This window comes from Anopheles bellator, chromosome 2 (assembly GCF_943735745.2).
Source record: "Anopheles bellator chromosome 2, idAnoBellAS_SP24_06.2, whole genome shotgun sequence".
In the NCBI taxonomy this organism is placed as follows: Eukaryota; Metazoa; Arthropoda; class Insecta; order Diptera; family Culicidae; genus Anopheles; species Anopheles bellator.
In genome coordinates this window covers 48,325,504-48,439,739 of record NC_071286.1, presented here as the reverse complement: position 1 = coordinate 48,439,739, position 114,236 = coordinate 48,325,504, and the positions used below count along the sequence as shown (strand labels likewise).

At 39.7% G+C, this 114,236-nt stretch overlaps 1 protein-coding gene across 1 annotated transcript; it reads left to right on the top strand.

Annotated features, from left to right (window-relative positions):
• The first annotated feature begins 34,966 nt into the window (after positions 1-34,966).
• LOC131209067 (homeotic protein ultrabithorax-like) lies at positions 34,967-95,995 on the top strand. The gene is made up of 3 exons (XM_058202044.1): positions 34,967-35,609; positions 52,019-52,069; positions 95,063-95,995. Exons 1-3 carry the CDS (start codon positions 34,967-34,969, stop codon positions 95,353-95,355), a joined length of 987 nt encoding a protein of 328 aa, XP_058058027.1. The 3' UTR covers positions 95,356-95,995.
• The last annotated feature ends 18,241 nt before the right edge of the window (positions 95,996-114,236 follow it).

The window sequence follows — 114,236 nt, the reverse complement described above, 5'->3', positions numbered from 1 at the left end:
GCTATTCAAATAGTTTTACAGAAATGTACAAATTTGAACAAAAGTAATCAACAGAACAGAGAATAAATTTAAAAAATAAGTGAAACGAAACAAAAACAAAAGAATTTTGCATCAGTTGCAATATTTTAAGAGTAGTTAACCCATCAACATAACTACCACACTATTCGTCAAGCGATTTTTAAATCTTTGAATAAACCTTTGACTTTGAATAAAAATATTTATTTTTGATTGTGTTCTTTCAATTTGGATCATTTCGCTCAGAGTGTTCGTGAGGTCGCTTACAAAAATACAACATGTTCCACTATAGTGTACAGAAGAAAATACCCTGAATATAGTAAAATCTGAGCTTCCGCAATGTGACAACATCTAAAATGGTCCTCAAGAATAGGAATTGAAAATTACAATAAAAAAATGTACGTTTACACAAAATGTTCAATTCTACTTTGTTTATTTGAAATAAAAACGTTTTGAGTTGTATTTAAACCGTTGTTCCTTTCAATATTTGATCTTTTCAATTTAATTTTGGACAAAATGGTTGGGTCTCGCATTAACCCTCTTCAAACATTCACTCACAAGCAATACATACACAATTATTTCAAGAAAAGATCACCCTATATAACACATTACGCATGACTTTGACAAAGGTCGATGAATGTTCCATATTTTACCATATAAGTTCCTCTTGAATATTACTCTCAAATAATTTCGTTACTAGTTATCTTTCGTTTATAAACTGATAAGAAAATAAATAACTTGGTTACCAGTCATGTGAAAACGTTTTTCGTTTTATACTCACTATGATTGTTCTGAAGTTGTTAAAATACTAAGTTCTGCAGTTTTCGGATACCACGAAATCGTCCATATAACTAACTATAACGACGCACCTTCGTGGCAAGCCGTCAGATTGTGTTGAAAGACATTCGGAGCATCTGCGCAGAAACATTGCATCTGTTGCTTGGGCATCTTTGAAACGTCGAAGCTCTCGTTTGCGTTATCTACTTCTTTCTCCGTGCGACGTGGCATAGGTAGAAACCAATTTAATTTTGTTCAATTAAGTATATAATTAGAAAGATAGCTTCCCTGGAGCTTCAAAAGAGAGGGAAATGGTTGACGAGATGAAAGAGCTCCAAAACAGCAACTATGCCTTAGCGAAATCGTCCAAAACTCCGTGTAGAAAGGGGCTGCGACCGCCACTCGCTAGGGAAAAGCGAAAATTTTCAATTTTCCTTCTACAGCAGCAAAGCACGTTGCGGGAATAAACTTGCGCAAAAATTCTTTCTTTTCTCATAGGTAGACTGGTGGGAGGAAAGTTGATAACATTTGCAGTTACTCCCAAACCCGGCCCAAACATGGTGGAGGCTACTACTGCCGTTCCATAAACGCAAACGTTTCAAAGTCCTAGCCCTAGCGTTAGCGTCGTTAGCCTTATTGATCGCCGAGCGCGTTTTTTGCACCACGCTTTGTGCTTGCGGTGGTGTGCGTTTTCGAAAAGTTTTCCTCCCATCTCTAGGGTCCTACAGGCGTGGAAGCGGGTGGTACGAGGATCTTTTCCCATTAAAATGTTTCTTTTTCTTATAAACATAAAAAAGAGATATAGCGGGCCATTATGCCGATAAATTCCCTTCTCTTTGTACCATCGGTTACCGTCTTTCCTTCATTTTAGTCTTATAAACATAGATTTTGGACTGTCTCCTTGAAGCGCACAACCTTTGCTCGATGGCGTGGAAAGCTATCCACTCGATATCGCGTGTTCCGTAGAGAAGGAAGGGCGTCGAGAAAGTGCGAGTTGGAAGAAAAACATTAAACGCTCTCCTCGTTGGAAAAGATAGTGACAAAAGATGGAAATTCTACGCCAGTACACAAAGAATCTAGTTTTTTGATTCGCTATCTTTGTTCTGAGTTGAGCCATTTCACACATACATCGGCACAGTTGCGGAATAGAATTGTCGCAGCGCGAAACAGGAAAGTGAGCCTAACACACGCAATCAAATGCTTCGCAATCTATTGTCAATAGTCATGAAACAAAACCAAAAAGTGTAATGCTAGAAACCGTTAGAGACCATGCGAAACATTCCATACAACATCTATTAATACCAATAGTTTTCAAAATAGAAACCATTGGGAAAAGAGATTGGAAGTTACCCAATGAAAACGAAAAAGTGTTTGATCATGAACTTATGTTTGTATTTTCTCGACTAAAACAAAACTGTGTATGATATTTAAGTCTCGCAACCCCGCTTATCTTTGCTCTGCATATTGTTTGAAGCCACTACGCAAACGCCACTACTGCGCAAACGATGTGTAACTTGAGCTCCGAGTTTGCTTCATTGCGATTTACAGAAACATCGAAGCACGTGGTCGACGTACATCTTAATAATGTGCACATTTTTTTGCTTCCATCTCACTTTGGCCCAGGCTTCCGGGTACCACCTGCGTCATTCTGCCTTTGTATGCCGTTTCGCTGTAGAACTTTTCACCGAGTTTGCTACCGCTCAGTTTTAGTGACTTGCGATATCTTTTCTGACTGCTCCCCTGAGTGTACCACGGTCTCATTGGCATCGAATTGGAGCTACGACTAAAAAAAAAATTTGGAGTCATAGTTTACTACAATTGCTTTGTGAGAGGCATAAGAAGCTCAAGCCATGAGCTACAGTTGGAAGATTTATTACTTTAATGGTCCCCCAAGGTCTGAGCCACCGACCGCTGAATCCTGCGGATGAGAATAAAATAAAATTTTCATAAATTTCCTCTACAACTTCTTTTACGGCAAGAATCTTCGCATATCCGATACGAACACAAGGGACTTTGCACGAGGAGCTGAGATGGCCATGTTCTATATAAGTGGTGCGATGGCTTCATTTTGGTGAAGTCGTTAGGCTTCATTCAGGACGTAGGCCACTTTGGCCGATTCTCTTAACGATCGCCATATTTTGATTGCTTCTCGCTCGACTTTCCGCCAACGATTCGTTGTTGTTTCGCGCCATCTCTTTCTTTTTATTTACAACGCTTGCTGTGGTCCTCGTGTCCTGGCTCCTGGCATCGGGGGTGTTTGGAAGACGACACGGCGATTCGTGATCGGTGCAAGAAGGCCGATGAAGCGTAGATTCGAGCAAAGAACCTTCCGGTACCACGTTTTTTATCTGCGAGTTTTCGTCGCTGGGTTAGATTTACGACTCCCAGAATTATCTTCTCAATAGAACTTTTACATCCCCGTTTATAAAGGCCGTTGTCGCTGCCATGTGCATACTTAATTTTTATCTCTTTTTCCTGGCAACCGACTTGTTTATTCGTCCGAATGCATGCCAATCGAACGAGTCTCTCGTTTGTACTGGTGTTCTTGTTTGATCCTTTCGTATTAATACAACCCTAGCCAGTACCTGGTTCCTTTATAATGTTTTTACTGTTCTTTTTTCGCGAATGCAACGTTTGCTGATTAAACTATGCAGCGGCGAGACACGACGCACTCACAACATGGCCTATCTGTGATCTTTCATGGCGGCCGCACGCCTTGCTAGTCAATGGTCGTTGCGCTACTGTACCGTTGCACTGGCAAGAAGTTAATTAACCAATGTTTCTTGTTCGTTCGCCCGCCTGCATCTCTGCATATGAAGGGAAAAGGTCAGCAAATAACTTTAAATTAAGTTGAAGCTTGGATGATATGTTAAAATGGCTGACATTTTTACGCTTACCACTGGTGCCGGTCGGTGCCATGCTTCTTTATATTTTATTACCAAGCTTTCGATTCCGGTCCCTATTAAGTAGCAAAACGATGCATTTGAGGGTGGAAGGTATATATTATGTTGAAGAAATCAATTAATTCTTTTCACGGCATTACTGTGTAATGATTGCGAAGTTTTAAAGCACATCAAGGAATCAAAAGCATATGAATACATGTATTACTATTTGATTATCATTCATTTGCGCAATCAAAGTTGTGTAAAGTTGTTCAAATGTCGCTTGTGCTGATAATAGCAACGAGAACTGCAGCTAACTTATTTCTGATTTATTCTATACAGTATAGCTGCAATGCATATGCTATAGGTTATGCAGAAAATAAATGTTGTATGATTTATTTTCAATTTCTTCGAAATGTTTGATCTCTATTCAATGTTCGTTTGTTATAGCCGTGTCCGACGTGCAAAATCAAACCGTACATCTGTATCCTGTCGTAGATCTTACCGTACACCTGTACCTTACGAGGCCCCTTTAAAACACTGTCTCACAAAGCATGCAAGGACACATCATTGAAATTTTATGGTGTATGGTGAACACTCATATTTCGTACAAGGTCACAAAAAATTTGTATCTAGACTAATATTTTTTTCAATGAGAAGACTCTGTTTCCAACTATGGTTTCCGAAATAGATGAGTATCATTAAAAAACTGAACCTTACCTGTAATTCGTCATAAATACACAAAAAATGTAAAACGCGTTTTTAACAGTTAGCTCATTGCTTCAATGACCTCGCCACGCAAAGTGCACATTCGGCTATCCGGCAGTGTCTCCAAAAAAGCATACAAAAAGGTAAAGTAGCTTGTAGACCGAAACATTGGTCGTCCTTAAAAAGTACCAATTTTTATGGGATACCGGACGGACAAAAATATACCGGTGTCCTTCGAGAATACACACAAACAATTATGTGCTGCAAGTGCAATCGAATGATCTCGAGGTTAGTAAAACTTTTACGGGAAGCTAACAAATATATTGATGGCGCAATACACAATCGATGTTAAGTATTTGTATGTTGTAATATCGAATGTAATGAAAATATGCCAGCCTGTTTCTAATCGATGATAGACTGGACTTATCCTTGAATTCGCTCTTCATTTGTTAAACATAATTTTAAGACCCTTACTTTAAATACTGCCATTCTTTGGAATGCTATTATTCACAGGGGTGACTGAATTGAGACTCTGATCGTTGTTGAAAACAATAGTGGATTTCGATTTCCGATGGCGACTCATTCGGCAAAGGATGGCAAAGCATAAAAACCACAAACTAAATGATTTCCATAGTAAGCGTGGTCTACATCGCATGGTTAGATTTATTTTTATTTATATGGCTCCATTAGGGTAGTTAATTCCGTTCCACCACTTGCTGTCTGGTCGATGTCCCAGTACCTTTCGTTTCTTTGGTCAGTCAGCATCCAACCCTGAAGAAGACAGAAAATCTGTTCGTTCCCTTGTGCTTCACGGTTTTTTATTCTTTGTACCTTCTCACATTAAGAGCGCGAGCCGATAGTTTCGAATGTTGGATCGATTCAGTCAACTGACTAGAAGAGTCGAAGCAGCGTACGGCTTCGTCCTCAAGCTGGAAGGGAGATAGATTGTTTATTTATAGCTTCATTAATGGTTTCGTTTTCTTCACAATTTCATAAATAAAAGATTAAATCCTATAAATTCATGGCAAGATAGGTTAATTGTGCTCATAATTTTATTTCATTCAATATGCCGTTTTTTCTCCGCCCACCAAACGGACCGAAGCTTTGCCACATCTTTAAAAGGAAGTGGACGGTGCAGGAAGAAAACCCAAGAAACGATTGGAGAAACACGTAAAAAGAATAACGAACGAAGAGTATCCGTATGTTAACCAGACTGGAAAATTGGTAAGATCGTATGCACGCAGAAACGTAAAGGACAAAATGAAGCACTAAGCTAATTAGGCACCGTCTTCGAACATCTTCCAACCAGACACAGCAAAGACTACATGAAAAATTGTTGTTGTTGTTGATGTTTTGGATATGTTGAACTTTTTACTCGAAGAAATAGATTTCATTTTCGTATTAAATATATGTTGTAATACTTTGGGTTGCACTTTATCAATATTGAAAACTGAATACATACACAACGTGACCATACACTCCCCTTACAAAGCACATACATTTCACATACACTTACAAACCAATAGAAAGGGATCCCCAGAAATAGAGCTAGAAGTAGAGAAAGAAACACTGAAGGGTGAAAGAGAGAAAGAAAAGAAAGCTCGTCAAAGACAATGAAGCCTGCACCTAATGGACCGCAAAGTCTGCCTTGTTTCCGGTTGGTTGCTTTAACTTTACCGTACCCTTACCTTCGGAATTTTCCTAATATGTAGAAATATAGTTCGCGCCAGAAACTTGAGGTGATGAAGGAGAGAAACGGGGCTGCGATAATAAAGGTTCAAGCGTACACGTTTCATGGTATGGTCACAGATGGCGACAAGCACGATTGAACATCATAACTCACCAGTGTCACGCAATCCAAGGCAGTGGCACTGAAGTTATTCGGACGTCCTTACTGACGAACTAGGCCCCTCTCACACTCGATACATGTGTTGAAAATTTCCTTTCACGGTTCAATTACACCTCAAAATTCTTCTAACGAAACGCTTCTCACTTCGTCAAGAACGTGCTACTAAATAAGCACACGGATGGCGATGATCTAGAAGCAAGCTATTTCCTGATCCGTTGTCAGCACGTCATTATTATAATCGATTTCGCCTGCTTCCACAAAATCGATAGGACACATGCAGTGAACTTTTCTGGCAAACGATTCTAATTTGGCGACCCGAAAATTACTGCCCTGAAAAACGATACGTACTGCAGATAGAATTGCCTAGTAGCAAAAGGTAAAGAACAACAACCTTTCCAAAACTAGAAACTAAACAATCTCTAGTTTTTAGAAAAATACTTTATAGTTTTTAGAAAATTTAGAATAATAAATCAAGTTAAGATAAAATCGAACGCAAATGACCAAACGAGTTTGAAAAGGTATTGAAGGAATAGAAATATGAAGTTCAAAGAAGAATCACTATTATTTAGGTATTCGGAATCGAATAGTTGCAACATGTTCTATACAGAACAAAAAACCCATGTTTATGTACAATTTTTACTATGATTTTAATAGGTTGAATTGTCAAGCGTCAATTGTAGAGCGCCAATTTCAGTATACACAATTACAAAAAATTTCAATTTCCAATGAAAGCTCAATTGCCAAACATAAGAAGTTACAGCAAGATCTTTTCATGCCAAAGATGTTTAGCAGTAGGTTAAATACCAAATTAGTATAAATGCTATGCCTTCACTGCGAAAATTAACAAAAAGATGTTATTAAAATGTTTTATAATGTTTTGTTCAGTATGTTGAATTTTAAATAAGTATATAAATGTTTGCACTAGGATTATTGGCGACTTGAAATAGCTCTAGCAACACAACCAAGTCAGCAGCAAAGGAGAATAAAAAAATATCGTATTTAATTGGCCATTTCAAAAGTAGCCACGATTCTTCTTTGTCGAATGTTTGAACTTCTTCATGCTTTGCTCGATAGCGCCTTCTAAAATATCTCACTAGTCGCCCGTAGATGGCACTACGGATGCTTAATCTCGTGGAAATAACGGTAATGGATTTTTATATAGCACAAAAAGGAGCACTAATGGATTTTGGATGTATTTATGACACTGTGGATGTATATCCCATCCACCTATGAAATATCCTTGCCTATCTTCCTGAGGGCAATCAGAATTCGCCAAACTTTCGGCGGATCATGTGAAAAAGAACGATTTTTTCTGCTATTTGATACTATACTATCATGAGGGGCTCAATACTGACGTTCTTATGAAGAGCTCGTACGATCGTATGTGTATCGTGTATGTATGAAATTTTAAAACCCAACTGCGTATGTTTAAAAAACATATATTATGGAAATAATGGTTAATTGTTCATTGCTGGAAACAAATGTATTTAAATAAAACAATGGCTGTAAGTAAAAACGCAAATAGGTTCATGCTCGTAATGTTGAATATTTAAAAAAGTCGTCGGCGGCCGCACGTATTTCGAACATTCCGTAGTAACCAACAGAACTTGAATAACAATTCAACTGAACTCGGTTCAAACGGTTGAAAAAATATTACTAATACAGTGATGGATAATGTGAACGGGTTAAGAATCCCACGATAGTAAGAAGATAGTATTCTTCCTTTTAATTGATTTACCTTTAATATATTTAATAATCGATGCAGATTTTGTCGATTTTCGGATTTGTCGAACGGGCTTGTGTCATCGTATATCATAAGAGTCTAGTAACTTCGCCAAATGAAGCAAAAATATTGATTCTAATGAACGTTTACTTTATTAGCAAAATTAAACTTATGCGGAGTCAGCGTTAACACATGAAAAAACATGTTACGTTAACACATGAAAGTATCATCATCATCATATCATCGAAAATAGTATCATCATAATATTCGTCTTACTTTTTCTCTAAGCTAAGCTTAGCTCTAATCACCGTCGGCAAAGCAAACTATCCGAGTAAAACCTTACATTTCACTAAGGCGGTGTGTCAAGTTTTATTGTTTATCTATCGATATGTATTACGTATTTTATATGAAACTAAACACACCTACTGTAGTTCATTTATACAATATTTACAATGATTTATAAACCACGGATATGTATTTCTTCCTTTTTTATTTAACATCTTAAATATTACTTTCTTAACTGGAGTATTGTTCATATTTTTGTAGCTTTTTGAAAAATTTGTAAGCAGTGTGTAACACTGAAAACTAGCTAGTATGCAAGTCCGTATCTGCCTAACTAGATTATTTTGACTGTTTTTGTTTTTGTTAGACACAATTTTGATTGATGTCACTGTTAATATAAAACATAGTAAATGCAATATTTCTTAAATGTTTTTATTGACACATAAAATGCCAACGCCATTCTGTGCTCAAAATAAGCTATCTATAGCCAAAACTGAAAAATCAAAATGAATCAATGGCCACCTAAACATGAAAAACACGATACATATGTGTATTATTTGCTGTACAATGGCCGAATGAGCCATCAACGATTGTTATTGCTGGCAAAACACTTATTCAACAGTAATGTGGTTAATCCTTATGCAGAAAGTGAATAAAGCGGACTACCGCAATTCCGAAATACCACAAAATCTCAAAATCATACACGCCCATGTTCTGCCGTCCTGTTCAATAGTAACAGGAGTTCGAAAAAAACATATCAACGTACATATCTATTGTAGCATTAATTCAATATTTATTACTGTTTGTTTATGCTCAATTCACGTGAACAATATATTGACGCAAATGAATGATTGAGTTCTATAAATGCAAATGCTCAGTACGTTATTGTTGCTCGTTTGCTCATCGAAAAGGTTGGTCAATATTTTGACGCTGAACACCACTTCTATCTCAATACGAAGGCACTTTAGGAGAAGTGTACAGAACTACCCGGCTCATACAGTTCTTAAAGTACTTTAACTGAAATATGACCTAGCTTGGCACTGTGAGTTTCCCCCCACAAAACTTCTGTTAAAGGAAACATTATTATCTATCGAACTACGAGCAGCAGAGAGTGTACTCAGCGGGGAATGAATTAAAATCCGCATTGCTGTTTGTTGCTCGTAAATATAGATAAGGCGTAATACATGGTTATTATCATTTTCCATCCCACAGTCATTTTTTCAACCGCTTTTACCAACCATGGCAGGCGGTTCATCCGCGCATGTTTCAATACATTTATAGGAAAAGCCGTACGAAAGGCTCGGTAGCAAGGCGCGTGGGATGAAAGGTTGTTTTGTTTAATTTTAATTCTCCTGCCCGGCAGACTCTACCGAACATCAACGAGGATTTATGATTATTATAATACGGAGCCAAGCTAGCGGAACCTATCCAAAACATTCGCGGTACATTTCGTGCGTCTAGCCTAAGAAATACCATCAGCTCTGCTTGAGCACTTTGTCTGATATCGGTGTCAAATTTTATCAGAGCCCTTTTGTTTCTCGGTTGACATTAATGTTGCCAAATAGTCCAAGTAATGTGAAATTGTCGTCTTAAATTATGTGTGGGACAAATACAACATGGTCAGTGCTGCAATGCGCTAATTAAACAGATTTGAATACTATGGACACATCAAATGAAACTAATCTTCCAACATACTCCAGAGCCAGATTTTGCTCTCTTCTGACAATGAAAAACTCTAGTTCACTATAGAAAACTCATAGGTAGAAAACTAACGCTTCCATATAACTAAAATCTTGCACGAAGTTCATTCCATCCGTTTGGCAGAAATATTTGCATTTTTCGCTTAGTACATTTTTGCCTAAAGGGCTGTATCGTAAATCAAGGGCACGTTTCTATGTGTAGGTCGTTAAAATGTCTCATTATCAGTGCATTATTTTCTCACTTGCTACTGCTTCCGGCAACCTGCGCCTTCCAGCTCGATTACATTGGCAAAGCCTATCTCAAGTACGTACAAATCCTGCCACAAGACAATGCGTGAGCACGGCCGTGTGTGAGTAAATTTCGTATCTCCCTGATCCTGCCGGCTAGCTATGGTCCGGTAGTCCGGCATCCAGCTCGTTGTTCGTTCCGAAAAACACCTCTAAATGGTGTCCTGTGTGTCGTTCCGCCTGGCAGACAATTTAGCGTGCATTCAATTGTGTCCCCTCGATGGGGATTCTGTGGTGTGGTGCAAATTTACGAACGGGTTTAATGAAAAGTTATACAAACATATTAAAGTTCGTCCCATTAAAAGCGGTAGATCATCAGCATAGATCAAAGCTGCCCATCCGTGGATTAAAATGGCTCATCGGTTTTTCGCATATCGCTCGCCTATCTCCGAGCACTGAGTTCGACCCCCTAAATCCCAACGCATATCCGCAATGGCTCCAAGCGGGATAGGGAATGAGAAAATTTCCTTTGATACGGCCAGCCTTTGCCACCAGGCTTAAGGGTAGTGCAATTGCGGTAGCAGGTTTCACGCAGACCAATGGATGGACGGTTATTTGAAAGGGTCATTCGAAAGTACCACCCCAAAGGGCTTATTCAGAAGCCATCATGTCCATCCTGTCGTTACACGGTTAGACATATTCAAACTGAAGCAACCAAGCACTACCATTGTATAGTAGCATGCACTTTATGATTGTAAATAGATTTTGCTTAAGAGAACAAAAAGACATTTCCATCGGCATTCGAGATCTGTGTGCCTGTGAATAAAATTATATTAGCTCAACTGAGGCACATCGGGTTCCAGTAAGTGTAAAAACATGATTTTTTTCTACAAATATCAAAAAGATGATTTTCAATAGTACACTGCGTGCACAACTGCGTAAATATCAATAACAAATAGAAATGAATATACAATTTGTGTAAATATATCTTTTCTCACCGTTATAGGCTATATCGTCAATGTTTAAACCATATAAACTTGGATCCTGTGACGTGTTTTGTCTCTCGTCTTGATCATGGGTTTATATTGATCTATGCGTTTGATGGGGCACTTCATTTATAGAGAAGTTAAACAAATCATTTCAACTCCAACATATGCAACACAAGAGAGCACGCATAATGCTCGACTATGTGTATTGTGTGCCAGAAAACTGGTCGCATTTCGTGTTTTTTTAAACATTTTATTATTCTATCTACATCACTAGGATATGCAAACATTTATTACTATATGCCCAAGTTGTTCATAAACTAACACAGTGAAATTGAACAGCCTCGGTTTATGTGCTTTGTTAGATTTTATTAATGAAATTTCGTCGTGATGCTCGGCATTTTTGTGCAGAATCAGTTTCATATCTTTCATTCATACTTCCTGTCGTTACAAACATTTATTTCAATAGGTGCATTACACCATTTCTTTTGTTTGAGAGTTTTTGATAGTGTGTAAAACGGATGATAGCGTGCAAAACTGATGGATCGTAAGATAGTTCTTTCTCTTCAAGTGTTCCATAGTATTTTACAATTAAATGTTGATACATTAACCATTTTCAATATTCTATTGCATATTTTAGTTTTAGCTATGATAAGTTTGTAGGTAAATGTAAATGTTAATGGACGGAAGTTTAAATCGTAGTCTCTCTCTTTGGATTTTTTTCAGGAATATTTCAGCAAAAAATCATAAATTTGGATTACCGTTCACCAGAAATGATTTCTGCAAAGCAACTTCTTGCGATGGCTTCAAAATAGTAAGTAATGAAACTTTAGTGAAGTGAAATAATGTTCCTTTTGCTCTTGTTTGTTCCTCATTTTCTTTGTAAATAAGTGGCTGACTATTAATTCATGGTTTAGTTGAAAAGCACTATGTATAACAAAACAAGACGATCGCGATAAGGATTTACATCACAAATTAAAACAAAAATAATAATAAAATAAAATAAAATATCAAACCTGCAACTAATAATTTAGACAAACACGATATTTTGTGGTAACAATTAACGATAGTAAAAGTCATTTAGTACTTTCAAAATATTCTTCCAATGATGGTACATTCACGCTCTTGAGGAAGCTCGTTATAATAATGGTTTTCAATGTTCCGAAAACAAGGTTGAAAGAGCAGAAGGAAGAACACTTTGTCGAATCTAACGACCAATTTGAGTTTTCGCAACTCACGCCACTTAGCTACAATTATTATTAAGCATGCACGTCTGCAGATCTAAATAATATAAACATGTTCATTTTTCCAATTACGGTCCTTTGACCGTCGGAAATCCTCCGTAATTTAAACAATTCTGCCGCTCTAAACGGTTTCAACTGATAGGTAAGCATCTATTGTCATACAAAGAATAATTCGAACGAAGAACCATTGAATCATAAAGCAGGAAAAACATGTTCGTCAACACTCGAACATGTTCTTACACTCTTTACGAAAACCATTCTAAATTTCAACATATCGTTAGTTTACCATATCCATTTTATTCAAGTGTTCGTTATATGAATTTGTTATCATTCCTATTTTTACCCGTTTGTCGATCAGATTTTTTAATGTTATAAATTGTTCTGACTTGAATAATTTCGTTCGCAGTTTTTGTAAAAGCTTTTTGTCGGTCTTGTAATAATAAAATCGTAAGATTTGAAAGATGCCTTTTAATGTTTCATTTTTATATCAATCAAACTGTAGTCTTAAAAACAGCCCCGGGGGTTCAAATTATACGCTCTTATAATAACAAAAACTTATCCGTTCTCAGAGTTGCAAAAAGTCATTTCGCTTCCAATTTAAAATCCTTGACCTGTTGGACGCATGGGTTGGGTTGTGCGTCTTACGTCATATTTGTCTCCACATGAGGTATGGAAGTGGCAGAGAATTTGAACATTACAATTCAAGGACGATAGCCTGCGTCGTTTTTTAATATTTTGAAACAGCAGGACTGAGAAGAAGGGGTTTTTACCTTGTGCAGGTTCTCTAGCAGATATCACCCATGCATACTTTTTTAATATTCATGTCCCTGCATTGGCTTTGTTCATCTGTTCTGCGTTTCCTCGTGCATTTTTTACTTGCCTTTCATGCTCTAAGTGCCATGGCAGCAACCATAATATGTCCTTGTAGTTACGTCTGTGGTAGCTTCTTAAGGTATTTGACAAATTTTGGCAACACAAGCACGATGCGTAAAAAATACCATCAAACAAGCGTATATGTACGTCAACAGATTCCAGCATATTGGTAAAGATTTACAACCGACCAATCAACACGGTATACCATACGAAGGACAAACCATGGGACAAAAAAGTAGGAAATGACCCTACCGCGGGGTAGTTCTACGTGCAGAGATACAGTAAATCTTGCGAAGGGTTAGCAGACTTCAAACCATGCCGTCTTTCTTTTGGCAGGCCCGATGGTCTATCGGTTCAGTTTTGTATTTTTTAACCCTGACTTTTACGGGTCTCTATATAACCTCAGCTCAGGGTGGTCCTAGTAATTATATCTAGAAATGGCAAAATATTTTTCCAATATTCCATTGTATCTGTGTTGAAGAAATTGAAGGTTCGAAAAGTAAGCAGCTCAAGCTGCCAACATGTTCTATTAAGCCAGTTGGGGACGAATCCCTGCAACAGAAGGAACACGGCTCGTGTGTCTCTGGCTGCATTAAACCGTGATCATGGTATTCTTATAATGGTAGTGGGAAGTGGACTTTAGCTATACTATTCGTTTCGTCCATATTTGTTCGTTGAAAAACTGAGCTGAAGTTGTGCGAATAAGGTGAGTATGTTCTTTGAAGTCGAATGTCTTGTGTGATGTTTCGTAGAGTGTATGCAATAAACTTTTATCAGTGCTATCTTGCTGATAGGGGTATTTAGATGTGATCACATAAAGTTTTGCATTAAAGAAAGAGCGAAGACTGTGAAGAGCGAAGATGACGCAGATAATCGTTGAAAACGATAAGAGCTAACCGATAAACGCTATTGAATGCTTTTTGATTCCAACGTGAAACTGGTGCATCTTGATATCAATTTCTGAAAAATTACACAATTATTTGCAATTTTGTTGTAACGATAAACTCAAATCGATTAGCAAACCCGATCGTAAGCGTCGGTTGATGGCAATGTCGTCCAAAGTAACGATGTTCGGTAACCGATTACAAACCATAATATGGGACCAACAAAGCAAAGTACTTACCTGTTCAATTTTTCCGAAATCCAATATCTCATGAAGTATATCTACCCTATAATTTAACGTATATTCTCTAAACGTTTGAAAATTTCTGGTTGTGTCTTGAGGATTTTATTACCGATGTCGAGAATATTCTGCCATAATAAAGAACACAATTACTTTACACGCTCTTATCAACGCTGCAACGGAAGTACTGTATTTATTTCTGCGTGTAAACCGTGTAACGATTTTGGTGAACCAAACCTGTTTCTATAAATCATTTCTGTTATAATTGAAGTAAAAAACGTAGCAAACATTTCTCAGATACAGAAAGCTACGGAGTTGCCTAGAACAGAAACTGACACAAATGAGAAAAGTAGAAAAAGCGCAACATATTGCGTAACATATCAAGAAGAATCTCATTTTTTTAAATTATTCGCCATAAAGGAACTATGAAAAACAGTAATCATAAAACCTGTGATGCTTGTAGGTCGTTGGGTGACGTAATAACTGCTTTGAAATATCATAATTACAATGCCACCATTAAAAGAACTTTTTTTCATTTTTAATAATACGTCAATTAGCAAGAGAAGTAATTTTTGTTTCGACAACGGTAATTCAGTGCAAAAATGACCGTCTTTATGGACCTAATGTGTTGAATTTTCGATCGTGGGCTAGGAAAGATTTTGAATATTGAAGAAGCTTTTTACGCCGACGTGTTTACAGTTAGCTAAACTGCATAAATATTATTCCGTCATTTTTCTATGTTTACTGTCGTTCTGTTGCCAGCAAACTTTTGTGTGTTATTCGTTTACTTCAATAGTAGTTCAAAGAACAATAAACCATTTGACTGGGAAACTCTTGAATGTAATATCAAGTTGAATCTGAGAACAACTCTTCCTAGTGCATTCGGGAGTGCTGTGTTATTATTTCGTTTCACAATTTTATTTCCATTTCCATTTGATGCCTTTGAACGAGGCGAACAAACCGCGCATTCCATCACTGGTACAGAACAAAGAGCGTCTCCACGCTTATCGCACTCTCCCCTCGGCCCCTCGGTCTGCTAGAATGATGTTTCTCTAGAAGAACTCACCGATACAAGCAACATGGCGACATTCCTGCAAAGCTATGTGGCATTCATTTTGTGCACGCTTGCCCAAATGCCATTGGTGCGAAGGGGACGCTGAGGTTTTTTCACCCTTTCTTGTGCGAACTAAGCGACAGACAATTCCCTTTCGTATTTCGTTGACTTTTTATGTTAATTTTAAGGTCAATAAAAGTCAATATAATTGATAATAATATACAATTTTCCGACTGTTTTACTGCGCTGAATTTGTTTTATTTTTATGAAGGCTCGCTGCTGTTGCTTTTATTTACCTGGTCATCAAATGTGGCCACGAGGTTGCTAGTGTTTTTTACTGAACCTACTTAACGACGATTCTTTTGATTTGATATTCAATGATTTGCTTCGTGCGACGCTGTTGTGTAATTCAAGGAATTTTCTAGTTTAACCACCTAGGCGTCACTAATTTTTCGTGATGGTGGGCCGTTTTATGACTTACCATTTTAATTACAGCTCATTGAAGTTGAATTTTGATTTTCGGACCTTCCCATCTTGGATTCAATATGGCATAAATAACGATGGTTATGGAATTATTTTAACACTAAAGTGGGTGCTGAGTGTTATGTCAGAAGGTGTTAAATTATTTAATTTTTATTACCATCTCATGTTGACGACTGGTTGCTACTAATCCTTTATCATCAAAATAAAAACTGCAATTAATTTCTCACTGTCCAGTCATCGGTGAAGTCCTAAACCATATGAGAGGACGTCAGCAGAAACATTGATCTAAGTTTATTATATTGTACTGTACGCGGAAATAATCATAATATTTCTTGCCGTTATAGTATTGTTGAAGACATTCTTTTATTGTGATATTACTGAAGATATTGTGGAGTATCATTGTTGTTTAGGCGGAAAAAATAAGCGGCATTAAGCTTAATGTTGTAATCCGAAATGAACAACGAAAAAACGGTTCTGATGTTCGATTTATGGAAAAGTATTTCCTACTTTTCGTCATTAAGCTTTTTTTAGGGTATACCAGCAAACCGCTTTACTTTTGTGAGGTTCCATAAACGAAAAAGAAGTCAAACAAAAAAGGAAAATCTCTTGAGGTTTTTATATGGTAAAAAGGGAACAATTTTAGTTTGGTTTTCCGATTGGTTTTGGTAGCTTGTTAAGACATTTGTGTTAGGATGATAAAAGACAGTTAATGTTAAGATGAAAAGAGAATCCTCATTTTAGCATAACTTTCATACTTTTGACTCTTCTTTGATCTGAGACAACCTACCGAAACCATGATTCCACGATTACGTTTTCACGTTTCTGGACACCTTCAGCAGCAGTTTACATATTTTATATATTACACCAAACATAACTAGTTATTATAAGATTTATTTCCTTTAATTTTTTAATATAAAACATGTTCCATATTTAACTGGACATCCTCCTCTCATGCATTTGGCTCAGTTCCTTAAAATGGTAGACGAGTAATTTTGCTAACAGATTTAATATGATTTCCAACTTCTGATCCCAACAACTGATTTCCATTTGAGTCACCAATACCGTTTAGTTTCAATTGCATATTATTTATTTGTGGCGTAGCAATGTAATCTAATATTTAATTTATTTCTTGAGTTTCTGGCAAACTAGGCGGTTTGAGACAAATTGGGGGTAAATTTTGTTTACTTGCTGATAAAGAAGACATTCATTACACAAGGTGCCATATTGACTTCCACAACTGGAATCGACACAGGGCATCACCGAAAGGTATATTAGACTATTAGTTAAACGCGATTTTAAATCTATTGCTAACGTCTGACGTGAGCTGATGTTAGATTTTAAAAGATGATCTGCTGTTTATCGATGTACGATTGTATTGAGCACAAACTAGTGCAGGAAGTACTTTTAACTCAAAAACAATGTTTGAAGCACTGTTCCTTACTGTGAATCATTGCAGTGCTTATTGTTGTATGACCTTTATCTTAAACATATTTTTTGCTGCCTGTGTTGAGCATTATCCATTAGCAATTGATGATTCGTTAACTGCCGTTCAAAACCGTCCAAATGCTTCTTCTGCAGGTTCAAAAATCGCCATGCAAATACAAATACAAATGTTTGATCTGTCACAAAGGTGCGTGCCGTCATAACGCTATGCTGGGGAGAACCACAAGAAGATGGAAGTACATTCCGCAACTCCTTATTCGTCACGTTCGTTTGGAATTGTAGGCTTTTTCGAATGGATTCTTCACCATGGGGTGTAGATAAAAAAATCGTTTATCATTAAATTATTGCTCGTAAACCACTTACATCTGATTTGTTATAGCATCTTCGGTATACTAACACCGATAAGTGAGTTGGTACGAGAATATAGTCCTCTTTACTGAACGGTTAGGCCCAAGAACCAACGTCAAGTTAAACTTAAAGTAATGCAATATTAAAACGCACCGAACTCTCTTCAGAACCGATTTCTGTTCAGAAAATGGAGCATTCCAGTGTCTCGTGCTCGACCAACTTTAGGCAGCCGGATGGTGGGTCTTTCGTAGTTGAATAACAATGGGTACCCCGGAAACTAACGCCCCAAATCGTTAAATGGTGCCACTGTGTAATCAAGCAAAATTTGCTCCCCGCACGTTCCACAATGTCGTTACGAGGTATGATTTATTATGTACGCAGGGCGGCCACTCGAGTTTTACTTGGGTCAATGTAGCCCAGGCATAACGAAAAGCGAACCACTAGGACAACGCAGAAACCAATTACACAGATTTAAGGCAACCATAAACCGTACCATCACGCGTTTTATAGCGTTTTCAACACGTTTCGCTTTTCGTGGCTTCCGTCGGTGTAGAGAGCGGGAGCTTATGAAAATCATGCACAATTTGTTACTTCTCTTTCTTACAAGCGATCAACAGTACCAAAATTCAATGAAACAAAGTCCAGCAGCTATTTATTCATACTTCGCGAACCACCAAACGCTTACGTTCCTTTATTGGACTTCTGTGCAAGGTTAAAATTGAGAAAAATTAGCTACTAATTAGATACAAGCTTCGATTGAATGCCTAATTTTTATAAGCATATTTACAAGCAGAAAAATGCACATTAAAGCATTTTTATGCGTTAAGGAAACCCCAGGCTTGTTTTCCGTTGCTGTTTCGTTCGGTCTTAGTTCTAGATTAGAATTATGTGTGGTCAGTGTCAGACGATAGGAACTGTTAATATTCTATATCTTGGTCAATTGTATTATTTCTTTACGTATTATCTTTACGTGACGTTATTTTAATTCGGTTTACTTTAATTATTTTCTAATGTTCTTACATTTAATGTGTTGTTCACCTACTATCCCAAGTATGGCATTCCAACTATTAGTAGGTAAAAATTTGCTATATGAAAAGCAATTAAGGCGTTCAAGGCGTTCAGCAGCAGTACTTCATTTCAATTACTGCACCCTGACTGTATATTACGCATTAAAATAATTTACTTTCCAATATTTCACTACTTAGAATTTGCAATAGGAGCCACTACAATATTGCGATGCTATTGTCACGTTGTTTCACGTAAGTGGACTTACAGTGGTGCATAAGTGGACTTACAAAAATATTTAATGAAACAATGCATAAATAATTAACAAGATCAACTTTAATTGAAGATTTACAACAGACGCCAAACTAACCCACAGCTGGGCACAAACATTTGATACCATTTGAACAATGAGTGTCGACAGCCTCAACGAAAACCAAAAAATGATCGTTCTCTCCATTCTCTATGGGTTTCATGTTAAATGTATCATCCTGAGATCTTTATTTTTGATTGTTATTTTATTATAAGTATCATGCAATGTTCATATGCAAGTACATTAAGTTTTTCGCTTCTTCTAGATGAAAATGGCAGTTCATAATCGGTTTATTTGTTGATTTTGTAACATATTACATGAGGAAGAGAGGAATCTAAGCGAACAATCTGTAAACCGCCCACGTGTCAAAGCCTTGAATTCAATGAATGGATGAACTTGTTTCTGCAGTCTGTATAATGTTACTTATTTCTTAAAAAAAATCAATATAAGAGATTACTTGCGTGAACCGTAGGAACTTTCCATGTTTTGTACTTATTATAACCGCATGTGTGAAGCTTCACGGCAAGTGTGGATAAAGGCATTTGGATAAGATACCGTTGCAATTCTTAGCCTCGGCAATCGATGAAAAAGTCGGAGGCCGAAACTTATGATCAAATTGAACTATAAAATCAAACTCTGGGGGGTAAATGACGACAAGAACTGATACGACACGACGATCTCGAATTAACGAGAAATCGAGCATCCAAAAACTTTGTCTTAAGAAAAGTAAGGTAACCGACCATTGACATTGAAAGCTTCTAATAATCCGCCGCCGTATATTTTGTGCCCGTTTCACCCTCAGTATAAGTAGGGTATATAATAAAATGTCCGGACCTTCGAATGGTCGTTGATATAAATCAAGAAAATGTATCTGGTTTCTTTCTGGTTTACTTTTAATTCCCACTCGCCTATGCTAATCTGCCCGCGCCCAGAAAGCTGCCTTCGGCATGAGTTTGGAAAAAAAAATAAATCCTCTGCCCCCTTCCTGGGGCTTGCCGTAACGCGACAGCATGCGGTGGATGTTTTATGTTTTCTTTTGAGAAGAGGCAAAAGCGTGGCTTTATAATCAAGTCTCTTCAAATCAGTCACCATATGAGCTAGAATAAAAATGCCCGGCGGCAGCTTGTTGCGATGTCACGCTTGGACCATGATGTGGCTGCTACCACCATTGGCTCGTAAATAACACTACAATCCATTACTAGGCAGCAGTTTGGCTATCACGATAGGACTGGTCGTAACTTACTTCGCTTCCCGTAAATCTTGTCTTGCACGCAAGGGTAACATAGCCGTGGTGTTGAACCGTTTCAATACCCCTCTGTGTTTCTCTGATAAACCCCAAAGCAGGATATGCTTGTTTTATGTTAAATTATATACAAAAACTGATACAAATTATTAACATACTTCGCGGTCGCCTGCGATATTTTGTGTAACAAAACGAAGATAGGAAAATAAGTCCTTTAAAAATAGACCAATTTAATATAAAATGTATAAAGTAAAACGTGCACAGTTTGATTGTTGACCAAACAAATCAAACAAAATTCAGGTTTGATAACTTCCTCCAATGCCGAACTTCCAACGATTATCTTTTAATATGATTCTCCAATAAAGTGTATCCATCATATTCGATGACCGCCGCATAGTCGAACGTTTATTTGTCTCAATGAAAAAGTATAGAAGCGAGAATAGAGTAGAGTGTCTAATATATTTGGCTATTTTGCATTCATTGGAATCCCAGGAAGTGTGGTCAGCGATTTGCATTTAAAGCGACTTTTTAGTGCCTCTACAAAGGTTCATCTGTTGAACTACGCGTTCCTCCTTGCCCTTGTGCCTTGCATTGTTCGTTGATTGTCATTTACAGTAGAGTGAAAAGTTGGACTTCGTTTGGAAGCACAAGCGTTCGTAAAAAACAGACGACAAGCGTACAATGGCATATTATTATTCATAATTGTTCCTTGCTGAGCATCTTACATAACAAAGAAATGATGTCTGCATTATCGGACAACAGTAATGGTCCAGCGACTGCACTGTCACTATTTGAAGCCTTCGCTATACCTTCGAAATTTTCAAACACCGCTGCTATCATTTTCTACCCATCTGCCTTTGCTACAGAATCTTGTTTGCATCTTTGCTAAAGAAAATTTCCTTCACCCGCAGATGCACCGCACACCTCTTTATCTCCGTCTATTGTCTATCTCTTTCTCATGCCAACATTGCTCGCGCGATAGAAGTGTGCGTGCAGGCAATGGGGAATCGGCGAATGGCCCGCCCATTTTCTGTTCCCGTTATAGACGGCCATGATTGTAATAATTTATTCGCCGCTCAAGTGTGAGCGGAACCGATACAGAGCCTGAAGAGAGAACAGGATAGCTAGATTCGTGGAATGCGCCATGGCGGGCAGAGCAGCGAGTTTGCGCGCGTAAAAGTGTCTATTTATAGCAATAATCTTGTTAAAGAAATTATATAGACTACATCCTGAGTACCCATCCGAGAAAGTAGATAAAACGAGATCAAGAGATTTCAATCGCTACCAAAGAATGAAAAGAGTGAACAAGCCGCCGTGCACTCCTCGCTCGCTGTAAGACTTTGATCCTCCGACCTGCCGCCTTCCAGAACTGCTCGATTTCCGAAGCAGATCGTAGCCAGTGTTTCGTTGCACATATTGAGAACGAAAGAGATAGCGCGGAACCGAACGAAAGCTCACAGTTTGAATGCCTTTTATAGCTCCATTTATGTAAGCATAAATGAGATGGTTATGGGTTTTGTGTTTTGGTTCACTTTCGGTTGTGTTTCAAAAGGCTGCCAGTCGGGCTTGTGTTTGTTTTTGCCGGTATCCAACGCCGATACCCGTAGAAGTAGTAGTAAAACGGGACCCATGAAATCGTTTTTCTCACTCATAGCGCTGACACCAAGTTTTACGACAGTTTTATGGGAGTTAGAATGGGACATAAAATCACGGGAAGTTTTCATTCGCCTGCGCGATTCCAAGGTAGAAGCTTCCTCCGTTTTCAAAAGTTGTCCTTGCGTTGCACGGGTGAATGAAAGGAACATACTCAACAAATGCATGGTGCGATAGAGATAAAGAGAACGCACAGCTGCTTATGCGCAATAGGAACGCTATCTTCCATCACACACGGCGAACGTATACAAACACACAGTTCGTTATACGACCCATCGAAGTCTGCGCTACCGTTAACGAATGCTGCCCAGCCACGATTACTGGAGGGTGTCTGTTTTATTGAGTGTGAAAGAGTCGAGAATTGCCCATTTCGGCGATAAAAATGATGATCACACCGGCGTAAACTGACTTGACTGTGTGGAAGCCCGAAAGAAGACGCTTACCTTCGGTGCCTACCTTACGTCCAGTGTTTCGGGTTGTTGCGGAATCGAGACAACTTGTTTAGAAAGGAGGTAAAATCATTCTCCGTCGGTTATTGAAGCTGAACCGTGTGACTAGGTTGTGGTTTCTTTTGGTGAATTTTCAAGATCTTATCCATAAAATCCAATAAAACCAATCAAGTACTTTGAGATAAATTGTATTTCAGGCATTTCCCATGTACATTTTCTTATGCAATAATAACAGTTTCATTATTTACATTTTTTATGGTGACGCAAAATTAAATAATACTTGCTATATTATTATTAACAGTGATTGATAATGAATTAATTGTTTGAAGTATAAATAGAACAAACATTTAAAAAATTTAAAGCAAATAAAAATCATATCTGTGATGTAGTCATATCAGTGGGCAATGCGAAGTAAAAATCATTATGTTTAAATAGTCACTGATTGTACTTTGTTTTTTTCACGTTTACTAACTATTGGAACCTCACTTCTCGTCTATCGATATGATAAAACACTAGGGAGTTATTTTTACTTCAAACATATTTTTAATGTTAACCTTATACTTCATAAAGTTAGTATGTTTCCTCGAGAAGTTCTGAAATATTTATGCACACACATATGCATATACAAAAAATGAATATTCTCAGCTGGTCCGTGAACTCTTTCTGGAAAAAGATTCTACCACTTTTAATTCATTAAAAGCATTCGTATAATTTTGTCATCATTATTGCCGTAATCGAATGTATTAAATCCTATTACGAAACAATTTTAGTTCGACATTGATGCAAAAATGGAAATGAATTTATTGAGGACTTTAATTTTTTTATTTCTACCAATTTCATAAACTAAACCTAAAACTAAACACCTGCCGATCAAACATCTCCCAATCTATGAAAATCCGGAAAGAACGGTAAAATGTCACCTAAATATTTCGATTTTATACCATACTGTATAAGTTTTGAGCGTTATCAAATAAAATATCAATTTTTAGCAAGTACGCAATAGCGGTACTTTACATTTTAATATAAGATCATTTTTGGAAAACTTTTTTTATCGGTTTACCATTGTTACACGATTCACAGTACGGCGTCTTTTCATATTCACCAAGTTCTTCTAATAATCATATTTTATCTTAATGTACTATGCAAAAAGTAACTTATCTTTAAATGTAGAGATTTCATTCGATATTCTCAGCCAGAACAAACATACATACAATTCAAATAACACCGTGAACGCTCCCTGCACTCGAAGCAAATGCGTCGCAGAGTTGAAAGTCTTTTCATTCCATCGTTTGCGAAATGAAATGAAACATTTGCATGCGTGCCAAAATGCTGCTCAACTCTGCTTGGATGTAAACATTATTTATTGCCGATGATATCATGCATTATTTAAGCGCGAGAAAGTCCTCGACTGAAGATACGCAGCCATAACCGGGTCGCCACCGATTTCCCAGTGACCGTAGTGCCTGACTTTGTGCATATTTCATCCGCCAGTCTTTGCAGCGTACAATAAATTTAGTCCAGACGAGTGCCATAAGGTAGATGCACTCCATTGTGTATTGCACGACGAACGAACGATGTATCAAGGTTATTGGTAACTGGTGGAGTCGACCAATTCTGTCCTCTCTGCTCGTGTTTGATACGGGGTCACCTAAATACTGGTGAGTTCAGTTCGTTGGCATCCTCCACATCCGAGTCTTCGGACGCTCTACATTTAGTTGGAAGATTGAGTCATATTGAGGGCCAACAATTATATCCAACACAGGCTTCTAACTAATCAATGCAATGAAGAAAGCGGTCACTAGGACAACTGTTTTTTGGCTCTGGTACGAAGCGAATTCCTGTACGAAAATGAATCATCATTCAGCGAATATAACACTAACACGGCACATGAAAGACAAGACAAAGCTAATGGCGATATACGTTAGCTATTGAAATATATATTAAAATACAATAAACATTACCGCCAAAATAGTGTCTAAACTTGTTCCAATATGCGAGTCTTTGCAATGATAATACAAAAATAGACAACTCGGAAAGTACGCGATCGATAATTTGCCCCTCTAATATTGATTCTGAAGTGTTTGAGGATATATTGGGCATGAGATGTTCATTATGCTGTCGTATTCGTGTTTTGTTTAGGTCAAGATTGATTTCAGATTGAATCTTGTGAAATCAAATCCTCCAGAATGATAATGGTACATCTGGCATAAAACATCCAACGACACATACAGTATGACGCTCCAATGTGCGGCCGAGTTTGTGAGAGTTCTACAGTGTCAACTAATTTATTTGGCTAATTTAACGTCACCAATATTTCCATATTCATTTTATCTGTTCTATCACCAATGATCTATGACGTTGTTTTATTATATCAGCTGCAGGTTTTTTAATTTAATTTATTCTTTCTACTATATTTTTATATTATTCTTTAGTTCCATAAACTTTTTCTATTTCGTTTTCCGTCAGCAATATGACATTGGTGTTGATGTTGCTCGAGAACAAACACTTCAAAGAAAATACAAACTAAAAAATATCGTAACGCTTTATAAATACAGAAATGTTTTTGACAGTTTGATGCTGAAGTGACTAAAACTGTTTGATGCTTTGATACTAAAAGCTTCTATATAGATTAAACAAAGTAAACACTTTGTTACTACAAACAACGGATCTCACAGCTCTTGTTTCTTCATATATAAAATTTCATATCATAATTTACTTTACTTACATTAAACGAGTTTGAACAAAAGAATGCTTATATTTTCTTTGCTCTGAATTTGCCGATTAAAACTGTTCAAACAAAGAACAAACCGTGTTTGGCCAAACTATTGTAACCTGTTCATAATTCTTTCCATTTGCATCCCAGTGAAAAGGTTTTAGTAACGATCCGTTGCTGCCAAGGGAGTGGTTTGTTGGGAGTAACGAGCGTAAAATCTCATTAGATCGTAATTTTGATAGTTGAACGTTTTGTTTGAGTGCAAATAAAAATACTGTTTGCCCTTGGCAGTAGCCAACGACCTAAGCTCTTTCACATTTGCATAAGCGAATGAGCAACTGAAACGATTTTTTGATGAAATGCCTAATAATTCCGTTTATATTAATCACTGGAGCGCGTGCGGGTCAGAGTGTATCAGAGACAAAACATTATTTTCTTTTGAGAATAACGACAATGAGAACCTGTAAAGTTTGATCTGCTTAGATTCAAACAATAAATTGGAAAATGATTGTTCAAATAAACGTTGAGTATTGATCAAAACCGCCGAAAATAATTGATTGGTCTGGCTCTTGAACCAATGCATTTCTATATCATTCATATTTCAAACACTCTCAACTTAAGGATAGTGAGACTACTAGTCAGATTATAGTCAGATAAACTCTTAAAGATAGTCGTAAGGAAATGTATGTTTTATTTGAAATAGCCTTGTAAGTATATCATGTAAATAATTTTGCTGTATTCTCTTAAATCGTCAATACTTCCTCTTTCAATTTATGGCATAACTACACTTTAAATGTTTACACATCAAATATCGTATAATTCAGAAAAGATGGCTAGGTATTCGATAAAGTAAGATTAGATAGCTGTTTGGAAAACATACGAGAGATGAAAATATTTCATATTTAATAATTTTTTTATGTAATCACATTATTATTTACTATGGTTAAAGTAATATGGCTACCACAAAACGTATTATTGTTGGTTATTGTATCAATTATTTCAAATATATCAAGATGGCCTTACATTTTCAAACATTGCAAGGTCTAGTGCAAGAAAAACATAACGGTCTCGGAAAAGTAAACAGGAATAAAATGGCGATTATCAGTATGTTACGGGTCTTTCAAAGGAAGTACTCGAAGGAGTACTTTCCCCTAACCAGTCTTCCTTTCCCAGCTAATGTCTCAATTGTTGATCTGAGAGTCAAAATCAACAAAGGATTCTATTGCACACCTTTCACAGAGCAGAACGCAATGGTAGAAGGAATTAACACTGCATACGTTCGTGTGGAATGAACTTGCTGGGAACGGACAGACTGAAAGATAAATGATCGGCACGAACGCAAAAGAAGGGAGCAATGAAACAAAACGCAACCCACAACGGAAACCAGAATGCTTGTGACCCTTCGACCCTTTGCTTTTGGTGCTTCTTTTGCGAGGGGTTGATAAATCATGCCAGTTCGAGACGAATTTGAGGGTCGGCCATGTTGACTCATTTCAGGGCCAGCAGCTCCGAATCTTCCACCATCTTCTCTCAAAGACATCACAAAAGTACGTACACTCTTTCAGATTCTCAGGATGAAAGGGTCTAGGAGGTTCCAGGAACCATGGCCTCTGTGGCCTTATCTCCGTTTACCAAAAGGCACGGAAAAGTACAAAGAAACCAAACCACTACCATTTTTACGTAGCTTATAGAAATTTATGGGTTACGCCTGAAAGAAAGACATTTAGTTGATTTATTCGCCATTATCGAAAAAAGTGGTTGCACGAGGAAATGTTTTCCTAGGCGAAACTGCCGCTTCGAAATCCAGGTACAGGTAACTATCAGATGCTTATTACGTGTTTTGTTCTTTTCGATTCAGTTGGAACGATCAAAACGACAATGTTCGATTTCTACCGTCTTGCTTACGAAATAAACCTTGTACGCATACAAACATAAAGGATAAATGGAGTATTTACTAAAGAGCTTCCAATAAAAATATTCATATGATTATCTCCTAACTTCGTGTTTCATATACAAAAAACGCCATAATAACATATACATAGTAGCATCGTTTGTACTACAGAGAGCTTTGTATTTCATAGTGAGAATAATTATAGAACCTCAGTTGGGCAAGAAATAACCGAGTTTTTATTATTTTTATGATTTAATGATTGATTTAAATAGTATAACATGTAGAAAACATAACAGTAAAAAACAAATACAATTATTGACGACCTAATGCGTAGTGCGTACTCTGCTTTGGACCGTAGAAGCATTGATATTTTTTCATTTCATTTCAATATAGCTTCTAGTAACGGCGGTAGAATTATTATTCTGAAATAGTCCTGGATATTAGCATAAATTTGAAGTTGAGTTGTGCCTTCAATTTTAAATTCCCAGTTGATACACAGTTCGGTTTTGTGTTTTTGTTATTCAAATCAGTTAAAACTATGGGATCGCGGAGGCGATATTCCTCATACGTACATCCTTTTTCATGGGTCATAGCTGGGTGTATTTTACTGTTTTTACAGAACTTTTATACTTCTACCGTAAGCGTCTCAAATACTTAATGATAGAAACAATGCCTGTCGCCACCAGATGATCATTGGCTGTAACCGTATTTTTAGATATACTCTCCATGTTTAAACATGGCACCCTGGCGATCAAATCGGTTTTACGCCTCCGATGCCATATCCATTTTAAATTCGAAATCGTCTGACTATGAGATTTCCGAAACATTTGTAAACTCGTTAAATTCAATTGGAATGAAACAAATACGCATCAAATTTATTAACGCCATATTCCAAAATATGGAATAATAATATTATGTATATGACTGAAGCATATATGGACAATTTTATAATATTATTCTTAAAATATTATTCTAACTTAAATATTGTTTTTAAATATTATTCTTAAAATATTATTCTTATTATTTGACAACGTAGCAAAGATAATTTCCTCGAAACCTGAGAGCATATTTTTATGGCATTAGTTCGAGCCCTGAAACATAGATGTCTCTCTCAGCATGAAACGGCGACTTCCGTTTGAATCTTTCATAAATAATAGATATGCAGTTCAAATGTTCAAATATCCGTATCTACTGCCGCCGCGAACAAACCATCAACCACCAACCAACAAATACCAAATTCGAAGTGTTTTCATTTCGCTTCATTCTTACGCACGCACACCAACACACCAAAGGTTTGTGTCAACACTGTGATATCTTTTATGGCACAATTAAAAAGCCATAAAACGTCGTAAAACTTGACCGTACTTTGCAGGATCAATTCCATTTCCGTTGGTTTTCCGTCTGCCGCTATTGCCTGTCTCTGTGGTTTACTTGGTTGCGCGTGTTTCTTCTTTAGCTTTGGTAGAGTTGTTAAATCTGACAGAAGATCGTTACTCACTGTAAATGATCTGTCGGTCGAATGACTGATACAGAGCAAAACGAGTGTCAGTGAAGTGTGTTTGCTTATGTTTACTGCTTGCTCTTATTTATACGAGCCTCTAACGAAAACAAATAATTAAATTATATGGTCTTGGCTCTCGTAAAACGCTGTTGTAAACTATAATTTGACGCCTTTAAGACAACAATAAAAATAAAAGCTGGCGCTTAGCCCTACAGCATAACGGTGGCATATTTTCAATGCGTTTGATAAATTCACAGTTTGGGAGAACTTGGAAAACTTTCAAACAGTAAGCATATATTGATAGATAACGTTTACTTTTCCAAAAGAAACCCCAACCTATTGCATACTACACATGCAGATTACAACAAAGTAATCAAAATATGCCTAAGCTAAACCAAACAATCTGTTAAGAGAAAGATGTGAAAATAATCCCCGTCGATCGGGGAATCCAAACCAGAAAATTAAGAGACCGTTAAACTCGAAGCAACCATTAAAGTGCCGTAAAAATGAAATAAAACACAAACATGACACAAACAAAGTCATCACTCGGTGACCGATGGGCGTTACTAGAGCATCACTTTAACACGTATACGTATTTAATGATTGACTAAGATCGTTAATATTTCACTGTACAAATGCATGGATACATTTATGAAATTTGATTGGTTTTGTCGCAACGATTCACAGATAAGCATGTGAATAGTAGCTATTTTGTGAACATTGGAAATTTATGTGTTTATGTTAAAATAGGTATTTTTAATGTCCGTTGAAGCAAATGTTAATATGTTTCAGGCTTAACCCGTAAGTCACGTTTGAAAAGTGCCGTTAATAGGTCCGTAAATCACACTCATTCGCAATACGTAAAATCATTGTTAAGGATGCTACGGTAGCGATTAGACGCAAGCTTCAAATTGGGTCGTAAAACGACACTAAAACAGCCTGTGAGAATCATGGGACCTGTTGATGATTTTTTTGCTTGACGTCTTTCGGTCGACAAATTTTATGACTTTTTGACAGCTCCCCTTTCAGTGGCAAGTCCGAAATTGTAACGATTGTGACTATTTTACGGGTCGTTTAAGCGTGACAATTATACTTTGCAGCATTTAAGCAAACACCTTAGCCTTTACCAGCATGAACGCAAGTAGAGGTTGATTTCAAATGCATTTTTACTCTTATTTAATATACGTGTAACGAGCATGTGTGCACTTGTACTTTGATAAATGATCGTCGACCGCTGTAATGATGGTTGGCAAACGAGATTGACTTAAAAGATTACAGCCCATCTTTGATATTTTAATTGACTACATCTTGCATTTAAGAAGTCGGTCAAGTGGATCGCTTCTTGCCTGTCCATTTGTATGGTAGAGCAACAAATCGTCTGGGACGTTGTCGGCTTTAGCATGGCTGAAATGTTTTACACTTTCTGCTTCATTGTCTGGATTTTTTGGATTCGATGGTATTGAAGTTGCACTTTGAAATTGCTATACCAACCACGTTTGCCAACCATCATTACAGCGGTCGACGATCATTTATCAAAGTACAAGTGCACACATGCTCGTTACACGTATATTAAATAAGAGTAAAAATGCATTTTAAGACGGAAAATATATCATATTTCTTTTACATGAAAGTTTTTTACGATCGCTCAACCTAGCAGCCAAGTTGGAACGGCTCAACCTGAAAAAGATTTTCAAGAGACTTTTAAATAAGTACCGTATTTTTCCGTGTATAACGCGCACCCGTGTATAACGCGCACCCATATTTTACGAGAACAAAATTGGAAAACAAATTTTTTACTTTACATTTTTCAGATATGTGATATCCAACAAATATCAAATGATAATAATGTATTACTCTAAATACTCTATAAATATTCTAAAGTAGACTAAAGATAAAATGCGTATACATTGCAAAAGACATACTAGTATTTTATATTTCGGAATAATCTTCAAACTCAGATTCACTGCTGTCTGACAAATTGATATTCTCCTATTGCTGTTCAATGTACTCCTCATTGTCACTCTCTGAAGAGTCCTCATAAATTGCGACATCTTCAGATCCATGCTGATGCCACATTTTTTAAATGATTTCACAACAACTTCTGTTTTAACTCCCTGCCATGACTTAAAAACGATATTGTATGGATAATTATATTCCTAACAAGTGTTTCATTTTATAATTTATTCAATAATACTATAGAATATGTACCTAAAAGGGCACATTTGTATGCTTGGAGGAGACAAAATGTTTACTACCCTTGTATAACGCGCACCCAGATTTTAGAGCTAAAAAAATTGGGGAAAAAGTGCGCGTTATACACGGAAAAATACGGTACGTTGAAAATCACTATAGGTGATAATTTACACTTGTTGATATTGTCGTACCAGTGTCCGTGTGCATCGTAATCAATTAGGAATAGAAGTTAGAAAACTACTTTTCACGAGGTTTCTTATTGTAAAACAAAATTGTTATAAATAAACACGAGGTAGCGATCTTGAATTAATTTGAACTTTCAATATTCCATAGTACATTTGTACATCCTCCACTAGCAAACAAGGAATCATGAATAACCAGTTTTTAAGGGTAATAGCCCTACAGAAAAGCAACACACTTATGTGAAGTGAGGTTATAATTGTTATATTATTGTTATTACGGTGACCATTGCAATTATTACGTGTCATAAAATTATTATCGTATCGTTCATTTGCCCTTCCTATTCCATGCACACGGGTGCCCGACTCTAAAATGTTGGGGTTACTAGAGAAATTTACATAAAATACTCATACATAGAGAATGGGCTTCAGTACCAATTCCATGCTGAATAACAGTCCTGTCGGACGGCACACAGGCACGATGGCACCCCTTCAACTGAGTCGAGGATGTCTTTCAACGCATCCTGGCGAAAACGACCTGCCAGTTCCTGCATATAACGTCGCGAAAAGACATCACACGGGGTTCATATTTGTGCTCTTATAAGTTCGTGTGCACGTTTTGAAATCAGAGTTAATTGCTTTATTATCATCGTAACTGTGTGAAGTCGTCATAACTTCCCTTTCGTGCGTATATATTTTTCGTTCGGTTGTGCTTTATCCACACCAAGTCTTTCAGTAAATTAGGGATAACTAGCGTGGCGTCATGGTTTTTGTAATAAATTTTGTATTTGATACTATGTATTATATTGATACTGACGAAACACTACGTGTTTGATAATTTGTATTTAATACTGAATCATTGATGGTACCTTTATGTATTTCTACAATACGGCAAACTTACTAAATTTTTTTATAAATCATTTGTCGGAAACTACACAATTTGTCATCAGTTAGGTTTTAAAATGGTGCAGTACGTCGTGAATGATTTTCAATTTATTGAGAATCTTGCATCAAATGAACAACCTCTTTTAAACTGTGTGAGCCGCTAGGCTTGAAGCAGTTAGGGTCTACTGCGTTAGGGTCAGTATAGTGTTATTGGTTCGCTTTGTTTTAGCTTGGTAAATATTATTTTCCATAGAAAAATACATTATACCGTTTCATTTTGCTTGAAGCAAACGATAATTAATTATTGATTGTTTTGACAGACCGAGTGAATTGCCCGACAATAAAAACTAAGTCAGGCGCCGGTACAAAACCATAAATATTTCGTAATATCATCTCAAGAAATGAGTCAAAACAAAACGCCTCTGGTGCAACATCGAAGAAAGCAACAAAAGGAATGCGTACTGCAGAGCTTGTAAAGCAGTGTCGAAAAATGGTTCAAAAGTAATTCATAAATCATATTTCGATTTCTCACCTCATAAGTCTAGGTGTTTCGGGGTTTCCTTAGGTCGGTATCCTTGTCACTCGCGATGATGAAAATGGAAAAGTAAAAAGTTCACGGCGCATGTAGAGGTAAAACGGTCACGGCTTTTGCGAGTGGCAATAAATCAAAATTACCAGTGTTTCATACCATCGCTAGGAAAAGCAACGAGGAGTTCGGAGCATAGCATGCGATGCGGTATAACTCAGACAAGAACACATCGTTCGACAGCATCCCGGATTGTCTCGGGAGTTTTGTCACATCAGATGAGCCCACCAAACAGCCTTGACTGGCTTTTTTGAACTTGCAATAGACTTTCCCTCTACAAAAGAGAAAGTTTCGCTCTTCAGAGGTCGCTGAGTAATACACATACACAAACAGGATTACGGCTTTTACACAATACATAAAATTGTAGTTGCACATCGGTTTCCATCTCTAGTGAGGAAAAGGTGTTAAAGGGTTTAAGGGGTCCTAGTTTGCAGAGCAAGGCAAGTATCCTGTTGGTAATGTTTTACTTTTCCACGATTAGAACGTGTGGTGTCTGCCTTTACCGACTGGCCGAGGATAATGAGCGATTGCGACGCTGTACTCAAACGATGTCGTTTAAGTTGCCCCGGCTGCATTAGAACATCCCTGTGAACTGTGCGATAAACATTGGTTTCAAACATGTTGACAATTCAAACCCTTATCCATCTCAGAAGTCACTTTCCAGAGTGGCACTAGTTACGACGAGAGAATTCTAAAAAACTTTATCGCAGGGAACCGTTCTTCTGTTCGTTTCCTATCTCGCGACGAGTCGGGATGATGCCTTCATGGAAATCATAAAGAAAGGACAGAAGCTCGCATCGAAACACACGCCGAGAGTGTTGGAGTTTAAATGATGATCCTTGCGGAAAATCAGAAACCCTAACGACTGGTTTCCACGGTGCAGTTTTTAATTTGGCCAGCTTCAATGACGATGACGACGGGAACGAGAGAGCGAGAAAGCGACACCAAACTCGTGTGAAACAACGCTATATTGCGCAAAGTTGCTCCTCGTTCTCGTTTTGTCACAGTTCGGAGCAGCGGACGAGCGAGAGAGAATATATTTCAATTTAATGTGTTTTATATGCTCATTAATAATGATGTATTGGTAGCAAAGCTTCGGGTGTGCGTGGACTGCAACTCGACTTTCGTCGAGCAACTCGTCTTTCGAGCACCGTAGGCCTTCTCTTTCTTCCACTGCTGGTATTTCGTTCTGCCTCTCGCTCGCTCATCCGAAGTGCTCGCTCGCGCAGCGTTCTCTTTCGGCTTCGGCGTCGCTTCTCTCGCTTCATCACACATCCATTCCGACACACACACCATTAAAGCCGCGGCCGAAGAAGATCATTGCACACACGCGAAACAAACGACGAACGAACGATGGCCAGGCGCGAAGCGAGAGATATTGATAGTTTCGGTTCTGTCGTATCAAAATAAAGTGAACATTCGTCTGAAGACAACCGTTTAGGCAAGGCGCGTTTTTATTTTTATTGTTATTAATATTATTATTGCGCCACTCGTTGGTGTGACGACTCTGGCGAGCCTTCCATTCGCTGCTGGCGAAATAATAGTAGGAAGTCGCGGAACACACAAGCGGATCGGTCTGTTGTTAACGGTGTGTCGTCGTGCTGTGTGTTAATGCACGTGAGCGAAAAGTAGCTAACGACAATTGTTTTCGTCCAGCAACAGGAGAAGAAATAAAATTAATATCCGGACTTCCGTGTTCCGAGTGAACGTGATTGTCTCGAGGTCCCAGGTCGAGGTTCTGCTCCAAATTGATGGAATGCTTCCACCATAGCGCGCCGTGTAGTGTGGTTTGGTACTGTGAAACATTTTGACACAAAACGGTTCGGCTGGTATGATCGCCACACAAGATCGCCGATCACATTTCTCGAGGTGATCGCCTGTTACGGTGCCAGAAGGCTCTGTTCCAAAGCCGTGTGTGGCTCTTATGCAAAGTGCAATGGACTATGTGCTGTAGACGCAGCGAAGAGAATAAAACAATACCATCGATTTCTGGTTCGATTCCGAGTAAAGCGGAAGACGCCAGCCGCAACAGTGCATAGGGCGCAATGTTCCAGAGAAAGCATCGGTGGCTGATTGATGATCGGCTGATTTTCGTTGTTGACGTTTGACGTGCTCTGGAGTTGGGGAAACGGCGGTGGCTTTGTGTGCGGTCAAAAAATAGCCGCAAATTGAATAGTACTTCCGGCTACATAACACTGCTGCCGGAGCATTCTGTCGGTCTAGCTCGGAAGCAAATAATGGTGTATTGTGCCAAACGCGCGTGATAACAGCGACGTGCATATCCACGCGGTAACGGTCGGTGTGTGTGTGTGTGTTGTGTGTGTGTTGCGGTCACGAAAGCCTGCCGGTCGGTCGATCGAGTTCCACAGAAAGTCGAAATGAAGTATCGGCGTCGAAAAATCCCTCATTCCCAGTTCTGCGTTAAACAATGAGCTTGGAATCGAATGATCCGTTCGCGTCAATGTGGTTCGACACACGATCTTTCTTCGTCCTGCAATAGACTAGCAAGTAACGAACGTTGGGAGACTTTCTAAATTTACGCACCCAAAGAGTAAGTGCGAGCGTGTCTGTGTCCGCAGACTTTGCATTTGGTGGGTGGTGTGTGCTGTGTTACCCGCGACGAAACCATACGGCCTCGAGATGAATTCGTACTTTGAGCAAACCGGGTTCTACGGACATCCGCACCAGGCGGCTGCCGGGATGATGACGGCCACCGGTACGCACCATGATCAGACGACAGCCGCGGCCGCAGCGGCGTACAGAGGATTCCCGCTGTCGCTCGGTATGTCACCTTACACCAACCATCACCTGCATCAGACACGCACGGCTCAGGAGTCGCCCTATGACGCTAGCATACAGGCCGCTTGCAAACAAATCTATGAGGGCTCCTACAGCACGAAGGACTGCGGCACGAAGGGAGCCACTGGCAACAGTGGTGCGGACGCCACCAACGGATACAAGGACGTGTGGAACGCGAACAGTGGTGCAAACAACGGAACGGCTACCGCGGCCGGCGCTGCCGGTGGCAATGTACCTGCCCAGCAAAACAGCTCGGTTCCCGTGCGGCCCTCAGCTTGCACGCCCGATTCCCGCGTCGGAGGCTACATCGATGCCTCCGGTGGTAGTCCGGTCAGCCGGACTGGATCGGCCGCGGCCGCTGGAGTGACCGGATCGTGGAACTCCAACCAATGTTCACTAACCGGTTCCACCGGAGGCCAACCTGCTCCCACCACCGGACTGCACCAGTCCAACCACACCTTTTACCCCTGGATGGCTATTGCAGGTAAGCCCCCGGAGTGTAAACGGCATCGATTCTTATCGATAAGAACAAATTTGAATATCCGCCACTTTTTTGACATCGCTAAGGACGGTGTCCTCATCCTGTGGGTTTTAAAATGTTCTAACGCGATTATTTCACAACCCAAATGAGAAAATGTCCTTTTATTCTCACCCAACATCCAATCAACCTGAGACACCGGATGATGTCACAATAAATGTGTTTGAATAAAACTATATAAAATACTTGCCATTCAATTTTGTGCTATGTCGTGAACCACCCACGCCTCTGCACATGCTTAAGTTGAAGGACTAGTTCTGTTACACTGTCCTGGTCGATTCTCATTCCTCATTCATTCGCATAGGAAAGTAAGGGAAAACATAATTCGGAACCGAGAAGGAAGGCCACCTAACATTAGCCCATTGTGATCATAACCTGCTTTCGGGCGGATCGGTTTGATGATGATCCGTTATTAGTTGCAATCAACAGTCTCTGAGCAAGGATTACAGCGTGGTATTCGTGAGTGTGTGTTTGTATTTTGAAAGGGCAAGTGACCGGGTTTCTTAAGAATCCACAGAAAACGAACTTGTGATGTTGATCTCGTTATCGGAATGGAATTGAGGAGCCTCGTTGTTTTGTGATAGAAAGAGATCGTGGGATGTACCATCAGTTTCAGGGTAGAGGATCGTTCGATCGTTTACAAGCAATGTTTTTTATTCCCCAAAGTAAGTGGCCCACCCTGCAAGTCCTGCAAAGTTGGAACGCCATAATTTAAATGAAAATTGATGACCTTTTCTCGTGCTCGTCGATCCGGCTTTCATTGTTTACCGGATTAGTTGATTTGTTTGTACATACTTGATTCGTATGCTTGCTATTTATTCGAACATATTGGACATAACAACTCATGATAGGAAAAGCTCTGCCAAAACAGTTATCACATGTTGTGTTGTTCGGAATATAAAGTCTAACAACTCGCTTTACTATGTATATCTTACCCACATCGCGATTGTATTTTTTAAATCTCGTTCTGTACTGTATATTCTCGAGGCAGCGAGTAGCAGCTGTTGCCTGAGAGCAGCGAAGAATGCAATATTTCTTCCTGTTCTCGTGGATTCTTTGTCAGTGTCGACGCGTTATGGCACACGCGGGCCAATATTATCGAGCGGAAATCCAAGCGCGACAGCAAGGCAGGCACAAAAGGCGAATACCAGCATGCAGTTTGATCGTGTTCCACGTAAAGGAACAACGAAAAGATGTTTTTACGTCTTAGGGACAGGATGCGCTGGGTGGGTATCCAGACTCTCTGGGTACTCTTGTGTTTGTCAGAAAGACTCAAAATAATTGATTTTCATTCCTTGGCCTACCAAGCTCAATTTGAAGTCGCCGTAGCCGTCAATCTCCCTTTGCGAAATTCTCTTCTGTAAATGATACAGTGTAGATTGCTTTGAGCAGCAAGAAAAGAGAAGCAAAGGTTATGAAAATCGTGTGAGTTTACGTTGGCGTGATTTTCTCTCTCAGTCAGTTCCTCGTTCGTGTTTGGCTGTCACAGCGAACAAACGCCTCAACAACTTCCACTGGGAAGTTACGTGGCCAATTTGTGTACACCGCTTCGCTCGGTTTGCTTCGAAATATGAATTATATGCGAAAATTATTAGGAAAAAATCGCCCTTTTCGTCACGGCAGCGTGTGAGAACCGCAGGCGGAATACTTAAAAACCAGTTACTATAAGGCACTGAGTGATGCACCAAAAAGATGTGACTGAGAAATACACGATTCTTTCGCAGTAGCACAACATCCATCCACTGTCTTGCGGTCACGGCCAAGAAGCACTCTTCGGTTGCTTGATTGACTGCTGCGGCCAGCAACGAGCAGTTTTGCCAGCATCGATTTTCTCCTATGCTCTATTAGAGAAGGAAAAGGACACACTGTCATGTAAGCGCACCAAAAGGAAACAGCTCGTCCAAGAAATTTCGCCTCGACGCGAAATATAAGAAGAAATAACAAGTTGTACGAAGCGGAGGTGGCACAGTACTTTCGTTGGACGACGAGGTGATTTTTTCTTCCCGCGGCTCATGAGACCCAACAGCGTCTGTCCACAGTGAACGTTATCTGACGTCGCCGCCCTGTACGAAGGACAGTGAAGAGATTTCTTTCTCGCACTTCTCCGCAGAACTCACTACGGTCAAGGATAGGTAAAGGAGGACCCTCGGTTGTGAGCATCAACTGCACAACTTTTTAATAAACTCGCTGCCTGAACAAAACACGTTTAATCTCTGCAAAGAAGTTGAGGTTTCCTGATATTGGAGAAAGAGTTGTGTGCTTAAATGACTGACCATTTGTTGGCGTCTTCATCTTCAAGGATGAGGTGATTGTAATTGACGTAGTTTAATCGCTTAAAGACGTGATTAAATTTCATTAATTTTGAAACGGGGAGCGACGAGTCTATCGAGCGGTGCCTGCGAGTGGTGTCTTTCGGTATAAACAGAACGTTGAGTGCATTCATTCTGTGTCCAGTGCAGGAAGAATATAGAGCTGTTCTGGGGTTTAAACGATTAACAAAAGCAATCGCAGACTGGTCAAGTTTCTTCTTGAATACATTAACGGTTTTTTCAATGTCTTTCGCTTTCATTATTCCACCATTCTGTGTTGCTTCAAATATAGTAAAACACCAGTACGTCATCTAAGGTTTATTCTTTTAAAATGGAAGGTGAAGCAAGACAAGTTTTGAAATATACTTTGTCACTTTCAATATCTTCTTTCTATCCTTTTTTCTCTCTCGCTTTGCTCCATTTCTCCGACACACGCTGCTGGAGATCGTATTTTGGGACACTCTTGTTGTATGGCTTGTGATTCGTCGTTGTGCTATACAAGTATAGAAGCATTCATTTACCACCGTCATCAGATACTCGTTGTGCGTCATTTTCGGTGCTCTATATACCTCTACGGATGCGATTCAGTTGTGCTTTCTTTTGACGCATGTCCTTCGTTTGCTATTAGCCGTAGGCTTTCCCTATTGCCTTTACTCCAACTTCGAAGGATAGCGCACTAAGGCTGTGTGGGTTATGTTCCGAATCCATATAAACAACATATAAACGAAGAAAGGAAAAATCTTGTAAGAAAATGTGCTTTCCCTTCGTCCAATGTCCTGGGCAGGGTAATTCTTGGAATCAACTGTTCGCTTTGAAAGGAGAATTTCTTATGTTTCCGCTCCTAGTAAGTGTTACCGTTAGGTCAGAAAGCGACAAACATGAACTCAAAACATCCATAGAAAGATGGTTTTAATATTTGACTAGAATAACACTATAGGTAAAAAAATATTTAAAATATTGAACAAAAATACAAAAAACCAAAATTATGCATGTTCTGTTTTATTGTCATATTTGTTTCTTGTATTATAGCATTTGGGAAAGCATCTCGATCTTCGATTACATCATTCCGAAATTTTTAATAATTTTTCATCAATATCAGATGGCAGCAAACCGTTTTCGGAAAATTGCATACAATTCTTATTACATAATTATCCTCTCATTGGTTGAAAGTTCATGAATAATTCTTATAAGAAACCCATTAGCACCAAGTAGAGAAGAAATAATGCACGCCGGATGAAATCCAAGTAAAAGAAGAATAATAAGAAAATTAACAAGTTGAAAAAGCACTGTGAAAATCAGAAATTGAAATGTACTTAAAATTTCAATTTCATACCCGTACGGAATGTGACACAAGCGTTTCGCGTCTACTGAAGGATATTATCTCTGGAAAAGAATTTTATTGTGGCAATTAGATCGATTTTTCAAATATCGCTTTATTTATAGTTATGCAAAATTAAAATCATTTTCCCTGGCATGTATGTTTCACTAAAGCTGATGAGCGAGAGACTAGCTTTTGGTGCTATGATGCAATGCCTTATGCTCTTATTTCTTCTTGTTTTCTTTGTTAGTTTGCCGCTTCCCACTTTCTTTCTTAAATGTAATCTGCTGAGTTTTTGTTTTTCTGTACTGTGTTTTTCGGCCAATTGTACTATGAAAAAAAAAATGTCGAATGCTAGAGATGCAAATGAATTTTAAGTTGTATTTTATAATGGGTTTAACTTTTTTCATTGTTGGACTGATGAGCTGCAAGGAGTAGTAGTGAGATTCCTATCAGTGAGATATTTAATTATTCCATGATTAATTCAACGTCGTAGTTTGAACTTCATTTAACAAAAGAATTGGCACATCTTCAATAATGCTCCAAAAATTAACCAGTACTGGCTGTGAAGTTTTTATACACCTTAGGTGTAGTTCATATTTTATGCTTTATATACGAAACCTGGAATCTTAAATATTCAATCGATATAGTGGTTTAACAAGTTTTAGTTTATTATATTGGTTGACTCCAATAGATGTCATTGGAACGAAAATAAATGAGGACAATATTATATTTTTCTTATATGTTTTGTATCAAATTTTCATAACGTGCAATTTATAATAAATTTTTGTAAGAAGGCACTACGCTTGGGACCCGATCAGTTTGTCCAACATTACTCGCCACCGGTTGTGGCGAGCATGATCATTACAGCTACAGAGATCAGTGGGAATCAGTGATGACATGTTGAGTTCGGGAATGGAGCGCGGTCATTCCACTCTAATTTCAGTTCTTAAGTCACAACACCATGCTCGTAATGATCACATTCCCCTTAGAGGTGTACCGTTTAGGGACTATTTAGAGTGGTATTTGAAGGTGTGCCATTTAGAGACCATCGATGAGCCACCCTGCACTTCAATACTGTTGTATTGAAAGAGGCATCAAGTGTTGCTCCTGAGGTGCTGCTGTTTAGCCTTCGCGCGCGCGCTGCTCAGCGGAAAATCGACTTCGAATTAATTGCCCTAATGAATCCACGGGGGGCCCAGCGCGCGGTACACGCTGCCTGCAGAGCGTGCCGTCGCTGTTGGGAATGCTTTGGTGTTCTGACCTCCCGAACGAGACACTTTCCTAACACACACACGCACACAGACACACACAGGCACACAACAGCATACATCGCAGCATAGAAGGTGCTCCACAAGGTATAAGAATATCGTGCAACGGTGGCCGAACCGCAGAGCCAAGGTAAACCGAGAGAGGAAGAACGAAAATCCAAGAGAGATAGATGGTTGCCAAAATGGAGCAATAAATCATTTCTCAAAAAAGCCAATGCCATTATTACTTCCCCAACATCCGACGGCATGGGTCGGTAATAGTTTCTCGACACATTCAAAGGGTTTACGGAATGTTTGGAAATTTGCCTCTCGCTTATCGCGGGCAATGTCTAATACTAAAGCTACGAAGCTACGAACGCGGTGCCCCCTTCATTCGCTCAGGTCCGGGTCCGGTCAGTTGTTTAGTCAGTCAGTCGGTAGGTCGGTCAGACCGCCATTGACCGCGTTTTTTACTAGGAACGGAAAACTGCATGGTTGGTGTGCTTCCCATCGGTTGCTCCATTGAACTACATACAGCGACTTCCGTAGTTCTGCTTCTCGACAAAAGTTCGAAAAGGTAAACCGAAACCCTGGCGTTATCGCGTCATCCGTTCCTCCTACGTATCCGGAGCCTATAAGATTGTGCCGATTTGGCATTAGAAGTTGCCATCACCTCAACTTTTACATGTTTTTCGTTAATAATGACGGACACGGATGTCGGATGAAGGAGGAATTGTTTGTACGTGAAAAGCGACACATAAAAACGAAAAGTGACCAAAACCTGTCAAGATAAAATAAGTTCCCAAAGTTGCAATTTACATGCAAAAAACTTGGTGTGGTACACTTTGCATGGATCATTATTAGAACACAGATGCGCTAACAAACCGAGTTCACATATGATCATGTTTTGTCGTAACATTTTTGTTACGTTACACTGAAGCGGGTCGGATATTTTCTTATGTTTTATTGTGATCGTTCTTCCTCCCCAAGCTGTTCACCTGTCCATTGATAAGTGTATTGAAGTGCGTAATATTTGCATTATTTATGTTAAACGCGTGTTTCTTGATCGTCAAGGCGTGTGTGGTCAGTTTATTTTTGCATCACTGTGGAATGTTCATAGATGCTGCATATCAGGAGCATTAGGATGGTTTTGCTTTATTCAGATAATCTTTCGCATTATAAAGATACTGAGGACTGTATGGAGAAGAAGAAGGAAACCCAAAACAACAAAAGATCGTGATCAAGAAATCATCGTACGTTTGTCCCGTTGTGCTTTTCTACGATCAGTGGGGATGGTTTTTTGAACCATTATAATAATGATTGGTCTTAGCCGAGTAATGCCAAGGGAACCGACTTGGTTTCGTCAGAGCATTATGAACAATTCGACACGCGATTGATCACATAGGTACCTGGAACTCTTTTCGGTTCACGGCGCGTTTGTCCATTTCTATCGCGAAAGGCTATTATAGAGCTCAGCCTGTTCTGCATGAGATACACCTAGTCTAATCGGTTTTAACTATGCTCACAAGTGTAGTATCGTGAATGCCAACACGCGTTAAAACATTGAGAACTCACTTTTACCTTTTACCAGTGCGGGCTTGCTTCATCGATGGCTTTCGAAACGGGCGTCATTTACTGCAACTTATGTTTCAATAACAATAATTTCGCACATAATATGCTCCTACGGCCCACTTCAAGTACCATCGCCGCACATCGAGTGACCGAGTCGTGTGCCCCGAACGGATGCATGCGAAAATGTGTCCCTCCTTGTACACCAGCCGTCGCAACATCGCGACGTGAAGGAGGAAGGCTCGTGTTTTGCTTTCAGTTCCTTTATCTATCCGTTGGCATCTTCGTTACATCGGTATGCTGTTGTTTTCGCTTCACATTATCGGGCGTTGGTTTTGTATTGCTATTGACAACATTATTACCATTGATGCGTGAAAACTGAACAATCTTTGTTGCATCTGCGGCCAGAGCAGAGCGCGATCAGCAATTCCGCTTTGAAAATGTGACATATTTTTGATACTCCTTCCCATTCATCAGACTTGTTTGGCAGGTGGCTTGAAATTGCACATTTGGACGATTCGTCACTTTTGCAAAAAATTGAACCCTGAAATGCTATGTATATTTTGTGTGTGCTATTCTTTTCTGGCATTTCGGCTTTGCCGTTTCGCAACAGGAGGGTAACCAGCCGTCAGCGAAATAGTTTGAACGAGTATTTATTGCATCTTGCAAACATGGACAGTGGGCGGCGGCAGGAAAGCGCTCCCAGTGAAGCGCAGCGTGTCCGTCGCGTCGTACGATCATACGTTTTATTCGCGATCGAGATTGTAATCTATGTTACACTTGCAGGCCCCGTTCATGCTTGCGCTGTAGGAATGTGTGCCAGACTTAAACTGATAAAAAGGATATTGCATTTTCTCACATTGATAAAACTGCGTTCCAATAAACTTCCGCCTTAATCTATTTAGGTGCAGCGCGATTGAAGCATCCGAAAAACACGGCAAGATAGCAAGACCAAAAATACCGGACAAAAAAGCAAGAGGTCTAGAGCAAGAATAGCAGTAGCAGCATTGGCATCGGTGTACAGGTTGTACATCATACTGGGGTTATAAGCATAATCGTAACACCCAGTAGAGAACTTGATAAAAGCCATCACTCATCAACTGATGTTAAAGTAAGAACACGGATTTGGGAGTTGATATGGCAAAGACCGATATTGACAGCAAGTTTCTTCATTCGATTATGTTGCTTTGTATTCCTCAGTGGGCGATACTCATCAAAACTAACTATTAATTAATCAAACAGTATAATAAAATGTGTTCATTGCCAAAATATAATAGTACAATAAATAGTTACAAGCGAAAATCTTATTAGGTGTGTGTATTATTCATGTACCTTAGAAAAATGGCCTAGATTTCTAGATTTACAAACGAAAACGTTCTTGCTTCAGTAACATTAGCATATTAGATGAAATTAGAAAAGCTGTTCTTAATGTCAAGGAAAACTTTTCTATATTCCAAAGAGCAGTTATCATACGATCATAGAATACATGCTTCAACTAGTGTTATCATCAGTTAGCGCACGTTTTTCACCTTTCTTAACCTGTTTTTTCGTAGACTATTCCGTGACTGCAATTTGTACTAAGGAGGCGATGAACTCATGGAGCTGAACGAGTTGAATCTCCCAAACCCCGTGTTCATGTTTTGGTTTTCCAACTAATTTTATCTTTACGTTCATTTTTTTAATTTTTTTGAATATGTTTCATTTGTTGCTCTCGTGGCTTTTTGCGATGCTGACATTGTGGTCGAAACCGAAACATATAATAGCACAGTGCTAAATCCTACATCCAACGACCAGTCTGAGTTTGGTAAAGCAAAGTGGAAAAGGAACGCGAAAATAAATCAAGAAATACCCATTTGCAAACCAATTCATCCTCTTCACTTTGGGCTCGGCGTTTTTTTGGTTCTCTCATGTTTTTCGTTGAGCTCTTGTTCCTCTTTTGCGTCGCTGTTGGGAAGTGGTATCTTTAGGCATTACACCAGCTGCCGCTATCTCCAGCCCCGAGAGGCTCAAATCAGTCAGCCAGCTAAACAGCTTCGATCCACACGATCGAATGATTAGGATAAAAAAACTATCGTAACGTAGAGGATCGTCTCGGTCGAATCTGGCTCTCAATATAACCAAAATCCGACGAGTCGTATTGATAACTTCCAATCCGTAGAAACAACATCCAACGCTGGGATTTAACACAACCTTACAGGAACAACAGGAAAACTGGAAAGATCTTTCATACATGTTCGGAAAGTATGACGATGATGAAGGGGTTCAAGGAGAAGAGAGACGGTCAAAAAACTGGGTGTGTGAGCTTGCGCATGTATGCGTTGCTGAGGGAAAATAATAGCCCACCGAGTGAACAAAACTGTAATTGCTAGTTTACGATTATGGTAACGATGGCAGCAGCGGAACAGTGTTGCCAGTCAGTAGCACTTTATCCGTTAATATGATCATCGTCTAATAGAAATCGGGTTGAAATTTGGGCGCAATGGAAATAACTTGGGTTGATCGAAGGAAACAGAGTTTAGAAAAAGAACTCAGAATAATCATGATTATTTGCAAAAAAATTATCGCTTCGAACTTTTCTGGGAGGCTTTGGAGGTCCTTCGGAGGTGATACACATTAGAATGCAAAAGTATTTTAGCAGTTTCCTGTCCTGGCGAGTTCGCGATATCATTTTCCTATAAAGGTGTTGTTTCATGTTGCGCCCGTTCGCTACTCTCTTTCGCTTGTCCATTCTCTTTCGCACTTACCGCGCTTTTGTCATAACCGTTGTCTTCATGTTAGTGTGTTTTGACGCAGAACCGGTGTATTTATCACTTGTGTGGTATTATTTATTATTCAGCAATGATGTGTTATGTTGATTCTGGCCCAGCTCTATCTTCTTCACTCTTTTCGCAAACAAAGGAGCATGGCTGCAGGAAAAGTTTCGAAAAAGAAGATTTTAAAATTTATGATTCATTTTGTGACAGCTATACAGCTACGATTGCTTTGACAGTAATGGTGGCTTCATGTGAGAAATCGGATCTGGCCAATTTGATGCTTTTCCTCTCGTTTGGCCTAAGAACGGATATAATTTTTAGGTTTTTTAAAGTTTGATAGTAATTGAATAAATAAAATTGTACAAAAACTATAATGAATGATCATTATGTGGTCAAAAAAATTGTATCACTAAGAGCAAACGCGCATTTTAATTTATTTATGTGTATATTAAAAAGTAAAATTATCTCTACTTCCGATGCGACGAGACATTTTTCTCCCCTTAAAAATAAATCTGATGAACCATAACCGCTAGATGCAATGTAAAAAAGAAATAGACCAAAAAAGATGAGAAAACGGTATGACAAAAACAATGCCTGTTGAACCTCCCGTTGTCTGGGTCTAGGTGAAAATCAATCATACTTATATTTTATGGCATATTTCCTGGAAACAGCTTCAGAAAAGGTATTCTTGACGGAACGATTGCTGAATTTCATGGTTCTGTTACGTGACGACACAATTAGGTGCTTCTTATGTTTTTTATGCCTTACTTTACTGTGGTCTTTTGTGCGACTTTGGGAATAAGCGAATACATTTGCCCCTACTTTACTTCAATTGCTTTTTAAGTCATCACAGACCAGGTATCATCGTAAAACGATTCTGCTCAAGGCCAAAGATATCTTTCCTGACATGCCGAATATTTGGTGTTACGTAACCTTGAGACTTGTCGATAGTCTTGGGTACTGACACTTTTGGATTCGGACGTGTTGTAATAAATAGAAATTGAAATTACCATCGACAGTGTTTATTGGATGGAACGGAGAAATTATTTATGAGATTGGTCGGCATTCGTGTTCTAGAGTAAATGATATTGAATATTTCTTAAATATTGCATTTCGTTCATTTGAAAATTTTCTTTATTTTATTCACAATTTGTTGTGGTAAGTAACCAGTAAGTAAGTAACCATGGCTGAATCACTTCCCCCTGGCGAATTTAATTGCGTTCAAAGCCTTACGTCAGATCGAACTCTAAAACAACAAAGATATAACTTGTTGATAGTGTTGCATCTTTTACCGTTCTTAAACTATATTTGTTTATCGTCTGTGTAATAATTCTTGCACGGATTGACACATCGGCATTGTTCGAATATTTGCCAATTGGTCTACACTAATTACCACGGTACCCGACCAACTGGGTTTACATCACCTACGTTTACGGCTCGCGACATTCGCGAAGGTCAGAAGGGCGAGTAAATTAGAGACATCATTCATTATCGATAATGCGTCGTAATAAACACTTCAATTTGGGTTACATTCTCTCCGAGCGTCTGAATAACCCCGAAACAGTGGTTGGAGGACTTCATGGCATTTTTGTGATAGAGGATTTGCATTTTCTGCCCGCACTTTTGCTCAAAACATCCATCATCTTTCTCGCTGGGTCTGTCGACTGCACTGCAACATCTTTTCCCCAGTCGTGAGGATAAAGTTAGTGATCAAACGAAGCCAGCACACCATCTCCCAAACATTTTATGTGGTCAAGCAGATACGCCTTGTGATGTGTTGGCTGAATCTGGTGGTCGAGTGACCGTCGACGATGAGCGTTAATCCGATAAAGCTTATTTATGAATAATTACAACGAAGCGGATGGGCAATTGCTGTTGTAATCGTTTCTCTTTCCTCTAGTACCCAGTTTGCCGTCGGCATATTTGTATATGTGGGGAATGTTTTTTGTCCATGTTATTATCCCTGCCCGGCCTATTATCAACACAGTCTTCACTATATTACGTACACTTTTTTGTTTTGGTCAAACAAACGGACAGTAGGGAGGATTTAATCGACACTTTATCTCCTGCAAGCCTCTTTGTTGCTGTTCAATTGTTGCGAATGAAGCGGCACCTATTGTACACTGTTACTGTTTGGCGCAGCACTGAACATCCTTCAACAATCGTTCGTTTTGTTTGAACAGTGGCGACTGTGTGATGATTACCGAAGGAATCGAATGTTTTCAAAAAGTTTGTGCACGATTAGCGCGCGACCACTGATGACGCGAGGAGGTCCGACTCTGACAAAGGTATTGATAAAATGGACGTTCTCTTTTAACGTGTTATACTCGGATACTCGGAACGATTGAGTTGCTTCTCTCAGTGTCGTAGATAGAAAGAGTAAGCAAAAAGAAAACTCTGTCTCACTTTTTGCAGAGGTGAGCTCCTTGTCTTCTCACGCTGCGTTTCGTTTGTGTTGTTAGTCGCTCTGCCAATAAAACGACTCTGTTTTTTTTAAGTTTATCGCACCTCGTCATTTCTCTCTTTCTGTTGCGCTCAAATTCGACGTGTTAGGTCTCTCGTTCAACACGCAAGAATCTGCGGCAGGTAGGTTGTGAGTGCATTATGGGTGCCTGGTGAAAAAGGCGTGAAAAGAGATGAGCATTTATGACAGCCTGTGACCGTGACGTGTGACGTGTCACGTTATTGGTTAGCTGAGTGCTGCAACATTGGGCTCTTTTCGACTGCAGCACGCAACACACAATTTCTCCTCCGCCGTCTGCCAATTTCATGAGGCATTTTCAATTTCATTTTCGCACTCAAAACGCCTTTTGACGTTTGATAAACCGCATAAGCCGCACGTAGAAAGTGTGATGTAAGATACCACAATGAGCAATTCGGCGCAAAAGTCGTTCATTCTGCCACACATTTGCCGGTGGACAAACAATTGTCTGTTGACGCGGACGAGGGGTTAAAAAGATATTGTATTGACTGACAGGAAACAAAGCAGAAATGCTTGTGTAAGTCATTTTACATTTGGATAGAAATCTGTCTTAGGATTTCAAACTTGAAATCCGTGAGATTTCGATCGTCTTTCTTCTCTTCTATTGATAAAACTCCGGCCACACCTCCGGTGGTCGCATAGCAAGCAAAAAGTAATAACAATTTCAACCAGGAGTGATTAGGTTTCGTAATCCGAAGTAATTTTATAATTGCTCATTTTGTCATTTTAACTTAACAGGTTTTGATATAAGCATTTTTCGCAACTTACAACCACGAAGCTTGCGTGTTGAGTGCTCGTATTTATTGGAGTACTGATTGTACCAAACGTGCTGCAGGCACACCATCACCACCTCTCGTCTATCGTCATGAATGTAAGCGTCTAAGCATTCTACCACATGTAACCCTGCGACTCGAAGGTAAAAGCTTTGTGGAAGCTGTGAGCGTTCAGAAGTACTGAGTTAAATTAAAAACTAACATCATCGTGCCATGGTCCATTCGCGTTGGTCGCATTCATCATTCCGCATATCCGCATCCTCGTCTTTGAAGCATTTTGTTTCGGTGGCTGCCCAGTGTTCTGTTTTCGGTTATACTGTTTTTTTGCAATATTGTGTGTACTAAGATAATAAATGCCTTTTGTCTAGTATAATAACTTCACACAATTTCACAGCTACCGGGCTCTAACAGAAAAGTGAAAGAAAGGAAAAATTATGTGAGCGAACAAGCAAGCAGACAGCAACAGCAACACCATCACCAAGTACCATCACCCGCAGCAGCACCCGCATCAGACGAGTGCAGTTTTTATGAGTCGGAAGTAGCGAATGCTAACACCATTAAACAACAGCAAATGATTTAATAACCATGATAGAACACGTGTATAATTTTCTCACACCGTTTGCAATTTGGCGCCGCCGGTCTGAGTGAAAAGAAAGAACCTGTGAAGTGGTCGTGGTCGCGGTGAGCCTGAGATGAATAGTTTCTCGTACCTCGCTGATACATTCGGCAAACATTCCTTTTTTCGACTGAACGTGTAAACGATGTGTATCCTTCATTGTCGCATCTTTGGGAGACGGTTCTTAATATTACCCTAGTGATATTCTACGGTTGGGCCATAAACAAAAGCATTCAAATGCAGGAGAAGACACTGGGTTTGATTTCTTTAATTACAAAGCTTATCAGGATTTAAGCATAACGAACATTTGAATTCACTATTAAGATTGTATGTAAACACATTTATTTTAATTTTTACTAACATAATTTTTAAATTTGTTTTATATTTAAATGTTAAAATATATTAGCTTCTACGACTGGTAGTACTTTGTTTTGCGGTTTGATCTCTGGTTTGCAAGATAAAATTATGCAATGCTTTAAATTAGGCACTGGTAATTGATGTGCCACGCCTGTTGGTCCTCCGTAACTATGGTTCGTTTTAAACCTCCCTATAAATGAATATTATGTGTGCAGGTTAGTTTTGTGAATTTGTTTGCTGTAGTTATGGAGTTTTTGTAACTCCTGGACGTACCAGATAGCGTGTGCTGGTATGTAATGAAAAGCTTGCATAGGAATGCTCACACTTGGTTAACAGTCATTCTTGATTCGTAACATTATGCCGAGCGTTTTTGATCATTGAAGTTCATGTTCTTATGAGTATGATGTATTTATATTTTATTAAATGGCACCTTTGCTTATGCTTATGCATTATTGCCAAATAGAAGATATGATAAATGCTAAACAATGAAAATGAAATCCCTTAAATAAAATTCTACCCATGATTTAAAATAGACCCGTAGTGATGTGCATTATAACTAAATTGGCTGGCATTGATTTTCGGGTTTAATAGAGTGACTGTGGCGTAGCGGAAGAGTAAGCTGCAGCTCAGGTTACCCCATTTCATTGCTTAACCGGAACTGTAGTTCCGATAACATAGACTAACGCTCGTCTCGTCGTGGCACGTGTTTTAAGACGGCGCCTAGGCAGTTCCGTCGGCGCGGTCAATTACGATGTAGCGTTGAAAACATTTTCCGTGTGGGAGTTTTTCAAATATTTTTCACTGCATTCGCCCAGTTTGGAGTTTCGAGCGTACGTGTATTGCTCTATGTGTGTTTGTGGATCTGTGTTAAGCAAAACAATTTTTTCCTCGGCTCTGTGATGACGGCTTGGGTTAGGCATAGAGAACAAACACACGGTACGCGGCGCCCTCCATCTAAACGATGCACCTTATATGCATCTGTTGCCTGAAACACATTGAGTAACACTGGTGGCGCCAGAGTCGATGTTACCGCAAAAAGCACGGCACTGAAGGGGCAAACAATAAACGTACGCACTAAACACGTTTTTCTGAAACCCAAGCGGGAATGGACTCTACACACCACTTGGGCTGCTTACTGCTCAGCATGATGTTGTTGTTAGTATCGGCCACTACGCGAGAACGGTTGGTAATTTTTAAATGTCCAGCTGAGTGTAGAGCCAAAGTCGTTGCTATTGAACTGTTTAAATGTATATCAGGTCCGGTTAAAACACCACTTAAAAATGTTTTGTTTAATGATCTGCAATAGAATAGAAAATCACGAATTTGCAGGAGAAAGTGGAATGACAAACACGTCGTGGAATTATTTCCGAAACACTTTAGGAGAAAACAGGAGAGGAGAATATATCAATAAAAATCACTCACCTCACTTTATTATCGTAGACGGGCCAGACGCTCACTGGTCTGGTCAAACAACTGAACGACGAAGCAGTCATTGCTTTGCAACACACTGACATAATTTCAAGAGATTTGCTCTCTGCCGCGTGTTCATCTCTAAGCACGAGGACGACACGCGTAAACATTAATATGTTGTGTCCCTCGCGTCATCGAGTTTGAGGACACTCGGGAACGTGTTAAACACACACTGAACCACACGTAACGAATAAAACCATCATTCCTCTCCCCTGAAGCGACCATCACCAGGTGAAGTTTCGTCTCGGACTATTAGAATCATCATCACTATAATCATTAAGTATCTTTCCGGACGCTGCGAGCCACTGGGTGCCGTTTGTTTTTTTGTGACGAAGATACGCTTCGAACAGCAAGTGAAATGTGACCAGACGGAAAAGTGAGCATAGCTTTCGATGGTGAGAAGCTACTTTTTCATCTCACTTACCGTGTAGAAAACCAGTTTGCAGAACAGTTTTGTGCTGCGCGACACTCACTGTCCAACAGCTGATCTTGTGTACTGAGTGCCACGCTGAGTGCTGAGCACGCAAGGCATTCCGTTCTTTTATGGAAAGCGTTTAAAAAGTTTGTGAAATTTACTGTGTTTCATTTGCCTAAAATACAGGAGTAGCAGTGAAAACTTTTTGCACTGTTTTTGAACAATGGGGAACCATCAGCAAAAAAGTGTGTGGTCTGTAATATTGATAATTAGTGTAATATTTCAAACTTGCCACCTCTAGCTATTTTTCAAAAAATCTGTCTAATTACATTTGATTGAAAAGTCCAAAAATACGATTAACGATCAAGAAAAAAAAATCATTTTAATGCAAATAACACTAAGACGAAACTAGACGACCGAAGCCGGTAAACGAAATGACGTTAGACGAAGGAGCAAGAGGTGTACAGGTTAAAATATTCGATTGGAAAGAGTGAAATCTGATGACGATTCGAGGGAGAATGGCGATAAATCTTACTTACATGACACTTTTCACGAAAAATATCCTTGTGGTTGATAACGAAATAGTCGAGCAACCAATTCAAATCTGTCGGTGGTCTGCTGTTGAAGAATCTCTTGAATTTCTTGAAAATGTGTGCGTGGGATTCGATTATTCACAACGTGCGATCTAAATCTGGCTTCAGAGACTTTCGTTTTTCTTTTACTTAACCCACTAACTTATCTAATCCGGCATTCTGATATACAGTGCAGGATTTAAAATGCGCGTGCTATCGAGCATTCTATAACCAGCAATTGTTCAAAAAATTTACATTTTACATTCTAAGTGCTGCTTGTAAGTGCTTCTTTTCTAACATCTTTGTTGCTTCTTTCCATGAAGTATGGATTTAAATTGAATGAAATGAGAAATAAGACATTCACAAACATATATATCATATCATACGCACCATGTTTGTGATATGTCTCTGCGAATCGTGGTATGGTATTTTTAACTAATACGTTACTTCTTTTTGTCTCTTCTTTTTCAGGTAAGAGATACTCAGAATCTCTTGCGGGCACACTTCTACCAGACTGGATAGGTAAGTCGCTTTTTATTTTATGTTATCTTATTTTATGACAGTATGATCTTAAGTTAGTTTTAAGTTGTAACATATATGTTTTGCATAGTATAGTTTCGTCTCATACTTTGTTATGCTAACCGAATAATTTGACATTGAATTGAATATGTTTCATTTGATCCACTTACACCCATCCTGTCACCAACCAACCTTTTCCATCAATTCTTTGAGAATGAATTGTTTTGTTTATTAAGTGTAAGATTTAGTTTGGTTTTCGTTTTTTACGTTTGTCAATTAATTTCTATATGATTGGCGAAAACTCAACATCCCTCAAAATCCTTACCTTTACACCATCCATTTGGTAAAAGTGTGTACTTCGTCACGTTCTTGCATAAAGATTTGCAAAACAAAGCGTAAAGATTGTATGTTTTACGAAAATGGAACGATATCGCCTACGGTAAGCAAAAAGGGTGCATGAACATAATGTATGCTTAATTGTTACTCTTCCTACGATTTACGAAAATATACTTCAGAGGTTATCGTACATATTTGTTAAATAATTATAATCTGTCATATTTGAGAAAATCTACGCGCATGTGCTGATTCTATGGTTACACTGTCGACTCTATGTTTAACTGCTCGCTCACAGCAATCGCTCTTATGACGTTTTCGTAGACATCGAAAATAGATTGTGCGTGCAGATCAAAATGCCCCATCCGCCTTCGACGCCGTCCTTCCATCGGCCGCGACGCGATGGTTATTTTCTGTTTCATGCACTACGTCGATTGATGGAAAAAGCAAACGATCGGTGCTTCAATCAGCTACCAAAACTCAAGTTTCCTAGACAATCGGCTGGCTATTAAAGGCAAATTGCCAAGTATAGCAGACGCGCCGCAACGACTACAAAGTAAACCATTTGTTTGTTTACGTTTAAAAAAATATCCACTGTACCCACTTCCAGTTCCCGTTGCCCGCGCTCATTGCGGTAAAGGCGCCACTTAGAATGCCCTGTTTGTCGCGAGATGTAAACAAATAAACCTGAACATCGGGTGTTATATAACGCACTCGATTCTGTTTACTGAATGGATCACGCGTACCGCTGTCTATTGTATGCATCTAAGCGGTTTGTTAGAGAAAAGCCACCGCCTGGCAGAATTGTTTACTGAATACTAAAGTGCTTTATCATTGAAAAGTCTGTCTTTTGCGTCTCGCGTGGCCGCCCATTTATCGTATTTCTAGTTTGGACCATGGCTAGTTCTTTCACTAGTTCTAGTAGTTTAGTTCTTTCACTCTATCAAATTTAACCAAACCACTTCATTGAATTTCAGACCATATTCCTCCATTTCGGTAGCACGAATGAAATCAAACGCCTAAATCACTCATTCTTATATTATCCCATATTACAGTGTAATCTAGTCACTAGTCAATACAAATATTGATTGCAAACTATGCTGATTATAGTCGTAATGTCGAATTTGACCTGCCTCAACAGGCTGTCGATGATTGTCAATACAGTTTTGGTGAGTCTACAATTATGATAAAAGATAAAAAAATATGATTAAGATAAAAAAATCACTTACAGGTAAAATTGATCGTTAGAGTAAAAGAACAGTTTTTTTTCTAAATCAGTTTTTTTAAATCTTCGTGTTTTCCTAATTCGTTTTATTTTACATACCAAACCCATTATATTTTTGAGGAATATAGAAATCTATAACAAAAATGACTTAGTTCGAATGACTTAATTTACAAAACTGACGTATGGTAATTTTTAATAAGCATATATGTAACGTGCATGATCCATAAAGATAGAGGAATGAACTGATGAAGACTAAAACTTGTTTACTTTGTGGTATTCTCGAGAATAGACATACAAATTGAAATTGGTAGTATGTCGTTATAAAAGCTATTAAGGCTTTCATATTTCATAGGGCTCTATGACGGAAAGAAGAGTATACAAGATAAAACACACAAAAGTTTCATTATTTAAGTGGTTATTCATTCTACATTTTTCATGAAATGCATTATTTTAAAGCATGATGCCTACGAGGAGCTCATAATTCAACGTGATAAGTTTTGTGAATTTGTTAATTCATTATCTTTGTTTCTGGGTTTGTAGTACAATTATTTCATGCTGAAGCCTTTTTATCCAAATGGTCCGTTAATTTCGGCTGAGAGATCTTTAGCTTTATAGTGATGTATTATATGTAGAAATTTAATAATGGCAATAGGTTTTCAAAAATCATTAAATTGCACTTTTATACGCGATTGTTCAAGATATAAATGTAACCCCAACTCTCTACATTTTGCCATAGTTAAAAAATCAAACGCCGTGTAATGTCTTCAAACTTCTTCTATTAAACGTATTCTTCAAACGACCAGTGCTTCTATTTTTGTTCTCTAGTATGGTTGTGGGAATTCAGTGATTGTTATGCTTCTGAAACCTGTACAGCGGATTTCGAATAAAATCAGCCAACCGGAAACAAGGAAGTGAGAAAATAATAATTATTGTAATGATCGTTCCCGTACCATAAGTTCATGAATATGTACAGAGGGCCTTCATAAATTCTACATTGTTTTGGATCAGCCAATCCAAAAGTAGGAAATGTGACACGAAGAGCAGGCTTGCTGTAATTTTTACGAATTAAGAACTAGTAAGCTGCGTCGATAAGCCGGTAGCTTAATGGCTTGTTTTTGTTGTGCGTTTACATTCAAGTGTTTAGCCGAACCGAGGTGGATCTATCGAATTGGCTGCTTTTTGGTCGATCCTGAAATTAGGTAACATTTTTATGCCGTGCTGCTTTATACTGTGCCGTTTCATAGAATGATTGATGGCTGTATTTTTTGCAATAAAACATGAATTACAATCAGTAAGCGATTTGCCGAGCAGCAGCTTAACTACACCGAGTAAGCTTAACTAAACAATTCAAATATTTTCTATTCTGTAATGTGCTATTCCGGTATTTTGCATAAAAAATCGACTCATATTCTTGTCGCTGCATTGACGTTAATTGTACTGTAAGGCGTCAGTATAATGATCACAAAATTTGGAACATGTAAATGTGTGTGGCTGCTTGTTTTATTTGACATAGGTGTTCGATTATTATAAGCATCTTACATTAAACATTGTATTGTTAATCTGTGTTTTGTATTGCAATACTCTGAGCCTTATCTGAGCCAATTTCAAATTCCAGTACCTCTGAACGATTATCGATTTTCTACGTTAAACGGAAGATCAAGCAAATCGAATGGTTACAAAAATAGAAGTCCACATAATCAGTTTCTAGAGATGTCTGCAGTTTTGGAGATCACTCAGGGCTTCTGGAAAGTCGGCTTTTGTCAGCACACAATCGGAAATCAATCAGTCACAGTTACTGTTGTTTTATTGCTTCTAGCAGAGCATGTGCCGCCACCGAGTGCTCTTTGAATTACGCCTCGAATAAACATCGAATCAAGTTGGGTTGAATGAAAAGAACCTGTACTCGGCCGTCGGTACCATTTCGTACGGCTGGGAATACAAATAACAGCAACATCAAAAATAATGGCATTAACCACGCCCTAATGTATAGTTTATTTCCTAACACGCTCCCTCCCTTCCTCGCAGTTTATGACCGATTTTTTCTCTCACTCGTCGTACGCCGCTCTCGTTGTACCTGTGGAGATGACTGCGATGGAGTACGGTTTCTTACTTTTTATGACCCGTCGCACGCCGGTTGCGGGAGAATTACGCTGGGTATCAATACTTTAGCCACAGGGAAACACTACTAATACATCTTCGTCTTCGACCTACTTCGTTCAGGACCGACCAACTCACTCACACAACTCACTCTTCACGCCAAAGTGTCTTTTCGTAAAGGGTGGCTAAAGCACTGAAGGGGCTTCCGAAAATGCCGATGCTGAACGCGGTTCCGCACGTTAAAGCGATGTGTGTGTGTAGCGCAAGTTGAAATGGTTGCGAAGGTGAGAAAGAGAGTGAACTATAGGTTCGGTGATTTATTGCAATGAACGAAAAAGATTCGAGCAGTTGGTGGCTGCTCTGCTCGGTTCAATCGATGCTCATTCATACTTCGGCCGCTGCCAGAACGGAGCTGATAACTGCGTTGCGGGAGACGGAGATAAAATAAAGGAAATGGTGACGACGCTGAAGGGGATGCACGTGTGGGTTGGAAGGGACGGCGCAAATGCCACCGGTCGTTTTACCAAAAAATCTAGCACGCAAAGATGCCATTGCACTAGAAAAGGGGATCACATTTTCACTGCATCTGGAACCGGTGACAGAAACGGGTCCCTCGGAATGGCCTGCTTGTTGGCTGAAACAGTTGGGATGATTTATGTGTTGACATACTTTATCCTTCACAGCTTTTCCATTGGTGTTTGTGGAGCAAAGAGCAGCTCAACTAAACTACCACACTAAGCGTTATCCCTTTTTACGCTGCATAGGTGTAGGTTTTGTAGCGATTGCCGAGGATGAGCAGTAGCCGTTGCTGTGTTACATTGCTTAAAACAGTACTCGCTTGTTGTGAAGTCATACATGAAACATCCCCATTCAATGTCTAATTCGGTCGATGAGCCGAGTAAAATGGGACTATACCATCCGTTTCGTTATAGCAGTGTTTCGTAATATTTACCCCATGTGTAGATATTAGCGTTGTTGGGTAAAAAGGCAGAAATAGGAAGTTCACTAAGGTTCTTGACGTCAAAATCTGAAGAACAGAGGTCAGTCAATACTTAGAGAACCTAAAGAAAGCGTACGTTTCAAGCTGTTTGAAAATATTCGTTCGAAGACAGTAGCAAAGAAGTCCGTGCAGCAGCAATATGCATGTCCTTTAAATAAACCGTTACTGTGGGGCTACATCAAGCGTAACGTAATGATTTTGACATTAACGATTAATGCCAAACTGCTGCGGCGCTGTCAAAACGTTTACGGCTCGCGCGAGGCGTAAACCCGAGCGTAATTATTTTTTTCATACGCTTTGCTTACAAACAGAGAATAATTTATGTTTTTATTTGCTGGTATAGCAACAAAATCGGAAAAAAACAGATAAAAAATTCCGAAATCAATTAATTTCTCTTCTATTTCTATTTTCTTGGACCAAAAACACGAACGTAAACACGTTTCACGTTTCGTTTTTATATTTTTGCTGCCACACGAAGCGTAAACGTTTTGACATTACAAATTAATTTTACGCTAGTTTTCACGCTTCGTGTAGCCCCCTAGTTACACTTTACATTTTGCAAGAATAAATAGAGTCAAATAGTCAGTTTTTACCCAGATTAAAGTTTGTTAGTTCAGTCTACAAGAGGATAGCATTTTTCTCTTTCACTAAAATGTACTCTAATATTATTTTGGTGAAATGGGTGGCCTGGCCTGCTCGTAATTTTGTTGGATCTAAATAATGTTGCACATACGTACAAATCATCTGTCGGTTGTTTATGGTTTTTTTAAACTTTTTTTCTCATTGGTTTTAAAGGAACGTATTTTTTAAAGTGTCTATTGGAAACAATCAATAACAATGTTTTTTAGTTTTAAATTTCTGTTCATATTTCAATAGGCACGTCTTAAGTGACGTGAACATGAATTCGTGAGCCAAAAACTTTAAAACACTACTGACAAACCACTGTTTCTTTTTGTGAATGCTTTATGCATTGCTTTACTGTTGGGACGTCGCTGACATAAGTCAACGTTCGTTGATTAACCAAAAATACATTCCATACATACATAGTATCCATCAGATGTAATTTATGCACCTTTAGTATAATCGATATATTAAATTAGAAAACTGCTTTGGTTTTATGATTTAATACAGTTTTTTACAGGCGAACTTGCCACCCGGTAAGACTTATGATAACCAAACACACAAACCCACATACACATTATATATGCTTTAATCTATCCTTCCAATGCTTCCTTGACTATTTTGTCGGCAACCATGGATTGTATCACTTAATTCATCACGCACACATTTAACACACTGGATCTACTTACTAAGCGACGTATTGGTGTACGTGATACTCGAATAGTTATGGCGTCGTTGCGTTGATAAAGTTTTACCCGTGATGTAATAGGGACGCGAAAAAGGATTTCAAGCTAATGTTTTCGTATAATCGATGCCTCGCACTGACCAGAAGTTTTGAATACCCTTTAACTGTACACCGAAGCTTAAAAACAATCAAATCGGCCGGTAGAACGCTAGCCATACACGAGTAAACCGGGAAATCGAAAATGAAAAGTCAGCTGCAAGTAAAAGCCGCTGCAAGTACAGAAATCAAGCATTAAGAGTGTTTCGAATTCAGAATATTCTTCAGCCTTCGCCAAGTGTAAGCAAGCAAACAATATCTTCTGTCGGCCCATCGGGGTGTGAAAGAGAGAGAACCACACCTTCTCTCTCGCTCTCTCAACGATTTTGCCAGCTCGTGGAGAGAGCGAGAGAGTCAGAGTAGAAGGAAAAGCGGGATGGCTCGTTGCTTGCTTCACGAGATAATGCAATATGGCAGCTTAGTTTCGTTAAGTTATTGGCCAAAACGTGCGCTACGACACACACACACATGCATGATTCAAACGGGTTTCGTTAAGTTTTACGATCTCGAGAGAGCCGCTCTAAACGTTTCGCTGATGGGAAAATCTTTCCCACTCCAGCAACGAAAAGTTGTGCAGAGTTGTGCGGGGGTTCTCTCTGCTGGACATTTAACCGACTATAAACGATTCTCGCTGTTGCTCAATGTTATCAGGCACAGAGCTTATTATCGAGGATAATCTAGGAGGCCATGATAAAACATCGTCGGAAGGGTAATTGTATTAAGCAAAGGAAATTACCACCTGGGCGGTTGTGAAGTTTTTTTTTCATAATTTGCGATTTCACGGTGCACTACGGGCCTTCATCGAAACCTTGAATTGCGAATCAAAGCTCAATCTGCGCATTATAGCTGAAAACATGATATTGTGAAGCGATTACGTAGTTTCGATCCGTAATCTATGCTATCGATACAATCGACGCCGAACGATCACCACCGTCATGATTCGACGATGAACTGAAAAATTGGTTTGTATCGAAAGTAATGTGTTGCTCTTTTCGCTAGCGCAAGGCTGAAACTTAAAGCGAAACGAGCCAAAGAGAAGAACGACTTTGGATTCATGATTCTAAGAATTTGTTTCCGATTATCTTGAACCATTAACGGCCGATTCTCCGATGGATTGGAACAGTCGATTGATCGGTCCATTGTGAAGCCGGTGCTGCACCAGGCAACGGTTTTTTGGGGAATTTTTTGCTTGAAATTTTACGCTATGCAGAAGAGGATAACGTTACCGTTGAGAATATTTTTTCTTCTTCGATTCGGTGTTTACTGTCCTGTCGCAAGCTATTATTTGAAGGGAAATTTCGAACTACAAAGGAAAGAGGTTATACAACATGCTTTGGTTTACCTCGATCGACTCGCAACTGTGTGGCCAGTGTAAGACGATAATATGGAATCCATGAATCCTTGCTTTTGCTTCTTCACTCTTTTACATGTCTTGGGAGGTGCTTTATGTTTAGCAATCTGCACCCCTTCCGAGGCAGGGCTTATGAATTGGTGCCTGTTGACTGTATTAGAATCGTTTTAGGGAATCTTTGGCTTCAGCCAGTTGAATAAGGTTCAGTTTTTGTCTGAGGTTTCCTCGATACGGTTGGTCGCTACGGGTTGCCAGTATGTCGATACTGGCATTGAAAATTTACGCGTTAAAAACCGTCGATATATTCTTCGCTTATAAATGCAAACGCATTCACTCGGGAATGTTATAAAAGTGTCCAAATATTTTGTTTCGAAAGCGCGCTGTGTCTTAGGGCAATATAACCTTTTGTATTCCTGTTTTTGTGTGCGTCACGGGTGGTTCTGGTTTGATTGGAATATTAGAAAGTAGAAAGTTTTTTGCACCTCCATGGCATGGTTTGTTCTACAGTCTTGAACAGGGAATACGGTGAGGTTATGATGGATAGGCAATAAAAATAACAGTACGCAGGACGGTACAGGAAGCAGCAGGTAGGTGCAATAACATCCGAAACAGAGGCAAATTGTGTTAGGTGCGCATTATAAAATATCCCAAACGCGTTTCGAAATGAGGCCAGAGCATAACAAAACAAAAAGAAATGTTCTAGGTGAAAGTTACGTAATATGTACCAAACCGGGCCATAAAACTTTAGTTCCGTTTTTTTATGTGTAACAGGTACTTTGTCTTTGTCGTTACAAAGCTGCCCTCGCCGCCCTCGCAGTACTTGTAACTTTGGATTATTTTGTGTGTGTTTTTAAGGGTGATATCCTTTATGATTAGGTTAGAATTGACGAATGAAGTTTAAAACACATCGTAAATATTAAGTTTTTCATCATTTCCTCAATAGTTTCAATGAAAATGTTGACACACGAAGAATCGAAGAAGTTGTAGTTTGTTTATGCTTAAAAGATTTTAAATTAGTTTACAATTTTTGGTAACTTTGTTCAGGGTTATTCGTTAGGTTCGTAATTGAAATTAGATGTCTTCATAAATTTGTCTTCACATACGGTGTGCACTCATGTAATTGGGGTTCAGCAAGAAATGAGCTGAGAAATGAGCCAATAGTTTTTATCGTCATGGTGGCTAGTGTAGCAAGTCAGTCGCACTAGAAAGCGGCGTTTTGCCTTGTATTTTTGTCAGTGCAATATTATTCCCCGCTCGGCTTGGCGTATTTGGATCGGTTTGTTTAGTTGTGCGGCACTGGTAATGAAGCCGCTAGAAATCGCATTCAGAATACACGTGACGATGAATGCGGGAATGGTACGGTTGGTAAACAGGTACCATCGGTATTAAGTGCTTAACAAATTCATAAAAGTGAACAAGTGAAACAACAAACAGTCTGGATATACTGTGGTGTGACCTGACCCTATCGTTTGCCTTTTAGTGACAGCGCCAACGCGTTATTGCAATCTTTAATATCATTTAAATGAAGTACTGGCATGCAGCAATTGCATACTGCTTGCATTGGTAGCTGGTATTGCCAGTAAATTTATGAAGATAATAAATTTGAAGATACTATGCTATCCGAAATTGTTCATCTACCAGTTTGTGAAAAATTATTCCACAGTAGTTGCACTGCCATAATGGCGCTGCTTCCTACTCGGTGTCGGTGGATAGACAGCCGCTGGCAACAAACAACTGATGGCCCGGAAGGTAGCCAGCATCGAGAAGGCACACGGCACGAGAAAGGGTATGCTCAATGCAATAAAATAATAATATATAACCTTTTCTCGCACAGAAGTTTTGATTTACTATAAATAAACCAAATGAACATAATATACTCGAAAACAACTGAGGTTCCGAAATTGGCCTGCTGCATAATATGAACTGCTGTATATAATATGACTAAACTACAGAACTATAGTATGAAGGCAAATTGTTACTAGAATAAAAATATGTCTACAATAGATCACAGAACCTTCCGTAATGATGGATAAGAATTGGAGTATGCTAAACAGGTGGAGTATTCAAAACCGCCTCAGTCGCTCCCATTTTAAGAAGAGGACGGTGGTGCATCAAACATACTTTTTCTCAGAACATTGGGAGGCTTCCGGTTGAACTTTTCCTGGAGAGTGATAGAACCCTCGGTTTCGGCCTCGTTCGTAATTATGGGAAAAAGTAGAAGCGAAAAAAGAATATCATAAGTACAGGACTTGTTGAACTGAACGGCTTTTCAAGGAACATTTTATAAAAGTAGCCACGATTCCGTATTTATAAAGAGCACGCACAAGAGCGGGAAACAACATCCACAGCAAAAATTGTGGTAGTCGATAGCTGGTAATGGTGTGCGGGTGGTGTGTATAAGGTTGATTGGTTTTATTTACTGCATTGCCAATGGCGATAGCGATTGCACCAGTTCTAAGAGAGCGGGCCGCATTATGGTTGTTCTGTGCGTATATGTGCATCGTATATAACTTGCAGCAGGTTGCTTTTGAAAAGTGCACTATGGGTCTCTGGAAAAAACTCGTGAACATGTTTTACGGATAGTGTCTACGTCCATCAATTCTAGGTCACTCCAGGATAATCCTTCTGAATATTTGTTTATTGGTTACACGATTTACTCATAGCCAATTTTGCAATTCTACTAACCAGAGTACGGTAACCTGGCCGCGACGAATGAGATTGCTTTCCCAACGTCAGCAGCAGCAGCAATCTCTTTTCGTGGTTCTTTAACTGTGGCCGTTTGCCCCTCTGCACCCTTCGAAACGAAGTCTGATAGAAATGCAATTAAATATTCGTTCCATTATATCGTTCTTTGCTCCGTTTTTTAGTTCGTGATGAGCCCACCACTGCAGGAATGTTTTAAAAGCGGTGCAGTGGGATAATTGTTCGCTGGTCTGAATGCGATGCAGTTTTATATTGGTGTGTGACATTTGCGAACAAAGTGAGAAAGATGCTGCAGCACCAGTGATACCCAATGGCGGCCATGTTGCTCAAACCGGTTGTCTGATATGATCGTGGTGGTACCGGATGGGTTAGAAGGGGGCTCTTGAAAAATATTACAATTGGAATTTAATTGGGAGCATGAATTATGGATACGTTTTTGCGATGCGTTTTTCGAAGAATGATATTTTAATTACAAAATGAATCTTCCACCGATACGTTTACCGGTATGCCCTCCAACTATTAGGGCTATTTATTGGCATGATTTTGGATTAAGCTGCTCCTGTGCACAAAATTACCAGAAGGGTCGCTTGAACAACTTAAGAATTGCATACCTTTCATTGACCATCACGTTATAACCACTGGAGCACAATAGTTGGCAAGCTTTATATTATTATTCACATTTAAAATTGCGGGACTATTCAAAATTCAAGATTTGCGTCCAATGTTGCAAAAACAAAAGTGATGTATTCTTCCTCAACTTTGCTGTATCGTTAAGGTAGTCTGCTATGGCCATTCTTCCAGCCCTTTTACCACGATGTAGTCTGGACCGCACCCTTACATGGAGATCTGGAATCCTATAATGTCTGGAATTCCAAACAAGGCCTGTCGTCAAGATAAAATTGTCAAATGGACCTTGGTTTGACATGTGTAACCAAAGAAGCGAACGGAAGGAAAATACAAAATTGACAGGAAACGAAGAAAAAGATGCCCGTGGAAAACTGCGTGTTCTCCAAACTGGCTCTTTACTACTTTCTGATTAAAACTTTAAACTGGCCATGTTGCTGGAAATTAAAATACATAAATTATTCATTAAGAAGTCCGTCGCACAGACTATCGATATAAATCAATTTGAGCAAAGGTCCAAGAAGCAAAGCCAAAAGAAAAAAGACCCTACGAAACAACCTTCCATCCTGAATACACATACTATATGTGGAGCAAGGTTCGTGATTGCAAAAGAGTAAACGAGTATCGGATATCGCCCAATCACAAGCACCAACTTTAGCGTAACCTAAACTTTGCAGCAGGGTACAAGGGCCCGCTCCGAAGGGGCTTCCGAATTGAAGCGCTTCAAGAAAGGAAAGGCCAAAAGGAAATCGAGCGCCAAGTCTAGGCCTATGCGTCTCCACGACGCTATCTAACAGCATGTTGCATTAAGGGGGCATTCTTATTTAAAGCCTCTGCCGACCCAGCACCATCGTATCTTTGATATGACCCAATGTGTTTGCATGTGTGTTGTTCTAGTGGTTGTTTTATTTCTGCTAGTTAAGGGAACACGACGACGATGGCATATTGTTGTATTTTTTTATGCTCGATCGAAGCGATTCTTTGGTCAATTCGTGATTCTTTCATAATTGAATATGTATTCGCAATTGTGGACGTTTTTCTTCGTGGCGAGGCTTCAACATATACAGGCTGCATGGCTGAAGTTTTTCTTGGCGTTACCGTGTACCGCGTGAGACCGGTCCAGCAAGATGTGTCCCCTTTTTCGCATTCATTTAATTTTGTTGTCTTCAGGTCTTGTGCTTTTTGCTTTGTTTGGTTTCTAGCTACTGTTAAGTGATTTCCTTCGTCTGGTGCACTAAGTTCCTAGTTTCTTTTTTCGCTGTTTGTTTAAGAAGTGGACCTTACGTTTCACCTTCTCACACGTGGCTACGAAGAAAGCAAAGCTGAAATGTGATATTCAGTTTGCAAGCAGAATGACACGCTACTACAGCTCAGGATTGGGGAAAAACTTAGCGCATGGAGATACAGCAGTGGAGGGTCAGCTTAAGGAAAAGGCGATTATCTAAACATTATTCATGGGACCCCCGTTTTATGTACAATGAAGCTGGTTACTGGCGTGTTGCTCTGACTGTGAGTTCGGTGGGGTTGATCCAGTGGACAAAGTATACGTTCAACCGCATTGAATGTTTTTTATCATCCAGTCAGGTATATTTCAATGCTCCTTTTGTGGGATGACTCGTCTACCGCAATACCTGAAAAGTGTATTTGAACAAACGCTATATCAGAAGTCGCCGTGTGAAAGCGGAACTTCAGTGGGAAGTGAAATGGGTTGCTGTCGCGCGGTGTAATGAAGTAGAGACGGCCACCGTAGGTACGGTAGGACATGTGCATGATGTGCATGATGAAGTATTTTTCGCTGCTGCTGTCCCTTGCCCTTGTCGCAATCTCTTCTTTGCCCTATGCTTGCTTTCACTCTGCTAAAACAATGATTGAGGCATTCGTCCACTTTGTTGGCTAACGAGCTAACGGAGTTGAACTTGTTTCCATTCATCAATGGTTCGTAGATAATTGTATTTATTCGTAACATGGGGTGAAAAGTGGCGATCGTGACTATCTGTCTCTAGTGTGTCCAGCGTAAACTGTCTCAGGCTTTCTACCATTTCGAAGATGGTAAATCTAACGCAAAAGTTCATAAGCAAGTCAAAAAATATGAAATATAAAAACATTTTAAATATAAAAGAAGGGTAGCGGTGGTCTTGTAGGTATGTATTGCAAAACCAAAACCAGCGTAAAGTCGAACCATTGTCGCAACAACGGAGCATTTATCTTTTCGGTGCAGCAACCGTGGTTGAGCTCGTTGGCATTTTGTTGGCTATGCTTTTATCCCAGACATCCTCCAGCTATGCAAAGAAGGTATACGCTAATGCCGCAAAAGAGAAATAGAAAGAGATAGAAAAGAGGATATTTTACACTATGAACCAAGACCTCGGCCTATGAACCGGTGTCACACACAGGCAAACAACAGAGGTTAGCCAGCGACATGGGGTAGCCAGACCACGGTGGCCAGATCTCGGGAACGGAGCAGCGAGTGCGCGGGTTGCAGCATTCTATCCAATCTATTTTGCATGTTATTCCGCACACGGCGGTGCTGTTGTTGACTGGTGATGCAGTACCACGAGGATAATGCGAGCCCTAGTCCAGGGTGTATTGCTATGGGGAGGCCATGTCGTTCGCGTGATGCGCAATGTTCCTTCAGCAGTCGATGCGATTCGGTAAGGCGATTCCGATGGCTGATGTCAGTCGGGGGCCGACCGCATGCCGGTGTATGCCGTTTAATACACTTCGTATTCTCTCGGAGCGGCGATACTGAACCGATGGTGCTGCGCGATTTCGTAATTACTGCATTAATTAACAGGAGAGTGGCGAAATCTTAAAGGCGAGTTCAGAATAGAAAGTCTACGAATCGTTGCAGTGGGAAAAGGATCAAGAAGATAAAGATTCGCTCTTAATGTTGAAGAAAATTCTTCAAATCATTGTTGAAAAACGCAGACGATGAATGGTTTTCTGTGTCAGAAAACAGAAAAAGCATCTTAGTTGAAACACAACTGCAAGCAAAGAGCTGCATATCGATTTATCTGGGTTTTGCTAGAAAAATGTTCACAGCCCGTAGCTTATACAGCGGACGATTGTTTCAAATTGCTTAAAAAAAATGAAGGGTGATGACGGCTAAGAACTCTTGCCCTGCAACCTACATTATTTCAGCACAATGGATTCAATTGCTTACCACAAAGTGTTATTGTAATTGTATATTATAACATTGCCCCACTTAAGACCAAATGGCAATGCACGGTTTGTAGGAGAGGCGGTTTGTAGGAGAATGGACTAATTTCATAAGACTTCAGTTCAGGTGTGTTGCGCAGAACGGAAGCATGTTTGACTCCTTTTAAATGATATTTGTTGTAAGCCGAATCCGCAAACTTTGTTCCGATTCACGGTTTTTATTATATTAGCAACATTTTTAATCATGGTTTCAATCGATTTTGACGTACATAAGCATTTGGGCGCTATTGGCATGTCCATAAAGAATTTATGTTCTCTAGCAAAATTTGCAAACACAGATTTTTTGCTTGGCCAGCTAATTTTCAAGTTTCCTTAGTCTGTGGTTGCTTCAACAAGTATTTTCATCCACTTCTCATTTAGAATAACCGAATAAGCTTATACAGTTTCGTTCAAAATTTTAAAATATCCCTTTCAAACATGCTCGGGAGAACTGCGCCCGTATCTAATGTGACTTGTACAAGCTGATGTTGCAATAAATTTATTTTCGATACGAATTCTCGCCCATTGCTCGTACTGTGCTTTATCGTCCCACACTACTAGAGGTAAAGAATGCATACACTCAGTAGTGGCTCCTCATGAAACGGCTTCTGAACAAACATGTTTGGAATCAGACACAAGCATCTGACTGCACCCTTGGGAGCAGGAAATCTTGTTCGATTAGGTATCTATTGGTCACGGTAACGGCAGCTATGCAGGGCAGAAGTGCGACACGATAAAGTTACTGTGTTTCGATCGCAATTTTCGTTTAGAGAAAAATTTATTGACCATATGCGTGCAGTTTAGAATCCCAGAACCGATGGTTCCTACAATTATCTCTGTTGTATGATAATACACATGTGCCGAGTCCACCCTCTTCTAATAGACAACATGTGCGCTGTAGTGGGTAGAAACGGCAAATCTGCTATCCTGATGAGGACGATGTTGGTTGGCGCCGAAGAAGCAATAGGCATATAGGCTTGAACAGCGACAGCCTAAAAAGGGTTTTCGAATTTTAGCTGCATTAATTGCGCGATATTAATCGTTTTCTTGACTTCGGTATGTTAGCGAGGAACTATTCTTCTGCAACTTTCTGCGTCCCAACAACCTAACAAGAAACTCGCACGCCACAACTGCCGTTGTTTGATTCTTATGTATGTGCTCAAAAGGCTTATAGTTGACCACAATTGAGTCTTTAGTTATCTTAAGCATTTATTTGATGGATCGTCATATTAAATTCAGTGTTGTTTACTTGTCAAACATATCCTACTATCAACGCACCATTTTTTCACCGTGTTTAGCATATGATTTGATGTGATTTGGAGCGGTGCGAAAAGGCATGGCCTATGATGAGATTTCAAAGGAGTATGGCAATTTTTGTAATTAGGTTGAGCCTCCTCACAGACCCAGATATACTGAGGGAGCATTCAGGTCTTTTTGTTTTATAAAATAAATAAAAAATGTGCTCACAAGGTAAGCTAAACTCACTAGAAGGAATAGTATTACACAACTATCGTCTTCAAATGCCTCCCGCCATACGCTGATACCAACACACGCGGGTGTTGGTGTGACAGCACTTCAGTCGAACATGCATTATTCATGAATATGGCCGACAATCAATCTCGTTTTGTAAATAGACGCACTCTGTTGGGTAGGGCTCTTTCCAGGAGTTTTTTCTTTTCATTAACTCCGCTAGGGTTGATGTGCATTTTAACGTTTTTTCACCTTTTTCGGGTAAAAAAGTTTCATAGATGAATGAGTTTGTGGTAATGTGCGAATTTAAAATTCCGTTTGTTGAAATGGTAAACCATTTTGTCTTTCTCTGTCATATTCGTCCTTTTTTGGCTTATTTCGCTATCTTGTCTTACGCACATTTTCCATCGCAAATATGTCCTTGCTTCGCAAATTTTCAAGGCCTATACGAGTATCCGTTGACAATAAATGCAAAACATAAGCTAACAAAGGTCCAATTACGAGAGACATCGTTTGCGAGGGTAAAGGAAATGTTTTTTTTTGTTTCACGAATAATACTGCCCAATATTAATTTACTTGGCTTTGGGCGCAGACGTTTAAAAAAGAAATCTACATTTTTTTCGTGGATTGCAGACAAATGTTTTTTATTTCAAGGGCGTGTTGAGTTTTATTATCTTTTGCAGGGTTCTCTCATAAGTCATAAGAATAATTTGTTGGAAAAAAGTTTAACCTTCGAAACAGAAAAAACTGCTTAATATGCTCTGCAAACAGCGTTTGGTGTTTAAAAATCTTTTTTTTGGTAAATATAAGGAAAAGAAACTGTCATCGTTAATTACGATTGTGGAACAGTTTGGTTGTGGAAGTCAACATCTGTTCCAAATGAACACAGCGAACCTACGCATGGATCATCGCAAAATAGAAAGTTATTGTTCTACTATATTTCTCGAGAGAGTTAATACAATTTTGCTTAAGCCGATATCGATGTAGGAGTAGATTTAACTACATTTTCAAAATCGCTCACTATTCTATCGGTTAGCGTTAGTCTGTTTTTTGCAATGTTTTGTTCCGTTGTTCGTACAAACATTGCCAATACTTTTTTATATAATAAGGTTATCATTTTTTCGATGACTACATGTTGATGATTACCGCAATTCTTGTTCGAATTGTTACAATATGGGCGGTCCTTGGGTGCTATCCTCATTTTGTGTCCAATGCTGTGCAATGAAGTTCGGACGCACTAATTAGCTTTTGCGCTTGTGGTTTTGTTAAAATTTTGCTTATAAAATGTTTATTTGGATAGAAAAGTTGTTAACTCGTTCAAGACAACATTCATCGTTTCGCTAAGCAAAGAAATGAATAAGTTTCTTCGTCTATTTTCATTTAGATTTACATTCGAGAAATTTTGCCCGTTTTGTTGTCGCCAGTATTTGCTCTCTTTGGCTCATTTTTTTTATTTGCGTGTTTCCTCCGTTCTGGCTGAAGACTTTCTAAAACTTTCTAATTTTGATCATAAATCATAACTGGAACAGTCCCAAATTCAAAACGCAGAAACGTTTACTGGAGAACAGTAGAACGATTTTTTACCTTTCTCGTTTGACGTTTGTGTGTGTTTCTGTAAACTTATTCACGCATATTACTGCACGAGACGCGACAATTCGGTGCTGTATAATAGTATGTAATAGTATGTGAGTAATGTCTTTGGTTTTTTCAAATTCTAGAATTTGCGGGCAGACTTTTAGTTAAAGTAGGGCAGTTCAAGCTACCGCTTACGTTAAGTTATGATTAGTGAATTGCTTTAGCTTGCAAGCTACCGAAGCCTTATCTCCTGATAGCTCGGTTGGGAAACAGTAATATGTTCGATTTTCAGAAAAGGTGTTGGATGGTGTTTATATTTTAAAGTGGTGAGAAAATAACTGCCCATAGGTGTAAGTATCAGAGCCAATTGGTTGGGTTGCGGCGCTGACATATTTGAGTGTATAAATAGGGACCATGAAACAAAGCTAATGAAAAGGTCAACAACAATGCGCACTTTCATTATGAAAGTGCATCAACCCGAGAGCTCAACGATAATGCGATTTTAATCGATCTGATACTCTGCGTTCAGCGGCCCCACGACCGTTATATCCTTTTGGAGCAGTATATCCCTCGCACAAACTATCAGCACTCGATACTGGTGTTCGAGCCCTGCGCATTCCCAGCAATACTGGTGCACACAATGTGAAAGAAAGGACATAATCGTAAAGCACAATATTTTAATAATATAATTTATAACTCAATGTGGGCTAATGTGATAACAAACGCATTAAAACGAGTTTTATTAATTGCTCCCATTTTTCGGCATCCGGCTACGCCCGGAAAAGGTGTGTTCCAAATGCCGCACCATCTGCCCGCGTGAATAGAGGAGGCCTTAATATGTTCGCTCCTACTGCTGCATACATACCGAAACGAACTCACACTTGCTCCTTGCTGACGTTGCGTTCATGAACGGTTTTGGCGGCGATGAGTGCGATGGCGAAGAGAGTATCACATTTGGTCACAAATTCAGACTGCAGTCAGGCTGGCGCCCCCTTTACTCAGTATTTTACTTCCCGAGGGTTCAATAGATATATTTTCGATCCGGCTCCATGCCACTGTAGCCCTTGCTTTATGCGTTCCTGTACTATGTGAATTTCCATGGTTCGGGGGTTTGCTCCGGCGGGCGTTGTCTAGTAAGAGGAGTGATAAATTTACCACACCATGTCCCATAGCTCCTTCATACTTCTCGTCCGTGCTAATATCGGACAGCCTTGCCAACCCTGCCGACCTTCCCAACAAACATACATACATACACTATCCTAGCCGCTGTGCGGCTGGCGCGTGCCTTACGCTTTCATGCTACTGTTAGTTCTCATCGTTTGTGTAGCCTTTCGCTCCATAGCACGCGTGTCCTTTTTCGGAGGCAGGTTAAAACAATGAGACAGGATACCGCTCTCAATTCACTCTCACTCACTCCGAAACCAGCTATTTTCTTATGGAACGGTGCAAATGGGGAGCCCTCATTGGGAGAAGAAATGGACACGCGTGAGTTCGTTAGTGCGGGTTGGGAGTTTGATGATACATAAATACTACTACTGATAAACTCGGATCGGTTTCATAAATTATATGGCCGCGGGTTTTTCATTCGCCCTGACAACAGCGGAATTCTCGGTGACTCTTTCGGTAGATTCGACCCGATGGAAAAGAGGATGATCGTTCCGCTCGGTAGAGTTGCGTTTGAGGCTCACGATCAGCGGTTTCAATGTGAAGTTTCGAAGAAAGCTTGCAAACAGAGGGTTACGCAAACCTCGGCACGCCCACAAGGATGATATTACGAACACGAAAATGGCGACAAAATTGTCGCCAGAAGGGCCCGGCCCGGGTCGCCGGATATTGAATGTGATTTCGTGCTCTCTCGTGCATTCAATTGTGATGGGAAGAAGGATAACGCGTGCCCTCGACCCATTGTCACATTCAGAGGCGATGGAAGGGCTCTTCCTCCAGGGCGCAACAGATAAACTATTCGTGCTCTCGAAGGGGCTTCTGTTTGAGGAGATATCTGGGTGGATAACTGGAAGCTTCAAACTCTACCAAAAAAATAAATAGAACTGTGAAGGACAGAAAATATTTTCCATTGCGCGCAGTTGTTACTTTTTTATCACAAAAGTAGCGAAGCACGAGCTCCAAAGGGCGCCATTGTAAATGGTGTTATAAAAATATGGGCAACTCAATTTGCGACAAAATGTGCATAGTATCTAATCGTAAGTAAAACATTAATTGTCAAGCACACAGGTATTCTATTTAGATCAACCAATTGTGTATACGTAGTGATGTTGCTCATTTTTAATGATTTGTGTTTTCAACATGTTCATTGTGGTAAAACAACACAAAATAATAGTGCTACATATGCACCTAATCCATGTTTTAAACGATTTTCATAAGATTGCAGAGCTAATGACGATAAAAGTTATAATTAATAATGGCTGCAAAAGAGAAAATGACAAATATTAAATCCAGTTCAAACATGCAATCTTTTCTTTCATTCTTTTAGAATACCAACGTAATATAGAGAGAGCTATGTGGAGACTTTTTAACAGAAATCGTGTTTTGTTGTACTTAACTAATATTCATGTCATATTATTTTGATATGCCATTTTATATGTTTGTTTTTGTTTTTACTCTGCAGGTGAGTCTTAATATCTTCTGTAAGCTGCAAGTTTGTTGTAAGTAAAGCTCGATTTACTATGATAAACCCATTGACTGTTTCTAACTACCTTATAATTAGGGAATCTAAATAAGTAATTTATATTTGCATATCTTCATTAACTGTATTCTGTGTCAGAATTTTATATCGTTTCATTCTACACTGAAACTGAAATTGATCTGCGTGCAAGAGACGATAGAAGAAGCTAAGCCTACTATTAACTGCAGTTGTGATTTTTGCTAACAGTTGTTTCATATTTCATTTGTTAATTCGATGCGTTCGGCTATTATGCAATTTCCAATCAATTTCAACAGTATATAAAAGAGTGGTACTTGGTTGATTTCTGTATAAACATAGCCCTGCAGAATATATTGTACTATACAATGTATAACAAGCCGCAAATTCGTCCTATTGGAGGCTTGATAAATTTACTCTTTGTGGTAGAAATAATCCATCTACTAGAGAAATCGGAGCAAACCAGAAGACTAAAAGTTCCATAATTGTTATATCTTACTTTCATTTCCTTGTTGAACCTCAGTCGTTCAAAGGATCCGACTAATTGACCGCAAATAAAATCGCTAAGGTCCGCCAAGGTTCGCTTTTCGCTAAGGTCCGTCCGAGATTTATAAACTCACATTTGCCTGACGAAAACAGATCAACATTAATGCAGCCCAAGTTTCACACTTTAAATTTGGTAACAAAGATTAAGCCCTTTCGGCCGGTGCCTTCCGCGGCAGCATAGCTTTAAAGATATTGTCAATTTTAATGTTGCCTATCAGTGTAAGAGAAGGATGAATGTTGAGTATTTTGCTCTTCGAATAGTCCTTCGGATCAACCGACCCTGCTTTTAGCGAACGAACGGAGCTTAGGGAAAAAACTTTATTCCTTCAGGGAAGGCGCATTCTCGCAGTCCAGATCCGTACACGAAATACCGCTGATGAGAATGCTCGTTAAAGAAGAGATAATATATTCATTCATATACATAAAGTACTCGAGCAAAAATGTACCTTTCGTTTTTGTAACATTGCGTGGCTGCTACGCTACGCTCTTGTTGGTGAATTATAGTTCTTGAGAGGTTGGAGTCTTCTGACGCGTAAGAAAATCGCAGTTTTTTCTCGAAAGCAAAACGAAAGGAAGAAGACATAAATAGCTTTTTTCGATTCATTGTATGTGCTAATGTTATTTGAAATAAACAATGAGTTGGCAAATTGGCATCCTGAGCTGCTGGCGTTGAACCCCTTTTGGCATTGCAGGAGTGTAATGCGTCTTTCTTTGTAAAATTATAGAAAAGTCTGTGAAAAGAACGTAATCCTAAATTGTTTTGGAATTGTTCGTTGTTGTTAGTTGCATCTTAAATGTAGAATGCATCTCATAAATGACACAAACGGTTGGGGTTCAACTCAATACCCACCGCCGTCATGCTTCAACAAGCCAGCGATTTTATGCTGCGGCTGTCGTTTGGATTCCCGTTCGCCATGATGTCCGTGCCACAAGAAAGCTTTATTTCTTTTTATCAGAATTCATTTTTTTAAATCAGCACTTAGTGATGAACGACGCTGGAAATTTGGAAGCTTGAATCGGTGCATGCCTGCGTTTACAACACATATCTTTGGTGTGGGGTCGGGCAAGAGTTCGGAGATGAAAAATGTGGGCAGAGCGCGCAACGTGTAGCGATGGCGAAAACGTAAAGCGAAAGCTGAAAAAACCCCAAATGTGTGAGCTCAAAGGATGCTCGAACGCAGCGAAACCATTGTTTGCTGGTCATTATTTTGTGCCTTGGTATTATACCTTTTGGTGGACAATTCCTTGCGTCTGTATGCTTATTTGCTGCTCGGGCCGCCGCCTGCTGGGATACTTTGATCGGCCTCTCGAAAGCAGCGATATAAACGGTTCGTCCGAAGAAGAAAGGCAAACGACGCAACCGATAATAAAAAGAAACTGGCGGCCAAGCGACATCTCGCTATCTCGTCCTGTCATCGGGTGAACGTAGCGGTATTCGTGTCTTCAAGCATCGCAAAAATGGTGGATTGGCGCAGAAAAAGTGAACAATTCGAGTCGATTACTGATGCCATAACAGAGGCAAGGAAACGATTCGGGCAGCATCGCAAGTGCAAAGCATAATTTAAAACACCATGCGTCGGAGCCGCCAAGCATGTTTTCCTCTTATGGACCGTTTCACCTCAGCATCCTTCCCTCAAAGACAAGGTGCATTTTTTGCCACTCCACTTGTTTAACACAGCAAAACTGCGGTTGGCGTTCCCTTCCAGGGTGCTGGTGCTGTTGATGATGATGGAGATGGCGATGGGCTGAAAAGTGTGCGTAACGATTGGATTTTAATTTGAACGCCCCAGGGCGTGTATTGCTGTAGATTGCACGGCGAACGAAGGAAAATTCTTTAAACAGCTATGTAGAATATTTTATGTTTTTGTTTTATAGTATTTGTCAAGGCGAGTCAAACTTGCAGTCGGTTAATCGTCATGCACTTAAAAAAATCGAGCTGTCCCTAACAGTCGCAACGAAGTTTTTCTTTCGATCTCAGCAACTGGTGAACATTTCTTAAAACAGCAATTCGCAGGGTTGCCAGGTCGATTCATCGACAACCTGATTTGTGTCTCGAAAGCCGGTTTTAATTTCCTTTTTAAGGTAAATTAAATTGATTGTGATTATGCGGCTGCGATGCATTTCGAGTGCGTACGCTCGAGTATGAGTATGGCCGCGAGTGGCATCTGGTGTAACTTGTACACCACGCCGCTAACTGCATTTGACCATTATGTACACTGCCATCTTGCGTCGCTCGTGTGGAATGTCCACGGCACCATTACGTTTATTCCGTTGGTTACCCTACAACAGACGAAAGAGTTTAATTAATATTAATTTGCAACCTATTATGGTTAAAAACCGGTCGTGTTCTCTGTTGCGCCAATAATTCCTTTAATGCCGGTTGTTTTTGATTCATGTTGATCGATGATTGTGACCAACGCTGCAAACGGGATAGTTTCATATTTGATTACCTTCTTTGGAAACATGCCTTCAACAAAAAAAGGTTTAAACATTGCGAGTATTCCATGTTTACCTGCCGTTTGGAAGGAACTTTTGCGCGAAAACAAACTTTTTCATTAACCTGTCAAACATCCAACTAAACATCGACACAATTAATTAAGAAAACAACATTTGGGCGATTCAAATGTCAATTGTCTAATCAATCGGAAAAGAAACAATAAACTAAATAATTTAAAATCAAATTGAAAAGTAAAACTTTGCCATAAAACATTGTATTTAGCTGAAGTATCGACAAGACTGACAAAGCTGTAAATAAATGTCCCGTGCTGAAAAGTTGGACATAAGCAAAGTGCGAGCATTCGGTTACTGCAGAAAGATAAATAATAATTGCATAGAACACGACAGAACGGCGTGTACATTCTACGGCACCATAACTATCGATGCAAGTCATCGGATCATTGTGCTGCTGTTCCGCAACAGTATTTGTCTCTGGTTCGTGGCTTTTTTTTTATACCCGTTTGCCAGACCAGAGCTGAGGTTTTTCTTTCCCGCTTCTTCCATACCGTCCAAGAGAAAACATGACTGAGCATCACTGCAAAGAAAGATCTACAGATACAACACCCAGCACTGGAAAAGTATGGTGGAAGTAGCATGCACGGGGCTGGTATTTGCCGTTGGCATGATGTCATCTCGCTCGTTCTCTTTTAGCCTGCGCTGCTGACCAGTTTGAAAGAAGTACAGATTCTCTCGCTTCAACCCTACATTAAAAGGATGCTTCAGTGAAAGATATTTATGATGTTATTATTTTAGGAATTTCTTCAAGATTTATTGCGTTCTTCACTTTATTTGATTACAAAAATAGTTCATTCCGAAGTTGCTCCTTCGTCCCCTAGCAGAAGCTCCAACTCATTCTATCTTTCAAACACACATCCACACAAAATTACTGATGGACTGACTGGAAACCAGGCACCCGAAGAGTCCTCAGATCTAGTTGAGTTGGTGGTTTGCGACTTGTGAGATAAAATAAAACATACGATAATGAAATTCTCCTCGCAAGAAGAACGGATGATAGCTATAGAGCGAGGCTGTCGGCAAAATCATTCAGACTAATGCGATACCGTTCGACGATGGAACGTACCACAAGGATTTGATGTTGGATGATGGGAGAGATTGTGGAATCGCATTTGCAGAAGCGATGCTCGGGGGTTTGCCACAGTCAGCCATTGATTGTTTTACTGAGGCATGCAGAGGGCATCTGTGCCTTGCAGTGCAAACTTTGGCCTTAGTCCCATTGGTGCTGTGGGCCATCTTCGTTGGGGTGTGTTAATTGTCGAGCTCTAAGAATAGATGAACTGCAACTTTATCCTTGATATGCCTTGCCATCGACTTCCTGGTGGTCGCGCTAGGATTTAAACGATGTGCAGCTTATGCATGACAAAAATGAATTACATTCGTGGCATACCTCAAGGTGGCATGAATCAACGGAGGCGAATACTGATAACTTGGCTCTTGGTTTTGTTGAGAGTCTTATCCTGGACGTTTCAGCGTCCGTCGGTACTCTCAGCGGAGCAATTTAGAAACCCTGGTTGTGAAGTGAAAAGATAAATGCAGCACAACTTTCTTAAAGTCCCGTAACGGCTTTTGATTTGCAGTGGTTTCTCTTGTTTCCTTTTTCACAGTAATCTTTCGTTTAGAGCCTAAGGTACTAAAGCACTTTACTGTATTGCAGCTCATCCTTAATAGTACAATGAGGAGATGTTAAATTTGCTCCAAAAAGTTTTCGAAACTCCAGAAAAACGAACCATAGTTCCAAAACCAACTCGCGTTGGTGGTTGAGTAGAGAAAGTGCTTCATACTATCACAGATGTGTAATCTGTGAAGCTTGAGAAAGGAAGTAGAGAACAAATACGCGGCTCTATTAAAAAAAAAAAAAACAGTGAGACCCTTTAAAGCCTTTGAAACTTTTTACTGAGTAGCAAAATTTTACATCCGTATTCATGATAAATCGTGTCGTAGGCGCAAATCCATTGCAAACAGGTTAAATCTCCAAGCAAAACTTTCGACCTAGGTAGTGTTCTGTATAACACATGATTGGATGTTTTTGCTGGCAAGCAAAGCCATAATAGTGAAAAGTAGGTCTTTATTGATACCTTTTCATAGGGATTTTCAGACCCCTTATGAATTGTATAGAGCAGATTATGAAACTATTAGAGACTAAACAAAAGATTACTTTTGTTGTATAGGAATATTTTAAACTCCTACGCCCGCCAGCCAGATTAGAAACTGTTTATCGAACGAACATATGTGACATAAAGTTATTCTATTCCAGAGCTTATTCCCGTTCTATTAACCATTGCAAAGCAAATGTTGCACTCTTAGGGCATGTAGGTTTTTTGGAAAATATATGTTCACATTATTGCGCATGAGTACGTACTGTACGCTCCCCTAAACTAAGTGTAATTGGCGAGAAGAGAACACGAAAGTTGGGCGATTTGAATAGAGAGAGATTTAGTAAGTTTTTATGAAGGTCTGCACCTACAGCGATGAACTATAAACAAAGAAAAGTACATTCCCACAACCGAACACGCCTTATTTACTGCTGCAGTCTAGACCTACAACTGATACTGTATCATTTCTGTCACGACTATCGCTATATCTTCGTCTTGGATGCGATTTCAGCAGTACAAAACTACAATGCCAACGTGCCACCGATTCCAGACACGTAATCAAGTTTTGCTAGGCGTAACGAAGATGACATGTTTTTATTCAAAGTTTTAACATCTGTATAAGGGCGGCAGTACCTTTTGTAGTAGTAGTTAAGGGATAATTGTCCTTTAAAGTACATAATATTTTTAGTTTTCCCTCTTTAATTAATGAAGTCTGATGCTTCGGTTGGAATGCGCGAGGCGAACATTCCGATATATAGATTTGTACGGTATATAAATTTAGATATTCAATGTAATGTTCCCATTTGTCATACCCATTTGTCTTCGCAGTTGGGAAGTAGTAGTAATAGTATAATGTATTGCGTTACGTGACGCCATGCCCTGCAACTACACATTTTGACCAGAACTCAGTCAGCATAACTCGCTGGCGAATCCAACAAAGTGTCATATCGAATCGTAGTGTCACATGTGTGTAAAATCGAGCAAAACTCGCCATGCGGCCTTTTCTTTGGCAGGGAAAATCTTCATATGCATGAAAATTCGTCCGCCTTAATTCCCGCCGTCGCCGCAATGTTCAGCCATCGTACTTTGGATTAATCTGACAAAAAAGTTCAATAAATCTGAGACTTTACCCATAGTCAGCAAACCAGTGGAAGCGCATACAACTCTTGTCGCATCGCGCTTGAACCGATCAGTTGTTCTCGTACGGAAAAAGCTGACTTTGCAGCAGCTCGTTCAGTGGTTGCCTTTGAGAACTGAAAATTTTAATTCTTACGAACGGCGATATAGATCATTGTACTGCGAATTGAAACGGAAGGCAGGTTCACGAGCAAGGCAAAGGAGCAAATCCTTTGTGCGAAGAACGTATTTCGCTCTCGCTGCGACAGCGGTCGGATGAAAAGTGTGCCCGAGTTATCCCGTAACCAGCTGGGGGCAAACTGTGCTGAAAATTGTGGAATAAATCGAAAAGAAAAATCTCCGAAGTCTCCTAGGCAACTGCTTGTACAAAAAAACTTCGAGCGTTTGAGAGCATGCGAGGAGCTATGACCATCCTCTAACAACGTTTGAAGGAAACAGCATATATTGGCGATAGCTTACAGGTTTGGTCTCTGAGCAAAGAGAATCGCGGAAACGACGCGGGTGCGATGGCTTTGAATCAGCAGTTTTAAGCTCGGAACTAAATTTCTTTTTTGTCACACCAAAGCGACATAAACAACTGAGACCAATCCTGCGAACGATAAAATGCAAAATTTATAAAAGGAATTGCAGGAAATTCAACGGTCGGTGTGCAACTTTCATTGATCCATCTGTAGCGTGGTGGGAAAATGTTACTAAAATAGTATCAAAATTTAAATATTGTAATTGTTCAATGGTGTACTGATACGCCAAAATTTGAATTTCCGAGCAATAAACCGATAAAATGAAAGTCCAATTGAACATCTCGATATTGATGATAGGGATAAATGGTTTAATTTACAAAAAATATATTAATATTATTTTCTGAAACGCAGCTAAAATGTCAAAGAGCAGCGAAAGTATTCGTTTGCTTTCCCAGGGCCAACGTATTAACAGTCATGAGAAAGGTTAAAAACGCATTACTCAAGTGGTTCACACGAACCTGTTCATTTATTACACTTGGTGCAGGCAGAGCCTAAGGAAGGGGCGTTGCTTATTTCGACAGGGAAGTCCACGATGCGTTAATGTTCCACGGTGGGATGGGTAGCGCACTTCGTGCGCACTGGATACGCGCTTCTATGCGTTTGCGCCGGAAGTTTGAAGCGGATCCAATTAAAAAGGTGATTAATTTGGTGCAATAAATCTTGAACCCTCGGTTGGGTTGGAACTTGCCAAACTTTAGCTTCCTGAAGCGAAGCTGATTGAACGAACAAGAAATCGAGAACCATCTGTTCCTGTGATGCTGACATGGAAACATGATGGCCGACGATGGGCCAAAAGAAAACTTGAATTCACGTTTGCTTTTTCGTTATGGCTAGACGAAAGACGAACGATGCGAAAACAACCTTTTAAGTATTAGTTTTTAAGTACGGTCCAGCCCGTCCCTTGAGCCCGTGATAGAATGCCATTTTTTACACAAACTAAACTTTGGCATATTTTTTAACATTTTCGAGTTTAGTTTGAGTTTTGATTGACATTACGAAAATAGTATAAATAGCTACCGACTATCTTATAAACGCAACGCAAGGAATGGATTCACACAACTAAGCCTCATGCGATGGTCGCCAAATGTCGCTTGATTAAAGCGTACACATTTTTCTCAGCGCGTATGATGCTGCTGTTGGCTTTCGGAAATACGACATAAATACTCAACCGAGGCTATAAATACCGTGTAGCACATTGTGAATCGGAACGTCGACCACGTTCCTTCCGCAACTCAGTATGGTTTTTACGCTTTGGAAAAGGGACGAAGCAGGTTCTTTTCCCTCCATGTTTACTACTCTAATGGTGCCAGTGATGGCGGCAATTTCAGTACCAATAGTCCCATGTTTGCCGTCCCTTTCCGATGTTCATTTGGTTTCTCTGTTATTGGCTCCTAAAACACCGTATAGATCCTTTTCTAATGTATGGTTTTTGCTTCATGCAGCAGGACGCTTCGAGTACCACCGCAATACAGGAGAAAGAGTGTACTATCTCGGTTTCGGTGCAAGGTTTTCGGAAGCATACATCCAGATAAACCCAAAACCGGATCCTCGACCCGTACTATCGCTACTGTTGGTGTTGGAATGGGTTGAATTTAGAATAGCATTTGTCACGCTGAAATATATTGCCACACATAAAATTTCAGACATTTCCTATCCGTTTTGATTGAACAAATTCAACATTTCTGTTTTCGATGGCGCATGCTCTGTTCTGTGTACTACAACGTTGGCTTTACGTGTTCGTTGGACTTTTCCAAAACTATTATCATGCGAGAGGGTTTTGGGAACTTTATAAAAAATATTCAACAAAAAACGGCATATATAACTGTTGTTCTTGTGAGCTTCTATCATATTAGACGTTTCTCTAGTATAAGTTGACCGTCACGGGTCTGCGTCACGGTAAACATCTGTAGCAGTCTAAGTTTACGTCAACAATCGCCATTTGGCGCCACGAAGGCAAATTACTTCTGTCGTCGCATTTTAAAAATAGATCCACTCTCACATGTACTCATCATTCTGTCGCATGATACTTGTTTGAAATACAAAGGGTAAAATTGGAAATTGTCAGTTGCAAATATATGTCGAATTCTTCATTAGGTCGTTATGCAGAATAAACACGAGCGAATGTAACATACTCTTCCAATGACAGATCAATATAATAGGCTAGCCAGATTTATCTGCTGCTCTTTTATTATCCATTTGAATTGAATTTTGTCACTTTCGATTGACGACTTCGTTGTATGCCTTACTTGTCGTACGAACCCCTGCACTGGACGTTATAGATTATATTAGTGCTGTGCTGAGCTACAGAATACGAACCAAAAGAATCGGTAAGCTGGAAAAATGCTTTTACATAAACTACTGGATTGGTTTGTAAACAAACAATAAATTAAGTGAAAACAACAACACGTTTGCCGACGAAAAAAAAGATTCTGAGGCAGCCTCAATAAAGAACGTGGAGGAAAAAAAATCCTTGAGGGATTCAACTTCAAAGAACCAATTTTGGCTGTATTTGTATGTATGAAGTTAAGAAGCCAAATATTTAAAAGCGGCTCAAAGGAAAAAATCGTCTGGCACACACATCACACGATCGATCGGCAACATCCAATAACAGAGGCATCGAAGTGTTTCAACTTTATTGTGCGTCGAAGATCATAGGAAAAGACTTGCGATTAATTGGCTTCATTAACCCGGTTGCTTTTTCTACTATTTTCATTTTTCGTCCGAAACACGATATTGAAACCGATCTGTTTTGAGCAATCCATAATGCAGAGGTAGGCCAGTCTTGGCCGTTTTGGCAAGGATCTTTCCTATGATTTGTGGTGAGATTTATGCAAAACAATATCTTTACCACAACCACCGATCAAAGGTTGTCTGTCTTTTCATCACATTCATCGGAAGACCATTGGAGGGCAGGCCTGCGCCATATACCGCTTCTTCATAAACTGAAATGCATGGCTGGCCGTGGCTGGAATAATGATGAAGAGGGTACGGTCGGTGGTATTCCGTTGGCGTCTTTCTGGGAATCAAAACTATCTTTGGAATTGAGGTGTTTCGTTTTGATGATCACCGACAATATCTGGTCATTGGTTTGTTCCCACGATTAAACGAACAACTCCGTGAAAACAGCGTGAATCACAGCTAATCATGTGTCGTCGCATCGTAGTTTCAGCATTGTTGTATGATCGTAATTGCCTGCTAAAAATGACGTTCAGGCATGCTCTGTTTAGGGTATTTGTTTTCATTTGCGTAGTAGAGCTGGTTTCGAACAGAAGAACTCTGGCGTTCAGGCAGTGTTTCCATTCAGCTTTGGCCTCTCCACCATGCATGCCCAACCAGGCTCACCAGGCGAATCATGTAGGTGAATAATGCATTATTAGGTGTTAAATCAGATAACAGTTCACCCTTGCATAACTCTTTTGTGGGCAGTACAAAGTGGTCGTATTTCATGCCACAGCAAAAGCCACTGCTTTCAGTTCCCTTTTGCCTACAATACGTTGCCCGTATACAGGAGGACACCAAACCACAGGCCAGCATCCTAACCTTGCCAGCAAGAAGGTTGGGATTATCTAGTTCATACTATGGTTTAGTGCACCATTGTTCGCATGATCTTTGCTGCTCGCTTTGCCCCGTAGATCGCACTGCAAAAGAAACTTGACACAAACCCGTTACCGAATCCTTTCTCTCTGCCAAGCGGAGACAAAAAGCAGAATTCCATCTCTTAGCCATTGTCAACATCCCCATGCTCGGGAATAGGCCTAATAATGGCGAAACACACAGGGAAAGGGTAGCACAGAATGTCGAAGCCCTCCTGAAGTCTATCAACATAGTCATGTCATGCCGCTCAAAAGCCGTGGTGCATTTGACTTAGCTTCAACACCGATGTAGTTTAACAGCACGAAGTTCACAAGACGATGTGCCCGATATGTCTGACCTTCTCGTGAGTATCGTAAAGCGTTCGTGCAAAAAAATCATGATAGTCGTCCAAAGTTTCGCTAAGGCGACTTTTATTTTCTTTGTTGGCACTCTTTCGTACGAGTGAAAACATGTTCGACAATTTAACCTAACTTCACAAAATGCAACATTGCAGAAAACTGAGACCATAAATCGAGTAACTCCGTCGGTCGATGTGCAAGCAACCCGGTGATTGTTGTTTAAATACAAGCAGAATGTTGCTGTTTGAATAGACAATCGGTGTATATTTGTACCATCGCTTTTCTCGGTTGAACTATTATAATTATAACTACTATAATCAATTTTCCATCGATAAACAGTATCTAGTGATGGTGTGAATTGGGTGAACTGTGTTGTGCCTATTGCTATTAACTTGTTATAGTTAATTAGAAAAAACTGTTCAAATTCAACTTTGGACACATGTGACAAACATCACATTTATATACATATATCACATTTGAAATCGAGAATTTAACATGATATGTAGAATAGGTGGCATTTAAATTGTACTGTTATACAATTACAACCCTTAACACTGACTGACTGAGTGGTTGCTTGTATAAAAAGTAACATAACAAAATCTTGGGACAGTATAGTATTGTAATAAGGGGATACTTCAATACACTCTATTGCTTCTTATTAATGTTCAAGATTGTTGGTAAACGGCACGTGTTTTCGGACGTGCAACGTCGTTGTCGTTGGCAACAGCGTGTGATTGGTTCAATTTTCACTCTTTACTTGCAACCAACCTCTCTTTAATTCAATGATGGCTTATGGGTGAATTACGGCGGCTACCATAGAGTTTGCACGTTTCTCTAAATTTATCGTTTTTGGTTCTTCATAGCATAGCCGATCGATAATTTGATTATGCAGTGTTTATGGGAGAGCATGCATGAGTATCTAGCTCATCGTAAATAATACACGATCGCCGTGGTACGATCAATCGATCGTTTGTTTACGCTACGTAGGCTGGTCCATTGCTAGGAAAGTATCAAATTAAGATATCGAGCTTCGATTACTATGATTATGATTACCACGGGAGACCCTGCCACGTCGGTCTGTTGTTTACTGTTGCGGCTCCTTTGGATCGCTTCTGCAGAAGGACGATAGGACAGTTTAAGACTCAATTTGTGTTGGCCACCGACATAACGAAATCAAATAGACCTAGAGCCACGGTCGGATCGAGAAGTACGATAGACATTGTGCTGCATCCTCTAAGACTTATGCTTGCTTTAGCCACAGGTTTTTCAAGATTTATGATTTTGATTAAAAGCTGCATACCACCAATCGGCCGTTTTCCTGGCTTTCCTTGACTGGCGTTTTGGATTGGTGTGTTTTCTCGTCTGTCGCATGGGGATTCGTAAGCGTTGGCCCCTTGATCTGGTCTGCTCGATTCCCTTATGAGTTCTCGGTTATTTTGATGAGGCAGAACAATCTTCTTCCGCCTATACTCGCATTGTAAACTCTTGATTATCGCCATTTCGGACTTATATATCAGCTAACTTCCCGGTTTCAACGCCATGCCACTGACTTACTGGACGTTCGGGCGTTTGTGTGGAAACCAGAGCCGACGGAGCTCGTTTGTTGTGTTCCGACATTGATGGATTCCCACCATAGACGTCGCTCGTTTCCGTCACGTAGCTTTGCGTTTCGAAAACGCACCGAACCGATGCGAGAAGGAAGGGATTGATTTAAATGGATGGTCTCACCTCAGCAAGGGCCCATTCCCAGTGTTGTTGAATCGTCGGATAGTTTGGTGGCCCGCTGGTTAGTAAACCATTGCTTCCCATCGGTATGTACTGCGTTATCGTTGGCAAACACGAGCTCTTCGATACGTGATCATGAAATATTGAAAATTCATATTGATTTATGATGTTTGATGGTTTATTAATTGACCACAGGGATGGTTTTGTGCGAGCAAATGCAACTGGATCAAACATCCTGCACATGGTCAGCTCCATTGATGCAGATGCCGTTGTTGTTAGTCTTGGTTTTCCGTTGCAGTCGTTTGTCGCTCGTCACTGTACACGCACGTACGGGAGCGGGGTGAGTATGTACCTTGTCGAGCCCCGTTATTTACGGTGAGCTATCAGCAGTTCCTCAATCTTCTCATTTCTCTCTGGTTTTCTCTGCTGAAATTTACGTACGCTGCTTAGGGTATTATGTAATGGCATTACATTTTATTTATGGTATCGGACCAACTCAAACAATGTTCGATTGGCAATTAAAGCCATTAGATACAGTATCACAAGCTTCTCGGAGCTTGGATTTCTCGAATTCTCTTCACTACGGAGAGTTTACTCCAGAAAGTTGAAGTTCATCCTAGCCCATAGTCTTTGATACCGCTTGGCGTCTCTCACCTCCACCATGGATTTGATGATTGTGACGACCATTATTGCACATTAATAAGTGCCATGGTTCTATTATAGAGTTTGAAGCAGGAACTATGGGTTGCTACGTTAAAATCACAATATCTCAATATAATACAACATCACAAAAACACACTATGTGTTAAGTAAAATGTTATTTGCCTGTACGCTAGACATGAGGTTGGAAAAGCCGAAATCCGTTCAATGAAAGAGCCAACAGCTAAAGGTTTTTTTTAAATATGTGTGAACAGTCCTGTGTATTTGTCCTCTTGAAGATTGCAGCTGTTGACGATTGATTATAGACATCTGGATCGCGATAATATGTGTAAGATACATAATTACTCGATAATGCGTGTAAGATGATGTAACACACATAATTAACCATAGCTTTTTTTAAGTTTCTGCTTCGTGTGAAATTCATTATTCGGACACTAGCTTATTAGCACTCATTAGCACGCTAGCAATATTTAAATGTGAAGGGCTAACTTATCAGACAAAAAGTGGGGTCCCACTTGCTTCTGTACATGCCATGTTTTATTCAGCTTAAAACTGATCTTAAGACCGAGAAACCGATCTCAAAAATGTGTAGCAACATTTTGCACAGTTGAAGTACCAAACGTATGAATCCACCAGCAATCAATGGCCTCGACTTCAAATCGATTCTCTGCTAGTAAGTGCGTCTACCTCTGAAGTAGCATGCTTTATGTGAGCTGTTCAATTAATCTATATTAATACCTTCCATATGTTATTCTGGCAAACCAACGCAATCGTACCGTATCGCCACCTCATCGTTAGCTTGCGAAGATGAACCATGTTTTCCTGCCAGTATCGTTCAGTCTACAGTGCTAAGGGAGCGAACCAATGGAAAATCGATTCACCGCTGGAACGGCTTTTCCTTGCCCAAAGCATGTTTTGATAAGAGGAACACTATTATCCTTCCGGCGCCTCTTTTTCGAACCCAATTTTGTTGTGGACCATTCATCATGGGGAATGATGCTGCTGTGTGTCTTGTTGTTGAGTGTCTCATGTGTGATCTCTTGCTCAACACATCTTTGGTAGTTTGGTCCTGATATCGGATATAGATCGAACACCATTTGTTTTTCCTGTTCGAGATTTATCCGGACATTCTCTATAAATGCGAAGGTGATTCTGCAACCGTTGTTGTGCCATGTATGCAGTTTACGTACTACACACCATACAGCAAATTTGGGTTTGTAAGTTAGGCATCTCGTAGGTTGCGTGGGTAGGCGTACACAGCAACTCAAGGCTGGCTTTCTCCATTTGCTCCGTTCTATTTGAGGGGCCTCCAGTTTGCAATTTGAAACCACCCTGCTCGCTTACGAAACACTACCGGTCTGCGCCACCGCGTTTCATCTTTCCTCTGGCCACTTCATAGAGCTGAAGCCGAGACACAGCCGAAAGCAAGAAAAGAATCGTAAATCATGTTTTAACAAGGCCCTGTGTAAATTATACCATCCCTTTTCTTGTCCTTTGTTGGATTCAGGAGTGAAACATATTGGGCGGCTGTAGCATTTTGGACCGTATTAGGTCTGTTGCTTGTTAAAAATGGAGAGCCAATAACGCCTAAGATGTTTAAGGGTATAATATAGAACGAAGAAATCAAGTCATTTCATGTCGCGTGATAGAAACGCTAGGAAACCAGATGAAAGCAGCACTGTTCAATTTCGATTTGTTATATTCTTCCGAAATTCCGAAGCTTGGTACGGCAAATGAGTATGGAGTTGGCTCTATATGTTTGAAACCCCCCAAATCAAAAGATGGTATAAAATGTTTGGAAGCAATGTACACTGCATCTACTAACTAACCAATAATTACTTTATGGGAAACAGTAAACAATTCTTTGTCTGATTTCCCTTGAGTAAAATCGGACAACAGGGCGTGATACTCTTATAAGTCTCCTGGTTAGGCGTTGCAGTAGTAATTTGGAACTTTCCGTAAGGACGGATCACCACCTCCATCTGTTTCAATGTGGTGACCGTATTATTATCGAAGACATGCCATATTTTTATAGGCACGGTCCTGTTGTGTCGCACGTTGAGCAAAACAGGGAACTGGGGGAGAGACCACAGGGAAAGTTTCTTAGAACAGTGGGGCTCATCGAATCGTGTTCCTTCATAAATCTTAAAGAACCGAAATAAATATATCAGTCCCTAAAGAATTTTATTCTCACACCGGCGTCCTCGCCACCCACCCTATCTGCTCGGTCTTATTAGACATATAATTGCGCGGGGCTGGTGAGTGGAAGACTTTCGCAATGGAGAGCCCAAGTTAGATATGGTACATAACTCACTGGAAAGCCACGTGTTTTTCGATGCTCGTTGCAGATTACGTGCCAGAGTACGACCGGCGCATGCTGCGTAACTTGAGGCTTTGCATCCATTTTTATCAGTTGGCACCAGCCGAACCAGAGGCAGTTTATTGACCCTGCCAAGGTGGCGGACTTGTCAATGTTTGGAAGGCGGCTGCGCAGAGGTCCCCAGAGGCGGCGGCCGGTCGGCCGGGTACCCTGTGCGATAGCTGAACACGAAAATGAAGCAACCTACAGCTCGAGCGGGGGAAGTTATTACACGCAAAGGGAGGCGAAAATAAATTTATTACCATCCCATAAATAATACCACCATAGAGAGAGGGCATTTGATAGCATTTTTCCATGATTCTTCTTGCATCACTTTGGCGACGACCTGGTTTTGTTGGGTGGCGTTCGGCCGACTGAGATGCCAGTCGAACGTAAGAAAAAGTTCTTTTGTACCGCAGATAAGACGAAGAAAAGAAAATGATTATTGGTTTTAACTTAACATAGTAGTTTAACGAACCTGCTACATTTAAAAACGAATTGCATTAGAAAGTACAAAGCATGGCGGTATTACTATCAACGAACGATCGCTTCGTTTCGTGGCTGTCGATCGTCTTCTGAAGCCGTCTTTGTGGATTCAATCGACAGGATAAAGAACCATTCCAGGTGTATCGTAACGGAGCAATTCGCTTGCACCATGTCATGGATTTAAGCAGTCTTACTATGTTAAAAAAAAAAAAAAAAAAATGTAAATGATGCAGAGTGTTATAGTTTGTTTGTAGCTGTCGCTTTGTAATACCAGTTTATTCAATTTTTGACTATGAGTAGCGTGTTTTATCGTTAGTAAGTGTCCTTTGGGCCAAGCAAGTTGATTATTAGCTGATGGTAAACGAATGCAAACTTAACGGATGCTCAGAAACCAGCCAATAGAATGGCGCCATTCGGGACCAGTTTGACGGGGTATGTTGAAAAACTAGAAAACTCCATCACGCTGAACACACCGCTACGAGAGTTAGCAACGTATGTGTGTCATCAGCAGCGAAAAGATGCATTCAAAGTTCTACAGAGCCACGGACAAGGACAGACAACATGTTCACGAAGAATTAAAAAAAAAAACTGAAATAACAAGCATTTTCAATAACATGTTTCCGTTACACTCACTGTAGGTTTACCTCTCCTCTTCTCCAGCCGTTTCCAACATTTCAGTTCCACGACGGAACTCGCGGCTGGAAGGTTTCTTACACACGGCAAACACGACTTGGCTTGGCGGCAGCGCCTGCTGGGATTTTCTTGTCTTATTTTTCATCTGTTAAAATAAGAAGAATTTATTGTGGAGTGGTTTTGTGTCTTGTTGTGTGTAGTTTTCGTTTTCTTTTTCCCTCCGCCGAATCTCTCCTTTCTGAACTGTTGGTGGCTGGTGAGCTTGGTCGAAGCGGGCAACACTGCAGTCATGCCATCCGTTAGCATCATCAGGATGTTGTGTTTGTTTGCCTTAAATTCACTTCATGGTCCTCATCCAGTCCACCAATTCCTTACATTCTCGATCGCCTAGTTCAAGCTCCACAGCTAGTAGCAAACGTTTGCGGCCAGATTTTACCAATAGCATTGAACGCGTTATACTTGTAGTAAAGCTGCTGCGTCGTCTAGCGTCTTGGATGGTTTTGCTCTCAGTAGATTCTAATTATTTTAAATTGAGCTTGGAGATGCTTTTGCTGTGGCATTCGAGGTTGTCGTGAAATTACGATTGAACCATATAAAAACATGTTGATGACACAACGTATCTGTATAATAAAACCGATTTGATAATGTATGGTTGACAATGAATTTAGAAAATACTAGAAAAAGAAGCAAACAGAAAACAGCTGGTTCACTAGCACGAAAACATTTTATATGTAATATTTTTAAAACAAAAGTAATTTGTGATTGTCTAAAATGTTAAGCGGCCGTGATTAATTGCAACAGTTTGGTCGCTGTAGTTGATAAAAGTGATCGCGGGTTATCAGTCTTCTAACTTTACTTTGGACCAATTCTCAACGGATCTTGTGTCCTAAAATATTATAAGTGGTAAAAACGACCGTCCGGTGGACCTGAGTGAACCTTTAAGTTTGCCGGGACTTGAAATTGGTGACTGCTGTATGCATCGTCGGATAGGCTAAACTTGGCGTGCAATAATTAAGATAAGAAAAAATCTTCAACTCCCGTCCAACTTTGGTGAGCAACTGCTTCCGTAAGGCAATGGCGTCAACCTGAAGTGAGTCATCGGAGAGCCGCCTCTTGGTCTTCGATGAATAAATTATGGGTGTGAATAATTTGTGGAGCTCAGGGGCATGTTGATTACTCGAAGCCCCCGAAATGTCGGCAGATTTATGATCCGAATAGCAAACTCTGGAGAGTCAGGATTAAGCGAAACAAATCCTTCGGCGCAGCGTGTCTTCCGCTGGGGCCTCATGGTCCAAAGAAAAGGGATTGGAGGAAGCGCGGTATGCGAAGGTCATCGTTAGGGTAAAAAAGTGAAAATAATTGCTGGCAGGAAGACGAGTCACAGAAATCATTAAAAACGACGCATGTGAGCTGACTAAATTAGACAAGCTTTTCAACAATTTGTCTGCAGCTGTCGCAAGGATCTGGAACGAGTGAAGTATCATTCATAATCCTGAAGACAGGTGTGCAATAGAAGCCAGGTTGCAGATGTCGGAAAGTTTGTTCTCACCAAACATCACCAAATGCTTTAAACAGTCTTCCTTCGATCTGGTTAAACAACATCTCCAGACACCACTTGTAGTGTAACATGGTTTGGCATTTGACGAGTAAAGTAGAGCATACGAATAATCCTATAACCTGATCCAGCGGTTTTCCCGTTTCTACACGCGATATTAGTTGGTGTAACATCCAGAAAATTATTGCTAGAGAAACACGTGAACATGTTCCGTGTGCGGTGGTGGGTGAACATATCAAAATGGTTCGAAGCAGTAAGCATTTAGAAATAACGAACGACTCCTGCATCGGTGATGTTTGTTGACCTTATCAAATTCTAAAAAAATGTGTCTCTTACTGTTTACGAAAATGATGACGTTAAATGCACAGCAATGGGATCCAAAAAATAAGCGCGATCGAATGAAGTTCTGCTTCGAGTGTTGTCAGAAGAGTCAACTTGAGTCAAATCGTTTATAGCGAAAGTTTAATGTTAAAGTAAAGCAAACCAATCAAGACCATCGAAGGTCCCCAGAAAATAATATCAGAATGCTGTGGTACGATATTCTTTATTTTTTGCTTTTTAAATTGTTAATAAATCAAGCGCCAGGATTTATTGCCGTGTGCGTCGTGCCGTTCGATTCATCTTTTATTTCGTTATCAGCCTCCTTGGGCCATCATGCTCAAGAAATGTGACCATCGATAATAGATGTGTTGGTGTATATCACCGATTGCCAGCAATATGTTTATTAGCATTCGGCGTGATGGTGATACTGGTGTGTGTTAGTAGCGTGCATCTCGAAATGTTCGCTCCATCATCTTCCGACTACCTTAGAAGGGAAAAGAGGAAGGCGTCGGCGACAGCAAGAGCGGGAGCTGCCTGCCACTGCGAGGTCGACATGTTGCTTACGTTGATGGCCGATTCCATTTTGTTTTTCTTTTTGTTTCTACACTCTTCGAATTCTTCTCGCCGTCTGTCTTGCGTGCTCGCTCCTAAGCGGAGGATGCTGCGGCAGTCGTGCCGGGACGAGATCTCGTTTTTTCTAATTTTCTTCCATCGTTTCACCGATCTTTCGTCGTTCCGCATCACATAGAACAGAACTCCTGTTATTCCCTCTCATTAGTTTCATGGGTTCATGGGAGGTTTGGCCGATCATGCACCGCCACATTTTCGAGTTCCGTTCCACATTGTGACACCGCCGATGGTAGTAGCGGTAGTAGCACGCCATGGCTCAAATGGAAGTTTAATTTATTTCTCTATCTCGAGTTCCTAGGTCGCGTTTTGTATGTGTGCCGCCGCGCGAACCGTAAGAACAGGCGGAACTTTCTAAACATTCCGAAATAGACTTGTCTCTCGGACGTATCCAGACCGTGTCTTAATTATAATATAAAAGTTTCCTCACGATCGGGGGAAGCACCTTTTTTTCGCTCGGATCCGATTCCGGTGGGTTTAGAAATTCGATCCCTGGGAGAGGAGCGAAGCAGTGAGTGGTGTGGCAGTCGGTGGTTCGCTCCACACACTTCACTTCTGCAATCCCCACACTGCCGCCAGCGGAAAGTCGCGTCGTTCACACGGGGACCCCGCACGACTGGCATCTTAATATTATCAATTCCATACCTTTCCCATGACGATGATGAATTTTTTGGGCCCATTTGCCCCGAACGCCGCATTTTGTTTGCGGCGTTTCGTTGGTTTTCGTTGGCATGATCACAACATACGACGTCCATGGCAACATCAGAAAAACAATCACAAAAATTACAGTGTTCTGTGTGCCGCGGCTTAACTGGCCCCGCCAAAGCTCGCTCTGGCATATGGTGGCATAGCGGACTGGTTTCATTTTGTTCCCTTCGTCTTGGCTTGGTTTCGGCAAAATTGCCCCACTGTTGGTTGTTAGCTTTCGCCTTTCACTGACGGGGCAGGTTGGTTGATGGTCCGGTTGATTCTTTTCACCTCATAATTTGGAGCTTTTTGGTAGGTTTATTATTTGGTTCGCTTTTCGGCCAATAATTACAGTTTACCTGTACGATAATTTGAATTTTGTCCGATGTTTACGTGAGAAGTTTCTTGTCCGCCAAGTGTGTAGTAGGTAGACAGTGGCCATCGGGCACGGGGCTTATTTTGAAAATACGCTACCGATTACAATAACTATCTCCTGAGGAGTGGCATGCGATAGTTTTCACGAAACTCTTCGATCGCTTGGACTTGCAGAAGGCAATGGCGGGGAACTGATAAAAGCAAATCACACACACTCTTGGCGATCTCTTCGAACACGCAAAGCATCGTGCACAACCCCGTTTAAACAACGAGTGCCAGTTCAATGGACTCCAAAGGCAAGCCCACCGGGCGACATTCCCGAGACAGGGACAAAGAAACGGGCACGCCGCTCCGATAGTCCCGTCTACTGCTGGTGTAATGCATCGAACAACCCACCAATGGCATGAATACCTGCTCAGGAAGGAAAAATCTTTATATTCTGCTTTTTTGCTCTATCGGAAGGCGATGTTCTGGTTTTCATGCACGAAAACTCGCCACGAATAAATACAGCGCTTTAGCAACGACCAGAAACCATCGATAGGCATCGTCTTCTTACACATTTACTTCCCTCTATCTCAAACCGACTTCACTGCTATCCATATTATTCTCCCGTATACGAGCAAATAAAGGTTTCACGATGTTTTCGTTTATTGTGGCCACCTTCGGGACCAGTTTGCAATTTTTTTTGCCAATACCGTCGGATGGCTGGAACTATTTTGATGGTTCCTCCAGTTTACGAATTTTGTCATTTTATCTTGTACAAGTATAAATTATCACCTGAAGAGATTTTCAACGTACTTATTTAAAAGTCTCTTGAAAATCTTTTTCAGGTTGAGCCGTTCCAACTTGGCTGCTAGGTTGAGCGATCGTAAAAAACATTCATGTAAAAGAAATATGATATATTTTCCGTCTTAAAGTATAGCAATTTCAAAGTGCAACTTCAATACCAGCGAATCCAAACAAATCCAGACAATGAAGCAGAAAGTGTAAAACATTTCAGCCATGCTAAAGCCGACAACGTCCCAGAAGATTTGTTGCTCTACCATACAAATGGACAGGCAAGAAGCGATCCAGTTGACCGACTTCTTAAATGCAAGATGTAGTCAATTAAAATATCAAAGATGGGCTGTAATCTTTTAAGTCAATCTCGTTTGCCAACCATCATTACAGCGGTCGACGATCATTTATCAAAGTACAAGTGCACACATGCTCGTTACACGTATATTAAATAAGAGTAAAAATGCATTTGAAATCAACCTCTACTTGCGTTCATGCTGGTAAAGGCTAAGGTGTTTGCTTAAATGCTGCAAAGTATAATTGTCACGCTTAAACGACCTGTAAAATAGCCACAATCGTTACAATTTCGGACTTGCCACTGAAAGGGGAGCTGTCAAAAAGTCATTAAATTTGTCGACCGAAAGACGTCAAGCAAAAAAATCATCAACAGGTCCCATGATTCTCACAGGCTGTTTTATTGTCGTTTTACGACCCAATTTGAAGCTTGCGTCTAATCGCTACCGTAGCATCCTTAACAATGATTTTACGTATTGCGAATGAGTGTGATTTACGGACCTATTAACGGCACTTTTCAAACGTGACTTACGGGTTAAGCCTGAAACATATTAACATTTGCTTCAACGGACATTAAAAATACCTATTTTAACATAAACACATAAATTTCCAATGTTCACAAAATAGCTACTATTCACATGCTTATCTGTGAATCGTTGCGACAAAACCAATCAAATTTCATAAATGTATCCATGCATTTGTACAGTGAAATATTAACGATCTTAGTCAATCATTAAATACGTATACGTGTTAAAGTGATGCTCTAGTCACGCCCATCGGTCACCGAGTGATGACTTTGTTTGTGTCATGTTTGTGTTTTATTTCATTTTTACGGCACTTTAATGGTTGCTTCGAGTTTAACGGTCTCTTAATTTTCTGGTTTGGATTCCCCGATCGACGGGGATTATTTTCACATCTTTCTCTTAACAGATTGTTTGGTTTAGCTTAGGCATATTTTGATTACTTTGTTGTAATCTGCATGTGTAGTATGCAATAGGTTGGGGTTTCTTTTGGAAAAGTAAACGTTATCTATTAATACATGCTTACTGTTTGAAAGTTTTCCAAGTTCTCTCAAACTGTGAATTTATCAAACGCATTGAAAATATGCCACCGTTATGCTGTAGGGCTAAGCGCCAGCTTTTATTTTTATTGTTGTCTTAAAGGCGTCAAATTATAGTTTACAACAGCGTTTTACGAGAGCCAAGACCATATAATTTAATTATTTGTTTTCGTTAGAGGCTCGTATAAATAAGAGCAAGCAGTAAACATAAGCAAACACACTTCACTGACACTCGTTTTGCTCTGTATCAGTCATTCGACCGACAGATCATTTACAGTGAGTAACGATCTTCTGTCAGATTTAACAACTCTACCAAAGCTAAAGAAGAAACACGCGCAACCAAGTAAACCACAGAGACAGGCAATAGCGGCAGACGGAAAATCAACGGAAATGGAATTGATCCTGCAAAAGTACGGTCAACTTTTACGGCGTTTCAGAGGATCGGACTTCCAGATGACGTCCGATCGGCTTCCTTTCCCGCTTCCCGTTGGATACATTTCACCAGCTGAATTTGGCTCAACCCTCCCGCCCCTCCCCGGAGGTATGGGAGAGTAAAACTTTTCTATTCACAATTCGGGGTCATAAGACAACGTTGTGCAAAATTTCTCGCGGATTGGTTTAGTAGTTTTGGAGAAAAGGCGGTACACACAAACAGACAGACAAACATCCATTTTTATATATATAGATGAAGTCACTACAATTTGGCGAGCCCTTCACTGTTCGTTTGGATTGTTGTGCTGATGTTCCGGTCATCTCATTCCGATCCAGAATTGATCAAATAACATGAATATCGGGTTACTGACTCATCCCACTGTTGCTGCTACTGAATTATTGCTATTTTCGGCTTTGTCGTGCAGCTTTTAAGTCTTTATGTAAAAAGGGAAATTTAAAGAACAGAACAAAGTTTATTGCCATACACAAATTATGCCCATACCGTAATGGTGGAATTAAGAACTCTAGAATTGTTGTGGTTTACATTCGCTTGACTTTGCTCAGTTAAAGTGTATTATTGTCTATCAAATCTATTAAAACGCATCCAATTGTATTTCTTTTGCAGGAGCCAATGGACTACGACGAAGAGGCCGACAAACGTATACGCGATACCAAACGCTGGAACTGGAAAAAGAGTTCCATACCAACCACTACCTAACACGTCGACGTCGTATCGAGATGGCGCATGCCCTATGTCTAACGGAACGGCAGATCAAAATTTGGTTTCAGAACCGCCGGATGAAACTAAAGAAGGAAATCCAAGCCATTAAAGAGCTAAATGAACAGGAAAAACAAGCGCAGGCTCAAAAGGCAGCCGCAGCGGCCGCGGCGGCGGCAGCGTTGCATGAGCAGAACTAGGGGTTACACCAACACACCAATCACAGTAGTGCTAGTAATTATTTATACTAAATCACGCAAATGCCCGCAGGAACAAACGGGCAGCAACCATATTTATACTTGCCAGAAAGGTGGCGGAGGATCATTCGTGATCGTAAGCAAGTGCTACCGTTTTGGGGCGAAAAAATACGAATACAGACGGTATTTATGTTCTTCTGTGTTTGCTTTATGCTGCACAAACCCGCAACATTGGGCGTGCTCCACACAACTTATTTCTGATTCTATCCAAAACGATTGAATTTTCGGTTAAATTTGGTTGCATTTGCAGAGAGTGGCTGCGGGCAATTGGATATTAGCAAAATGATTATTTGCGCGTGAACAATATCGCACCATTTTTGAAAAATGCGGTTCTATTGTTTCAGTTTCAAACGGCCATTTCGTTTAATGCATTTGCAGTGAATGGTGATGCTGGTGAATTGTAAACCGAATTATAAACAAAATCAACGTCCCCAACAGGAAACCACACAAGTTCGGCGATTGTAAATCTATCTCCAAACGAAACCTGTGTCGCAAACGAACGAAACATTGAAAACAGCTTCGAAACCACTTTCAAGTTCGCAGCAAATCAAAGAGAAGATCAAATGCAAAGAACGAACAGTCCAAGAAGAGAGAAGGATGTGACTAAAGTAGAAAGGAAAGGGTGTACAAATTTAAATAGAATTGGAACGTTGTTTAACGATGGATGATTGATGTGAATTCGTTCAAAATTAATAGAAAATGAAGCATTGGTTCGTGCATGCTCTTAACCACACTTGTGTTTTGTGTGCGTTAGATGAGACGAAAAGAAGAGCAGATTATGAAACGTCCACACTGTAAAATGTTACAGGAGCAACTAATGCACAATGGTGTGTAACTATGGTACCGCGGCGTACCGCAAAACCTACTATCTCTGTCTATCCCTCCTTCTCTAATTAAACCCAGTGTGCGTAGATAACGCAGTTCAGTTTCTTTTTGTGATGTAAAAACAAATGCAATACGGTAGATTTATTATATAAAGTCTTAACGCTCGTACATTGCTGGTTGCGATTATGTTTCGTTCGATCGTTCCATCAATGTTGGATCCTTTAAGTTGGATTGTTAGATAGGTAGGGACTTTTAAGATGCAAGGTTTATTTGCTTACGTTGTAATTATTTTATTTTTCCGTTAACATGTGCGCATAACTGGTGGTTATTTTACTTTTACGGCCCCTCTTGCTTAGGATATAACTAGAAACCTCTTGAAATTGCTTCGTTATTTATTTGCCCGTTCGAACTGTTTCTGTCTTCTACTGCCTTCTTAAAATCAAATTTATGTTTTATTATGCTCATTGCCAGCGGATCGCAGAATGTGATGATAATCAGTCGCCTGTTTTGGGATATTCGTTATTCTAATTTGTAATCCCTCTGATCTGGTTTTGAATTACGAGCTATCAATGGCGGGTTTGTTTACTTTCTTGTAGTTTCACGTTTCCATGCTGTACATACTTAGGATTTTGAAAGCTTTAAACATTGGGCAACACTTCCGAAGCGCAGTTCATTCTTCACCCATAACGATATCCATACCATCCTTAATCTCCACTCCGCGGTAATAGGTTTTGTCATTTGTCCGGACATTCGACTTCATCATTTTTTGTCGTGTTAGAGGTTTCATTCCTTAAGTCCTAGAAACCGTAGCAGATAGATTTTAGCGCTATGTGCTCGTGTGTACTTATTTATTATGAAATATGTCGATGTGCCGATGAACTAGTGAAACAGTTTACCGATTTACTCAGCAAAACGTTAAATGTAAGCCAAATCCAATCCGGTAAAACAATAGTACGCTCTTCCATTAGTTTCATTTTTATTTTATTCAATCGTAAATCAGTCATGTTTACTTGTGATGTGTTTATCATTTCTGTGATGCTATGTGAGAAGATGATTATAAGCCATCGCAGGATGGTGCTGTTCACATAGCAGAAATAACTCTATTCTATGCTTATCTTTTATCGTTCATTCCAACTTTGAATTGCATGGGTTAATAGATTTCGTTCGCTTAAAACTGAGTTCGATTTCCAAGCCAAAACACAAACGAAAAACAAAACGTAAAATACATCTTCATTCGAATGGTTGTGGCTTACAGTAAACGGTTGCAGGTAGCGGACAAAACGCGTATTTGAGGCTCAATACAGTGACATGAAATGGTTTGTGACAGTAAAATGTTGTATATTTTGGTATGTCAAGGAAAGCAATATGTAAAATGGAGTACGACGCACGAAAACAAAACATGGAGATTGCTATGAGAAAAACACCTTCCAAAACGAGTTCAAAAGCATAGAAAACACACTCATTCAGCAACTAGAAATAGAAGGGAGAGTAACCAAATCAAGTATCTAGGACGGAAATACGTAACCGTAGACTTAATGAACACTTTCAAAAAGAAACTTATAATTAGAGAAAACCAAGCATACCTAGAAGCAGCAGTAGCAGCAGCAGCAGAAGTGGTGTTAGGAAGTGAAGGTATTTGGGACGGTGGCAGGCGCCAGGCGGCTTTGCGTTCCTCGTTTCTTGAGACTCTAAGGGAAGTAAGGGTGGTTCTGACAGAAAAGGGTACCAAGTGCGGGAGTTGGGAACAATTAGCGTTGACAGGTTGCTTGTATGTGTGTGTATGTATTGTATGTATGTATGTATGTATGTATGTGCTCGGCTGCATAAGGCTGCAACAAACCTACAAAAATAATACAATACAAACGAATAAAAAATGAAACGTATACGTAACTAGCACATAAGATGACCTTATATTTAAATACAACTTTATAAATTACGAATAAACCATGGGCTAAACGTTCTATTGATGATTATTGTTAAACTTTGATCATCATTTAGGAAATCGGAGGTGAGGATCGCAAAAATTCAGGAATCCAGCCCAACCAGCCAGCATCGTTGGTAGCGAAAGAATGGAGATCTGATCGTTCAAATTTCCTAACCATCCTGTGAAAAATGCATGCAAAATGCCCAAAGTAAACATAAACGAAGTAAACTTGAAAAAAATGAAGCGGAATATACAGCTGCGCCAAGGACATCAGCTTAATTAGGACGGCATGGCAATAGTCAGTCGGGACAGAAAACTGCTATGAAAGGAGTTTTTTGGTGATTAGTGTTTAAGTAACTAAATTTTATTGCTCGAAAATGCGAATGAAGAATGTGCGCATGGTGAAAGCTCAACAGAATTAAGGAACCGAACTAACAGCAGAGTCGTCCCGTCTTGCATAAAGAAAAAGTGGAAACGCATTTCTTTTCAGATGAATCTGAGACCTACAAGAAGAAGTGTAGAAAGAATGAAAACGCTGACGTGCGATTTGAGAACAGTAGAAAATTCAGAGAGAAAAACAAATTTGTCAGAATTGTCAAAAAATAAATGAAATGATAACAAGATGAAATAATAACAAATGTTGTTTGCTGGACTCTTAATATCAATGTATAATTGGACATGTTTTCGTGATTTCATTCATCAGTTCCAAGAAATGCTAAGGTAGCTGATTCTGTCTATTTCTTTTCCTTAGAAGAGCGTTTCCTGTACCAGCATAAGATGGGTTTATTGGAGAGCAACGGTGAAGTGCTTTGAACTTCACCAATTGATATAAACACAAATGAAGGTGCTCTTTTTTGCCTCGGTCGATGTTCCTACTGGCCATTCGTGTCAATGTTTTTCTAACCGAAAGCCTTTGACAAAACACAATTAGCCAAATAAGTATAAAGTAGTAGCAAAGCAGTGATGGCTGATGATTTCCAACGTTTCGTTTAATAAACGAAGGAAAATTCATAATGCCGCTCGCCCGGTCCGAAGGCATCGCGATCCAAAGTACAGAAGGTTGGCGCCCCGATGCAAATGAAGTGTCGGAATGTGATCCTAACGGCAATAACTCACTCGGTACTGAAACTGTAAGACTGTATAGGGTTCGGACGGGCACGCATGCGCATAATTTTCTTTGCCGTGTGGTTCGTTGTGTCCGCTCCCCACCCGACAGGAAATGGCCGAAAATGCACGTGAAGGATGGATTTATGCGTTCATTCCTGTTCATGAAGGAGTGAAACAGAATTCATCCCGACAAATGATTAGTTTATGGATTTTATAACAGGGGGCAGCACGGTATTCACAAACGCTAACAGATGACACTACCGTACCACCGTTTCCAGTTGGAATATTTGAATTTGAATATTCGGAGAATTTATATACTTGCTCTCGTTTCTTGCTAGTGTTTTGCAGAAACAAAAGAAACAGAGTCCAAAGTTTCTATGTGTGTGTGTGTGGAAGTGAACGGAGGAGACAGATTGCAAATTCCGATAGTTTCCTTCAACACGACGATAGAAATTATGTTGCGTAAGCCGACTGGTTTTTTGTGATACGTAGACAGACGACGCCAGCGAGTTGGAGAAGCAGTGGAGCGAAATTAATCGTTCGTCTAATGATGCGTTCAGTTTGCACGTGTTTGACTGACGTTATGTGTGGTCCATAAACCCTGCGCTGTGTTGTGTTGGATCGTTTTCCGACGCTGTGCTTTTGTGAGCAAATTGCTAGTTAATACAAGCAACTGTGGCGTGAATCGTGGTTTTTCAGCAATCGACATTGAGGTCGTAAACAGCACACCGACTTATTGTTGTGTAGGTTGGAACGGAAAATGAAATCAATTTTAGTTTGATCGCCAGCACCAGCAACCCGTTTCATCATCATTATTAATATTATCCGTCGTCGAATAGGAGCTGGGTAATGATTGTCCTCGGTGTAGTAGAGTAGTAAGGCCATTATTAATTGCTTGAATCTGTATGATGCGGCTTGCCAGTGCACTAGAAGTAGTGCTTCGTGGTTCGCGTGTTTTACTGCACGACATAATTGAAATAAATGGAGAAAAATACCAATAGCAATAGCAGATTGAGTAAACGCTTTCTTGATAAATCGTTTTTGGCCGTACCAATCAGCGCGTATCACTGATTCGTTTTCGATGATTACTGACTAATTTAATTGTACTTTATGTGGTTATGCAAAGATATTTATATGAGGTTTCAGGACTTTTCTGGGTAAGTTAAAACAAGTTTATGGAAGCTATTGCAATTCGTGGAGAGAACTTTGATAACAATCGATCACAATAACTTTCAGTTATTTGATTTGATCACGCAGTGATTCAATTTAAAAGTGCCAACGACTTACTAGTTTCACTAGTAAACCATTTGCTTGTTTGCTCTGTAATGTTTTGTACCTCTCAATGAAAATTGAAATGAGTTCTGGTATTCGTGGTAATATCTTTTTATATTACATTAAAGAACGGAAATGTTTTGTCGATCGAACAAAGTAGGAGTTAGTAGGTTGTATTTATGGCCGTGTAAAGTTTTGCGAGGCTTGTCATAACTAATGGAGCCTGTTTTAATAGGGTTGAGGAAATTCTTTGGAACGAATCGTGCTCTGCAAGAGAATGGCAGTATTGATAGCTTGCATGTTGAACATAGAAAACGTGATACATTGAAACAATCGAGATCGTTTCGTTGCACTACCAGCCTTCTTTCGGATTACTTTTACATCAAACACTGTCGACCGTTTGGGGCAACTCTCGGCCCCGTATGACTCAGTTTTAGAAGGCTTGTTTAGGCCTCCTTGATGGTTTGAAGGATTTTGCCAGGTTAATTAAACGAATGGCATCGTCATGTAAAAACGCAAGCACTATGCCATGGCTTTCATTACTGAAGAAGTGGAACACGTTGTGAAACGCCACGGGCTATGGTTACCTCTTCCTGTTGATAGCGAAAAGAAAATGGAAGAAAATTATCCAATTATTACGTACAGTCGTTGTGGTGGAGGAATAAGAAGAACGGACTACAAAAAGGAAACTGTACGACGTGTGCTGGAAATAAATTATTTATAAGTGTCAATACTACCTTCGTGGTCGTCATCTTTTTTATCGCGTTTGACATTGTCTGTCTGCTGTTTTGGTAGTGATCGTATTTTTGATCTTCGAATGCGCTGGATGTAATCGGTTCGCTTTGCGGTGGGTAACTAAATCAAAGCGGGGAGAAAATCAGCCCTTAAAAACATGTATTTCTTATATACTCCATGTATCAAACGATAACATTCCAGTGCGCGAAAGCCTTCTGCTTGGGAGTATGGAAATGTAACATACAAGACGATAATGAAGGAAACAGCCAACGACGACCACCTTCATGCGCAAAACTGGTTTTTACAATACAGTTTTCTGTGTGAACGAAAACTCGTTAAATGTAAAGAACAGAAGATCATTTCGCCTGAAGTGACTGCTGTTTACGAACTATTAGGTAAGGAAGGACGTGCACCGAGAATTTAAGTTCTGTAACTTCAATCTCAAAAAAACATTTTGCGAATTATCAATTGGCGTATGACATTATGCGAAATGTCCGTGAGATAAGAAAAATAAAAACTAGATCGAATGGTGCTTCCGGTTATTCGTTTAGTTGTTTTCGTCTTTTACAGAAGGAATGAAAAGCGGAACATTTAAAACTATCTATAAAACTATTTTTACCGATTTAATTGCTTTGTGTGGTTTGTGAGGTAAGTTAATATAAATAAAATTGAAATGAGGAAGTGTTTGTGTTTTCGATCATTCGAAACGATTGAAGTAAGCAAACCAACGTTTGATTGTTGTTTCTGATGGAGCGAAGTCCTTAATACACTTTTCAAGCCATTGCTTCGTTTGAAGGGTATTTTTTCAGTGTAATGATAAGTAACGAAATTGTTTGAAACAAACAAAAGCAGTGTCATTCCTAGCACAATAACTCGTCAATTTATGAGTACAATATCACGAAATTTAAGCATTCTTTTGGAGATTTTTTCTAACTGAAAAAGCAATGAAAGCAAGTATACTAGCGCTGTTCATGGGGAAGTCACCGGACTTCTCAACCCATATGTTAATACCAGCAACTTTGTGATTTAACCAGATACCAAAACTATTTGTAAGATCAATAATGATAAGATATAACAAAAATAAATGAAATGAATGAATGTAGCTCTGATTGCATTCTTTCCGGCAGCTTTGCCTCGTACGCCAGATTGCAGCATTGTAGGCGCATTATTGAGTTATTTTTCTATAATCTCGAAAAAGTTGTAATCTTGGATAAATATTTTCTATAATCTCGAAAAAGTTGTTTTCTTGGATAACAACTTAAAAAAAAGCTAAAAATTCGGAAACTTACCAGGAAACACAAAATCAGAAAAAGGAAAGAGAAAACCATCCCGAAACGAGAAGAAATTGAAAAAATGTAAAGTTTATTATAAAAATATTACACAGTTTGAAAAATGTATTTTAAAAATTACTCCGTTGTTGTGAAAAACGACACAAAAAAAAATGGTTCAATAGTAAAATGGGTTCGTGTGGTGATATAATAGAGATTGGGAACGCGGACAAAAACTAGCCCTGCGACATTATTTAGGGAACTATTGGCAAAAGATAGTTCCTGTGTTTAATAGCGATACAAAGCATGTCATTATTATGCGAAAAGCACAAGAAGAAGGTAAAATTGGGCCAGAATCGTATAAGTTTCTCTAAGCATCCGTCCGTTGCTTGAAGAAATGAAACTTGAATCGTGTCCAACCCGCTTATAATGACCACTTCTTAGATGTGTTTCAGTTCCTGCACGTTGCACTTTGAATTGGTTCCCATTGTTAAAAGCGGAACCATTTCAATAGCTGCCTTGGGATATATTATTTGAATTGCCATCTATTATGCTGCTTATACTGTGTTCAGTTGTTGCTAGGAGTCCGCTGTCTTTTTGGCTTTGGAACATACTATCTTACCTTGCATAGGAAAAAGATAATTATATCAGCTGAAATCCATTTGACTTTCTATACCGTTTTCGGATCATGCCATAAGCATTCGTTGCTTGCCTTCAACAGTTGCTCTTAAGAAAACGTCAAGTAAAAACAAATAGATAAAAAGAAAGAAAAAGGACTTAATTTCACGGTACTTTCAGCCGTTCATAGTGTTTTTGGCCAGCAATAAAAATACATTCTCTGTTTATCCTTATTATATTTGCCAAACTCTATCCGGCACTGGCCTTCAAACATTGTTTATACCGTAAACTATTTAAACAAGGCCATAGTGAAGCTGTCGTTGAGAAGGTGAAAAATAAGTTTATTAAAGTTATATTTAAAATTGAGTTTCAAGTAAAGTGAGGAATTAATCGCTCTGATTAAGAGGAACCTGTCCAGGGCTACAAAGATTTCGAATTTTTGTGGTTTACAACAAGGGGAGTATTGTGAAATGGCTCGTAACAGCAAAAAATGGCCCAATGAATTAAATCCGTGCACCGAGCATGGTCCCTGTGGAAATGGCGACTTCGACGCTATTGTTTTTGTTAGGGGATCGCATACAGCATCCTGCAAGTCAACCAGCTCCATCCAACTACAATGCCGATGCCGAGTGCATGTTGATTGTACGGAATGTTCGCACCAAAGCGCCGTCATTTCGGCATTTCGAAAACGCCTCGTCGGTGCGGGATTATGGAGACATTTTCCTGAGGGTCCAAGCTCTTGTTACAGTGAATCCGGACATGAATCTCCTGGACATTGGATCCCGGACACGATCGAAGAATCGGAGTACGAAAGGAGGCTGGGTCCAGGTCCAGTGGTTGGTATCAGGCGTGTGAATGAATTATTATTCAAAAGTGGATTAATGTATATTTAATAAACACGGCCATGGGCCGGAACTTTATCATTTCATGTGCGAAAAGATGTCTTTGATAAACGTATGCATAGAACACGTGCACACTTTTGGGGCATCAGGTTTGCCACGGGGAAGCCACGATAAAATGCTGGTTCATTCTTTTGACAAACTATGGAAAACTGGAATTTCGTTAGGATGTGCGCAATACTCCTCGTTAAAGCATACGGAGGTAGAGAAATGCAGTGGTTCGGTAAAATGCAGTAATACTGAGGCAGAAATTAGTACATGTACCAGTGTATTAGTAAGCGATACAGAAGCAAAGAAGAGTTAGTTAAAGTTGTACGATGTGTCGTCAATTGCGACGGTTGGGTTTCGGTTGTATACGTTTCCAGCTACAGTATCTATTTTTCCTCGGCATTAATATTCTTGTATTGTTCAGAACTTTAACAATATTTTTGTAACATGAATTAAAAAGATGCTTTCTTATAACAATTCGCTCCTTAACAGTCCATACAGTTGATATTTATGTTCGTGATCATACGGCTAAATGCGTTCTCTAAGATTTAATAAGTACTGTTTGGGAAAAACATTTTGAAAGCTGTTTCGTTTATCCCTTGTTCTCTTATTCGCACTTTTAGCATAACAATACGCATAATTCACCTCATCAGTTAGCTTAATAATATTAACAACACCTACACAGATTGTCTATGTGTCACTTAGAAGTTTCGTTATCATTACGAGCACAATAGCAATATCAAAAATGAAACATTTTTGGCTTTGCCCTTGAACTGCAGTATAGTGCAACACGTAGCGTTCCTAGCGAATATTCGATAATTTTCGAATATCGTTTACAAATTGAAGCAAACTCAATTCGAACAACAGCTCGTCACAGCAATGTGCGAGCCATTGGCTGACTTTGGTGTCAGCTTGAGACGCAATTAAGTGCTCGGAAGGAAGGAAAGAACGCCCGGGAGGACATTTGAACCTGTATGTCGCTATCAACGCACCGTACGACCACAAAGACCGAAACAAAACATGGTAAACGCAACGCAGATTTATGGATTTATGACGTTCCCTCCACGTGGTCTACTGGGCACATCCATCGTTTCCGTTGGAAATCTCGCTCCCGCCCGCGGTACAATTTCAATTAGTACCGTGAATGCACTCGAATTCCGTTCAACGGTGGTCGTTTCGAATAGTGGCCAGTTCCGTAGGGATGTCACTAGGTCCTAGCCCGGTCGACACAGTAATGCAAAAAAGGAAAAACAAATCGAACCTCTACTAGGTTCTCAAACAGACAATGACCATGGGCCACCAATATGACGGCATATGTTAATTTATGTAGTTCAAATATGATCAAATATGTTGAATATGATTTACAACCAACTCATAAACAACCCGCCGCTCCTCCTCGTCTGAGCTGGTCACAACAGGGCAAGGACAACCGAAACGAACGTACGGAGATGGACTCATTGAGAACCAAGCTGTCGGCGTTAGCAGCGGGATTGATAGAAAATTGTTTTCCTTACAATCGGATGTCCGGTTATCCTTGTTTAGTTATTTTTTTCTTAGCTCGCTTGGCGGTCCGAGAAGTTATCACCAAAGCCGCGTGTGACCGAAAACGGTCACTGTGAGTCATTGTTGCCCCATGTGGAAGCATTTTTTAGCCTCCAGGCTAAAACATTCGGTTACCCTGTCAACCAGCTGAACTATTTTTATTAAAGTTCACACGTGTTGCTTTTGCTACTGACCATAGTATTGGCGCCTATTCACATTTTGTAAGGCACGCGGAAGTAATAAAGCGGGTAGGCGTCGTAAATTTTGAAACAAGGCCGAGCGAACAAGACGCCTTGATTGACGGTTCGAGAATGGTCAATAGTGTTGGCCGACTGCACAGCGGTGTACAACAATCGGAAACAATCTGAAAAAAAATATCCAAATCATCATCTTATAGTCAAATGTGCATCTGAATACTACGCAATAAACCAATTTATTTCCTGATGGGTTATGAAATACTTAATTCAATAGTATAAAAATTGAGCTAAAAGAATAAATTTGTTATATAATGCCAACGGATTAAACACGGTTTTTGAAAAAATTTATTCAAAATGTATGTTTGAAAAATACTTAATACTCAATGCTGCTGCCATTGCGTTCTACGTTCAGCTTCTTTTCTTAGTTATTTTGTTCTATTCACTGTAACATAAACAGTAAGCAGGATTCAAAATGTATACAATATAAACACTATACTAAGCAATGTTGGTGCAGCTGGTTACATCGACTTCAATAGCCTGGTGACCAATCGGCGGCACTTTCGAAAATAGTTTTCGTGGTGGATCGCTTTACGGGACGACGAAAGTAGCGCTGGAGACAATGCTCGTCTTAACCGTTGGCCGTTTGCACGCTGTTGTTAACGTCCAAGGGCAAACGAAGCCAAATTCCGCCGAGAAAGGTGAAGGTTTCCAAGAGCAATATCCTGGTGGGTGGCTAAGGTCGCAGTAATGACACTTCGTTGTGTTTTGAGTACGGTGTTACACTACCAAAGTTGTGTAGTGCCGGGAAGTTGTAATGAAAAATTAACTCCTGACGACTTCGAATAGCCCACCTGTTGCTATGCCTGTGTTCGTGTGAAAACATTCTTGTTTGAAAAGAGAGTGGTTGCGTAATGGAAGTGAGACACCAGCAACTAAAACCGTCATTCCCAGTGGGGTATTGCAAAGTGGTGCCATTCCTGCCCGAGGGCTGGTTCGCTCGTCGGATATTGATGGTTGAACATGGTTGCCCTTTCTTTCGTCATCCTTCCTTGCGATTCCACTGCAAATTGAACGACATTTTCCAGCTTCCTCTCTGACTGCTGACTGCTGGTGAGAGCAAATTTTCTCGTTTTTCGTTCGGTCGTTCCTCGCACTCTGTTGGCATCACAGAAACTGAGGGTCTAGCTTCCTGTGGAAGGCAGCCAGCAGCAAGCATTTTTCTCTTTCCATAATGAGCAAAAATTAGTTCTGGTTTATTAACAACCATCATGAATTACCGAACAACGATTGAATGTTGGTAAGTTCCTAAGTTGATGGCGCCAGAGTCGACAAGCTATTCATGTGCCCGTCGGAAGAATATTTGGCACTCAGTACGAGTTTTCAGCAACGACGCTAACGTGGAAGGGTCTGGCGACTGGCACGCGGCTATTCAGCACAACAACAAAGTCAACTGAACCATGACCGGACTGCGGAGTAAATTGGTGAAGTAGATTGGCGAAAACATAATACTTATATAAATACGTTCATACAAATATGTATGTATAAATATAAAATGTGTCTTATTATAAGCACTCCCTAAACCTCCTAAAACTTCCTAAAACATCCCGTTGGATTCGGACTGGACTGGATCTGGCAGAAGTGTCGGTGTGGAGTGAAAGGAGACGACGAGACGAGCAACCAATATGGACATTTGGACATAATCATAAATAAACTGCAAATAGAAGATTTTTTGTTTAGATTTAAAATATGGCAATGCATGTTCCGGAACGTTCTACAACAGAAAAATCTCATATTTTCAGAGGACAAGAGAATTCAATTAAATTAATAATAAATGAATAGAAGTAGTAAAACAGGTTAAAAGGGTAACCTTGTTTTTCTAAAGATTGTTGTTTTAAAAAGTAATGCAAAGAAAGTTTCGATTGCCAGCGATAGGTTCATTGTCAACTGTTGTTCCTGCAGCGATTGACGCTACACAATATTTTATGTTAGCGGATAAAGCGTAAGTTGTGGTCGTCAGTTGTCAGTTCAAATAAAATCAGCATCTTTTATTTTCCAGTTGTTCAAGCTGTGGACTCAACTTCCTTGAACTTTCCAGATAAGTTGCAACTCTCGCGAGTTCCGTATGATTTGAACCGTGAACCGGAGGACTGCCATGAGTAGTCGATCTGAAAATGAAGTTCGGAGATGTTTGAAAACATCTAGGCAAACATGACATCCGACATACATGTTAATGGTTGCGAAGCGGTATGGTGTATAAGCAAATAACAATAGAACCAGTACGTAGAGTGAGGCAGTGATCATTCGGGAAACGATTTGGCTTCTTGGCTACATCCATGCGCTTTGAAAATATCTTGACGCTGTGCCAACAGCTTTCCTCTACTTCCTTTTTCACAACAAAGCGTACACTTGCCACTCTGGCTCTCCGCCTGTGCTTTCTTCAACCTCATTGGAGAAATTCTCAGGCTACAGCCCGCTGCATTGACAACAAAAACGGCTCCAGGGCAGGAAATCGCCGCGACAGAAGCGTCTCCGACTGAAATGAGGGAGCGGCTTAATTTATGGTTAGTTTTTCATTTTGGAAAATAATTCTTCACTTGATTGCTGGTTTTTCCAGCTTCCCTTTTTTGATATTTTTTGCCACTTTTCCATCGTATGCCTCCCAATCCTTTCATCGCATTTTTTCCCGCTCCGCAGATGAACTGGTTCGACATTTCAGCAAGATAGTTTTTCTTTAGTGGGGCATGAATGGGAATGACTGTGGGTTGTTTTCTTCTTTACTTGACTTTCGGTGATCTGTTAGGAAAACGAATAGAGGAATCTAGTAGAACCATTCGTTTCTGTCACTACAACATTGATACTCGCTTTTCACGAATTTCATGTCTTTGCTTCTGGATGGGTGTCAGTAGTTTGGTATGTACGTTAGTTGGTATTTGGTAAACCGCGTCAGAAAAGACACGCTCTATGTCCATAATAGGCCACATCAACATCACGATAGTCGTTGGAACGGTCTGCATAGTTAAAAACTCGGGGAAAAGTCTGCAATATATAGAATATGCAATTGTATTTTCAAATGTAAAATATAAACCATGAAAGATATGCTGGTTACAGCAGGTCTGTAAGATCGAAAGCTTATAAAAAGAGTTTTACCACGAATAAAGAACGAAAAACTGGTGCAAAATATAATAAATCAGGCTTCTCTTTTATCTTAAATACATTTCTTGCTCCGTATTTCTGGATCGTGAACCAAGGAAGATTTCCACGATATCAACCTTCTTTAGCTATTGGGATGAGCGGGCAACCTTGTTTATGGGACATCGCGCGGAAACTGTAGCGAGAGCTTTATTTTCGTGGAAAAATAAATATATCTTCCACGGTATTCTTATTTTTGTTCGTTACGACAGCGGCCATCGCTCGCAAAACAAGCTGAAACTCTTCGTTTTATTCGCTTCCTGTTCCGGCTGGGCGCTTTAGAGCATGAATAAATCCGTCGTTCTTCGTCGACTGAAAGTCAGAATGGCAGTGAGCATTCGATGCTTTTTGCAGTTGTCGAAACTCGACGCCACAGGCGCGTAGTCTTATTGATGCCATCCTCGACAGACGGTATTTCGTCACCACGGGCCATGGTCGTAGTGATAATGATCATAACTTAGCAAGACAGAGAAAAAGTAATGGAACCTAGGATGGCAAGAAATCGCAACACCAAACGCTTTACTGATACTTTGTGCTTCATCAGCTGTTTGTGTTTTTCGCAATGGGCAATATGGACCAGAATAGTGTGAGAAATGATCTCCATAAAGCAACGTCAAATAGTGGCCACTGCAATGCCGATGCTTCCGGCAGGTTCATGGGCTGCTACCGAAGTGGTAAGAACGTTTCGATCGATTGCTTGCAATATCTGACAAACAAGTATAACTACAACCATACATTTGGGCGAAACAACTTAAATTCCCGGCGAAGAAATGCCTCATCCTTCTAAAGCATAACTATAAACTTAAAACTAAGTCAATAAACGGACAATTCCTCGTTATCTTCTTAGTTGAAAATATATCGAGAGTAAACTAGTTTGGAAAGGATACCATGCCAAGGGTCGTGATATTATAGTACTGGTGGCTAAAGTAGAAACAGTAAGTATATGGTATTAGAAGGATACAGCGATATTAAATAGAATACCTGTTCGTCATATCTGACTCTTATTCTTTGAAAATATGGAGTCCTACAAATTGGAACGTTTATTATATACGATTACAATAGATTTGAGAAATGGAAATACAAATCGAAATACTTCGACTACAAATAAATACTTTACCGAGAAAACCAATTTAATTTGAGATTTGAATGAAAAATAAATTAGAAATTGAACACAAAAGTAATACTAAAATCAAGTAAAATCAAGCCAATTCGTAAACAAAATTCATATTAAGTATTGATTTACAAAGTCAATTCCAGCATACATTTTAATGGTTTCGATTAATCATTGTTTGATCACTTTTGAGCATCGTCACTCATTCTCATACAGATCGACGGAGTTTAGTTGAGAAGGACGAAATGGACAACCTGGGTCTTTCGCTGCTGATCTCGCAGATAAGTGTCTTGTTTGTCGTGTGACATTGATTTCCCGACGTGGTGCGATCCATACAGGCTCCTTCGAAAGAGTGTCAAATCGATTATCACGTCGTCAAGTAACGGGCACTTGCATTTTATTGGTTATTTTGAATTGAAACTGGATGTTTGGATTTTGAATTGATTTGAATATTTTGGAACGCAACGATCTTAAAAGTGGTTAGTGGTTTAGTAGTAAGTAATTAAGTTGTTCAGAGAACCATGCACACATTTATACTTACTTAAGGTTACTGTCCTTTACATGCAGATTTGGTCCTTGACCTTCATAGATGACCTCTTGATCTATGTTGGTTTGGCTCCGAAGTCCACATCCTCGTGACTCAAGGTGACTCTTACCATCTTAAGTAAAGCCGGTAGGAAATTTATTTTGAGACGTTTCTGTAATGAACAATTTTAATCCTCTATAATTAATAATTATTTGGTCTGCAAAAGCAAAGTTACCAAAGTGCTCAATTCTGATGTGCTCCCTAACCTAATCTTGGCCGGTGGTAGATCGCGTTCATCACCCGATCTTATTTATAACAATGAGGAACACATTGTAGAAGAACGTTGCGTTGAGGACAAGCGAATATCGACCAGGATAAGGCAAGACGCTATTGTGCAGGTATCTTCCATAAAAGACTTCATATCATTCAGTATTTTGTTTGTATGTGTTATTCATGAATTGATTGTGCATGTTTACTTATTACGGTTCATTATTCAGGGAGCCTTAGCTATCGATAAATGATGAACACGTTATCGAGTATGTTTCAACTTTTCCATGCGTCAAACAACTTTCGAAAAATGTCGGCTTCATTACAGTACTTTCTTTAAACAGTTCAACAGCTTATGTGTAATTTCTAAGTATTCAAATAGTTATAAAATGTATAATTTTGGGAATTCCATATGTGAATACAATAAATAACAAAGTAAATAATACGAGTTATCTATAGTAGAAAAAGTACTGTTTAATTATCGCTGTCGTATTCATACCTCAAACTTTTATAAGAGTTTTTTCAATGGTTTTACTTTGGAAATGAATAGATTAACTTCCGAATCACTGGTTGTTACGAATGTTTGAAGATGTGAATAGATGGCTAGAACAGAAAGTTTCAGACCATGTACTGCTTCATATCATATGTAGTAATTAATGGTACCATAGTAGCGAATCCGATGCGAATCATTTACCTACTATGATCCTTAGTAAGCCAAGAACTGGATAAGGGAAAGCTTTAGTGCCTTTGTTCGTAGAACGCATCAAGTGAAACGAAAGTATATAATAATGATTTTGTTCAATGGTCTGTAACATAAGAGTGTCAGTGATGACGTGTAACTGAATTAACGGTCTCTGGACACCCACCGAACTATTTCAGGTTCGTGTTTTGGTACAATAACTTGTAGGATCTCCAGGAAGCAGCGCAATAAAGTATGAAACGTGGGAAAAGCGAACCTGAGCAAAGGCTGAACTAGGATCCTGAGATAAAAGGTACACGGAAGGATAAATTGTTACAGATATTAATAAGGAGATGAGTAGTGAGTCTAGATGCTGTTAGCAAAATATGATTCGTGTTTGGTGAAACACTTGTAATGTTGTTCGACAAAATAGTAATGTACGTCGCTGAAGTGGTGATAAATATTCTTCAATAACAAAATCCGATAAAATGTTTAGAGATAATCGTCATTCTATAAATCGATTTAAGATATCGATCGATTCCAAAATATTGGCATGCAGAATAAATTTTGGCAGGTTAATATTTGAGACAAGCAAGTAATTTGCTAGCAACCAACACACTGTCAATGAATTAGTGTTAAATTACATGAAATCAGAACGAAACCCACAAACCCGATACAATATGATTGCAAAAACTTGGACCGCGTTAGTTAACACCATCGTGTTTTAAGATCACTAGGGCTGTTCTTTTGGAGCGAATGTAATTAATCCTGAGCACGCGACGACGGATGCGGAATTTCACAACCATGTGAGTGGGTTTACAATCACGAGCGTTAGACCTCAAAAGGACGGACAGGTATTGCCGAAAAAGTCACATAAATTACGAGTACATTTATGGAACGATGTGGACCTCACACTTTGCGCGTGAAAGAGCTGCAGAAGACGCGTGACATGCCATGACGTATTTCAAGTTTTGCGATTTGTCCACCAAACGCATGAAGGATTAGCTACGTAACTTTCGCGAATGTTCCTACACTGTAGTGATGTCAGAGCGAAAGCGAGCATAATGAAGATGAGGAGATTCGCCAACACCAAGGTACCTTGAATGAACCGAGAGTGATGTACCTTGGATCGAATATATTCAAAGTATTTGAAAAAGAGATTGAAAGCTTCGTCAATGTATTCACTGGAGGAGTCGTAATCGGTGACAATCATGAAATCAAAACACGCTCAATCGATAAAATTTTATTACACTATGGGCCACTTTTATTTAGTAGGTGGTAGTTGTGCTCGACAGCATAGCCTTGGTGTTTTATCTTCAAGCACGGCGCAAATAGCAAAAATTTGCCACCATCGTTGTTTCTTTACTTAGGAATTGGAATTGGCAAGGCAAAACGTAACAGGTTTGCGTATTTTGCGCATTAGCAAAAGCAACGCGATTGGCAAAAGCAATGACACGCGAGAGTGTGCTTCTTCCTGTCATGTTTGGATAAATACAGCATTTCATGGCAGCGTAGGTATCAAAGTGCAATTCTAGTTGCCGAAAGTGGTATGCGAAAAACATAAAACCAAGCCCACAGGAATGCATAACAAATCGCACGCCAAAACGAGTCTAATCAATTCCGCCTCACAGGGAGGTTTGCGGGAGGAAATAGAAAACACGTGCCAACAAATGCGAAAACGGCAATGCCCAGGCTGATTGAATGTTAATAATAAAGGCGAGGGAAACCTTGGATCTAGTAATGTCACATACTCGTCATTGTTAGGTATCGTTACACAGCGGACTTTCGCAATTTTAGCATATTTCTTCGCGGAACACTGTCTTAACATGCTTATCACCTGTTAGCTTTAACTATGTGAATATCATAATTGTTCGTTAGTTAAACAAAACCAACAGATTTATTTAAAATACCATACAGTAACAATTTACCATGAAACAATTAAATTGTTGTGTATCTATAAATCAGTTCATCACAAATTGAAGGGAACCGAAAGTAAAATCAATCGTTGCAAACTATGCATTTTGGTCCAATTGATCTGATACATTAAGGCTGCGTGCAGTAGTTAGAAGGTGGGAAGATTGGGGACTTGTTCTTTGTCCTTGTCAGATCAAGATCTTAATTGGTTCATGTACATTATACTCGAGTTCGTTTTAGGACTTTTCAAATATAAATTGAAAATACTATCCCATCCGCTCAAATCAATTGCACAGTTATCGTAAGGCAAAGCTTGTAATTTCGAACGATCGTTTAGCTAAGTCGTGGAACTGGTTAAAGTTATCATTACCGTGACCTTGCTGTAGTACGTACCGTATTTTTCCGTGTATAACGCGCACCCGTGTATAACGCGCACCCATATTTTACGAGAACAAAATTGGAAAACAAATTTTTTACTTTACATTTTTCAGATATGTGATATCCAACAAATATCAAATGATAATAATGTATTACTCTAAATGCTCTATAAATATTCTAAAGTAGACTAAAGATAAAATGCGTATACATTGCAAAAGACATACTAGTATTTTATATTTCGTAATAATCTTCAAACTCAGATTTACTGCTGTCTGACAAATTCAGATTCTCTAATTGCTGTTCAATGTACTCTTCATTGTCACTCTCTGAAGAGTCCTCATAAATTGCGACATCTTCAGATCCATGCTGATGCCACATTTTTTAA

What these genes read in the sequence shown, in the direction of transcription:
- LOC131209067 (XM_058202044.1), top strand. Translation starts at nt 34,967, where the DNA reads ATGAATTCGTACTTTGAGCAAACCGGGTTCTACGGACATCCGCACCAG. An exon ending in CCCCTGGATGGCTATTGCAG is followed by an intron (nt 35,610 to 52,018) that starts GTAAGCCCCCGG and finishes CTTCTTTTTCAG; the next exon opens with GTAAGAGATACTCAGAATCT. An exon ending in ACTTCTACCAGACTGGATAG is followed by an intron (nt 52,070 to 95,062) that starts GTAAGTCGCTTT and finishes TTTCTTTTGCAG; the next exon opens with GAGCCAATGGACTACGACGA.